This window comes from Phocoena phocoena, chromosome 8, assembly GCF_963924675.1.
Source record: "Phocoena phocoena chromosome 8, mPhoPho1.1, whole genome shotgun sequence".
Lineage (NCBI taxonomy): Eukaryota > Metazoa > Chordata > Mammalia > Artiodactyla > Phocoenidae > Phocoena > Phocoena phocoena.
The window spans coordinates 87,656,633-87,800,811 of NC_089226.1; the positions used below are offsets into that span (position 1 = coordinate 87,656,633).

Here is a 144,179-nt window from a genome sequence, read left to right on the forward strand (position 1 = left end):
GACACTTTCCCTGTACATTTGGATAGTATCCGTAGATTAGTCATTCAAGAGATTAAAAAATTGAAAGCAAAGTCGGCTGAGTAGATTCCGTTAAGAACTCCCGTTGATCTTATTTAGTTCTGGGACCTCTTCAAAGCAAATTTGACTGACGTGCGGTTCTCCTGTCTAGGACAGCATTTTCCCGATGGTGTTCTGTGGAAAACTATATCCCTAAACTCTTAATAGTAGTCCATGAAAAGAAGTTACATTACTGAACGTTTCTTTCCTGCAGACCGCCCCCAAGTTCTTAACATACAGAGGCGTGTTATGATACCGTGTGCACGATATATCCAAAAATTATTTGAGTGAAGAACCTTTTTCCAGTAGCACTAGCAACAGCTTGTGGTTTACTCTTCCTCAGAGGAGAGCTTGAGAAATGCCCTAAGTTAGACTTCACTGATGAAAGCCAGGCTGAAACACCCAAACTCTGGTAACATGAGTACCATACTTAGGAGAAGTGGAACAGACATTGAGTGATGTCAGATCAGAACTGCCCCACTTAATGCCAGAGAATGAACAGAGAGTTCTCTCTGAGCCACGGCCATCCATGTGCTGGCTTGGCTCACCTTGACCCAGCTGCTAGGGACAGTTGTCCAAAGGGACAGGGCATCCTGGCTCTGCCCACTTTCTCCTACTGCAGAATTCTCCTTTCCCATGTCCAGCAGAAAACCTCCCTACAGTTGGTGGTTTGGATGAGAATATTTATCTTCCCCAAACAGCTCTGTAACTTCCTCTCCCTAAATTGGGAGGTCGAGATGACTCAGAGTAGGGAGGAACTGACAGTGGGAAAGAAAACCTTGTAATTTGTGGTTATTTCTACTTCTGACAAGCTGGGTGACCTTGGGAAAGGACTAAAGCATTCGTTTTAGCCTCAATTCTTCATCTGTAAAATGGGGGTAATAGTAGCACCCATGTCATAGTGTTGTCTGAGGTGTGAGATACTGCTTGTAAAGCACCTGACACAGTGCCAGTACATCGTATGTCTGCAATTAATATTAATATCAGTTGTAACTGTTGTTATTGTAGATTCCACATTTGTGTGGGGGGGGGAAGGAAGGGAGGAAGGAAGGAAGGAAGGAAGGGAAGAAGAAGAGAGGGAGGAGGGAAGAGGGTGGCACAGGATGCAACGTTTAGGGTATAATGGGAATTCCATCGTGCAGAGGAAGATTTAGATTAAAATGGAAAGTGAATAAATTTCCTACTAATGCAGGAAAAAGAGAAAATTTATCAATATGATTCTAGGCAGAGTCCTAGAAACCAAAATTACTGGTTACATATTAATTAGTATGTTAGTTTATACATCAGGCTCTGGAGAATTTAGTTAGCATGAGTCAATCCCCAGAAGCTTACTTTGCATGGGATACATCTTGCGGCTGCATCATGGTACCCAGGACACTGAATTTGTGGTTAGAGACTTGAGAGATGGGCACTGACTCTGAGGAAAGGGGGATAGATTGCCTTGGGGGATTTTTTTCATCAGGCCTCTTGACTATAGCCTAGATGAACTCTCCTGGCCGGAACTCTTTCACTGGCCAAAACCATCTCTCTCCCCCTGTCTTTTTCTTTCTCCTCTTCCACACTCTTCCCTTTCTTATCCTCCCCTCTTCCTTTCCCTTCCCCTACCCCAACAGGAATGAATAAGCATGAACACACTCCTACTTATTCCATGTGTCTTTGTATATAACCAATGAAGACTACTATCTTATGTCCTGATGTTATATTTATGTGATTCTGCTCCTTATTTTTATTTTATCTATTTTTGAAGTGGGGAGCATGTGAATGTCATGTTTTAGGATTACCATTTGATTTCTGTATTCTTGGACCACTTGTTGAAGTCTCCTTCATACTCAACAGTATTTTTTAATACAAGAGTATATCTGTATTGCAGTAATACGATAAACATTAGAGAATAAAGAAAGGCTGAAATATATGTGAATCAAACTGGGAATCAAGCTCAATACTAGGCTTTATCATAAAGGAATCGGGATTATTTATCTAGGGAAACAAACGCTATAGACAATAAACACACAGGATCTCCTGTTTTGAATATGATGCCTCGTTGCTTTTCTATTGCTACTAAAAAAATACGGCAGTGTGCCAAGCACTATGCCAAATATTTCACATAACTCTCATGAACTTCACTTAGACTTTATAAAATCCCTGAAAACCAGATTGTGTCTGCAACTGAGACTCTCATGGATTAAGGAACTGCCCTGAAATAATGCTACTAGGTCTAAATCAAGGTTTAGGCTTCTTCCCCACAAGGAAGCATTTCTTGATGGTAAGATTTGGGTTATATCAATACTAGAAGAGATGACTGTTCTGGTCAAGATACCTGTGTTGCAAAGGACAGCCTTACTCCTACGCCACTCTTAAATAAAAGAGGCCTCTCGAAGACATAAAGCCAAGCCAGGCTTTGTGGGAGCCGGGGCCAGGAAGTGTTCTCTCTCTCTGTCCTTCTCCCTCTCTCTGCCCCTCCCCCTCCATCTGTGCGTGCGTGCGTGTGTGTGTGTGTGTGTGTGTGTGTGTGTGTGACTTTTCTGTTGGGAAATCCTCACTCTCTGAGAATTCATTCATTCATTCCTTCAACAAGTATCTGAGTTCCTATGCGACGTGGAGATCATGGACAATGTTGACAAGTAGTTTCAGCAGAATGGAGAAGATGAAAGCCTGATTGGAGAGGGTCAAAGAGAGAAAAAGAGAATAAATATTAGGGACAATGAATCTGGAAAAATCTTTCAAGCTGTTTTGCTCTACATAAACTGGAAGGGTGGGAGTGGAGTAACACCCAGCTAGGAGATGTGGGGGGATGGGATCAGTTGCACAATGGAGGGTTTAGCTTCAGATTCGGCACTGGCAGTCCATCTCCAGCAATAGGAGGAAGGCGGAATATGGCTACAGAGTCTAGCAGGTGCATAGGTACAGCAGTGGTGGTATGTGTGTCGGTCAGCTCAGGCTGCTGTAAGAAATACCATAGACTGGGGGGCTTAAACAGCAGACATCCATCTTCTCACATCTGTAGAGACTGGGACGTTCAAGATCAAGGTACCAGCAGGTTTGATTCTTAGTGAGGGCTCTCGTCACAGCTTGCAGGTGCTGCTTTCTTACTGTATGTTCACATGGATTTTTTTTTTTTAATTAATTAATTTTACTTTTGACTGTTTTGGGCCTTTGTTTCTGTGCGAGGGCTTTCTCTAGTTGCGGCGAGCGGGGGCCACTCTTCATCGCGGTGCGCGGGCCTCTCACTGTCGTGGCCTCTCTTGTTGCGGAGCACAGGCTCCAGATGCGCAGGCTCCGTAGTTGTGGCTCACGGGCCCAGTTGCTCCATGGCATGTGGGATCTTCCCAGACCAGGGCTTGAACCAGTGTCCCCTGCATTGGCAGGCAGACTCTCAACCACTGCGCCACCAGGGAAGCCCAATGGATTTTCTTTTTTGAGAGAGACAGAGAAATACAGAGAAACAGAAAGACGTATCGCTTTTGTGTCTCTTTCTCTCTTTATAAAGGCATTAGTTTTTTCATGAGGGCCCCAATGTCATGACCTCATTTAACCTTAATTAACTCCCACAGGCCCCACCTCCAAATACCATCACGTTGGGAACTAGAGTTTCAACATATGAATTTGGGGGGACATAATCATTCAGTCCAAAGCATTATTGAAATTGTTATTAGATGTTCTTATATTATCGTGCAAAGGAGGAATGAAGGTTCTCAGATAAGAGTGAGGATGAGGAAGAAAACTTTGGAATGTGGGAGACAGTAGAAGCGTGAAAAGACCAGAGACATTTGGTGCGTGTGCTGAGTGGCGTTAGGGGCCCAGGAGGGTGGTAGGTGTGAACACACGGTTGCCTGTATTTCTCCAGCTGTTTATACTGATGTAGGCACTGAGTAGAGGAGAATTGGATTGAACAACCTTGGCTTAGCAAAGCAATGCAATGAGAAAGGGGAAAGGGAGTCTAGGGCGTATGTGAAGAAGTTAATATAATAATGGAATCTAATCTGAATGAGGAGGGAAGTGAGGACCTGAGGGGTTGAGAGCCATGAAAATGTAGTATATCCCAGGGAGTTGAAGAATTATGGGAGTCAGGGAACTAGAGGGAGAGAATTGAAAGTTAGAGAGTGGGAGAGAGTGGCAGGCAATAGGAAATTACAAGGTCAAGGTTGACCAAGAGAGTGAGTGGCTGTGGTAGAGTGAAGGACAAGGTCATTGGAGCAGAGGTCAAGGAACTGAGCGTTGAGGATACTGGAAGGATTCTATCTATGGATATTGAAATCACCAAGATGATTCTTCAGTGGACATTGAATGGACATTGAAAGCACCAAGAGCAATACCTAAGAGAGTGACCTTGAACTGGGAGTGAAAGCTTCAAGGAAAGAGAAGGATAATTCATGAGACGGCAATGACAACAAGGAAGGAAATTGGGTAGAATAATCTGATGGTTTGATGGGATTTTTAGGAGGAACTATGGTCTGGAAGTGGCGTAAGGAACAAGGAAGACAAGTACTCTCCCTCAAAATTCAGTGATACAAGGAGTGTGGGAGAAAAAACACCCCCATTTGAGAGGACTCTGGAGGAGGCAAGGCCCTCAGGGGAGAACCAGTGTTCATTTAGAATAGTGATTCTCAAAGTGTAGTTCAGGAACCCCAGGGAGTCTCCAAGACCCTGTCAGAGATCCGTAAGTCAAAAACTATTTTCATAGTGACACTAAGATATTATTCGCCTTTTTGCTCTCATTCTCTCACAAGTCTACAGTGGAATTTTCCAGAGGCTACGTGATGTGTGATAACACAACAGATTGAATGCAGGAGTGGATAGAAGAATCCAGCTGTCTTCCATTAAGCTGGAAGTTAAAGAGATTTGCAGAGATGTAAAACAATGTCATTCTTCCTGTGACTTCAAAAGCTACATATATGTGAAGTTATTTTTCGTAAAATACGTGATGGTTTTACTATAGTTATTTTAAATTAATAAGTTAATTTAAATGTTGTGTTTCAAATCCAGTAAGTATTGATAGATATAACACACACAAACAAAAGTTTTCTGGGGGGTCCCGAGACCCAAATGCTTGAGAGCTACAAGGTTATGGCATAAAGGCTAATGAAATGTTCAGAGAAGTTGAACATAAAGGGGATTTTGCTGATGATGGACTACGGGTTCCAGAGCACACAACAGAAGGCTTTGGGGAATGGGGAAGGGCTGGGAGACAGGTCAGAAATGGGAATGGAAAGACCAAATGTGGTGATGGCAGTCTGGAGGATTAATGGTGATCTTGAGCCCTGGCTTCTCATGTGGAAAGCATAGAGTGGTGTGAGCATTTCCAGGAAGCCAGGAGCACGTGCAGCCAGCTCCCGCTGTGCGAGGCGTGAAGCTGACTTATGTGGTATCTGGGCACCTCAGTCTGAATTTTTAGAGGCCAGCCTGATAGGCACTGCTCATCTGCCTACTTCCAGGACCAGTCACCTGTCACAAGCCACAGCATGACCTGCTGCCCTATCCCGCAGAATCTGAGTGTGATGGTTCTTAGAGAAGGGAGTATGGTCTGGGCAGGCATTCTCAAATGCCTGCTACAATGATGAAGGAAAAGAAAAAATTATTTTTGGAACAACTTTGATTATTTGGAACTTTTATAATTCAGTTCTGCCTGAAGGTGCAGAGATGGATTGGGTGCGTGCAGATTTTACACTGTGACATGAAAACTGGGGTATATGGTTTACCATGAATGTATTCCATTGCCTCTGGACGCAAAAGACCTTCTGAGAGGTGCATCGGGCAATACAATGACAGCATCTTTGGAGGTGCCAGTGGTGAGTGGGTTGACGTATGTAGTCAGATTCTTAAATCTGCAAAGAAAATTTGGGCACGGGTCTGCACCAGTGGTTGGTTGGTAGAGGATCTAGCCCAAACAGTCTTAAGGTTAAGTCTGCCATATTGCACAACTTCTAAAACACACCATTCGCACTGTGGTCTAAGGGACTGATGTTTTTTTGCAGCTGTGAAATGCAGAAGCTCTGATGTGAGAACCTTCCCTGTGCATGTCAGTATCTTACCTCCACATGGTTTCCTCTAACATCTTTTCGTCATAGTCTCAACATGTCAATTTATTGCATTTTAAATGTGTTTAAATGGTGCCACGTTTGGAGAATGTGTTCAACAAGAGCATTTATTTCCCTATCCCCTCCCACCAAAATGTGTGTAGGGATATAAATCAATTTCCCTCTCTACTGGATAATTCTCATCAGCCTTTAAAACATGCCTTGCTATTTATCACCCATTTAAAAATAAACCATCAATCAAACCAGCAGACTATCTTTTGACCGTGCACCCTCCAGGTACAGCCCCACTTCTCTGCTCCCCTTCATAGCAAAACTCTTTGAAAAAGTTGTAAGTATTCCCTTTCTCCATTTCTTCAATTCTCTTTCTCTTCCCAGCCCACTCTGATGGAATTTCCTTCCATACCACTCCCCTGAAAGGACCCTTATCAAGGTCACCAATGACCTACATTTTGCCAAAGAAATGGTATTCTCTGTTTTCATTTTACTCGACATTTTGACAGCACTGGACATACTTGATCAATCCTTCCTTCTTGGAATATCTTCTCGAAGCTTCTATATCACACTCCCTTGGATTTCCCTGTCTCATTAGCAACTCATTTCTTTCTATTCTGCTGGTTCCTCCTCTTTCACTAGACTCCTCTATTCTTCCTGGCTTCTCTTCTCCATTCATACTGTCCAAGGCATCATACCTAGTTCCTTGGTTTTCAGTACCGTCTATATACACCGAAAGGTCTCCTATTTCTCTCTCTAGCCCTCAATGCCATCTCATATATTCCAATGTCTCTTTAACATCTCTGCTTGGCTCTCACTTCAGGCATTTCAAACATAACATGGCTAAAGCAGAACTACTAATTCTCCTTCTAACTTCACTCTCCATCCTGCCCTTGCCATCTCAGTAAATGGTACCACTATCCACCCCATTGCTCAAACAAAAAAATGGAAGTACCACCCATGATGGTAGTCTTTACTTCACACATCCAATCTATCAGAAAGTCTCATCATCTTTAATTCTATAATGTTTTACAAACATTATTGCTTCAAACTAATTCAGGCATCACCATCTCTTCTTTGGTCTACTGTGGCCACCTCCTTTAAGGGACTGCCAGCCCTCACTTTTCCTAGTTTATGAACCACATATCAGCCAGAGGGATCTTTCTAATACAGAAATCAGATCACATTACTTCCTACCTAAAACCCTCCAATAACTTCCCACTGTGACCCGACTCTTACCATGACTTACCAGGTCCCATATGATCTGACCCTGATCTCTTTCTTGGACCTGTTTGCTAGGCTTCAACCATACTGCCTTCTTTTAATCCCTCTAACTTGATAGGCTTCTTCTTGACTCAAGGCCTCTACACTGACCTTTTCTTCTCTTTGGAACATTCTTCTGTTCCTATGGCTGCCTCTTGTCATGATTTAAATCTCAACTCCAAAGCTACCTTCTCTGAGAGACCATCCATGATAACCAAAGATAAAGCATTTCTCTTTTTCCCTCCCATCACTCTAATACCCCATTTTATCCTCATCATAGCACAGATCAGTACCTGAAATTATGTGAAACTACCTTTATGTGTTCGTTTCCACGTTTATTGTTTGTTTTCTGCCTCTTGATGGCAGGGACTTTGTCTTTTTTGCTCACTGTGGCATCCCCAGTACCTGACACCAGTAAGTGATGGTTCAATATTTGTCGACCAACTGACTGACTTGGAATTGTGGGAAGGAATAATTGAAGTCTGGATTATCTGGGGAAAATTCACGTAGGATTGCTAAAGTTCTTTTCACTTTTAAGATTTGCTCATTCAAGTTATTCTCAAAACACATTCAGACTGAATTAAATACCAACCCCTTTAGAATGGAGAGGCACTTCCCAATACTAAAAGATAAAATTGATAGAAAAAAACCCAACACACCAGAAACAGCCCATTGCTGTCAAACAAAGAATGAAGCAAATGAAAACAATTGTTTTTTGTATCATCCAAAATTCTTCCCGAAAACAAACTTCAAGGTTCTCAGTTTTTCTTACTGTGGAAGTTAAAGAGAGGGCAGAAGGAGAGCAAGGGTTTTCATTGGTGTGTTAAGTCCTCCTGCTAGGCCAAAGGTCACTGATTTTATACCCCAGTGTTAGATCAGATGCTGAGCTTATTTTTCAAATGGTCCTGTTTTTATGGATGGTGCAGTGCTGTGGACATATATTGAGGGCTTATGCAAGTTCTGTATCTAGATTGGCATTTATCATGAGTAACTACATTAACTTATTTTATGACCAGAGCTCCAAGGACCTGAAAAACTATGTGTTCGAAACTGCGTACGCCTGGGCAACTACCTGTGCTCCTCGCAAGCTCTGTACCAGCCATTAGCAAAGGATCTTGGATTTTCTGGGCCTCCAGCTTTCTATCTATAAAGAGGAGAAAACTTATGGAATGATTTGATGATTTTTTTCTTCATTGGAATACTTTTATGATACGATATGAGACCCTGAGGTGTCATGGAAGGAGGTCTGAACTGGAGATCAGAGCGTAAACACCTAAATTCAGAAGATATTTATGTCATACCTATTATATACCAGACCCTCAAGCTACTACATGCTATGCTTCTGCAAATTGAAGTAATTTAAATTATTATTTAGAGAGGAAAGCAGTAAATGAGACCAAGAGGGAGTACAGTATAGAACAGGAGTCCTGAATTGGCATTAAGGGTCCCTGCTTTGTCCTTCCTTGTCTGTGTATAATTTTAGACAAGTCATCTAACCCTTCCTAAACTTGGTCTGATTAGGCTTGGGGGGGTAGAAATGAGTAATGGATTGGGAGGGGTAGGTATTGTCATGGGAACAAAGGAAAAGTAGGAACAACAGACCTCTGGAAGAGCAAGAATTGGATGGTGGCTTTGATCCCAAGGCAGCCCTAGTGAGGGCCTCTGCTGCTCCCTGCACCCACTTGCCTCCCTACCTACCCCATAGCTTCCTTCACCTCAGTAGTATTCAAATTCTGCAATTCCATGCAAAGTTTGTTTATAAAGGCGTTCTCTTGCTGGGAGAAAAATGGTTTGAACCAATGCCATCCTCTTACATAATGTCTGCTGACTCAGACCTCTGCCCCCCTCCCCCACCCCTGCCCCTCCAACTATATGCCAGCATCCCTTTTCTAGCTGCATCTGGGTGGCAGGGAAGTGGGTGAAGCAGGCTGGGAACAAGAGAAGTAGAGAGTAGGGAGTGGCTGGGCTTGTGGCAAACTGGAAAGTGCATGCCCTGTTTAACAGGAAAGAAGCACCGTCGCACCAGCTAATTGTGGCTGTGCGGGCCTGCACCATGGACAATGCCAGGTCATCCAGATTTTTCAAGGCAAGCTGAAAATCCACATTTTTGCATGAAGTTTGCTGCTTTTTACGTGTTGGCAAGTAATTTAGAAAATGTTGACACCATGGGGTTCAAACAGTATACATCTAATATATATCTAGTTAGTCTACAGACAGTTTTTAGAAACTAGAGTTCAGATAAAGTCATGACCTTTCAGCTTTTGTTCTGGATACTAGGTACGTGTGTGTGTGTGTGTGTGTGTGTGTGTGTGTGTGTGTGTGTGTTTTCACATTCCTGAAATGGAATCTGATTGGCCCAATGTACCTTTTCAGGCCAGAGTTTCTCAGAGGAGTTTATCACAGAGTTTGGCTGCATTTGGGTCAGTGACCACTGGGGCTGCCTAAGGCCTACCCTTTCAGCAGGAACCTTGACTGGGCCAACTTCCATTTCAGAGGCTGTAGCCATGGTAAGCTGTGTGGCTGATATATCTAATAGAGAACTAGAATTTCCTCCTCCATAAATGAATATTTAAGTAGCATGATCGGTATTGGTTTCTTCTAACAAAATTCTATTTCTTAATAAGAAAAAGCAATGTTCCACTGATATTTAGTTAGAATCTTGGTAAAAATGTGGGTGGTGACAAGTATAATATACTGGTATTAATGGTCCTTAGAGCAAAGCTCTGATTTGCACCAAAACGTTGGCTCCTTCTTATTTTAAGAAAATTCTGTTCACAAAATTAGCAAAACCCTTAGGGTTAGAAGAGAGTTTAACCTCTTTAAACCTCCCTTCCAATCTTTGAATATTCTTTTATGGCGTCCCCACCAAGCTGGCATCGCCTATATTGTGAATACTTCTCTTTACAGGGAGTGTAAAGGGAGCCACTTTTATCCTCGGATAGCCTGGTGATTACGCTTTTTCTTATTGCACAGAGTCCAACCCACCACATGAAGTCAGCATAGCATAAATTTGCTAAATGAAATCTATTCACGTATTCTTTTATATGATATGTACTGGGGAGATACTATATGCCAGGAACTCTCCTAGGACCTTGAGTAGTATCAGCGCAAATCCACGTTCTTGTAGAGCTGATGTTCTAGCGCAGAAACAAGAGGTGGTGGGAGAGACAATAAATTTTTTTAAAAAGTAAATCACATAAAATGCTACAAGGTGATAGACACAATGGAAAAAAGAAAGAGTAGAGTTGAATGAAGGGGATTGGGAGGGAAGAGTGAGCTACAATTTTAAATAGACTGAATAGGGTAGGCCTCATTGAACGACTCCCTTTCCACTTCCCAGACCTGCAGGATAATAATAGTAATAATAATAGCTTAGTATCTGTTGAATCCCAGCAGAGATTCTAAGCACTTTCTCTGTATGAAATTCATTAAATCCTCACAACAACCCTGAGCTAGCTACTACTTTTATCCCCATTTTCATAGTAGCACACTAAGGGATAGCGGTTAAGTAAGTTGGCTAATATCATGCAACTAGTAAGAGATGGTGGTCGACTAACCCTGACCTTCTGGCTCCAGGCTTTGGCTCTCACATGCTCAACACAGCTGCTTTTCAACGCATCTCCCAAGTCTCCTCGTTGACCGCTGCCCTCTCAAGCGTTTCTTTCCCAGGCACGTGCTTTGTCCAGTGCCTTTCATTGTCTGATTCTTGGGATGAGGTTTAAAGTCTCTTTATTATCCTGGGGTTTGTTGAGAATACTTTAGCTTTATCTGATATCACTGGACAAGGGAGGGGGGCACCCAGAGCTTCACGAAACCCTCCTTGGGCACACTCTGACCAGCCACCCTTACATCGGTTTTGTAAGGTCACAGTGATCAAAATAAACACGAATTTTTTTCTCTCAGTTTTGACATAAAAAGACATCTTTTTTCAGTAAATGTCACTGTGGTTTCAAAGCCTAAGTGTGATGTGTGAACGGGCAGCATTTGTAAAGTATTTCCTGCTCAGCCATAGGGTGAAATTATGCAAGCCAGTAAGTCCTGAAAACAGCTGCATCAAATTCTTAACACCTGCAAAAATAAAAAAAGTTTTGAGAATAATTTTTCATTGTTTTTAATTTGGGGATTGGTTGGTTTTCTGCTGTTTCAAACTCTGAAGGACCCTCCAGTTCACTAAACCTTCCGTTGGAAAGAGAATTGGGGAATTTTAAGAGAGTTTTGCAAATCTAAGTGAGAGACTTCACTGGAATTATATTTTCATTGATGCACTTAAAACAACTTCTCCTGGAATCAGCCTCAGGACTGCTCCTTAAAGCAACGACAAAAGCCCCAGGCTCTAGTCCTCTAGTGCGCCCTGGATCACTCCCTTGGCTTCTCGGTAGAGTTTCTCTTCGTAGGGGTGGAGGTAGGTGGGGGGGTCTCGTCTTGTGCGAGGGGAACGCAGAGCCAAGCTCCCATGACCTGTTGCATCCTCCCCAGCTTTTCAAGTTAAAGCGCTGGATTTCCTGAAATTGTTGAACTGGATCTAAGCGCAGGCGCCCCCTTTCCCCTGCCCCCCTCCCTAGCAAGGTGAGGGTTGCTGCTGGGGAGGAGAGGTGGGAGGGGGTGAGATGGGGCTGGGATGGGGGCTGTTGGAGAGAAACTGAAGCGATGAGCACAGGACAGGAAAAGTGGGAGGAGGAGGAAGGAGGGGGGAGGAGGAGGTCGTAAGATGAGAGAGGAGGGAAACGTGTCACCAGCTCGGCTCCGGGAGCTCCGCTGCCGCCGCGTTTGTGGACTCGCGCGGGAGAGGACTTGAGTCTGGACCGGACCCCGCGGAGGGCAGAGCCGGGAGAGGAGGGAGAGAAGCAGGCTGAGCAGAGCGCGGTGGCGAGAGCCATCCAGGTCGCTCACTGCTCTCGGGTGAGCAAACTTTCTCGGGAAGACCGGAAACTTTTCCCTGGGCGCGCGGAGTCTGGGGCGGAGGCGAGCTGAGGGTGTGCGTGACTCGAGGTGACTCGGGAGGGGCTGGAGTCAGGCTCAGCAGTGGCACGGGATCGAGAACAAAATCGCCGGGCACACCGGGCACAATCCGGCGGGGCACGGGGAGGGGCCTTGGGGAAAGCGTTACATTTGAGGGGAACAGGGTGGGGGCCCCCGCGTGGTTAAGGATCCTCCGATTGGACGCTGCAGGCGGGTACAGAGGAAGGGGCTCGCGACCACCGTGGGGGGTGCGGGGGGGGGGCGGGAAACGCGCCCAGCGTCCGCACCTTAGGGTGGGCGAGGGATCGCTGTGGGGTGGAACGCGGGACGCCGCCGATCCTGGGACCCAGGCTGTGCGAGGAGATCGAAAAAGAAAGTTTGCTTGTCGGTCTTTCTCGTTCTCCTCTTTGGCCTGAGGGGCAGATCTAAAGAGCTGCCCCTACTCGGGCGCGGGCGATTCAGCGCCCCGAAACACCCCATCTTTTCCTGCCATTTCCCCCTTTTCCGGAGAGAGGCGTGGGAGGGGAGGCCAGAGAAGTGAGCCGCTTTGTCCCGAGCGCCGCTGGACGTGCGCTTTCTGCCGACTGGGGCGGGCCCGGGCGCAGCTTGCGGAGACCCGGCGGGGCGGGCGGCTCTCCTCGCCGGCGGCATTCCCTTTCTGCTTCACCTTTCCCGCCAGACCTCCCTTTGGAGAGGCTTTACCCTGTGCGCCTACTGTGCGCGCGCGCAGAGCTCCTTGCGCGCACAGGGGGCGCCCTGGAGCCTCCGCCCCTGCAGCCCGCACCCTCTTTTCCCCAACCTTCCGCCCCTTTTCTGAGGGGCGGCCGTCCGAGGGCAGACCAGGTTGTGTTACTTGCAAACCGTGCTTCAGGAATCGGCTGTGGGGTGCCTCTGTGGTTGGCAACAGGGTTTTCCCCTTGTTCTACCCACCTGCCTTTGGTCACATGCCACCGCCTCTTCCCCCGCGGTGCCGGGAGCCCGCGTTTTGCTTGTCAGCAGTAAGGCGGTGAGTATTTATAGACGCACTACAGTCTGCGGAGTGCAAGGTTTCAATTACTGCGATGCGCCCCACAGGACGGAAGGCTCACGCGAGGCGGCTCAGCGGCAGGTCTGCTCCGGAGACTCGCTTGGAAATAGTTCTGGGCCGGAGTCTGCTGGCATCCTTGCTGGGGCAGAGTTCTGGACCTGTTGCCCAGACGATACGTGCAAATCCAAATGACCCATTGCAAAGGACCAAAGCAGTCAAGGACGCCAACTTCAGATTGTCTCCATCCCCAGCCCCTCCCCCATCAAAGGGTGCTAATTGATCAAGCCTCAGAGACTGCCCTTTAGCGACCGTCGTGGGTGCAGTCATGACATTTCACTGGCCTACATGGTGCAATATTTCACGGTGCTGCGCCCTGGTAAATTGCTCTCTGGCTGGAAGGCGCTGTTACTGACAACGTGAAGCAGCAAGCCGGTCAGGAGGAGAGGTGGAACTTGCAGAAACTAATTTAGCCACATTTTAAATTTAGCCCCTGATGAGGTTCCTAGTAGACTGAGGAAAGTGCAGCCCTCCTCTCTGTGGAACCTGGCTGGCCCGTCTTCTCTGGTTGCATTCAGCCCAAGAATCTGACCAAGGGTGCTGTTCAGAGTGTTTTTGTAGAATGTAGCAGATAAGGGAAACAATGCTTGGTCAGTCCACAAAGTTGTCTTTGGTTTTTTCAGCTCCAACCATTGTCCTTCCGGTGTTTTACTGAAGCTTCTGACAGCCAGAACCATTAGTAGTGTAAAACAGAAAGGCGTTAGAGGGCTTCCCTGGTGGCGCAGTGGTTGGGAGTCCGCCTGATGATGCAGGGGATGCGGGTTCGTGCCCCGGTCCGGGAGGATCCCGCGTGCCGCGGAGCGGCTGGGCCCGTGGGCCATGGCCGCTGGGCCTGCGCGTCTGGAGCCTGTGCTCCGCGATGAGAGAGGCCACGGCAGTGAGAGGCCCGCGTACCGCAAAAACAAACAAATAAACAAAATTGGCATTGTCATCATAGGTGGTCCTTAATAAAATGCAGATTTAAAAAAAAAAAAAAAAAAAAGAAAGGCGTTAGAAATAGGCTTGTTTGACTGGGTTCTTTCTCAAGGGCTTAGTTTATAGACAAAATTATTTCTCAAGGAGACCTCGTTTCTTTCAGATCCAGAGGGTCATGGCTGTGTATTTATTTCAATGGGTGAAATTTCAGTAATGGTCTGTGTTTGAACATTACAAAAATGTTCCCTTTATTTTAAAAAAGGGGGCAAGCGCCTATTGTGGCCTTAATATGTCTTAAACTTTGCACTAACAGACTCTGATAATATTATATAATCTGCACCAAAACAATGATGAAATAGGTACTATCATATCCGCAGTACATAGATAAGCCCACTGAGGCTTAGAGAACTTAAGTAATTTGTCCAAAGCAACACACACAGGGGTGGAGCTGAGAATGGATTCCAGATCTGTTACTGCAGCCTTGTAGTGCCAGCCTGTTCTGGAGATGTCTTTCCTTTCAGGGCCTCAGTCGTTAATTAGATCGTCTTATAGTTGATTAACTTGGTGACTTTTTTCTTTAAATGTCACATAATATCACAGAGTGGCTCAATAACTGGAAAAAATAATCCCAGTCTTGTCTTTAGAAAACTATCACTCTGCTATCTGAAAATTTCATGCTGGAAATCCAGAGCTAATGTCATAATCTTCAATTCGTTCATCGACAATGTATGTGCAACATTTAGACCATTCATGTGCAGAAAATTGAAATCAGTGAGGGCTTTGTGGATTTCTTAATGATTTCTCTATCTTAGGGAATTTGTAGCTGTGCATGTTTATAATCCGCTGTGGTCGTTCCTTTTGTATTGCCCTTGTACAAGGTAAAATATACTGAAATCTTTCTGGAATTGTAGCCTTTTTCATGTTCATCTTTTTTTGCAGAGCTAGACCAATACAGAATTGATTTGAGAAATAGAGTGTGAGGTCCTATGAAAGATCCCTACTGTGTTTAGCGTTCATCATTGAAAGTTTATTCCCTAGAGTTGCCTCTGTATGTGCAAAATGTAAATGCTTGCTAAAAGCAATGCTTATAGAAAGTATCATTTGTGAACAAGTCAGTGGGAATTAATATTTCAGTTGCTGAAAGTCGGGAATAAAGTATTTTGTGGGCTTTGTGTGGGGTATGAAGTTAGTAATTTTGGAACAGAGACAGTGGTACCCTGTTAAGCAGAAGGTACTGTTTTACAAGGGAAGATTCCCCTTTGGAGCTAAGAAGGAGGTTGGGAGCATAGATGATACAAAGCAATAATGGGGCATCAGAGGTGAACTTGAGTTATTTACGCTTTTGTCAGGGGCTGAAGATCCAAGGCAAGGTTTACCTTGAAACTTGTACAGTTAAACGAGCCAACTTATTTACTGGGCAATAACTGTGAGCCAGGTCCAGCCATGGTAATGTTATTTGAACCTCCCAACAACTGTGCAGGTAGCTATTCTTTTCTCTATTTTAAGATGTGAAAATGAAGGCTCAGAGAGGTTAATTACTTTCCTGATGTCACACAGCTATTAACTAAAGCCCCTTGTTCTTTCTAGTTCATTTTGATATCTACCCTTGAAGGCCTTCCATGAAGAACCCAGGGTCCCAAGTACTCAAGAAGGTCCTACTTGTTCACATGGAAGTTTCTGGAAGTTTCTGGATCAGAGCAGTGTGGTAGCACTAAAATGAGGGCACAGGAGTTGGGTGAACAATGGAGGAACTAAAGGGACAGTCTGGATAATTCTGACAGTAGTTATCCCATGGAAGAAGGAGAGAGGCCCAGAAGGTATTGTGAATTTAAGAATTACTGGCATTGGTCTGGCTGGGGATGGCTGTCACATTGCTCGGCAAGACCTGGTGATTAGCCTGCCCGACAAGGTGCTGAGAGGGGAAAATGGGGGAGGAAGTACTGCCACCTCCCTTGGCATGGCTTCTGTTGTGAAGAGGCCTTGTTAGAAACCCCAGGTTATAGTCGATATAAATCAGGGAGTCCGTGAGACCTGTTTCCATTTTAATTGGACTCGGCTCTTTGAGGTAACAGTCGCCCAATCTCTCTCTTTATTCTTTTCTTACGTTTTGCCAGTTTATGGCCTTTGTAGATCAATCCTTGGATTTCATTTAGAGGCGAGAAAGAGAAAGAGGGAGAAAAAAAAAGAGCGAAGGTTAGTGATTATCTAAATTGGATTAAGCTCTGTCTAGCAGCCGTTTAAAGAAATACTGCTTGCTCTCTAATTACCATCAACTAGGAATTTAAATGGTCTATTAAATTTAAGCTGACTTTTTTTCTTTCTTTCTCTTTTTTTTTTGGCCCTTCTGATAGTTGCAGCCTTAACATATTCTGGAAGTTTGGGGGCTTTTTATATATTCTTTAAATGTGTGGAGGACATTCTCTGCCTCCTCCCTTTAAAAAATATTACATTTCTGTAACAGGATAATAAATGATATTATTATATACTGGCCTGGTTAAAAAGCGGAAGCTCATAGCCAGGTTCAGCCGGCACTGGCTGGCTGGAGAGCGAGTCAGTTAACCGAGTTCTTTGTCAGAAATGTAGAGACACCTATGTTAGGCTTTCAGGGTGGAGTATGGCTCGCGTATTTTTCTCTGTAGTAAAAAGTTAGGCTTAGAATGAAAATCAGCCACCTTTACTCTGTGTGGAAGCTTTGAGTCAAAAATATGAGTGTTTTTTATCAAAGCGGGTGGTGTGTGTGCTTTGGGGCTGGGACTGAGCTCAGGCAAGTGAGACATCAAGAGCGTGGCCCTGAGAGAGATGCCTCACTCGCCTCTCCCTCTTCCCAGCCCTGCTGTGCTTATGGTGAACTGTGCCCAGAAGGGTTCTGGAGAGATCTCTCTCCCTCTTGACCATGGCCTATGGAAAATCCAGGTCGACATCTACCCTTGCCACTGCCCAAGCAGCCTCTCATAATTATTTGTACAGTTTATTTTGCATATAATCATATGTTACAAAAAGCGTGTATTTACCTCTAAGCTTTCATTCTCTTTCCCTCACCTCAATTTTAGGGTGTAAATGTGAGATTTCTCTCAGGCACTCATCAGTGTTCTGGTTTCACTTTAGCTGATCACCAAACACCAGCAACACCTCCAGTTTCTTGCTTCTCTCGTTTCTTATAGAAGTTCCTTCAACTTTGCTGGTTCTTTTGGACACAGGCCAAGTTCTGTGTTTTGTTGAAGGCATCTGTGACAGCAGTTAGGTTTCTAGCAAATACTAGGATTAAGGGGACACTTAGGGGCTCCCTTGGCCATTCAGAAACTAGAGTATACGTCCATTTAAGCTGAGCCTGGGAGAATACGTGAAGGAATTTGTTTTCCTCTTCTTCCCAAGGACTGGGGGCAAAAATCCAGTAAGACCTCTGATGTGTGTCTGTATTATTCTGAACTAAGCTGCCTCAAACCCTGTTACAACCTGCTCGTGACCTCAGCTGCGTAAATCCTCCGTGTAAACCCTTTTACGCTTGCTGTTGAACTCTAAATACTCCTCTGGAACGGGTTCAGCATCATTCCCCAGATGTCTTTGGGGGAGAGCACGTCAGCTGCTACTGTCATTTTGGAGAACTCCACTACAGCTTGGTGGCCGCTGGAGTCCACCACTATGCAGCTGTATGGCCACTTTCATTGTAAAATATCTGGATGCAAAAGTAGTGGGTGAACATGGTAATCCTTGGCAGTGTTCTGAGATAATTAAAAAAAAAAAAAACTTGACCAACAGGATAATCGATTCCTTTCAGGCTTCAGAAAAGCCCCCAAGACACCCCCAAAGGTTGGAATCAACTTTGCAGAGGGGACAGTTGTTCAGAGAGGGCACACATTGGTCCTAACTGGCATCTTGGAGACAACACAGGTCGGGCATTTGAGATCTGGAATCTGATCCCGACTCTGCTGTGGGCAAGCTGTCTGACCCTGGGCCAGTTGCTCAGTGTTCCTCTCTACAAAATAAGGAGATTGGTCTCCTGCGAAGGTTCCTTCCTATTCTAAAATTCTGTGATGGCCAAGGAAGTGTGGTTTAGAGCAGTGCTTCTCCAAGTGCACACACGGCTGGGGATCTTGTTAAGCCACAGAACCTGATTCAGTGGGTCTGGGTTGGGGCCTGAATGACTAACAAGCTCCCAGGTGATGCTGACTCCGCTGATTCTCAGGTTGCTGGTTATGTAGCCAGGCACTAGAGTCTGGACCAGGGTCTCTCAACCTTGGCCCTATTGACACTTGGGGCTGGACAATTCTTTGTTGTGGGAAGCTGTCCTGTGCATTGTAGGAAGTTTAACAGCATCCCCGACCTCTACCTGCTAGATGCCTGTAGTACCCTTCACACCTCCCCAGTATGGCAGCCAAAAAATACCTCCAGACGTTGCTGAATGTCTCCTGCAGGAGGAGAGGAGGGCAAAATCACCCCTGGTTGAGAACATTGGTTCTCCCTGGAACAGTGTTATCAATCCTGGCTGTACCTCAGAATCCCCTGGAAGATGTCTAGAAAATACAATAGTCTGGAGTTCTTCTCTGAAATTCTGGAAAAGTACTAGTCCCAGACTTGAGTCGTGGTGCTATTATCCTTCCATAGCTGTGGGACCAGTTGTTCCTCTGGCCTCCCAACCAGAAACTCTTCACTTCTAAGATAGAGGTCATAATGATGCCTACTTCCGAGGGTTGTTGGGAAGGTCAACTGAGGTGACATGAAAATGAGCTTTAGAAACTACAGTCATCCCTCAGTATCTGCAGGGCACTGGTTCCAGGACCTCTCCCCGCTTCCCTATACCGAAATCCAAGGATGCTCAAGTTCTTTACATTCGGCCCTCTGTACCCGAGGGCTCAGAACCCGCAGATATGTAAGGCTGACTGTATAAAGTGCTGTGCAGATGTCAGTGGTGAGTGTTATACCACAGGCCCCTGGAGTTTTATTTTATTTGTTCAATTACTTTATTTATTTTTCCCAGGACTGGATTCATCTTCCCACAGGTCTGCCTAAGTGACCTCCACACTTTTCCCTCGTTATTCCTCCAGCGCTGGTAGTTAGGAGCTGTGCGTGTTTTTCTGCAGTCAAAAACTGGCAGCCCGGGAGCCAAACTTTGGCATCAGAAACGTCTTGTTTGGTTTGAGTCGTGTTTTGAAAAAAAAAAAAAAAGATTTTTTTTCCAGTATTTAAAAATTGGGCGATTTGACATATAAACACAGGTTTCCAGTTTTTCTTTAAAAATACAAAAAGAAGACTGAATGTTCTCTTTAGTTTGGTATGGTCCCCACCTGGCCTTCTAAGCGTGGTTGTGTTTTCTGCCTTGGCCCCTGTAGGCACTGAGTTTGCCATCTCAGCTTTAGGCCTTCCTGTGTTTTTCTTTCATCGTGACCAAATTACTAGTCCTTTTTTCTCTTTTCTTTATCACTGGTAGGACAACATCTGGCTCATCTTTGCATCCTGGGTAGTGGATGCTCACTAGCTATTTATTAAAATGCGATATTTTGTCCCATCCTTTTCTGTCACAGATGAAAAAAAAAAGGATACTCATTGAGCTTTACCTATGAAAGCTTGCTTTTCCTTCCCCAAATTTCCTTTCCAGTGTCCAGCGCCCATATTCTTTAGAGAAACACAAGAAAATGGAGAGCATGTATTTTCGGTTGACCTTTCATTAACTTTACTTTGTAACTGGAGAAGGTGATTTAACCTTTGTGCGTCAATCTTGTCTCAACTGTCCATATTCAGTTACAGCCCTCAGTGTCGACTTGCATTTATGACATTACTTCTGAGTATTTCCTGCGAGCCCCTGAGCCCCTTGGGGGCAGATACTTTATTCTTCTTTGCCCCATATGGCTTCCTCTACTTAGATCCTGGCACACAGCGGACCTTCTAACATGTGGTGGTTGCATGAACTTGAATCGAACTCATGACCTCCCTGAAATGATCATATCCCAAGAGCCCCTTCAGGCTTCTGACTCTCTATCCAGTGCTGTTTACACTTGGCCCCATGACATAGGAAGAAGTGCCCTTTCCCTCCATCTCCTTTTCTTACAAAAAAGCACTCCATCCTGTTTCTGCAACGGGAGAGTGAAGCTAATTTTTAATAAATCGCACGTGTTAATCTAGAGCACATTTCCCCACACTGAAAACTCTTGTTGGCTGCCAGACAGTAGCTTTTGACCGCTGTCACCCCCCAGGGATTTATGTATGTTCCATGTCAGCGATGTAATTGCAGACATCACGGTCGGTCTCGGCTACTGCTGGTGTCTAGCCTTTTGGTTTATCATCTGGGAGGCACTGCAGAATTGCTCTGGGTGGTGTTTATAGGCCACACCCAAACAATTTGCACTCCAAGAACCTCCCTCTTCAAAGTGAGGCTTATAGAGGAGTAGATAAGATGTGTGGTTATTCCCCACAGTTCTGCTTGACTTGTATCACAGGAGGGGATTTTTCTGGTGATTATACTGTGGTTTGAGGCCTGGGTGATGATGACGATGGGATGAAATAATCACTTCTAGATGGATCTGAATTGTCAGTGCTCTGAGTCCTGTGGACATTTAGGCAACACTTTGAAACAGAGAAACACGCGCCTGCACCCTGTTGGTGCCGATATTTACTCTTGCACAGATTCAGGCTCCCAGACTCTTCTGTCTGCGCTCGGTTTCCAGTGGAGCGCTGAGAAAGTTGCCTCATTCTTCCTGTTGAGCCTTTTCCATAGTCCAGACTTGACCCTTAACATTTTCTTGTTTGTGGGAGTGTCTGTCTCTCGGCTGTCTTTTGTCTCCTCAAAGTTGTGAAGTTTTGTCCTCAATCCCAACGAGTGTGCTGTGCTCTGCGGCAGTCACCTTCCTCTGCTGTGTTTGTAGGATCCACTGACCAGCGTGCAGACCCAGGACTCTGTGCCCGCGTGACCCAGGTCCAATAATGCTAAGGCGGACCCCAGTTCAGGCAGAAAGAAGGGCATTTTTCTGCTCTTTCTGCTGGCTTAGAAGTCCACATTTCATCCCATCATTCAAAATTATTTACTGGGCACCTTTTATGTGCCCAGCACTGTGTTCATAGCGGAATACAGCAGTGAACGAGACAAGCAAGGTCTTACAGGTCTTTAAGGAACTTACGTGCTCTCGGGGCCAGTCAGACAGTGAACAAGTAAACACAATGACTTCAGCTCGCTTGAAGGTACCATGAAGAAACGAAGCTTCCTTCCTGTAAGGGACAGAGCATACAGGCTGCCTGAACCTGGTAAGAAGCTGTGGGTGATGGTTGAGAAGGGAAGGCATGGGTGGTGACTGTGTGGCAGACGGGAATGCTGTTAAAACAGAGGGTTGGGAGTTCAGGCCCTGGAATCAGGTAGGATTTGACTTTTGGTCCCGCTTAGTAGTCTTCTGACCTTGGGCAAGTTAATTTCCAGGCTTCAGTTTCTTCCTCTGCAAAATGGGAATAACAAAACCTACTTCCTGTAGGTTGGTTTAGGGTGGAAATGAACTAAGGTGATAGATGCCTGTAGAGGCCCGGCCCCATGCCACCGTCATGACCAGCCCCTGACGATGGTTAGTATATTCTTAAGAGCAACACCAATAGTAAAATCGGCGTGGTAGGCAATTGATTTGCAAAATGGTCCCACTGCTCTTAAAAACCTACTTCTGACTTGGTTTCCATCCCATGGGCGGAGGCTGGGTAGTTCAAATCTGGTTTCCTAGGTTGGCTTAGAGGGTTCTGTTTGGTGTGTGTTTCTTTTAGTGAAATCCCAGGTGCTGCTGGCTCTCCTTGGTGAAGAGTATACCTCGGTGTGTATGTGATATGGGGGTGGGGGGTTGCTTGTGGCTCTACCGAGGAATTGATGATGGGGTAAGAGTGAGATAAGAGAGAGAACTGATTGGTTAAAGAGGCTGGTCAACTAGATGATGTGGCAGATAGGAGCTGATGCATTGGTCGAGGGCTGGTTCTGTGTATGCACTGTGTCAGGGTCTGATCCCCCTCCAAGTCTGTCAAAGGCACCCAGTTTTTGTGTGGCTTACAGGGTAGGGACTGAATGCATGGCTGGTGATGCTGAGAGGTTATCATGGCCATCAGCAAAGCCAAACTCTTAACTAGCTGAGAAGTCAATAGATTTAGGGAAGGGAAGTGACTTACCCAAGGCCACACTGGCTGGGTAAGTGCTGGCTTACGTTACACCCCCGTTAGGCTCTGGGTAAAAGGTGTGAGAAGGTTTGGTGGTCATAGCTGCGATGGGATAAAATAAAGGTCACCAACCTATATGTGAGGCCCCCAAAGTGTTACTCGGCCTGGTGAATTAGTTGCCAATACTTACATATCAAGTGATTTCAACATTTTAAAAAGTCTGGATTTGGGGCTTCTCTTCGAAAATTCAGATCTGGGACTGTTGGGCTTTTATACTGAGATGGCAAAAACCAGATTGGATTGAGCAATGGCTGGCTCCTTTAGCCTGGGTTGGTCCTGCCCACTCTCTGGGATGTGCCAGGCTTAGCCCTTTGGGCTTGTTTGTGATGCATGATGCAAAGACGGAAAGAAATTGGTTCTTCCTTTCATCTTCTTTTCTTACCAGGGTTTATTTTCTGGCCCACGTATCCCTAACAAGGCAGCTCCTGAATAGATAAATTTGCGTTGAATGAATGAGTGAATGGATAGTTATGGATAGAGGGCTGCACTGGGGAACAGGAGCCAGGTTTGAATCCTGACTCCCCCCCATAGCTGAGTGACTTTGAGCAAATCATATAAGTTCTACTGATTTTTACTTTTGGAGGAGGGAGGGAAGTAGGAGGTGGTCACTGTTGTTTTGACTTATTTATTTGAATACGTAATGCATCTTCATGTTTCAAAATTCAAAAGGTACAAAAGGGTTTATAGAGAAAAGTGTTGCCCTCTGTATCCCTACCACCCAGCTCCTTTCCTGGGGAAAACCTGTGTTACCAGTTCCTGGTTTGTCCTTTCAGAGATACTTTATGCTCATGCAATGAAATATGCAAATACTCTTTTTCATCTTTTTTATGTAGACGGGAGCCTAATATACAAATGATTCTATGTTTAGCTTTTCAACACGCTTCACTCAGAGTGTCCCCTGGAGAGCATCCCCGTCTCTCCCCTTCTTTCTTAGATTCCAGAGTATGGGATACCATAGTTGACATAGTCAGTCCCCTGTTGCTGTGCATTTAGGGTCTTCCCAACCCATTGCTGTTATGAAGAAGGCTGTAGTAAAAACCCTGGTTCCATAAGCCACTTGACATGCCTGGAATAACATTACTGGGAGTAGACTTGCTGTGTCTGAGGGTACAGCCGTTGTTATTTTGGTAGACCTTGTCCAATTTCCCTCCATAGCAGTTGCCCCAGACTGCTGTCCCTCCAGCAGGGCGTGAGAGTGCCTGTTGCCCCACACCATGGCTGGGTGTCACCTTTTGGGACCTATGAGTGCTTCGTGAAGAGCAGTGTTCTATAAAAATTTTAATACTAGCTACAATTTGGGGGACCCCTACTGTGGGCCAGGCCATGGTCTGGGCTGTCTCATTTAATGTTAACAACATCGAGGTAAGTATCACAGTCATTTGACAGATGAGGAAACTGAGATTCAGAGAGGTTGAGCCATTTATCCAGGTCACCCAGTTAATAAATTGTAGAGGCTGGATTTGAACCCGCGTTTGTCAGATTTCAATACCAGGATGTTTTCATACAGTAAAGCCGTATGTAATTTGAGGTGTTGGTATCCTCAGCTGACACTCGCTTATAGTTTCTGTGTCTCCCAGCAATAGTACCTCTCAGGGGGCTGGTTCATTTGCTCATTTATCAAGTATCTGTGGAATTCCTGCACTATACCAAGCTCTGGGGATGCACTTGAGAACAAGATAGACATAGTCCTTGACCTTATGGACCTCATAAAAACAATAAGAAACAATTCTGTAGTGATTTATTGAGGTAGATTGTGATACGACAACAAAGGAGGTGAGGAGGGTGCTCTATGGGGTGATGTGACCTGATCATGGGGGAGGGGGAGGAGGGCCTTTCTGAGCAAAGGAAGTTTAGACAATAAAGGATGTATAGGTTTGAGCCTGGAGAAGTGAGTGGGAAGTATTTCACACAGAGGGTACAGCATGTGCAAAGGTCCTGGGGCAGGAAAGAGTGGGTGGTATTAGGGGAAATGAAGGAAAGTCAGTGAGTTGGCATGCAGAGTGAAGGGAGGTGAGAGTGTGAGGTTGGGGTTTGGGGATTTATTCTAAGACCTGTGGGGAGCCTTTGATGTCATTGAAGCAACATCAGCCATAAGCATCACAGGCACTGGGCTGTCGGATTCTTGTCCTAAGCAGCACCTCCATTTCCTTCTCTGTAAGATGGGGATGGCGATGGCACACAGGGCTTTCCAAACATTTTGAACGTTACAGACAGTAGGAAATACTGGTACATTTAGACTCAGTATGAGTACACGTGTAATATACACGTTTCTCCCAAATGCAGTGCACTCTGATATTTTCTGTTCTAATCTATATCATTAAAGGTTTTTGGTCAAGATCCCCTAAATTTATTTTAGAAACACCGAGATAATACATGTCCAGTGCCTGCACCTTACTTCGCCCTCAGCAAACGTGCTGTCATTCTCCGCTCTCATCATTATAAAGATCTCTCTGGCCACAGTTGGAGAATGGATGGGTGAAGTTGAATGACAGTATCTAAATCCTGACGCAGCTTAAGGACGATGCCTCTTCATTTCTGTGTTTGTGTCCCAGGGAAGGAGCTCCACACTGGGCTTCCTGCCTGCGGGGTCTCCTGGGGGCGGGGGTGGGGGGACGTGTCAGATGGGCTTTCTGTCTGGTTTCCCTGGGAACTGGTTTCTCCTCGTTTTCCATTTTCTGGGCGGCCACATCAGACTGAGTACCCAGTTTTCTTTGACTTCTTTGTTATTTACACTCAGAATGGCTTTTTCCTGGAAGCCTCAGAGTCATTATAAGCCACCCACTTCTTTATTTTAAGTTGTGCCATGGTCCTACTTCCCTTTTCAGAGTCGAGGGTTGGAGCCTTAGTAGAATTCATTTGCATTTTCCACTGAGTGTACCACCTTCTTCTGCCTACTGGCCTGGCCCGAAAGCTGCAACCCCTCCCCGTGCCCTGGCCCTGGAAGCTGGGAGGAGAAGGCAAGAAACCACATTCTTTTTCTCCAGGAGACACATTCTGGGTCGTGAGTGCAGAGGTTTCCAAAGAGACCCCTGTGCAGTGAGCCTGGGAGAGCAAGGCCAGTGACAGCACCCAGTAACCCTCTAACTGCCTCACGCTTCATGGACACAGGACCCCGGCTTTCCAGATTACTGAAGTGAATGCTTCCAGCACCCGAAACTTAACCCCTTAAACCATCTTAGAAGCACATTTTTTCTAAATGTTAGTAACCTCATCGGTCCTTCACAAGGGAATATCTACTGAGACACTGTGGCTTCTGTAACTCAGAGACTTTAGGCAAAGAAGGTTTTGTGGCGGTGACAATGATGATGGTGGTGGTTGTAGCTGAAGTGTGTCCCCCCCAAATTCATGTGTTGAGACCTAGCCCCTAGTACTTTCGAATGTGACTGTATTTGGAGATGGGGCCTTTACAGAGGTGACTGAGTTAAAATGAGCTTGTTAGGGTGGGCCCTAATCCAATCTGACTGGTGTCCTCATAAGAAGAGAAGATTTGGACACACAAAGAGACACAGGAGATGCATATACACAGAGGAAAGGCCACGTGAGGACACAGGGAGAAGGTGGCCATCTGCAAGCCAAGGAGAGAGACCTCAGGAGAAACCGACCTTGCTGACGCCTTGATCTTGAACTTGTGTCTCCTGAACTGCGAGAAAATAAATTTCTGTTGCTTTAACCATCCCATCTGTGGCATTTGGTTATAGCAGACTGAGCAGGCTAATACAGCAGTGATGGTGGCAGTAATAAAAATAAACAATAGGTAGCATGTATCAAGTACTTGCCGCATACCAAGACTATTTTAAGCCTTACTTGAATCATCTCATCCATCCCCCCACCAATCCGAAATCGCCTGCCTTGGCTGGAAGTGGTGACGTGGGGCCTGGCTCTGGCCCCTTTGCTCTGAACCGCCACTGCACCTGTGGTAGCACCTGCATAGTTCCGGGAACCATGTCAAGCGCCTCGTAGATAATCTTTCTCATCGGCACCACAACTCTCCAAGTTCCCGTGTTTTAGATGTAGAGACTGCAGTTCAGAGCGGTTCAGGGACACAGAGTGAGTATATTCTCTTTCTGTTGGCTGCAATAACAAATTCCCACAACCTTGGTGGCTTAGAACATCAGAAATGTATTCTCTCACAGTTCTGGAGTCGAAAGTCCAGAATCAATGTGTCACGGGTCACACTCCTTCCAGAGGCTCTAGGGGTGAATCTCTTTTTCTTTTTTTCACAGTATACCAACTTCTAGCTGCATTGGGAGAATCTATTTCTTTCCTCTCTCAGCTTCCTCTGGTGGCTGCCAGCATTCCTTGGCTTGTGGCTGTATCTCTCCAGTCTCTGACTCCATCTTCATACCTTCTCTGCGTGTATCTGTGCCTTCTCCTCTTCTGTCTCCAATCTCCTGCATCCCTCTTATCAGGATACATGTCATTGTATTTATGGGCCCACCTGGATAATCCAGGCTAAGCTCCTACTCTCAAGATCCTTGACCTAATCACATCTTTTGCCACCCGAGGTAATATTCACAGGTTCTAAGAACTAAAATGTGACTATATCTTTGGGGGCCAGTTTTTCTGCCTCATACAGTCAGTGAGTGGCAGAATGAGCCTTGATGCCAGGGTTTGTCTGATTCCACAGCTTCTAGTGACCACTGCTCCTTCAGAACTACAGGCATTCGCATTAATTTTAATGGTATGTTAACTCTTCCATTTAGGGGGTACCATACTTGATTTAACCTTTCCCCTTTGGGTGGGTATTTCGGTAGTTTCCAGTTTTTCGTTACTGCAAAGAATGAGCACGTCTGCCAGTCTTTGGGGACACGTGACCATGTCTGTAGGGTGCATTCTTAGAAGTGGAACTGCTGGGCCAAAGGGCTGGTAATTCTTAGCTTGCTTCACTACTCTGTGACCAACACCCACCCCCACTGCAGCCCAGAAAGAACGCTGCAGGAAAGGAGTTGAGAGGCATCAGGCCTCAATAAATAACATCGTGAGTTACCAAAGACCCTAATGCACTGTGACCGCCATGGGAGCTCAGAGGCCTGGCCTGCTGCCAAGTGGAGTATTTTCCAGATGTTTGTGAGGTCGCCATAAGCTAGAGGAAGTGTTGCTCTGTGTCTACTGCTGTCATTGCTTGGAGATTTAGAAGTAACAGCAAGTTATTTTATTTATTTGACAAACACTTATGAAGCATTTGCTCTTTGCCATGCGCTGTTCTATCTAAGTGCTTTACAAATATGTACTCACTTTATCCTCCTTCAACCCTGAGGTTGTCATGCTAGCAAGCTCATCTCTTGCAGGGGGAAATGGAGCCTCAGAGAGGTCAAGAAACTTGCCAAGGTCACACAGGTGGCTTGTGGCTGAATCTCTCTAGTCTCTGACTCCATCTTCATACCTTCTCTGTGTGTATCTGTGCCTTCCCCTCTTCTGTCTCCCATCTCCTGCATCCCTCTTATCAGGATACATGTCATTGTATTTATGGGCCCACCTGGATAATCCAGGCTAAGCTCCTTCTCTCAAGATCCTTGACCTAATCACATCTTTTGCCACCCGAGGTAATATTCACAGGTTCTTCTAAGAACTAAAAAGTGACTATATCTTTGGGGGCCAGTTTTTCTGCCTCATACAGTCAGTGAGTGGCAGAATGAGCATTGATGCCAGGGTCTCCCTACTGAGTAAGTTTCCCTACTGTGACAGTGCTTGTCATGTCATGTCAGGCAGGCAGTGGTGCCTTATTAGCTGCTGTCCTTTTCTTCATTTTTATCTTGAGCACTGCGCTTAGGCTTGAGGTAACAGAGATGAGTAAGTCCCGATGCCCATCTTCAAGGAGTTTACAAATGGCTTAGGTGGGAATCAGGGAACCTGAGTTCTAGCCAGTCCTGGCTCTCTCCTACCTCAGACACATTGGACGTTTCCCTGCTCCTCTGGGCCTCACATTTTCTTTTTTTTTTTTTTGCGGTACGGGGTCCTCTCACCGTTGTGGCCTCTCCCGTTGCGGAGCACAGGCTCCGGACGCGCAGGCTCAGCGGCCATGGCTCACAGGCCTAGCCGCTCCGCGGCACGTGGGATCTTCCTGGACCGGGGCACGAACCCATGTCCCCTGCATCGGCAGGCGGACTCTCAACCACTGCGCCACCAGGGAAGCCCTGGGCCTCACTTTTGTCACCTGTAAATGGGGGCCTGGACTGGCTTCTCCCCAAAGCCCCATCCGTCTTGTCACTTTCTGATTTGTCCTATTTAGGTCAGGACAAACCCATGTCCGAGGAGCCAGCGCCATAGCAGGTGGATGCAGGGTGTGTCAGCTTTTCCCTTTAGACTGCTCTTGTCAGCACGCCCAGCAGCTTCCTCTGCGTGCTCTGGGGAGTCCTCTTGGCTCCGTCCAGAAGTGAGAATTGTTGAGACCCAGACAGCTTTGCATTGTCTGTATCTGAGGGTGGCAGGTTTTGCCGGCGACGAATGAGTCAGAGGTGCTGCTTGTTGTGTGTTACTGTGGGGCTAATGCAAGGCCGAGGAGGCTGTGGTCATCATCCCTTTGGCTGAAAATTACCCTTAGTTAAAAAGGTCACGTGTGTGCATGGGTCTGCCCATGCGTCTTGCTGGATGCACACACGGCTTGGAGCAGGCGGCCCGGTGGGAGGCGTGAACTGAGAAGTTGGGCGGGGCCCGGGTGAGGATGGGAGCCCACCCTGGGACCCTCAGTGTCGCCCAGCCTCCTGGAGAAGTGGTGTTTCAACAGGAAGCCGGAAGCTGAACCCCTTATCGATCCGTTCTGCTCACCTTTCTACTTCCCCGTACAAGTGCCCCTGAGTGGGAGGCAACGGCATCACCTGGAGTTTAGGATGCTCATAAAAGGAGTTAATAGCCCGTAATTACACAGATAAATTGCACTTAACAGGTCCATTTAAAGAAGGGCAGTGAAACAGAGCCTCTCTTAATAGTGTGACCTTTACCGGGCAAATCAAATCCCAAAGCCGGCTAGTTTCAGGCTTCCGAAGGGGCTTCTGTGGTTGTATTACTTCTTTGCCTCACTCACTGATTTGCACAGATCTTTCCACCTTGCAGGGGCACTTGGGGAAGTATGAGACCGTCTGAAACTGAGCGGGCTTGTTACAACTTCCCCAGCATTTACTGGTAAAGTTTAGTCACTATTTGCTCAGTCTGAGAATGGGTCGAAGGGCAGGAGATTGTAAAAGAAAATGGGACACAAGTCTGCTTTCCTTTAAAAAACTGTAAGAGGTGGGCGGAGTCATTCCTTTTTTGGCTCTTGGTTTTACAAGTTCACTGTCACTGTGCCACAGTGCTAGGACCGCCCACACCCTCTGGATGGACGGCCTCTGTGCCCATCTAGCGGCCTCACTCCCCTTCTGACCAGAGCAGCATGTTTCATTAGAAGGAGGCACTTCGGTTCCTCCTTTTTCTGACGCTGCAGTTGGACCTGCAGAACCTACCCCTCCTGCCAACCTGAAAGTTGGCATTTATGGCTGGAATGTCTTTTTCTTTCAGCATTGTTTTCGGGGTCATAGCAGAGTAAGCTGGTGTGAGAGGTGCCAGTGAGAATACTTCTGGGCTAAACCTTAAAGCCTTGGAAGGGAAAAGTAACTATGACCTTGGTGGTTTCCTTCTGTCCTTCACTCTGACCAGTTTCAAAACTCACTTTAAGTTGTCAGTTTGGACTTGAGGCTCACTAAAGATGAAAAGACTGAAAGGACAGGTTTAACAGTGCCGAGGAAAGAAGGAGATGAGTCTGGACAGAAACAGCTGATGCTTGAGAGCCTTGGGTCTGCTGTTCTGCTGGGCATGTCACACCATCTCATTTCCTCTCTCGTCAGTCCTGGGAAGTTGGCAGTGCTAACAGGTGTGGACTCTCAGACTTAATGAACTCAAAGTCACACAGCTTGGGAGTGGCCTTGTTAAGACTCAAACCCAGATTCACTCAAAGTCATGGCCATTAACCATGAAGCCTTAAAGGCTTCCAGGAGACAGTATCCTTGAACCCAACCCTTCAGGGTAAGTTAGATTTAGACAAGCAGAGAGGAAGAGGGAGGGGGTTCTGGGCAAGGGAAACGGTAGATACAATCAAAAGCCTGGGAGGGAGTCAGCCTGGCATGGAGCATTGCCTACCAGTTGTGAGCTCCATGGGGCAGGGACCATATTCTCCAGGGCCACCATGGTATCCCCAGTACCTGAGTGCCTGGAACATAGTAGATGCTCAATAAATATTTATTGTGTGAACAAATACATGACCAGTCATCTTCCTCATGAGCCTCTGGAAGGCAGGGACTAGGTCTTAGAAATCTTTGGATGCCCCACAGCTCACATGGTTAATAAACAGTAACCAATAAATATGTTCTGATGGAATGAATGAATGAACAGCAGGTAAGAGAGAGTGAGGAGCTGGGCCTGAGTGAAGAGGTACTGACACTTTGAGAAATACTGAGCAATACACGTGGGCTGCCGTGGTCAGGGCATGTCATGGACGGTCTTCAGTGCCAGGACAAGGAACTCTTGTGTTCTCTGTTCTTTAAAAAGCCATCTCTTAACGTGCAGCATCGTGGGGTCTACAGAAACCCAGCCAGCACCCAAACTCTGATGAGCGCGCATGGGAACCAAGTCAAGTTCAGCTTAGAAATCACTTTTCTGTAGGACTGGCCTCAACCCACTGTCGCTGGCTTCCCATTTTGGGAAGTGACCAAAACTAACAAGAGGCCTGTAAACACTTGTGAATGGGACCCTGCAGGGTATAGATAGTGCTGTGGGGTCCTGGAATTGTTTTTAGGATAGTTTGGCCAGGAAGCCCCAGCCAACTTCCTCCAAGTTGGGGTCTGCTCAGCCTAGGCGTTTTCAACAAAAGCTGCTCTCTCTTTTCAGGTGTTGGCTCACGTTGTGGTTTTGAGAAAGCCTGAGGGCCAGAAAGCGGTCCTGGGAGAAGCCCTCTGGGTGGGCAGTCGGAACCTTCAGGTCCGGAGGAGAAGCCGTCCCCTCACCTGGACTTATGACCCGCAGCTTCGCCCCCAGCCTGCCTGTCGAGTTCCCCAAGATGGGCTCTTTCCGCAGGCCCAGACCGCGCTTCATGAGCTCCCCGGCGCTCAGCGACTTGCCCCGCTTCCAGGCAGCCCGCCAGGCTCTGCAGCTGAGCTCCAACTCGGCCTGGAACAGGTACAGGAGGCACGGGTGGGCAGAGGGGCACTGCCAGCACCAGAGCAGGGCCAGGGGCTGGCTGAGCTTCAGCATCTCCTGATATCTCAGCTCCAGAAGGTCGTGAGTATAGGGTTGATTGATGAAGAGCGTGCTTTCCCTACGGCAGCTGTATCCATTAGCTTTCCTTTATTAAAAAATTTTTTTTCTTTTTTTATTGAAGTCTAGTTGATTTACAATGTTGTGTTAGTTTCAGGTGCACAGCAAAGTGATTCAGTTTTCTTTTTTCTGATTGTGTTCCATTATAGGTTATTCCAAGATATTGAATATCGTTCCCTGTGCTATACAGTAAATCCTTGTTGCTTATTTATTTTATGTGTAGGAGTTTGTGAATCCCATACTCCTAATTTGTCCCTCTCCCCCTCCCTCTCCCCAGCTTTCCTTGTTTTAGTAGAGGGAAAGCGGACCACTGGGGGCCTCTGGGCTCTCAGAGTCAGTTAACCAGCCCGGGACAGTTGGATCAGAACTTACAGTTACCGTTCATGCCCATTAGTCACACGCCAATTGTAAGAGGACCCGGGGGTGGGAACATATAAGTAACCTCAAGTCACCTGTTACCCCTTCGGAGAGCTAAGACAGTATCTGTGAAAAGCTAACTAAGCAGCGTAAACCAGGGGTGATCCATACCTGGGAGCCACAGGTGGCTGGGAGAGGAGACACTTAGCCTTTGTAAGGCATTCAGCTGAACGAACTATTGTGCACCCAGCACCGAGTAGAGACTGAATCCGTCGTATGTCTCGCCCTTCTCTGAGCTGTTTTTCAAATCTGTGTGGTTCCTTTTTGGATAAATCAATGCATCATTATTTTAAAGCATTATGGAATTCTTTGTCATTTGGATTATTATGGATTTTTCAATGAATGCCCAACCCTTATGATGGGGAGGGAGGAGGTGTCCGAAATGTTTTGATGTTAAATGGAGGCTTGTTCATGTAAAAAGGCCTAGAACCTTTGGTAAAGACAAGCTTGTGATCAGCTCCTTGCTGAAATGTTGGGCTGGGGTCCAGAGAACATAGAGTCAAGACTTACCTGGGCCCCTCAACGGATTAACCCTTCTGCCTAGACAGTGGCAGGAGTGGGAGTGGCAGGGGAAGTGAGGCTAGCCCCTCTGGAGTTCTTCCCAGAGGGTACTAGTAAAAGGCAAGGACAATTAAAATCCATATTTGAAAATTTTTTTAAATTAAACATTTTAAAAAGGCAAGGAATTATCCTTTCCTATTGGCCCTGGGTCTCCAGGCTGCCCTGTGAAGACGGGTCTCCTGAGTGAAAGAACCCCAGACCTGAGTCGTCTCCTGCTTGCAGTTACTGCCACTGGGGATTCTTTCAGGCCCAGCGGTGGTGGCCACGCAGTTTCCTGAGAGTAGATCCCACTGCCTGCCCTTCATTAAGGCCACCCCCCAGCAGGGCTGCCAGCCTGTGAGAAAGTGCGGGGGGTGGGGAGAGGGCCTACTTTTGGGTCCTCCTGGCCTCAGTCTCCCTTCCTCTCCAAGGACCCTCAGATGGAAGTGACAGATTCCAGGGATAGAAAACATGGCCGTGTTTGTGCCACAGGCTTCCCGGCCCTTCCACTCACCTTCAGCTCTGAGCTGCTTGAGGAAATGGCCCCGGGGAGACAGATCCACTCACCAGGGGTCGTTTCTATTTCCCTGCAGCGTCCAGACTGCCGTGATCAATGTCTTTAAAGGGGGCGGTTTGCAAAGCAATGAGCTCTACACACTGAACGAAAACATCAGGTATGTGGCTGGCCAGGCCGGGACCCTCCCACCGTGGGCCTGAGCTGGGGTGGAAGGAGCTACCCCACCCCCAGGCACTTTACCTTAAGTTCTGTTTTCTGCTTAGTTCCTATTGCTGCTTCTGTTGGATTTAATGAGACTCTTGTAACTGTTAAGTTCTGAGGCCCTTATCTGTCTAGACTTCTGCTCCAGAGAGGGCTCGTCCATTTGTCCATGTAGATAATGTATGTTTGGGTCACTGGGGTGCAGGGGGTAGAGGGTTGACATCTGGTAGCTGCCATTTATTCTGTAAACATTTCTTGTGCCCTGCTTGATTATTAGGTGCCATATTAGGCCAGGATGGCCTAGCAGTTGGTAGCAGACGGCTTGGGATTTTATTACTATCCTTCCTTTTACTAAGTAGCTCGCCAACTTCTTTGTGCCTTGGTTTCCTCTTCTGTGAAGCAGAGATAGGAAATGCACCTACTTCCAATGCACAAGATTCTTGTGAGTTATTGAGTTACTACATAAATAGTCTGTAAGAACAGGGTTGGAACACACCGAGTATTTGGTACTTGGGGCTCTTATCATCATCGTTACTGTCATTGCTGTTAGGTTTTGGTGATGAAACCCTCAACAAGACATGGTCCTTGAGGAGTTTAATGTCTTCGAGAATCTTCCCAGTAGTGTCCACTACTTGTTCTTTCATTCGTCAAATATATGAGTGCCTCCCTATTAGCCAGGCACTGGAAAAACAACAATGAGCAAAGACAGATGTGGCCCCTGCTCTCCTGGAATTTATGTTCAGTTGAGGAGATAATCTTTAGTCAACTGATCACACATGTAAAATGTAATATTATGCACCTGTGACGGCTACTACCACACAGCTGATGTGATGAAAGTGTATGTTAGTAGGACTTGATCTTGCCAAGGAGGCCAGGAATGGTGATTTGATACTTGTGCTGTCATCTGAAGGATCGGTGGGAATTAACTAGATGAAGAGGGCTCCAGGTGGGGGCAACTGCATGTGCAAAGGTCCAGTGGTAGCAACGAGCAAGGAACTGAAAGAAGGCCCACGTGCGCAGAGTACTGGAGGTTGGGTGGTGGTGCGGTTGGGTTTGTGTTTTGGTGAAATGCGGGCAGAGAGGCAAGCAGGGCCCAGAGCCCCGAGGTCTCCTGGGACAGGAGGTTGAACATCAGGTCTTTTAATGCCCTGGTGTTCATTCCTCTTGGATGTGTTAAGTGCAGAACATCAAGGGTGAAGACCTAACCCTGGAATGGGCAGAACATTAAAAAAGGCCATTATTCAGGTCTTGTTTACATTTAGTTAAGACCTGTGTTAAGGGTCAGTGAGGTGTTTTAAGAGCTCTGCTTTCATTAAAACGTTTAGAGCGTGGAAGCAAACAGAGTTGTGTTAAATTTCTAGCCAGGCACTTGAATTTCGCCTAATAATTACACAAATATGGAAAGAGACAATAGAGATCATCTCACCCAAGCCCTCCTTTTACAGAGGAGGAAACTGGGGCCCTGAGATGTTGAGTGACAAGGGCAAAGTTGGGTCGGCCAACCCCCCAGCTTGCAAGAGCTGAATTTTACTCTAAGAACTAAGATCTCCGTCTTTTCCGTGAACGTTCCTTAGCTCACAATAGATGTATAAATAAATAAAACGGTGACTCAGGAACGTGCTAATTGTTCCTCACATCAGGGGACTGATCCTGAAATTGTACTTAAAACCTTTGTGGGCAGCTAGGAAAAATACGGGCCACGCTAGATTTCAACAGCCCTGTTAACCCCGGGCTGCTCACTCAGAAGCCCGCAGGTACCCAGCAGGTCTAAGTGGGTGAAGCCGGCCTGGAGAGTGGAGGTGAGAGCTCACCCTCTGTCTAAGGGGATCCCCCCCCACCCAGAACAATGCAGGTCCAGTGACATACCATCTTATTTCTCAAGAAGAACCAGAAATTGAGATTTTTATGTGAAATTTTGTCTTTTAAATGTTGATAAGTAATCCAAATGTCCCCAAACATTGGTACAGGCCAAACAAAACACATCTGTGGGCTGAATTTGACCGACGGGCTGCCCATTTATGAGATCGGCCATAGCATACATGGGGCGGCATCACTGATGGGGTGTCGTGATCCAGATTCTAGCACTAAGGACACCCAAGTGGGGGAGAAGGGAACTGACGTGGATGGAGGTGCCAGGAAAAGTGCCAGGCACCTTTCACATACATCATATTCAGCCCTCCTCACAGCCCTGAGAGACAATCATTGTTCTCAGTGCATAGCTTATCCACAAAATGATGGGCAAGAGAAACAAAGTAGCTCGTCCAAGGTCACGCAGCTATGAACGATAGAGTCAGGATGTGAACCCCTGTCTGATGTAGGCACCTATGTTAGTTTGCTCAGGCTACCGAATGGTTTTTGTAACCATAGACTGGGAGGCTTAAACGATAGATGCTTATTTCTCACTGTTCTCGAAACTGGGAAGTCCAAGGTCGAGGTGCTGGCAGATTGGGTTCCTGGTGAGAGCTCTCTTCCCGGCCGCCATCTTGCTGTGTCCTCGCACGGCCTCTTTGTGTACGCGATGGGGAGAGAGCAAGCTCTCTGGTGTCCCTTCTTATAAGGATGCTAATCCCAACATGAGTGTTGAGGGTCCAACCTTCACGACCTCATCAGAACCTAATTACTTCCCAAAGGCCCCACCTCCAAATAGTGTCACATTGGGGGTGTAGGGCTTCAACATATGAATTTGGGGGGTGAGGGGACACAATTCAGTCCCCAGTGGAATCTGTGCTCTTTACACTATATCGTAGTGTCAGAGAGAGAGGTTCTAGGCTGGAAGAAGTGTGAAGCCAATGGTCTTGATCTTTCTTTCTGCCTTTGTTCCTTTCCCAAGGCCTCTGGGACTCCATCTGTACCATGTGCTGTGATTCTTAACATCCCTCCAAGGATCACATCACTCCTCCAACACTCCTTTCCAGTATTGGGTTTAGCGGGGGCTGATGGATGTTCCTTTCTATGTTTGGAGCAATTTTCAGGCTAGTGAGAAACACATATGGTTGGGGTTTGAAAATAATTGCCTGGATGTGAACAGCACAAAGCTGTCAAAAGCCAGAGCTTCGATGACCATGTCCTGGACCGTCTGCCCTCTGTCCTTCTTTAGGATGGTGGTTAGAACAGAGATGGGCTTTCCCAGCACAGACACTCAGAGTATAACTGAGAACATGAAACACATCCCAGGCATATGTATGACCTGGTCGTCCCAAGTTAAATAAATTGAACCCACATCTGCAAGAGCCAACATGGGAATAAACACAGCTGCCTTTATTTCAGTAATTAAAACACCAAAACAGACATTCTACTCTCTGGTTACATTTAAATAGACAGGTTTTGGTTTTTCTTCACTCTCTTTTTTCTGTGAAAAGACCTGTTCGCAGAACACAATGGCAAACTGGCCAGCGTTGAGGCCCGACCAGGTCGGGTGAGGGGCAGAGGCGGTAGGGATGAGGGAAGAAGATGCCAAAGGAGAGAAGGCTATTCATCTCAAGCCCTTTTTTCAATCAATTATGACAGTTCTATGTGCAAGAAGATCCCTGCCAGATTCGAGAGAATAGTTTAACTTGTTAAGAGAGTGGCTTTTGGATTCAGAGAGACTAGGGATCCAAATTAGACCAGCTGTGTGACATGGGCAAGTTACTTCATTTATCAATCTCTGTTTTTTCTTTTATGAAACGGAGATAATAATGACATGAACATCAGGGAGGTCTGAGACAATGCTAAAAATGTCATTATTACAAGATCTGGTGCCGAATACATGTTAGCCATTATTATTCCTGTTATGAAACTCGAGCAATAATAAAGTGATAAATGCTGGCTGAGTACCATGCGTGAGAGCACAGGGCAGTGTGATGAATTGCCCCATAAACAGTACTGTATACAAAGTTCTCTAGCTGTTTGGATGAGGTGAGCTGACTTTGAACTAGAGAGGTCCAGGACAGGCCCTTCCAAGAATGTGCTGGCCTGGAAGTGTGGGTGAGGCTAAGTTCTTACAAGGAGAGCCAGCTGTTTCTCCTTTCTGCAGAGGAAAGAACAAGAGGAAATGACTCTCTCAGTGCTTCATTCTACTCCAGCCAAACAGTAATAAACTTTGATGGATTATCCAAGTCCAATGTCAAAGCCTAAATCAGCTTTCCCGGGTCACCCCAGCCAGCCCTGGCCATCTTTCTAACTGTGGAGTTAGTATGTTCCCTGGGAAATATGAATTTGTGTAAATATTAGCCAATGCAAAGGATGACCAGGAAGGTAAGTTTTATATAACTGGGTTCTGAAATGCATTCGTTACAAACAATTGATCTTTTCTTCTCAGACGTGTCTCCATGTCTTAAAAATGAACTTCAGTTTAAACTTAAGTAGATAGACTTTGGGGTATCTCTGAGGAAGAACTCTGGACTAAGGATGTTCAACTTCTAAAACACATTACTAGATCAAGAGAAGGATGCGGAGACCTTTTTTTTTTTTGAAAAAAAGACTGGAAAGTGTCCAGCCATAGTTTACACTTTTATTGAAATGAAAATTATTGGAGGTACAGAGATAATGCCTTTCCATGCACTTGTGTCCACATTAATTAGCAACTTAAAGGATACAATATGCTTGTGTATATTATGTGTTTTAGAAAACAAGAAAATTCCTTATATAGTGTTCCTCAAGCTAACAATGGAAATGTGGTTCTCACGCTACCCATTATTATTGCCAAGAACAGATATGCTTCTGAACACAACCCTGGAAGTGGTGGTCTAATCTCACTGGTATATCTATATAGCTGTTGAAAGAACATAATAGAATATGCTATTGATACATTGTCCACACCCTATGGATGGAGCTAAGAGTCCTTCACTATCGCCTTTGCTGTTAATTGCACATATTTCTGGATCACCAAATTTACCCAGATTTTTTACAAAAATAATAAATTAAACAGGTTAAAAAAATAAGGACATTTGCGATAACATGCATGGTAATTACGGTAAAATTAGCAGTCTGAAATTTCATGCTTTTTCTTAAATATTAATTTAAGAACAACTTTTGCTCACAGTGAGCCAGTTTACCTCCTGATGCAGAAGCCAGGATATAGGATTTTTGTCATCTAACTCCACATGATCTTAACCCCATTTCTCATTAGGATTTATTTCCTCATTAATTTTGGGTTTTTTAAAATTTAATTTTATTTATTTTTTTATACAGCAGGTTCTCATTAGTCATCCATTTTATCCACATCAGTGTATACATGTCAATCCCAATCGTCCAATTCATCCCACCACCACCACCCCCCGCCGCTTTCCCCCCTTAGTGTCCATACGTTTGTTCTCTATATCTGTGCCTCAATTTCTGCCCTGCAAACCGGTTCATCTGCACCATTTTTCTAGGTTCCACATATATGTGTTAATATATGATATTTGTTCTTCTCTTTCTGACTTACTTCACTCTGTATGACAGTCTCTAGATCCATCCATGTCTCAACAAATGACCCAATTTCGTTCCTTTTTATGGCTGAGTAATATTCCATTGTATATATGGACCACATCTTTGTCCATTCGTCTGTCAATGGGCATTTAGGTTGCTTCCATGACCTGGCTATTGTAAATAGTGCTGCAATGAACATTGGGGTGCATGTGTCTTTTTGAATTATGGTTTTCTCTGGGTATATGCCCAGTAGTGGGATTGCTGGGTCATATGGTAATTCTATTTTTACTTTTTTAAGGAACTGCCATACCGTTCTCCATAGGGGCTGTATCAATTTACATTCCCACCAACAGTGCAAGAGGGTTCCCTTTTCTCCACACCCTCTCCAGCATTTGTTGTTTGTAGATTTTCTGATGATGCCCATTCTAACTGGTGTGAGGTGATACCTCATTGTAGTTTTGATTTGCATTTCTCTAATAATTAGTGATGTTGAGCAACTTTTCATGTGCCTCTTGGCCATCTGTGTGTCTTCCTTGGAGAAATGTCTATTCAGGTGCGGAGACATTTTAGGAACAAATTCATCAGGAATGTCACACCTCAATCAAGTGGCCAGTTTTCCCCCAATTAAAGTCAGGGCTCACGGTCTGTCAATATGAAGACCATAAATCAGAATCTTTTCTATTGAAAATCACCCCTCAGAATAGACATATTCTAGTGAAATCCCTCGTCATCACAATCTACAATTCTGCCCGCCCTGAGTGTCCGTCTGCACTGGTGTGGGCTGGACCTGAATGTCTTCTTGGTTTAAATTCTCTATGGGGCATCGATGTGGTTTTGAACGCCCCTCTCTAGCCTCAATTCTAATGTGGCTGCATTTTGGCAATGGGCACAAGTCTCTGTTAGAGGTTTGGGTTTCACGAGCTTTCCCAGGAACAAGAGTGGCCAAACTCTGACACAGAAGCGCGCTCTTGCTAAACATGCCTTTCGGCAACTATTCCACTGATGACAGAGAGTTAGGAAAGCGTGAGAAAGCCATGATTTATTTGTATTGGTTCTTATAAGAACCTACGCAAGTAGTTTCTGAAAAGTGCTTTCACTTTTTGGTTGGCTGGTGGGAGTGGAGGGGGGTACGTGTAGAGGGAGGGGTCATTGATGATTTTCTTCATTTAATCAGTGAATATTTGTGGACTTTGCCAGGTACTGGGCCAGGTTCTGGGGCAGCCGTTGAGCTGGGTTGTTCTTGCCCTTGGGGAACTTACGGCAGAGTGAGAGTGGGGAACTGAATAGGCAGTTATCATATGATGTTCTAAGTGGGGTGGTAGCAGAACCCAGAGTGTTGGGGAATGTGAGGGGCTGGGCACATGATTAAATATGGGAGAAAGCCATGCCTCCTTTGAAATCTGCAGGATGAACAGGTAGGAATCAGGTAGAAAGGGCAGGTGAGGATATAAAGATCTTGCCACTACTCTCTCCATACTCTTTCACCCCTCCTTCTTCCTGGTTTTTTTTTTTTTTTTTCTCAACAGAAATAAATGCTCAGAGATGAGGTTTCCGGAAACCAGAGATGAGTTATCTGCAGCTGGCCTGAGGCAGGAAACTCACATTTTCCTTCTCTCTCCAACCACCCTGCTTCTGTTCTTGTTGGGAGGGAGGTGTCATGAAGGAAACCCCAGAGATTTTCAAGGAAAGGGGAGGTTCCAAGAATTGAGCTCCGTCTCTCACAGGTCGGAGTTGAAACGTCCTGGTTCTGAGTCAGTTGGCTGTCTGAGGCCCGGAAGGGAGCTCCACCTCAGATGCTTCCAGCTCTGTGAGGGAGTCTGTCGACTGTACTGGGACCCACAGCTGCGGGCAGAGCTGGGAGGGGAGGAGAGGAGAGGAGAGGCCGGATGGAACCCACAGGCTGGCAGAAGGGACCAGGCTGAGTCAAGATTCTGTGCGGTAATAATAACAGTAGACGTCAGCAGAACATTTATTTAGTGCGTGCCGGGCTCTGTGTGTTAACTCTTGTAAAACTCACCACGCCCCTATGAGCCGGGTGCCACTGTATCCCTATCTTACAGATGAGGAAATAGAGGCACAGAGGACTGGAATAACTTGCCCAGAGTCGCAGAGCTAGTTAGTAGCTGACCTGGGACTTGAACTTGAGCCTCCCACGTGCCTCAACACACAGTAAGTGGGCTGCAAGAGGCACATGCCTGGCATTGTCCAGCTTTAGGCCTGGTGCTCCTGGATGTAGATTCATGAACAGATCATCAAATGAGTGGGCATTGTCTCCTGAGGACACTCGTTTGGGAGGCCTGCAGGCGAGATCTTCTCTTTTTTGGCCCAGGTCGCTCTGCCTGGCCGTGTGTTGATACCTTGTGTCTGCTCTAGTTGAGAAACAGACTCATCTCTGGGAGCAGGAAGAATAGTTGAAGGGAAGTAGTGAATCAGAAACCTCTGGGATTGGCCCATGAAGTGGTCGGCCTGCACAGTGTTTGGAAATCTGGACATCCCACCTAAAGATCCAGGCCTCTCTGGAAAGTCTACATGGGGCAACGCTGCATCTGGAACTGGTCAGTGGGAGCGAGGCCTGGCTGCAGCCCCACTGTCTGTGCCCATATGCTTCCCTCACTCACCTTACCTGCCTGGCCCTGTGGGGATGGGGGTACCACTGCCTGATGTTCAGGTGGGCCTCTGTTTGAGGTGGGACCTGCCAGTGTATGGCCTCAGGGAAGGCTCTGAGCAACAGTCGCCTCATCTGCAAAATAAATTCCTGCCTTAGAGGCTGTTGGAGGATTCAAGATGCTTTGTGCCATCTGCTTAGCATGGTACATGTGACATAATTAGGAGCTCTGGAAATGCTTTTTGTTGGTTTTCTCCATCTTTTTCACTGTCCCCACTGCCACCCACTGGGGTGCAGAAAACAGAGAGGTGTGAGAATCCTAGAATTTTATCTGAGTTACGCACACAACCTCTGATGGGCCCCCATAGAATGGGCCAGCAGAGGAAAGGGATGTTTTCCTGTGTTACTGCTTAAAAGACGCCACCTCCTTGAAATGTGTCCTATTGCAGAAGCAAGGTGGGTGATCTCAGGAGGATATAATGATCAGGTTGGACAGGCACTGACTGACGAGCTATAGCGTCAGGCACAGGACCCTGAGGCCCCCTGCTGTTCCTAGACCATGAGGACGTCGGCTAGATCCCACCAAAAGGCCTGGGTACTTGCGGCAGCCCCTGATTGCCAAATGGCACAGAAATACTTCACAACTGATATGGTGTCCCCACTCGTGCTGGCTAAACTTTAGCCCTGTGGCACCTGTCTCCAAGCTGTTTCATTATCCTTTGGGATTTTGCTGCCTTGGGGCTTTCCCTGTGCACAAGAGATATTGTGGCTCACATCTAAGGTGATTTGTCTACATCATTTCTGCCACTCCATGCCCTGCCTGCCATCTGGTCCTCCCTGTACCTCATAACCAGCTAGATCCAGCTTGGGCTGTGCCTCGTTTACCTTCAAGCCCACAGAAGTGGGAAGTTGAGTTGACAAGATGGTGCAGGGTTAGATGACGGTCTGTATAATAACAGGAAATCCTGTCATCTGGGGTGGTGTCTCACCCAGTCAGCCTGGAGGAAAAGGGGGTGAGATAGTACAGATCAGCGTGTGAGTGGTTCCTCATTTCTCCTTATTACTGCCCTTTTGGCTTCTGACTGAACTTCATGCCCCATTTCCCTTTTGGGTTGAGTCCCACATAAGCATTCACTTCCCATTACTCTCAGGTCCCCACTTCCTTCTCTTTCTAGCTCAATGGCTGATGGTGGTGACAATGGTGGTGATGGTGGTGATGATGGTGCTGGTAGTGGTGGTGATGGTGGTGATGATGGTGATGATGGTGATGGTGGTGATGGTGGTGGTGGTGGTGGTGGTGGTGGTGATGATGGTGGTGGTGGTGGTGGTGGTGATGGTGGTGGTGGTGATGATGGTGATGGTGGTGGTGGTGGTGGTGATGATGGTGATGGTGGTGGTGGTGGTGATGATGGTGATGGTGGTGATGGTGGTGGTGGTGGTGATGGTGGTGGTGGTGATGATGGTGGTGGTGGTGGTGGTGGTGGTGGTGGTGATGGTGGTGATGGTGGTGGTGGTGGTGATGGTGGTGGTGGTGATGGTGGTGGTGATGATGGTGGTGGTGATGGTGGTGGTGGTGATGGTGGTGGTGGTGATGATGGTGATGGTGGTGGTGGTGGTGGTGATGATGGTGATGGTGGTGGTGGTGGTGATGATGGTGATGGTGGTGATGGTGGTGGTGGTGGTGGTGGTGGTGGTGATGGTGGTGATGATGGTGATGATGGTGATGGTGGTGATGATGGTGATGGTGGTGGTGGTGGTGATGGTGGTGGTGGTGATGATGGTGATGGTGGTGATGGTGGTGGTGGTGATGATGGTGATGGTGGTGGTGGTGGTGATGATGGTGATGATGGTGGTGGTGGTGGTGGTGATGATGGTGATGGTGGTGGTGGTGGTGGTGGTGGTGGTGATGGTGGTGATGATGGTGATGATGGTGGTGGTGGTGGTGATGATGGTGATGGTGGTGGTGGTGGTGATGATGGTGATGATGGTGATGGTGGTGATGGTGGTGATGATGGTGATGGTGGTGGTGGTGGTGATGGTGGTGGTGGTGATGATGGTGATGGTGGTGATGGTGGTGGTGGTGATGATGGTGATGGTGGTGGTGGTGGTGATGATGGTGATGATGGTGGTGGTGGTGGTGGTGATGATGGTGATGGTGGTGGTGGTGGTGGTGGTGGTGGTGATGGTGGTGATGATGGTGATGATGGTGGTGGTGGTGGTGATGATGGTGATGGTGGTGGTGGTGGTGATGATGGTGATGATGGTGATGGTGGTGGTGGTGGTGATGGTGGTGGTGGTGGTGATGGTGGTGATGGTGATGGTGGTGGTGGTGATGATGGTGATGGTGATGATGGTGGTGGTGGTGGTGGTGGTGATGGTGGTGGTGGTGATGATGGTGATGGTGGTGGTGGTGATGATGGTGATGATGGTGATGGTGGTGGTGGTGGTGGTGGTGGTGGTGGTGGTGGTGATGGTGGTGGTGGTGATCATGGTCATGATGGTGGTGATGATGGTGGTAGTGACACTTGCTGAGCCTTGCTGTATCCCGGGAGCATACCGTTCAAGGATTAATTCGTTTAGCCCTTGCAGTAATCCTGTGGAGTGGCTACCCTTACTATCCCCAAGTTCCAGTTGAGGAAACAGTTACAAGGGACTAAATTGTACAGTTAACTTGCAAAGGTTACTGCTGACCACAGGCTTCGGACCCAGGTGGCTGCCTCCAGACCCTCACATTCAGTGAGACTTCTCTCCTCTCCATCCTGAGCTTGCTGCATGCCTCCTCAGTAACCTCTGCTGTTCCATTTTCTTGTGTATAAAAAGCGGTTTTGTTTTACGCTTAAATGAGGAAATACATATACGTTGTTGACAATGGTGCCTGGCACTTAGTAAGTGCTCAGTAAACTTTAATTGGGAAAAAAGCTAGGCTCCATCCTAGGAGCAATTTGTTTTTTGTTTATTATTATTATTTGCTCCAGTATGTAATAACTTTCCTGTTTCCTGGGAAGAGACCCTAGGAAAGGATGGAAAAAGTGGAAGGAAGGCTGCCGGGTTCTGTGCCTCTGTGCCCAGGAGGAACATATGTCCTAGGTTTTGGGAATCAGGATTTCCATCTCTTCCGTATCTAGGGAACCACAAGAACAGGCTCTTTGATTCTGTTGTCTTTCTTCTGCTTTTCTCTTCTTTCTCGTGCTTTACAAGCTAAACTGGCAAATGTAGTGAGGAAGGTTATAGGGTGAGTGGTCCCTCTGTGAATTTAGGTCTGTGCATCCCTAATGCCTTGATACTTTCCATTTTTTGGACGAGATGGTACCCCTGTCTCCTGGGAGAGGGGTCCTGATGGGCAGGAAGTCATTGTCTGAGCTCTCCCATCCTTCTCTCCTAGCACCTCACACCACATCTGACACAGAGTAGGTTTTCAGTAGACGTTTGTGATTCGGTGAATTAACTCATGGGGTCCCGATGTTCTATCAGTCACCCGTTCCTGTTTTGGAGGGAAACTACTGATGAGTTCCCCCTGGAGATGGTACCTCAAGGTAGAGGGGTGGAAAATCCCTTTCTCTCAGTTCAGCTAAGACCAGGGTAGAGTTTTTGAGAAGTACCCTTTCCTTGTAATCCAAGTGCAAGCAGAGTAAACACAGAATATAGAAATAGATGGTGGATCTCGCACTGTGACTCAGCGGCAGACTGTTCTCAGCTTGGCTGAGCCAGCTCTGTCCTCTCCTCACCCCCCTCTCTCTGCATTAAGTTCTCGGGTTACCAGCCTGGGGTGGGTTTGCATTGGCAGATTCTCAGGACTTGTGGGATTCTCTGATCCCCTAGGACAGTCTGCTTCCTGATATTGTGCCCCTGATATTGTGCCCTTGATGTGGGAACGCACTCCCACAATTCCTTCTCGGCCTCAAGCCATCTGTTGGTAACCCTGATGGTGGTTATTGTTAATTCAAAAAAATTTTTTTAATGTTTTTGAGTAGGATGTGTTCACAGTGTACTAAAAATTTATATATACAACGAGATATACATTGAAGAATCTCCCTGCCTTGTACTCCAGAAACCCAGCTCCTACTCCCCTGCCAAAGATAACTTTTATTACAGTAGTTTATTGGTTATTCCTCCAGAGCTTCTTTACGCACATATGAGGAATATTTGTGGAAAAGCAGCAGGGGATACTTGACACTTTATACGAGGTCCACAGACTAGGGTCTAACGAGGTGGTTTGGTGTCTCTAGCACAGCGTTTCCCAACTTCAGGGGATAAAGTTTGCTAAAGTGTTTTGTTGCCCTACTAAATTTCCAGTAACAGCCTCAACCTTCTCCAGCCTCCTACTTGGGAAGATGGAGAGGAGGAGACACAACCCAGTGCATTTACATATAATTTTGAAAATGCATGTATGTTTTGTGTGTTTAAAAATCAAGATACTGAAAAAAAAAATCAAGGTACTGTATATTTCAGTTCAAAGGGTCTCTTGGAAACCAAATCATAGTTATGACAGAACAGCAAGTTAGAGCAGATTTGACAAGTGAATTTGTTGCTCTCGTGTAAATAAAAAATACATATGTTTTCTCTTCCCTTCTCACAAGGTAGCACATTATACACAGTGTTCTGCATCTTGCTTCTTTTTGATTTAACGTAATGTAGATATTTTCATATCATTACTTAAGAGCACTTCCTTATTCCCTTTTGTCTTTTTATGGCTACTTAGAACTTCATTGTACGAATAAACCAGGTTTTTATGAGCACTTTATTGGTGCACATTTACGTTGATTCCATATTTCACCGCAGTGGAAGCGCTGTACATGTATGTATTGACCTTGTCTAACTCATAACATGTGCAGACAGAAATAAGACAGGATTTTGTAAGGAACAGGGTAGCTTACTGATTTACCCACCCAGGACAATGGAATGTTGACTTAAATGATCAGCTAGGGTCTATTCTGTTCTGATAATTCTGTACAACAATACCTAGTAGAGAGGGTTTTGAACATGGAATTCTCTTACAGTACCTGCTTACAGTCTATTACATTTAACATATATAAAGCAGATTGCCACACCTGTGTGTGGTTCCGCTTCAGTAAAGGACTGAGGACCACTCTTATCAGTGTGGTGGGAGCACCTCTTCATATCCTGCCTCTTTATTCTTATCCATCACCATCTTGCTGCCCCTGGTATGGCTGCTGCTAGCTTCTGGGTCCTTTTTGCTATGCCTTTGTCTTGGCAGTTGCAACAAGTTCACTCTTTAATCTCTGCTCCTTTATCAGCTGATTTCTACCTCAAGCTTTGTCTTCCTGTAATGCTCTGCCAAGAATTCTGGCCTTGGCCGGGGCTTGCTGCAGTCCCGGCTGTAACTTAAGGGTGATGTACCGTTCCTGTCACTGCAGTCTGCAGCCTTTCCGCCCTCCCTGATAGGTAGGGGAGGAGACCTCTTGGATTCCTCAGTTGTGTAGCATCACAGTGCTTCTGGGGTACCACCTGTCTAATCATGTCCAGCCCCAGTTCACGACTGTTACTCCTCCGCCTTGCTCCAAGTGGGTTTCCATAGCTCTTGACCCTGAAGGCTCACCTGTACTGACAACCTCTGTCTCTCTTTCCATTTTACCTGAAGTGTCTACATGAACACAGTGTCCTCCCAGCATGGCTTCCTCGGGACACCAATTCCATAGCCTGCGTTTTAGTCTCAGAACCGTGTTGACCCCTTAACATTGTAAGTGCCCGAGATAATGCTTAAGAAACTCTGTTAGTAGTAGCCCGTTATGAGGACTTGTTTTTCCACTTTTTTTTTTTTTTTTTTGCGGTCCGCGGGCCTCTCACTGTTGTGGTCTCTCCCGTTGCGGAGCACAGGCTCCGGACGCGCAGGCTCAGAGGCTACGGCTCACAGGCCTAGCCGCTCCGTGACATGTGGGATCTTCCCGGACCGGGGCACAAACCCGTGTCCCCTGCATCGGCAGGCGGACTCTCAACCGCTGCGCCACCAGGGAAGCCCTGATTTTCCACTTTTCGATGAAGCTTCGCTTCTTCACCTATGGTTTTGAGACTTCCCAGTGGCCATGAAGACTTTGTTGGGAGGTGCTTCTCTTTCCAGCAGCCAGAAGCAGCCTCCCTGCCTCTTCCTGTTTCAGGGCCTCCCTCTGGGGCTGCCCACTTGATTTCTGTGTCCCGTCTGAGCGACGCCTCTGGCCTTGAAGACCAGCTGTGACCCACCTGCTCTTGGCCCAGTGACCGACGAAGGCTCCCCTGTCTCTGCCAGACCCACCCGCATCTGGGTGAACCCCTGGATTCTGTGGATGGGATGGCCTTCTGAGAGCCTGCCATTCACTTGGATCTCAAAATGCAGTGTCCACCACAGATACGTTTTCTGTCCTGGCAAAAGGAAGGTATCTTCCTTGCTCAGCATGAGTTTTCAGCTTTCCAGGGCTCTTTCTGGTGCAGAAATTTAGATCATGGATGTTTCTTCTTCTTGTGACTCAGTCTTATTGTGTCTATCTTCTGCACACTGTGGCATCTTGTTGTAACTTCCTGTTTATCCTACAGCGACACGTGAGAATGCATTTTTTGAGGAGTTAAAACCCAGCAGGTGTTGTCAGAAGCTTGAGTGTTTGCTCTTTAGTAACCGTGTCCAGTGGGATGCGTAAATGAAGTTATTGGAAGTCCTGAAGCGTTTTTTTTTCCTGGATCCTTGGTTTTAGCTTCCTCACCTTACTTGGATCAAATTAAAGAAAGAGCAGTAGGGATAGTCCCATGATTTCTCTCAGGGAGAAGGAGGTCTGGTGCCAATACCACCATGTTTTATTTTTATTTTTTAAGCGCTTAAGACTCTTTGCACTTACCTCGGGAGTGTATCGATTAACCTGCTAGCTCTCCACACCCCTCCCCCCAAGGATGTAAGCTCCTTGAGAGCAGAGACCTCGCCTGTCTTGCTCACTTCTGCAAGCCTGGCGCTAGAACAATGTCTGGCTCATAAAGAGCAGCTGAATAAATGTTTGTGCTGCGTAAATAAAATCCATCTGTTCTCCTTTGAAGGACTTTTAAGTCCCTTTGGGATGGGCAGTAAGGCCCCTGAAACCATGGCACCAAGCTCAGTGTCTCCGATGGATTTGGGGGCGAGGCTGGGTAGGGTTATGCAAAGAGATGTTGAATTTGCAGAAGGTCTGGGTTTGAATCTTCACTCTGCCGCTGACTTATTTGGGAGACCTCTCTGAGCCTCAATTTCTTTATCTATACGCGAGAGATAATAATTGCTCCCCAACACACACACATACTTTGCAATCCTGGGGTGAAGAATGTATGAAAAATGCATTTTAAACCGTAAAGTCTGCAAATGAGGGGGAATTACAAAACCATGGCCTTTCTCTTCCTTATTTTTTGCCACACATGAAGCCAGGTGCCCCTGCCTGCCTCCACCTCTGTTAGAATTGGGATCTCCTGTGGCTGCCCTCTTGAGATGCTTTATCTGTAAAAGTGAACTAAGGAGCAGATGCCTTCTAGGAGTTCCATCTGCCCCAGTTCCCTAATGACCTTGGTGGGGGTGGGGTATTACTGGGGCCTAGGAAAGCACACTTCCGGCTCAGGCCTGGCCTCGGCCCCTGTGCCACTGGTGAGCACGGCAATTCACCAAGCATCTGTGAACTCCAGGAGCTATAGCATCAAGGGCTGCTTGACAGTTTTTCTCTCTTTCCAGGAGGCTGCTGAAGAGTGAACTTGGATCGTTCATTACAGACTATTTTCAGGTAAGCTGTGTGGGTCTGAGCTTGTGTTATATTGTGCGCGTGGGTACATGTACCTAAAGGAGTGACCGATACTGTACACCTGGACATGCCTTCAACATCCAAGATTATGTATCCCGAGTTCCTACTATGTGCTGGGCATTGCAGTGCAGCCCTACTGCGTGCTGGTCACTGCAGTGCAGTGGCAGTGGAGGCGTACAGGGCAAGCGTGGTCCCTGCTTTTATGGAGACTATAGCCTCAGACAGCGGTTCTCCGGCTTTTTGGTCTCAAGGACCCCGTTACGCTCTTAAAAATGATCATTTATTTGGGTTATCTCTATGTATTTTCACCATATTAGAAATTAAGCCTGAGAAAATTTACTGTGTGCCTTAATTCATTCAAATAATAAACCTACTACATGTTAGCATAAACGGCATTTTTATGAAAAATAACTTTCTGAAAATAAAAGGATAGGAGAGTGGTATTGTTTTATATGTCTGCAAATCTCTACCTGCAGAGACTGAATCCTCATATCGGCGTCATAGTCAGTCTATTGTGATATTGCCCGTCTGGAAAATATTGCACCTAGTCTCTGGAAAATTCGACAGTACACTCAACGGAGGATGCAAGGCAAATAACAGCTTAGTGTTGTTAAGGAAATCGTTTTGACCATGTGGAAAAGGTCTGGGTGATCCCTCAGGAGACCCCAAACCACACTTTGAGAACTGCTTTCCTAGTGCCATTCCCTCCCACTCCGTGTATGGTACCTAATTGAGTGTAATGCTATGTCCCTTTAGCCAAGTTCTTTCTTGTCACTAAGCCTCTCTGTCTGTTCTGTTAAAGATAGAATTGAATCAGATAAGCTAACATCCCTCCTGCCTAGACACTGTTGTTATTGCAGCTAATGAGTTCAAGATTCCAGGTGCAGTCCGGATGGTTTCTAATCCACTGACACGAGATGCCTTCCTGACTCCATCCAAAGACACGTGGTGGGAAGTCCCCACACAGATTTTTTCAATAGTCAATACTATAGTACTGCAGGATCCATGGTTGGTTGTATCTGTGGATACAAAAAAACCTCAGATACGGAGGGTCAACTATAAATTATATGCAGATTCTCGACTACACGGAGGGTTGGTGCCCCTAACCCCTCGCGTTGTTCAAGGGTCAACTGTATACATATTTGTTATTCTAAAGTGTAATCCATCCCTTTTAATGGGAAGGTGACATAAAAAAAATCCATAATAAATTGGTTTCAGGTTGGTGATATTATTCTGTATCCCAGGTGAGCACACTTTTAAGACAGTTTAAAGAGTTTTTAGCTTTTAAAAATAACGCAGGCATCCTTCCATTTTCTTTCCATAAATCAGGAAGCTTAAACTTTTATGTGCACTTTAAAAGAATGACAAATGTCAGTTGTTTCTCTCTCACATGCACACCCACACCCACACACACCAGAAAATGACCACTTGGCCACTCTATATCTGGACAAAGCAAGACCCAGCAGAAGCCTGGAATTCAATCAGGGCAAATGTCTCAGCTGCTTGAAAGAAAACCCCTGTCCAGGGAGAGACAAACAAAGATTAAAAAAGAGATAATTAGTCACAAATGTGAATCATTTCAGTTGCCCTCGACTCAAAGGTCAGTCTTGTCCTCACTCTTTTCTCTTGCTGTCTCTAGTGATTGAGTTTTAAATCCAACTACAGAGAAGTGGTTTTTCAATCCCTCCTGGTGAAACCTGCCAGCCCAGCTGCCTTCCTCGTTGACATTTAAAATAGACAGGGATCTGTGTGGTTTCAGTCAAGTTTGAAATGTCAGTCATGTCTTGGCTTTGGGGGCTACCCCTCGGATGGGTGGGGAAGGGCATTTGGGTGGGGATTTATTTATCTGGAAAGCCCTGAGGTTTTGGGGGCAGTAAGTGCTGCTTACAAAGTATGCCAGACACTTAACAGCTGGTAACCACATGTCATTTTTTATCGAGTGCTTAATCAGAGAAACTGCTTGGTGAATATTGAGTCTCTTTCTGGGGGTGTGGGGTATGAACTGGTTTTCACAGTTTTGAATCTGGGTTTTTCCTTAGTTTATGGTGCTAGACTGGAGAAAAGCCTATCGTAGACACTGTTTATTAAAATGTAGGTTTTAAGTCTCATGTAGGCACAGAGCCTTTTTAAAAATGTGTTTGGTTCTCCAGTCCCTGGAAAGTACCTAGCACATAGTAGATGCTCAATAAACTTTATTGGGAGAGAGGGAGGGGTTGCCCACCACAGATACATGAGAGATTTTAGGAGTTGCACACAATGGTATTAAATAACATTCACCTTTGTGGTAAGTGTTTCCTTTCCTTATTTTCCTTTAGCTCTTCTGATCGTGCCAGGGAGAGTCTTCGTTTGTGCCCTTGTGTCTGTTACACTTCTGCAAGACTTGGTGATCTCTCTTGTTTAAGGAAGAGAGAGCAGGTTTCAAAATTAGTGTCTTCAGCTAGAAGCAATGTCTAATTAGGATTACATAACATCATTTTGTTGAGATTGAGTTGATCCTTGAGTTACATTCAATTTATGGTAAATGGTGTTGCTGTGGTTTCTTTTATAAACATATTTATGTTTTTAAAAAGTGGATTGATTGAAGAAAAATAGTATACAAAGAATAATAGTGTATGTGGCCCTGGCTGTGACCAAGTGGTGAAGGTGGTTCAAGAGAGACTCAGGCGTGGAAAGTCCTTCGCTAGGCACCCTTGAAAATGGGCTGGTTTCAAAGCCACACCAAGAAGAGCTTTTCAGATGAAGAGGGAAATCCAGGAGGCAAGGCTGATAGAGGTGACCTCAGCCTTCACACTCAACTATCGGATGTAGTTTCAAGAGGGAAAGTCAGAATGGGCTCCAGAAAGAACATTCCTCCAGCAAGGAGGAGGGAGGAAGGTCTGGGGACAAGTGAGGAGCAGAACCAGGGGGGTGGACAGGTAAGACCCAAATGCCATGGATGTGGCTGTTGGGGAAGGTGATGAGTGGGTTCCTCCGTGTGGAGGATGAGATGGCCACCCCCCCCACCCCCCCACCGCCTGGACATCTGGACTCAGCAATGAGGTCTGTCTCCTGGGACCCAGACCCCCCCACCCCAGAGACTGCTACTTGTAAAAGCCATCACCGTGGCTCCGCTTTTGAAAGTGAACATTCTCATTTTGCAGCTTTGAAGAAAGACTCACAGAAAGATTGTCTTCAGTGAAGAATAATGAAAATGACCCGAGGTGAGGGCAGGGGCAGAGCAGGCGGAAAGATGGTGCTTATCTTGTGTCTGCATACAGAGAAGACAGGCTGTTTGATTGACAAAAGCACAGATAGATTTCCATATGACAGAGGCCAGAAAAATCTTTGACATTTCCAGTATTGATTTTCCTTTTTCCGCCGTCTGTTTTGAATTGCACCCGATTCAAATTGGGGTTTCCGACAGGAACTCTACATCCTAGAGACAGCTCTGCGGGGTAATTGGTTCCTTTTGTCTTTGGAAATGGTTGACAGGAAATGCTCTGCATTTTTCTCTTACCTGATTAGGTGCCTTGGTGGTCCGGGGCCTGGGGATGGGAGAGGTGGCTGATCATACTTTCTGTGCTTCTGCCTCTGCTGGTTGTGTTGTGTCTGTTGAAAGCTTTTCCCCAAGCCCAGAAAGTTAAATTATTTTTGGTGGAACTAGAGTTTCGCTTGATACAGAGACTCAGTGTGTAGTTAGTGGCTTTGAATAAGATACTACCTAAGAAAAGGAGAAATTTGGCCACCATACTTGTCAGTAGGGCACGGATGATGTAAATGTTTGATGTAAAGGTTTCCATCTACTGCTCGTTATCTGTGGCAGTCACAAGAGGCCACTTTCCCCTTAGCTCATCATTATCAGAGAAGATTCATTAAGGGCGTGTGGCATGTGGCAGGGAGCTGAAGGAGAGACCCACGGAAGCATCCTGGTCACCATGGAGTTTGAAATTGCAGTGCAGGGAGGTAGATGCATCCGTATAGGGGACACACGGCATCGTGTTAACTGAAACCCTGAGTGGATGGTAAAGGCTTAAAAACAGGCCCAGTATAATCTTTACTATTCTTTAAGATTATTAATCTTTATTATTAACAATAATATTATTATTTAAGATTAATAATAATCGTAAAGATTATCTTAATAATCTTTAAGATTATTAAATAATAATCTTCTTTAATCCACCTGGGAAGGCTTCTAAAACAAACGGGATTCCCAAAAGGGGAAAAGAGATAATTAGGTGGGCAGAAGGTAGTAAGACACAATTCCCATATACTCTGCTTTGAAGGTAAAATTGGGGCCAGTATACAGAGGGGCTTTGAACAAGAGGAGCTGGGCTCCAGTGAGGAGACAAGCAAGAGGGGAGAGGATGATGTCTTTAGGTGAGAAGGTCGTTAGAAGTTGCATCTTGCATTTGGCCAGTACTTGGAAGAGAGGCCTTGGGGAGTCTGTGAACATTGGGGTGGCTTAAAGCTCCCCTTGGCTGTTGAGAGGGGAGAGAAAAGGTGCTAGTCTGGGGGCTGCCAGGAGGACCCCTGGATGCTTCAGGCTGCCCTCCTCGGCAATTACTTGAATTTTATGCAATTATTTGAATAATTTTATTGGACTTTCCTGCAATTTTATGAAGCAAAATGGAAAAATGAGTCTTGAAATTGATAACCACAGATCTTAATATAATTGAGAGAAGGATGGAAATCAATGGGTATATGCGGAAATGGCAACTCTTCGGCCTCATTGCACTGAGGTTATTACACATTCCGTTGTTAAGGAGGGAACATGTAGGTACCAAATGCTGCAAATATATCACCTGAAGACTAGCTCTGAAAATGAGATGTAATTAGGGATTTTATCATCCTTTTTGGCTCTGTAGGAACAGAACTCCCCCTGATATCATGTAAGTGTCTAGGTCCACATGGGTATGTGTTTTTAGGAACCCATTATGGATGAAATTGGGTGACTTCCAAGTAGACTAGGCCGGAAATGGCAGGAGACAGATTTAGGGAACCATTGGGGGAAGGGATGGAAGGCAGGGGTAGATGCTGGAAAAGTGGAAACATCCAAATACGTGGAAACATCCAGCAGCTCAGTGGCCATAAGAAGTCAAGACTGAGGTGGGAGGTCTGAGAAATATTTGTTAGACTTGGAAAGCAATGGGCGACCTTTCTTGGAGGCGGTTTCACAGCTATAAGGAAGACTAAAATAGCCATCATTGTAACAACAGCTAATATTTTCAAGCATTTATGTGCCAGGCATTGTTCAACAGTTCTGAGCGGTTGGTTCTCAAAGTGTGGTCCCTGGACCTGCGTCTTCAGCATCACCTGAGAATGTGTCAGAAAAGCAAATTCTCAGGCCCCACCTCAGAGGAACTGTCAGAAACTGAGGGAACTGCGGCGCAGCAGCCTGTGTTTTAGCAAGTCCTCTGTGATTCTCATGTGTGCTCAAGTCTGAGAACTGCTCCAAGCATCCTTCCTGCACTAAGTCATGTATTCCTCCTGACAGCTGATGGGGAAAATTTCATTATTACCGTTTAGCATATACTGCAGCTGAACCTGGGTAAAGGAAGGTTATCCACAATCATACAGCTAGTAGAAGGTAGAGCGGAGATCAAACCCAGGCCATCTGGCCACGGAAGAAAAGCTTTTGGATTATACTTTAAATGTTAAAAATGCCTGGAAGATATCCCCTGAAAACCCCAGAGGAGAGAAGTTTCAGTGCTTTTAAATTTAATTTTACTTTATTGTTTTAGGATCCAGCAAAACAGACATGGGACCGTTTTCCTGCTTCTTTGTAAAATAACTTTGAAAAAAGCCCAAATTCACCCTTTTAGTGAATTTTACCCTTTTACCAGCGAAATGGTGCTAAATGAAGATTAAACTTGTACCAAGTTTCAAATTTTCTTCATTCCCCATCTGGGGCTTTCTCTCTGGTCTCATCATACCCACACACAAAACCCCAGGACTGGTTTATTAAGAACTCTCTGGTCCTGGGGGTGAGTTGTGTTTATAAGACTTTTTGTTGCTTATCTAGGAAGGCATCCAGGTTCACAGGAAATGTAGACATCCTAAGAGATGATGGCTGTACTTTCAAAGTTACAGAAGAGAAAAAAAAATGGAGGTGGCCCATGATTTCCATCACTGGCTTGGTGCCAACAACAGCAACTTTTGCAGACATTGCTATCCCTGGAAACAAATGCCTAGAATGGAATTATTGGTTAATACAAGTTCTCAGTAGGCAGAGTGACATGCTGCCAGGCACCTCTGGGATGGGAAAGGATGTCTCATTTGGGAATAGCATCCACCTGGGAGCCAGGTATATGCCTTGCCAGACATCACATATGGTAGTGGAGAGGGAGACCCCAGGAAAGTACTTTTGGAGAGGCGGAAGTTGAGAAGCCAGTAGCAGGATCGGGCAGCAGCAATGACCCAGCTGGATGGAAGCTTTGGTGGAACCCAGTTACATGGCCTGAAATTGCCAAGCCAGCTGCCCCCAGTATCTGAACCGAGTGGATCTCATCTACTTTCCCTTGTGGGCAAAGGGCATTGAAAACCTCTCCAACTGAGAGGGCAGAAGAGTGCGATGCCTAAAAGCGCCAGCCTTTCTGCCAGGAAGGTCTGGATCCCAGTCCTTGCTAGAACACTTACTGGCTGTGTGACTGTAGGCATGTTACTTAACCTCTCTGAACCTCAATCTTCTTAGTGGTAATCTAGTTGTAATCGTAGTACCTACCTCAAAAGGTTGATGCAGTGACTAGATGAGATGACGTACATCAAGTGCTTTGTACAGAAAGTAAGCAGTGAATGAATGATAGCTGTTCACCTTAGTATTTTTTTAATCATTGTTGAAGTAAACCAGAGTAATATCCTGGGGGAAAGATTGAGGCTTTGGATTCCAGCCAACCTGGGTGCAAATTCTGGTCTCACATTTGCTAGTTGCTTCTCTGAACCTCGGTTTCTTCATCTGTATAAAGGGGATAAGTTTGTGGCAAAGGTAGAGTGAGATAATGCATGAGAAGGGTATAACACAGTGCCTGACAAAGAGTAAAACAATAAAAAAAACTCCACCGTCATTCTTTGTGTTCTCGTTATTATCGTCACTGCTAAAGCATTAGAAGCGACAGGTGGCTGGCAGCCTTAAGCATTTACAGAATTCCTACCTTGTGTGGGAATGGCATCATTCTCCTCACCCCCTAGCTTGTTGGTTCCCCCTTTTCCTGAGTCCTTCTGGCCGGGTCGAGGAGGAGCCTGCTTGAAGGTGCATGTGGTTGACATTGACAAGCCCTGCACCTCAGCAGCCCACCCTCTCCTCTGCCGTCCTCGCCTCGTCCCGCCCACCCTCCGTGATTACCCAGGATGAGCTCGGTCCTTCCAGCCCACTGAAGGCTCCATGGTTTTGGATGCCTTTCCACAGACATCCTTGTTCTTTGCATTTTTCCTTTGAGCCTTGTTCTGTTGGCAGCCCATTTTCGATGTCTTAATAAAAACAGATAGGTCAGCTGTTTTTGACTTCCGGATCCTCTGCCACTTCCTTAGAGTGCTGTGTATTCCCCGTCCAAGTTCACTTATGGGGGCTGCACGAAGTGACAATGGGCCCATTTCCTAGGTGGCTGCTACTGAATGTAACTAGTAATGTTAGCTAGTTACGTTCATGAGTAATGTTAACTTGTAATGTTTTTTGGCTTGAAGTCTTTGGGCTGGGGAGGTGATGCGGTTGGTGCCATCAGGCAGGGAGTGGGACAAGAGGAAAGCCAGGATCTTCTCCAGCTCTGTTCCCATACATTTTCTCAGCACCTTCTACAGTCAGGCGTTTGTCTGGGGCTGGGAATACTGGCAGGTGAGGCCAGAGGGGACAGACACTTCGAAAGACAATGCAAGGTAGCTGTCTAAATCCAGGCTGGTTTTCTTTTCTTTTTTCTTTCATTTTTTTAGGTCTCAGCAGCCTTAAGGCCCACAGATGTCCAGTTGGTGTGTCCTTAGCTGAAGTGACCAGCAGACAGGGTGGGCTTCATAATTTGCAGGGCCTAGTGCAGAATGCAAATATGGCTCCCACCAGGGTGAGGAACGCACTCCCCTTCCCATGGACCTGTGGCCACAACACGTCGTGGACCCCCCAAGAGATTGTAACCTTCATGCTCTCGGTACATAGCTCAGGGGTGGTCGAGAGGCCCCCAGCTGAGTCATCAGTACTCAAGCCAGAGCTCTGCCAGCCCAGGGCAGGGAGGGGGGGCTGCCACCAGGCCTCTCCCCAAGATGCCACAGAGCACCAGGGCCTGGGCCCCTGCCGACGCAACCCTGACACCACCTTGGGAATAGAAGGATGGCAGTGGTGGGGCAGGGCAGGGGAGACCAGCAGGGTGGAGAGCGGCAATGGGGGTGCGGAGCAGGGGCCTGATAATCCCTCCTGGGGTGACTGTAGAAGGCAGGACCATGAGTGAGCTGAGCCTGAGCCCCTGCGCTGTGTTCTGTTTCCCCAGCAGGCTTCACTTACAAAACACAGATTCAAAGCTAAGACTATTAAGAAGTGAAGATGGCACCTGCAGAGCATTAAACCCCAAGCATGAGGCCCTTCAGAGCACCGGGCCCTCAGGATTACAGGGCCCTTTGGGGCATAGGGGGCCCGTGTGACTACAGATTCCCAGGGGAGAAAATGATTGGCTCAGTTTGAGACCCAGGTGGGGTGGAGGGCAGGCACCAAGCCCATCAGCTAAGCTGAAGATGCAGGCTAGATTCAAATGGTTCGAGCATGCAAGATAGGGAAGCGGGGCTTTGAGCCAGGCTGGCCCAGAAGATCCTAACTCACTTAGCACATGCCAAATAAAAGATGGAGACTGTGCTTCTAGCTGCAGTTTATTCAACTGTGAAATGAGAGCAAAATCTACAAAGCGTAGGGGTATAAACATTTTCAAGATGCTTTTGAAAGGTGCTTTAGCTTCCTGGAAAATATGTCCACCTAAAAATTATGGAAACTGTATGTGACCCCTTGATTTGGACCACAGGGCTGGGGAGAGGGGAGAATGACTAGATGATTCTTAAGGCCCCTTTTAAGTTTTTGTTACTGTTACTTTGGTCTAAGCTACACAATTTCTATGCCGTGTATCATGAGAAATTTTTAAATGAATGTTTTCCATTTCTTCAAATAACTTCTTCTTCTTGAAAAAAAATTTTTTTTTTGCCCCAAATGTCTCCTTGAAGGGGGAAGACAGAGAAAAGAGGAGGAAGGAGAACCTAGGCCACTTTTTAAAGTTTATGTCGTAAGATGCAAAGTAGTTTTTATCAAATGAAAATAAATACCATTTTTAAAATAAGAGCAAGGTGTACAAATGCATGGGGTATCAGAATTTTAAGGACCTACATCACTGTCTCTCCTCTTACAAATATTCTGTCTCTTATCTTGATTTCTTAAAACCAAAGAATGGTCTGTACCATCAAAACAGGCAATATATACTCAATATTTATTAGCTTCTGCTATGATCTAGGCACTGTTCTCAGAGCCAGGGGGACTAAGTTAAGTGGTCCTCACTCCTAAGGACCTAAAATCCTAACACATAAGATATAGGGTTTGAATTAATTTCCGTTATTAACTAATGATATAACCTGGACTAGGCTTTTATCTCTCTCAGTGCCTTGGTTAGCCCCCCATACCTTTAAAATGTAGACAATTACAGTGAAGGAACAAAATTATGAAGCCTGTGTCATAGGGAGGAGTATCTCTTACATTTGTAGGTTCATCCCAGAAACATGAAATTAAGGAGGGTTTGTAGGTGTTCTGGAAGAAGGCTGAGGTGTCAGTGTTGGCAGTAGAGGCGGTGACAGAGAACAATGCATCAGGAGTCCTTGCACGGAGTGCCAAGGGGACTCCTTGAGGTCCTCATCTGGGCCAGTGAAAGGGACTCGGGCAGACACTTCAGACCTCAACTGGGATCTTTGCTCAGAACCATTCAGGGGGAGTGACTGCCATCTGGAAACACCTCCACCGTCCATTCCTGCCCAGCTCAGCTGGCACAAAGTCCTGATTTGGATCGTTTCAGTTTGGTGCTGTGGTGTTTTCTCGCTGCTGGGATTCGTGTGCTTGGCTAGAAGGTAGAGAACACACAGTTTCACCTTAAGTACCTGTCTGTTCCATGATTCCTAGTAAAGGAATTGATTTTTTTTTCCCTTTAACAAAGTTGGTAGACTCCTATAGGATGTCACTCTAACTTTGAGTTGGGGTTCCATCTTGAAACTAAATGGTGGCCAATTACTTTTTAAATTAGGTTATAGCTTGTGAATTTTAATAGGATCTATAAAATCTGGTGTATATGTATTAGTCACAGGAATGTGATAGTACCTTTGATCAAATACTTTAATATATTTGACGTAGGTCCATTCATTACTGACTCTCTTTACCTCCCACTCCTTTTGTGAAGATAGCTGGGCTAAAAGAGCAACTCTTGTCATCACTACCCAATTCCACTGATTACCGGGAACATAAAACACCGTGTGTGTTTGTGTGTGTGTGTGTGTGTATTTATAATGGTTAATTATTATAAGAATTTTATGATATTGCTGTAGTGATGTCATTTTGTAGATGAGGGACTCAAGACTCAGGGAAATGAAGTCCAAGGTCACACAGCTAGAAAGTCGCTGAGCTGGGACTTGAACCCCTGTCTGATGTCCAGGTTCTCTCTTCTCTGCCATGTATGCTCTCATCATCACCGTGACAGGGTTTAGGGTTTTATAAAAGAGAGTACTAAGAAACGCATTAGGTTTGGGGTAGGATATATACCACTGTGTATCCCCTACCCTATAAGCATAGGCCTTTGCTAATCTAAAGATGTGTGGTGAGTGGGGAGGCATCCTTACTCTCTGAGCTTCTGTGACCTTTGGAGGGGCTGCCTGCGTCATGTGGGACCAGCTGTAGCCTTCTGAGGGAAGGAGGGGTCTGGGTGGGAAGACTTGCTGGAAGGCTGCAAAGCAGAGTGGGCAGAACATGGCTTGTGGAGCTAGGAAGACCAGCTCTGTGTCCTGTGTTCCAGCCTCTTCCCCGACCATCAGTGAAGTCAGGGTAATGGCACCGACTTGACCGGACTATTGGGAGGGTCAGAATTAAATGAGCTGAAGAATATAAACGCTCTGATACATGCAAAACACTCATCAATTGTTAGTTGTAATTGCAAAGGGACTTCCTCTTATTCCCTCTTTCCACAACTTTCCCACGCACACGCTCATCGACGGACCCACACTCACTGCTGCTTAAGATCTTGCGGGCAGTCTCTTTCATGCTAGCGTGAGAGATTTATCGTTTTTATAAAAAATCATTTTTATAAAACAAATCCATTATTTCTGCATAATTTCCCATTGCTTCCGTGCTCCCTTTTCTGAGTTTTACACGAAGGGCTTGAAGGACATTGGGTGTCTACCCTAGTCCTTCCAGAGAATTCAGCCAAGCTTGGGGCAGCCCATTCCCTGGTCGGAGGGATGGGGATGGCACTTGGGTTTGGCTCTCATCTCCTTCCTTTGCTTCGGGCTGTCTCACTGATGCCTCCAGAAGCCTCGGCCTTACTAGAGGATAGAAGGCTTTTTCAGCCTGGAGGCTTGAGCAGCGCCCGAGTGCCTGGAACCCTGTGCCCTCGCCCACTGGGAGTGGATCTGGGTTTGTCACGCGGTAAGTAGCCCAACTCTTGTGTCCTTTGTTCTCTTTCGGCAGAACCAGCTTCTAGCAAAAGGACTGCTGTTTGTGGAGGAGAAGATTAAGCTGTGTGAAGGCAAGTACAAGGCGGCCCCCGTCCGGCGGGCCCCTGACTCAGCCTTTGATGCTCGGACAGCTGGAACGCTTCTGTCCAAGAGAGGCGCGTGCCTCACCCCGGCCGCCCCTTCTCCAGCTAGGGGGCAGCATTTCCGCCCGAGTTCGCCACTCCCAGCAATGCAAGTCAGACTGTGTTTTGGGAACTGAGGGGGAATTAGGGTGGCCTCTTTGGAGACCCCCGTTAAGGGGGGTTTTCATGGGATGCATGCTGGTGGTCTCCTTTGAAGGGACAACTTATACTGCAGATCCTGCCATGCTGTTCCCTCTGGTTTGATCCAGGCTATTTCCTATTGGCCTTTGTATAATACTGTTTCTAGAGGTGGTGCATGTCAGGAGGCCAACCCACTTGAGGGACAGGAGACTAAGCAGCCACCTACTCAATGGGGGGTGATTTACTAAACAAAGAAAAGGGCTTCCCTGATGGCGCAGTGGTTGAGAGTCCGCCTGCCGATGCAGGAGACGCGGGTTCATGCCCCCGTCCGGGAAGATCCCACATGCCGCGGAGCGGCTGGGCCCGTGAGCCATGGCCGCTGAGCCTGCGCGTCCGGAGCCTGTGCTCCGCAACGGGAGAGGCCACAACAGTGAGAGGCCCGCGTACCGCAAAAAAAAAAAAAAAAAAGTGTTAGAGTCAAGCTGACAGGATAGAAAGGCACTGAATGGATCTGGGAGGTGGCCAAAGGCAAGAGTCGGCCGACCCCGTGGCTCCACCAACCGCTAATCTCAGCTCCCACCAATGTGGATCCTGATGCAGCTTTCCACCTACTTCTTGGGTAACTTTTGGCAAGTTTCTCATTTCTTTGAGCCTTGGTTTTTTAAAATAGTTTTTAAAATGATAAAATGGGACTAGGGATCGTAGGGAGTATAGGAAGTATAACTGGCGTAGCTCCATACCTGGCACATAGTAGGTAAGCAAACTGGTTCCTTCTTTTTTTTTTTTTTTTCCTATTCCAGCCTAGAGACCTCCATCTGTAGGTCAAGTTTACTTGTAGATTCAGACTTACCAGGCAGTAGGTCATTCCTTTTTTCTTCCCCTTCCCTGGGAGAGACACTTGTGTCCAGTGGAGTGTCTCCTAGAAAGACAAAGTAGGAAGAAAAATGAGAAATTGACACTGGAAGGTCCCAGTGCCCAGCTCACAGTGAGTGCTCACCAAACCTTTGGAAAATGAGAGGTTTGAAATTAACCTCTGTCTATTCAAGAACTGACTGGGCCTGCAGCCTTGTTTCCCTCCAATGCAACTACGCCGAGATTTTTTCAACCTTAGAGATACCCAGTAACCGGAGGCCTTATTTTTGAGTGACCGGCTTTGACAAGAGCTTCGTGGCCCTTTTGCGTGTTGGAGTTAGGCTAGTACACCAGTGTGAAAGGTGGCTGCCTGCCCGGTAGTAAGTCGTTTGGAGTTATTCCGTGCTCCTGGAAATGCGGAAGGCCAGCATTATGAAAGAGATGCTGAGAAAACCAGAGCGTCAAGGACCCTTAAAAGGGAAAGTTGACTGTCTGTCATCCAAGTGACACTTAACATAGCTACGTTCAGAGTGAAAACTCAGGCACAGAGCTAGACGGGATAAACAAAGGGCATCCAAGTTTCTGTGTTTCTGCCCCAAAGCACGACTAGAGAGCAGTGGGCCGGGATATTCTTGCTGGGTCCCTTCTTGTCCTGGGGTCTGGGTGGCAAGGTTCTTTCTGCACAGTGAAGGGGCAGGTGGGAACCTGTAAGGGTCTTTCACATCTTTAACCAGAACATCTCTACTTTTTCATTTTGTGTGTTACAACTCCAAGAAAGATTTTATTTGGATAAAAGGATTCTTTTGCTATAAAATAGAGTTTTGATCCATCCTATCACTGAACAACCTTTACTTTATTGACCTGGCTCGTACACATCCACTCTACCTGACGGCTGCAGAAGGGACAGAGGTAGCCCCTCATTATGTGGTACTCTTTCGTGGACAGAATATGCCTTGTTACTTTCTGTGATCTTTTCTAGAGCTTTAGTGACCTTGGCTTTAAAGAAGTTTCTCATACCTCTTCTATACACCTCTGGTGATCTAAACTTCTATGGCAACTAGAGGACAGTTTTTATAGGACAGTCATCTAGAACCTCCCATCCAAACCCCTTTCATCTTTGCTGGGGGCTAAGGCCTTGACTTGTGGGCTGTTCTTGGAGATGGAGTCACCTCCTTCCTTTAAGTCTTTCTTCCCGGGGCTACCCTGTTTTGTTAGCCTGTGTCTCTCTGATGTTCTTCTCTGAACACTGTCCAAAACCTTCACTCCTCTCTGAGATTTGCAGCAGGCAGTTAGACCCAGGTTCCCAGGAGAGGCGCCTTCCTGCTGCCAGGTTGAAGGATGACTTCATTGTTAATGAGTATCCCATCTTGGAGGTGAAGGGGAGTAAGTAGGCACCAGCACTGAACAGCAGGCTTCTCTGTCACTTCCTTCCAGTCGGGAGGGCCTCTGCTTATCTTTCTGACGGAAGACTTAGGATAAGGGCCATCAATAAAGGAGCTGGCATAGCCTTTTCTCCTTTGAGATACACTCTCCAGGTGTTGGGATTCACCTCGGTTTTAGACACCAGGATGCCCTAACATTTCAGACCATCCTCTTGACTTCCTAACCTCTTCCCTGCAGTGAACTAGCCTACCTTTGAAAAGAGAATGGTGATCGATACATTCATTCAAACATTCATTGATTGTCTACTTTTTTTTTTTTTTTTTTTGCTGCGTTGGGTCTTCGTCACTGTGCGCGGGCTTTCTCTAGTTGCGGCGAGCAGGGGCTACTGTTTGTTGTGGTGCATGGGCTTCTCATTGCAGTGGCTTCTCTTGTTGCAGAGCATGGGCTCTAGGCGTACAGGCTTCAGTAGTTGTGGCACACGGGCTCAGTAGTTTTGGCTCGCTGGCTCGAGAGTGCAGGCTCAGTAGTTGTGGTGCACGGGTTAAGTTGCTCCATGGCATGTGAGATCTTCCCGGACCAGGGCTCGAACCCGTATACCCTGCATTGGCAGGCGGATTCTTAACCACTGTGCCAGCAGGGAAGTCCCTGATTATCTACTGTTTACCAGGTACTTTGCTAGGTGCTGGGGACACGGTGGTGAACAAAACTTCATAGGATTTCAGGTCCTCGAGGCCCTCACTACCTGGTAGTGGAGACAGGTATTAATCAAATCACCATCAGATATAAAACCCCAACTGGGACAAGTACCAAGAATGCAATCCATAACAGGGGGATTTGGCCAGTGGGGGAGACTTTCTTGTGGAAGTAATGCTGGAGTTGAAAATATTAAGATAAACGGATGTACATTAGGCAAAGAGAGGAGAGCAAGAACAGTCTAGCCAAAGGAACTAGAACGTGCAAAGGCCCTGTGGCACGGAGGGGGCATGGTGAGCATGAGGGGCTGAAATAAAAGTCGCATACAAGGGGAATACAGAAGAGGATGAAGACACAGAAGAAGGAAGCAGACTCTCCCCAGCCAGATTGCCTATGCTGTGGTTTCTTTATCTAAGAGCAAAGGAAAGTGTTGGAGCTAGCTATTAAGTCCTGCTCTGTCCTGTCCCATATTTGGGTTAAAAGGTAACCTCCTTCCACTCACCAGCCCTAGTATCTGCAAAAACCTATGCACTCAGTACTTGCCATTCACTCATTTAAAGATTTCCAAACATTGATTTACTGATGTGTCTGGCTAAGTGCTAGAAATAGAATGGTGAGCAGGACAGACAGGGCTGGGACCCTTACTCCCATTCTAGTGGAGGAGACAGACAGAAGTAAATGAGTGATTCCAACAATGTGTAATTAACACACAGTGAGGGAAAGTAGAGGGTGCTGTGGATTTGCAATTCTCTCCAGTGTATTTCACTCTGACCTTTCAAAATCTGCACAGCTTTGGCCCTGCTAGCTACTAGTCACGCCCTCGTTCTGTTTTCTCTGCCAGCCACTGCTTTTGTTGTCCGCTAAATTAATAGATGGACAACACTAAATGACTCTTTCAAGATCAGTTCAGTGGAACTGGCCGTGCATTGCCAGATGCATCTCTCAGGGTCTAATCTTGGCTGACCCAGTTTCCCTGCCTCAGCTGAGCAGAGATAGTACCCAGTCAGCTCTGTTATCTAGGTCATTAAACAGCAGCCACCGTGCAGGCTCTGCTCTGCCAGTGCCTGCCTTTCCTGCAGGTGCAAAGTCCCTCGAACAGCCTTCCGGTGGCGTTGGGTGACCTATGTCCATCTAGCCTGGGGGTGGCGCTTGGCCAGGGCTTGGGCTTCCTGATCCCGGGGATGAGGGTAGGCATAGCGTCAGGAGGTGGGTCCCGTGTTTTGCAGGTGACTGTTCAGAGAATAATGCCCTGCCGGTTACAGTGGGTGGAGGTGATAGTTTCTAAGCCCTCTTTCCATCTCTCTCAAGTGACAGCTCAAATCTAGACTGAAAAGCCAGTGTCTTAGTGATTATGAAAAACAAAATAATTTATAACTGTGCACATGATCTTTCTGGATCATAAGGGCAAGAGCACGGGTTCTGGAATCCCAGCTTGGCCTTCTACCTGTGTGACTTTGAGCCCAGATACCTGGCCTGTCTGAGCTGTAAAATGGGGTAATAGCGTCTACTCATGAGATATCTTATAGATAAATAATCCAGCACAGGGCCTGATAATGTAACCATTCTCGTGACGATAGCAGTTATGGCGTGCTTTTCAAAATTCAGCTCCCTTTTCTGGATTAAGGGAGAGAAGGCATATTTTCGGTCGAGTTTTCCCATCCAATCCCATGTTTTCTGTAGTAACACCTCTGGATCAAAAGTAGATAATGAGCTTCCTCTCATGACCATTCCATGCTCCGTCTGACGTGGAACTGTCTCCTGGCCTCTCCTGCAAGTAATGACCGAGTTCTTTCCTTTCTTCCTCCCCTCCCATCTTCTCGCCCTCATGTAGGTGAAAATCGCATGGAGGTTCTGGCTGAAGTCTGGGACCACTTCTTCACTGAGACGCTCCCCACCCTGCAGGCAATATTCTATCCAGTTCAGGTCAGTCTTACTGGGGAACATCCTCCTGCCGGTCTGGGCAGCCTGTCTTATTCCTTGGCCTTTGCCCCCGGGGGCCTGCCAGTGAATGGGGGAAAACCAGGGTATTGGGCGCTGCCTGAGCTGGCTCAGGACCTCGGACATCTTTGGAAGGCCACTCTGTTCTATATCCAGCATCTAACCTCAAGCAACGAGCAGTGCCTGCAGACCTAGCAGTTTGTAGGCGCTCTCTTCCCTCTTGGTTTTGAGTATGTCTGTATATTCTTGGAGTGGGTTGTTTCTTCTTACTTTTCAGAAGTAGGGAAGGTGGGGCAAGGAGACTTTTTCTTTCCTTTTCTTTCTTTTCTCCACCCTCTTCTTTGAAGCACAATTTTCTGTGGCTCCCAAATTGTGGGAAAGGGACAATATTCCTTGCCCTTTGTAAGGGATTCCTGAATACGAGAAGGCCCATGATGTCGCAGAAAGAACTGGGGACCTGGAATCAGTAGCTGGGTTTGGGCAAACTCATTTCCTGTTTCTAGGCACAGCTCTGTTTCATCTCCTGCAGAATGAGGAATTTAGAGTAAAACCGAGTAGCATCTCTTATGCTTCTTATTCTGGGAGCTCAGCTCATTCTACCTACATGCGTCGGTTTCCCTCTACCTTCCTGAAGGGGCCAATAGCAGGACTGGTCAGTGCCGGGTCAGAATGGACAGCCCCTCAGGCAGACTGACCAATAAATATTCTTCTCCAAAATGTATGTCTCTGCCACACGCTTATGCTGCTATGTGCTCACGAGCGCTCCTCCCACTGCGGTTAAGGCATCACATCTATCAGGTTTGTTGAAGTGCAGGCGTGGGCGCTCCAATAATGCAGCCATTAGCAAAGGTAGGAATTACCTTGGACCAGAGGTAAGGGCCCACATGCTTTGTTGGCTTTGAGTGGTATTTTAAAGGAAGTTGGGATTCTTTTAAATACATGTCAGATATTTAAAAATTGGGAGGTTATGCCTTCAGAGTCCATCTCCCAATTCAGGTTTGCCCCTAACAATTCCAGGAGAAGTGTCTGGCCTGCAGCGCACTGCTCTTTTCATCTCATCCTCAGCTCCACCCTGCACCCCTGCGAGAGGATTTGAAGCATTTATGTGGATGGTTCACTCCCTGTGTCCACAGACTTCTCCCTTCTCTGCAATACTCACTCCTCGGCCAACAGTGGGTCTTAAGAAGACACACCAGGGAGGTAGGGTTGCCAGATTTCGCAAATCAAAATACAGGATGCTGAGTTAAATTTCAGATAAACAATGAATAATGCAGTATTTGGGATATACTTATGCTAAAAAATGATTCAAATTTAACTGGACAGCTTCCGCTTTATTTGGCAGTCCTACTGGAGAGGGGGTGTAGACCTAGGTCCCCCTTAGGACCATTTGGGCAGGGAACTCCAAGGTGCGGATACCCGGATGGATTTAGAATGGGGAGGGAGGGATCTGAGTGGACATGGCCCCGTGCAGTCATTGGAGGCCCAAGAGGGGCCTTTTTAGCCTCAAATCCAGGCAGGAGCCCAGTTGCATGAGTCTGAGGATGGTACTGTCCTGCTTCTCTTGAAAAATTCTAAGATCTGGCAAGAGTCGCTCTTGCCCCTGTCTGCCCCTCCCCCACACAATTTCCCAAGTGCTACTGCTGGTCCAGACACCCCACTTTGAGAACCCCTGAGTTAGGGACTCTTACTACTACTGGTAGTGACACCCCCAGAGGTGTCTGTTTGTCCAGCTGGGTCCTTCTCACAACTCGCTGTGTAGGTGTCTGTGTGAGACCTGCTGGTCTCACTGGACGATGTGTTTGTGTGCCCACTGTGTTCAAGGGTGTGGAACTTTGCCTGCCTTTTTCTGTCTTGTAAAGTGAAAGGAGTCCTGGCGATGAAGCGAGGGCACAGATACCTACGAGATAGAAAGTCAGTGCCGAGTGCTGGGATGTGATGCAAAGAATAGAAACTGTAGGACCTCGTGGAAAGTGGGGGGACCACTGTCATTGGAGGTGGTTGGGGAAGGCATTCAAGGAGTGGTTAAACTGAGGCTGTGAAGCATGGGTGGCGTGTATCTCTTGGGACTGGAGGGTAGGGGGATGCGGGGATGGCAAAACCTCTCTTGCCCATGTTTCTGTAAAACCCTAAGGAGTTGCAGGAAGTGCAAAACTTCCTTAAACCTTGGTCAACTTGAGGGATGGGAAGCTATGTCGTCTTTGGGAGGATACCCTAGTGATACCTCACCTCTACCAAGGTGATTTTTGTTGTGCACTGTATGTATATGTGCAGATGAGAGTCCAGGAAAAGGGCCCTCCTTTCCCTTTCTGTTTTGGGAAACTTTAGGAGCTCTAAAATCAAATAGTTTAGGTTTGAGATCCAGCTCTATCTTGGGTAAATTCCTGTCACTCTGGGTGTAGGGTTTTTCATCCGTGGAGCGGGTTTTAGAGTATTAATCTATCTCAGAGGTGGTCGTGAGGATTAAATGTGCCATTTACATCTAGGATATTGAGAATCAAGCCTAGCACATGGTCAGAGCTTAGGAAGGGTCACAGCTCTTATGATGATTAGTTACTGTTTTCATCCTCTGCCCCCAGCCTACATGGTTGAACAAGTCCCTTTCTTCTACTTTCCCAGTGGTTTTTCCTCCCGTGTTTCTTGCATTTGCAGAAGAGTCTAACAGGTCCTGTGTTTCCTTCTTTGCCTGGCACATGATAGGTGAGCAGGTATTGAATGGGTGAAGCTGAGGAAGCAGCCTTGCCTGTAGGGAGGCGCTGTTGTCCTTCTGTCTCATTTCTCCTCATCTTCCTCCTTTCTGACCATTAGCACACCGTGGCCCCCACTGTACGTGTCTTGTATCACCTTTGGGTCATCTAGGCAGGTTGAGTCACACCTTATCTGAAGTATAATTGATTTACAATATTAGTTTACAATGTTGTACAGCATAGTGATTCCATGTTTTTATAGATTATACTCCATTTAAAGTTATTATAAAATATTGGCTATATTCCCTGTGCTGTACAATATATCCTTGTATCTTATTTATTTTATACCTAGTAGTTTGTACCTCTTCATCCCCTACCCCTGTGTTACCCCTGCCCTCTTCCCTCTCCCCACTGGTAACCACTACTTTGTTCTCTGTATCTATGAGTCCGTTTCTGTTTTGTTATATTCATTAGTTTGTTTTATTTTTTAGATTCCACATACAAGTGATAAGGTACAACATTTGTCTTTCTCTGTCTGACTCATTTCACTAAGTGTAATACCCTCCAGTTTCATCCATGTTGTTACAAATGGCAAAATTTCATTCCTTTTTATGGCTGAGTAGTATTCCTTTGTGTGTGCGTGTGTGTGTGTGTATTTATATACACACACCACACCTTCTTTATCCAGCGATCTGTCTATGACATTTAGGTTGTGTTCACATCTTGGCTATTGTAAGTAATGCTGCTATGAACATTGGGGTGCATGGATCTTTTCGAATCAGCGAGTCACACCTTATCGTAAATGAAGCTTTTGTTCTGAAGGACAGGGGCCAAGTCTGTGACTGTTTGACAGCCCCCCTGGGCCTTGCAGACACCTCGTTCCCCCCGACCATCCATTTGTGTTGCTGGCCCCCACGTGGTTGGTGGCAGATCCCGCCAGCTCTCACCTCCCGACGCTGCTTCTTCTTCTCTCCTGCCAGGGCCAGGAGCTGACCATCCGCCAGATCTCCCTGCTGGGCTTCCGTGACCTGGTCCTGCTGAAGGTGAAGCTGGATGACTTGCTGCTGCTGGCCCAGCCCCAGCTGCCCTCGTCCATCGTCCAGATGTTGCTCATCCTGCAGGTGAGGGTGGGCGGAGACATCACCGCAGGTTGAGGGGGAAAGGGCCCTGTGGCCAGAGCACCCTGGCTCAGTTTAGTGTCCTTTAGCGTCATCGGTCACGTTCCAGTTCGTTTGTCCATTTGCTGTATGTCCACTGTGCACCGTCAAGGTCCCTCGTGCTGTGCTGGGTGCTGGGATCCCGGGGGAAGCCAGAGGAACACTGCCCCGTCCTTCAGGGAGTGGACACCCTTCTCCCCCATCCTGTCATGTCAGGGAGCCTCATGTTGTAAGTTACGACCAGAACCCACTTCATCCCAGCTCAAGCCAGACCAGGAACCCACAGGAAAGGTCCTCAGGGGCTACAGCCACAAGTGAGACCACGTCAGGCCACAAAGCTGCCAGCCTCTCCCCACTTACTGGTCTCTACTCGTATCTGGTCCACCTGGCTTCTCTCTGGCCCTGCCTCTCCTGGCCTTCTTGGACTTGGTCTCTCTCTCTCTCTCTCTCTCTCTCTCTCTCTGCAGGGTTGCATTCAGTGCTTCGGTTTGCGCCGACAAACGTGGCATCCCACGGCTTGCATGTTTCCACCAAGAGATGACCCAGGTGGCTGCCTAGCATCTCTTAATCCCAATTCTAAATCAACGATAGGAAGATGAGCTAACCCTGGTTGGTTCCCGGCTATCTGCCAGGCATGGGCCAAGGACTTAACGTGTGTTGCTTTCTGAATCAAATAATCTAAACCTTATGAGCTGGACACTGTTGTTAGTGCCATCTTACAGATGAGGAGACTGAAACCCAGGAAGTTTATGTGTTTGCCTGAGGTCCCGCAGCCCGAGGTAGTAAGATTTAGAACCGTGTACACTCAGGGGAAAGACTGATTGGCCCAGCTCGGGCTACGTGACTCCCCTTTGCGCAATCGGCTAGGACCTTGAATAGGATCACATAGAATAAACATGGCCTCCGTGAGCCCGGTTCTGTGGATAGGGGTGCACAATTCCAAGAAACAAGGCTTGTGGCCTAAGGACATCCCCCAAAAGGTGGCTGCTATGCCTCTCTGACCTCTGTACCAAGTTGAGATGCTGCAGCCTCAGCTCTGAGCCCGTCCTCGGGGAAGAGAGTTTCATTCTTGGTCAGGCTGGTGAGGATCCCTGGCTGCCGTCTCGGTAGGGGTGGAATGTCAGGTGTGGAACCCCTGATCTCTCCCTCCCCACTAGCTGCTGTTTTCTTCCGGTTCTCTAGCTGGGCCGTCCTTCTGGGCCTTCTCTCCCTTTCCTGAGGTCAGAGAGGAGGAAGGGTTACCTAACAGAACAAGAGGGGGTGTCATTGGCTAGAATACCAGGTCAAGTATTTTTATGAAAAGGAAGGAGAAGGAATGGGGATAGAAAAGCATGCGTATGCAGCTCAGGTCTGTGGAGCATAAAATAGGGTCCTGAAGGAGTGTAGAAAAGGAGGCCTCTGGGATTCGGAGAGGAAGATTAGGAAAGGAAAGTTGGGCTTCCACACTTCCATTTCCATTTATATTCTGGGAAGTCGGGCAAGGAAACAGTCTCTGTTTTCCCATTTCACAGATGAGATGGAGGTTCAGAGAGGTTGGCAAACTAACTCAAGATCACGTGCTGATTTGTAAGAGAGCTGGATTTGTCACCCATTCCTCAGCTCTCGCTCTTTCTACCTTCCCACCTAGCCTCTCCCGGCTACCACTGCCTCCCCTCCCGCAGCCTCCCAGGGTACTTGGAGACGCCCCATGAGCTTCTGAGATGGTCTCTTCGACACAGGACATTTGGCATCATTTCTCCGAGGGCCTCCTGGGACTGGTTCCCTGGTCCATGTTTTTCTACACTCTGGGAGCCAGGAAGCCGGAGGCGGGAGTGTGACAGTGACAAAGGCAGGTTTTTCCCCAGTCCAGGTCCAGCTCCTTGGGTGGCAAGGGGCGGCAGCTTCTGGATCTGAATGGAACGTGCAGGTTGTACTACCCTGGGACCATTCCCGCTACAGGAAATTTAGGCCCCAGTAGTTAGAATTGCTCTGCTCTCTCCCTGGGCCCCTACTTCCCACAGCGCCATGAGATCTGGGGCTGTTTTTTCCCTGCCTAACTCATATGGAGAAAAGAGCCATTTCTCAGGCCATCTCTCCCTTTTCCAGTGCTTTCCCAAAATGTCCCTGAACAAACCCCTCCCTCCCCAAAATATACAAGGGGTTCAAACTACTGTGGGCCACGAGCTCCTGTCCTTAGGCTGTCCAGGAAGAGGCTGAGCCAGAGATTTTGACCACTGTGGAGATCCGGTTCCCCCTGGCAGTGGCAGACAGGTCTGAGACCATCCTAGAATGGTCCCTTCCTAGGGAACCTGCCAAGCCAAGCAGATGTGCTCCCTGCCGGGCCGGGCCCCAGGGCCCCCAGTCTCAGCAGGGCCCCGTGCTTGGTTTAATTGTCTCCTGTCACCATCGGGAAACTCTTTAACAATTTTTGAACCAGGAACCCCGCGTTTTCCTCTTGCACTGGGCCTTGCAGATACGTAGCCCATCCAGCGGCCAGGCCAAGGGCTGAGGGCAGCTCCCTCCTAGAGGGCTGTGTGCAAGTCAAGTTCTCGGCCCAGGGAGAAAACCATCCAGCTCCGGATCAATGCGTTTGTTAGTTAAGCATTTTCTTCCCACCTCCTTCCTCTTTTCCTTATCCTGTCATCCCTCTCTGTTTAGTGCTTAGGAATTGTAGAGGGGGAGAGGCTTAGATGAGAAATATCAAGGCATTAACAAAATGAGAAAAAAAAGTTTCCTCAGATCTGAAACCCAACCAAGGTGGTTTTGGGGCTGAAACTGGTCCACTTTTGAGGCCTGGGGTGGGTCTCTGGGAGCATGAATAAGGCTCCCCGCGCCCTTCTATTGCCTGGAGGATCCCCTTCCATTTGGGCAGATTTGTGTGTGAAGCATCTTATTTCCACTGCTGGCCTTTCCCAATGCTTCAGCTCCTGCTAAGCGGTATTGGAACCTGGGGGCGTGAAAAACCACCAAGTCGTCTCCCCATCATCACCCCTTTCAAGCGCCAGGCAGCCCCACTTGCATTTTCTCTTCATTTCTTTTCCAGGCCCTTCCCAGCCCTAACTCCCAAGTCTTCTGCATCATAGCCCCTCCTCAGCCTCCTCTGTGTTTCCTTAAGCTTCCCCCTCCCTCCCACTGCCCCCAGCCACCTCCTTCACACGGTGATGGAGCTGACGAGGGACCACGTCAGCCAGTTTCCCTGGGGGCTTCTTATACCTCACCCAGTGATCTCCAGCCCGTAGGACTGGCCCTTCCCCCTTCATGGCCCAGCCTCCAAAACTCCAGTGCAGTGGAGAGTTTTCACTTTTCAAGTGAGGGTGACATAAAATCTATTCCGTGTTGAGAATTTGATTGGAAAACCCTTTGGGCTGAGCATAGCCCCCGCAGAGCCTTGACTCTGCTCCCCTGCAGCCCCTCAACATGACCACCTGGCTTCCAGGGCTTTCCAGTGAGAAATTGAATTCCCTTGGAGTCTGCTGTTTTCCTAGACAACCTTGGTGACCTTCTGGCTCCTTTTAGCTCTAAGGACTCCTGTCGCGCTGGGCTTTGAAGTGATCCTTCATCCTGGTGCTAAATGTGTGTCTGGTTCCACAGTGACACTCCCTTTCTTCTACTGTTCTGGACTTCTCCAAATTCTGTTCCCCTTTCTTTTCTAGCTAATTAACAAGGGGCAGTAAGATGGGCTTGGAGCCAGACAGCTTGTGTTCCAGTCCCAGGTTTTTGCCACTTTCCAGCTGTGTCTCCCTGGGCAAGTTACATGAGCTTTCTGGGTCTTACTTTCCTCATGTGTATAAGGCAGATGACGAGGGTTGTTGGGAGGCCTCTGTGCTCTGATACACGTGAAGTGCTTATATAAAGCGCCTGTGTGCCAGGTGTGAAACAGTCATTGTGACAGTGCTGGTGAGAGTACTACGGTTGGAACCACTCAGACCTCAGCCCTGGAGCTGGGGTGGGGACAGTTCCCACGGGCCCTGCATCGGGGTGGGATCCAACCGCAAAGGCCACGGTGCTCTCTGTGCGTGGTGCCGATCACCGCCACCCATGACAAGTGCCTGAGGCTTCAGTCCTGGCTGTCCTTCCTTTCAGCCACAAGGATGCGGCCTGCCTTGATTATAGTAGGAGGGCAGTCGGACTTTGACTGACCTTTGTCTCTCTTGGGTGTTTATTTCCAGAGTGTCCACGAGCCCACAGGCCCAAGCGAGGGTTATTTGCAGCTGGAGGAGCTGGTGAAGCAGGTCGTTTCTCCTTTCCTCGGCATCAGCGAGGACCGCAGCGTCTCAGGCCCCACGTACACACTGGGTAAGGGGCACGGCTCTCAAGCTGCCAGGAGCCTCTGTGGCAATGATACCAGCTATGTTTTACCGAGCCCCGATTATACCCCAAGCCCTTTGCTTCCCATGTGGGTCGTGCAAATCTCTGCATGTCCATCTCTCATGTTTCCCACTGGCCTGTGTCTCGGTAACCTCCCCTCTGGGCAATTCCTCCCAAGGCACTGTTACCGTACCTCCGTGGCGGCGCTCGTTTGATCCGCATCTTTGATCGGTGGCTTTGATCTTTTTCGGTGTCTGCGATGTTAATTTTCCTGTATCTCATACCAGAAACGGCCTTACTGCACCCTATCCCCTCATGAGTGGAAAAACCACCAGTGATGAATTTCCCTTTGAAAGCAGCTCAGAATGTGAAGCCAGCTCATTGTGTGTGTGGCTGGAGGTACAGCTGCTGGCTGCCCACTACATTTCTATAGTTACCATCAGGGCCTTCACACCAAGGACAGGGGCTCCTGGACTGGGGGACAGATCCCGTTGTGGCCTTTTTCAGTGGCTGTAAAGCTAGCATTCAGGCTCTGTACTAGTCACCCTGGCGAATCTAGAGATGAATTGGGTCTGTTCCTTCTCTCAGGGAGACCACGGCCTAGATGGGAAAATAGCTACAGAATATCATAAAAGATATGGCTCAGTTACCCTCTGAAATGAAAATCCCCCAAATGCATGAACTTTGGGTTTGTGGTTCTATCTCCAGCATCCAGGATGGTGCCTGACATACAGTAGGCACTCAAAAAACTATATTTGTTAGCTGGATGGGCGGCGTCTGTACCTGGGGCTGGGGTGACCAGCACCCACAGACAGGTGCAGAGGCGGAAAGGGACTCCCCAGACTTGGAACCTTTTGCCCCCTCTTCTTGCTTGCATGGAGACCTAGCTGAGCTTCAAAGAAAAGGAGGGAGGAGCAGCCTCCAGCAGGCGTCCCGCCCCTTCCTGGGCCTCAGGACTGCAGAAAAAGGCAGGGCCGGCCACAGTTTTCAGGCCCCATTTATGCTTCCCTGGAGACACCAGTATAACCACAGCCACCACAGATGCGAGGGTGCTGGCCCGAGCCTGGTCTTCCACACTCCCTCCTTCTCTGCCTCCCTCCCTCATTCCACCCGGCTGAAGGAAAACAGTCCCCTGCCCTCCCCGTGAGGAGGCCTGGGCGCCACCTTCCGGCTTTGGCCCAGCAACTGGCCCCCGAGTTTTTGGGGCAGGTGTCAAGATGCCAGCGGGTTAGCCAGGCCATGGCACGGACCCCACCATCCTCTGGGCCTAGAGCCGGGAACAAGAATAGATTTGGAAGTTTGTTCAGTGAGGACTTGCTCTAAGAAGGGATACCTTCAACTTTTCAGCTATAATAAGACTAAAACATACTTTCATCAAATTATAAACCAAAGGCCTGAGGTTTTATTCTTATACCAAGGACCATCCTTTTCTCCGGGGCGTTGTCACAGTAGGGGCAGAGAGGGAAGGAAATGACCTTCTTTTGATTATTTTTTTATTATATTATTGTTTCAGCAAATGTGTACTGAGACCCTGTCCCTGGCACCTTGTGAGGTGCCGCAGGTTTATCTGTGACAAAACTGACCCATCCCTGCCCTCTGGGATGCAGGGTCTGGTGAAGAAGTCACAAGCAATAGACGATGACTCATCAGTGTACGAGTGCTCTGAGTGGGGAAGTCCAGGGCCCACGGCAGGAGGACTTCACCGGGACTGGGAAATCAGGGAGGACTCCCTGGAGGAAGTGGTATCTGCAGTGGGACCTGGAGGATGAGCATAAGTTAGCTGAGTAAACGGGAAAGGAAGACTGTCCCGGGCAAAGGGAAAGATCTTTGGGAGGGTTTTGGAGTTGGGGGGAGGAGGGCGGGGAGTAGGAGGGTGAAGCATTGGAGGAACTGAGAGGGCCTTAGAGTTTTAGCGTGGCTGATGGCAGGGAAAGCCCCCAGACACAGACCACATCCTGGGCACTGTGCAGGTGGGCTGGATACCACCTTCCCACGCACAGGGGAGGCGAATGAAGGTCAAGGTCGCTTGGCCATTGGAGACAGGCTTCCAAAGCCTCGAGCTGTTTGCCCTTTACCAGCTTTTCCCCACACTCCACCCGCACCCCACCCACCCCGTCAACTCCTAGGAGGTGACTGATTTCACTGAGGGACAGCGGAGGAGCTGGTCTTTCCCTCTCAGTTGTCGACTGAAAAAAATATACAACCTGAAAGTTGAGAATTATGTTTTATTCGACGGACACAGTGAGGACTTAAGTGCAGAAGACAGCCTCTCAGAGAGCTCTGAGGGACTGTTCCAATGAGGTAAGGGAGGAGCCAGGATATGTAGAAGTTTTTGCAACAAAGACCAGGTAGTCGGAACATTGAAAGAATACTGTTAAAGAAAAATAGACGTCTCAAGTCAGTGAATTTTGCGCTTTTCTGCATATGGGAAGATGCAAGAGTCTGGGCTCATTGAAATCATTCCTTTGATACCCACCTTAACTCTCTAGGGCCAGTATCCTGCTCTTCTCCATCCTGAATCCCCTCAGGGGGCAGCTTCTGTGGCTGAGGGCTGGATGGCCACAACCCCTTTGTTTACTGACACGGCAGCCGACATTCTTTGTCCACACACTCCTTAGCCCAAGAGGTGTCCGAGGCCGACATGTCATCCCAAACTCCTGGATACCAAAAGGCTAACACGGCCACGAAGGTGCCCTTCCTTATCGAGGACACCCCTTTCTAGATAAAGAGAGGAGTCTCTGGGCCTCAGTCTTCCCCTCAGTCAGTTGGAGGCAATGACATTTCTCCTGCCTGTGGAAAAGGCCCGTTATGACGGCTGGCCGAGGTAAAGACTGAGGAGATGCAGTGGACATGAGAGATCCCTGGACCCTCGGGAGGGCTTTGCTATGGCCGCTCTGGGCCTGACTCGGTGGGAGGGGTCAAGGGCAGCTGGGACCATCATCTCCAAAGCCACCCCTTATCAAATGCTCGTCACCTTCCAGGCCCTGAGCAAGGGCTTAGCATGTAATCATCCTCATGGACCTGCTGCGAGGGTGCCTGCTGTCGTGACCTCAGACTCAGCGTTGGTAAGAAACGTCCCCCGGGTCACATGGGGTAGGTGACCAGAGCCAGAGAAGTGGTTTTCCAGGGGGCTCCCCACTGCACCCACGTGCCCACACGGGTTGATCTGGGGACTCAAGGGCAGGCCCTCTTCCTACTGGCCAGGCCGATGGGTCTGAGAGTTAAGCCTCACCCTGCAGCTGTGCAAGGCTCGCTTCAGAGAGAAAAGATGAGTCCAAGGCCGTGATGGAGTGAGTGTGTGTGTGTGTGTGTGTGTGTGTGTGTCCTCTCTGCCAAAGCTGTCACTTTTCTTGGGCAGACGGAGTGTGGGCAGAGGAGGAAGATAATGAAATCTTAAAAAAAAAACAAGAAAACAAAAAAATCCAGGCTGCTTTGTCAGAGGCCAGGCCCGTGTTTCTACCTTTCTGGTTTCCCAAGTTTGCAGGCTGCTGCCCTGGCCTGTGTAGTGCGCGGTGTCTCCCACATGGAAGCCTGGCCTCCCACCCATGTGTCCCCATTGTGTCCTCCCTCAGGGGGAGGGCCCTTTTCCTCAACATACTGTAACTCGTCCCCGTGCCCAGTAGGCATTCATGGGCTTTCAGGTGCCGGGGCCTGAAGAGGGACACCCACCGTGGACGTGGTGGGCAGGGATCACAATGCCTGCCTTATGGGGGCCACTCTGGTGAGGCCCGGCCGGCGAGCCAGGGAGATCAAAGGCCTGGGAACAGAGTCCCCAAGAAAGGACCGCCTCCTCCAGGCTTTGCTTCTCTCTGGGGAGTTGAAAGGAGCTGCCATGTCTGGCTCCGGAGCAGAGGGATGAATGCCAGGGCTCAGCGGGGCGCCTGGGGAGTGAGGGGGGAACAAAGGCTCCCCTCGCCATACCCCATGTGACAGGCGGGAGGAGGCCTGGAAGTGGGTACAGGAGGTGGCAGGGCCCAGCCCCTCTCCCTGCTCCAAGGGCCCCCTTGCAGGGGAGGGACCAGTTTTTAGGCCCCAGGGGAGGTCCACAGCTTAGTCAGTCCCTTAATGGAAATTTCCTTCTCTGAGTGGCAGGGCCCAGCTTTCCCTGATACAAATAAGAAAAAGAGGGAAAAGAGAGCAAGCAGCCACAGTGTGGGGAGGCCACTGTCAGCTCCAGGCCTACTCTTCAGTTTTAAGGTCTCCCAAGGGGCCCTAGCAGGGTCTGACCTCGCCGGGGACACAGCTTGGCGTACACTTGTCCTGGGGTTGGCTCTGGAATCCAGTGGGAGCTTCATAAGGACACACTGTCTGCCCAGGGGACTCACACGGCCCAGCGGCCCCTGTGATCTCGGCTGTGCCCACACCTAGTCTTGGGAGCCAACACATTCCACCCAGAATGCAGGAGGAAGAGCTGGAGGCCTCTCAGTCAGCGTCAGGCAACAGCCCTAAGGAGAGAGGTGAGGCCAGCCGCAGAAGGAGTGGGGCCCTGGAAACCACAAGGGCTGGGCTTCAGCTGTGTGCCCTGGAGTAAGTTACTTAACGTCTCTGAGCTGCAGAGGGCCGAGCACAGAGGAGGAAGAAGACGCCCTGTCTCAGGGCAGGGCCCAGGCAGAGCTGCCACCTGCTGTATTACGGACCCCAGCTAGAATGGCCTGGGGCCTGTGGAATCACCCCAGGTGAGGAGTTGTGTGTGCCTCCCCTTCCCTTCTCTGGACCCCAAACCACATTCTGGCCCTTGCCATGTTGTGTAGTCATGACCTGATTATTTGTTGGTCTCCCCCTTAGACCGGGAGCTCATTGCATGTGGCTCACCTGTATCCCAGGCCTGGCACAGACCTCTCCTCCGAGGGAGGGGATAAATGAACCACCAGCTGGGGTGCAGGCTGTCCATCCCTCTCAAAGGAGCAGGCCCATCTAGGACGACCCCTCTTCACGACTCCTCCTCTGAATCCCCAGAGTGCTCTGTCCGTAGCCCTGCCCTGCCATTGGACACTGATTTGTGTGCGGGCCTCCCAGAGGTCAGGAGCAAGGGCTGTGCTGTCAGCCTTGGGTTGGAATCCCGGTTTCATCACTAATCGTGACTGTAAAATGATATAGCATCTCAACCTCAGGTTCCTTTTCTGCAAAGTAGTTATAGCAGGAGATCACATCAGTAAAGCTTCTCCTTTTCTGATACAGTGCAGAGTAGAGGCTCAGTTAATGATGGCGCCTGAGACTCTACCCATCTCCAACGCACGTATCCCCTGCGCTCCAGGCCCTGTGCAGGCCCCATATCAGATTTACATTTCTCTTGCTCTCAGCAGTGCACACAGCATCTTGCACAAAGTTCAAGATGTGTTTGCTGAAAGAGGGGGCAGATGTCATGGGGACCCCCTCCTCCAGGCTGGCCGCCCTCCCTCTGGCTCCATCTCTCTGCAGCAGCCCAAGTGGCCTGTCCTGTCAGTTTGCTCCCTCCAGGGCCTTTGGGGTGCTGAACTAACGGTGTGAGAGATGGACAATGCCCAAGCCCCCATCTGAGACACCTTGCTAGCTCATTCTACTATGGAAATCATCAAACGAACTCTTTCCCCCAGAGCTTCTGTGTGTGTTCACCATGCACATTTGTCCCCCAGGCCCTCACCTCATCCCATGTCCTGGGCCTGGGCTTTGTCCTACCTCTTTCCTCTTCCTGGATCTGCATGTAGTAAATGCTCACCGAACAGTCCAGCCCAGTCTCCTGCCAGGCTCGTTGTAGGGCCACAACCTGGGTCTTGCCACTGCCAACCTAGAGTGTGCTTGCTTTTAACAGCAGCAGGAGAGAAATGGATTGTTTCCAAGGGCATTTTTTAATGGATGGTTCTTTAATGAGGTCCCTGCTTCTTTGAACTCTTCTGGTGCTTCTGCTTTATAGTTACCGATTTCTGTGATCATAAAAGTAATACATGGTTATTGTAAAAATGTGGGAAATCATAGAAATGTGCGGCTTGGCACGTACAAGCACCCATGCTTGAGAGGACCTCTGCCGACGTCTGGCATCGATTCTTCTGTCCTGGTGGCTCCTTGGCATTCTGTCTCCTATTCATTCTTCCCCAGAGAAGGGGCTGATGACGCCTCTGTCTGGCACTACTGGAGGCTGTGTTTGCTGTTACCTGAATTCAGAGAGTGGGCCGGCTCAAGCGCAGCGGCGGAGCCCTGAGAGGCAGTAGTGTGTAGTGGGGAGCGTCCGGGCACTGCCATTTAGAGCCTCAGAGGGTTGGGCCAAGTCTCAGTCTTCCTCATCCGAGCAACGGGGATGATGAGAGCCGTCCTAGTGTTTCAGAGGGAGATTGGGATTCAACAGTGAGAAGGCAGATGGGAACACTCTCAGTAAGCTCTAAATTCTATGTATTATTGTTTGGTTTGAGAAATATCAGTTATTGCTATTAGCACCAAACAGCTCCCCCTGGGGCTCTGAGCCAGTAGTCTTGGTGAACTTGGTTCTAAGGGTTAGCATTTCATTCTCTTGTCATTGTTTATACCTATGTGTGTGTGTATATGTGTGTATATATATATGTATATGTATACATATAGACACACATGTGTATATACATATGCACATATATGTAAATACATATGTGCATATATGGACATGGAAAATCGTCCAGTGCTGGGAACTGCTGAGAGCTTTGCAGATGGACATGGCAGCCTCACTACAATGCCCATCTAGGAGCACAAGCTGAGAGCATGTATCAGGGCCTCCAGATCCATGGGAAGAGCTGACACTAAACTAGACCAGCATGGGCCAAGTGTCCCCAAGGCCAGTGTGTGACCAGTGAGCACTGTCTGCTCTCCCTGTAGAGACTAGTTTCCCCCCTCCCCCTCTGTGATCCTGTCAGGGGTGCTGGGAGTACCAGCGCAGTCAACCCTTCTTCATTTCTCCCCACGGCATCCCCTGCTGAGAGAGGGATGTGTTAGGGGTCTTTGGGGTCTCAGGGATGAGGGAGCTGGGGAAAGCAGTGACACACGCAACGAGGTGGGCGGTTGGAAGGCTGGGAGACGTGTGCACTGGCAGGAAGAGGGCCAAAGAAAAGGAGAAAAGGCTTTGAACAGAACCCACCGTTCCTCAGCCCCCCATCCTCACCTCCTCTGCCTCGCTGGGGTCTTTCATCCAGTTCGTGATGCAGACGCAGGAGAAGAGGACAGTGCCTTCAAAGGAGGCTTCCCTGGGACCTTGGGGATGCAGGCTTACCCTGGTCCCTACTCTGGCCACACTGTAGGTCTCTGAACTGGCCTGGTCCTTGTGAAGGCGGGAGATGAGAGGCCCTCAGAACTGGGTGTTGCTGGTACACGTGCTTCCTCCTTTGGATTCTTCTCCCTGGATTTGAACCCCATGTACTTGGCTTGTCCTTCCCACGAGATGCTCAGTCTCACTATGTGTACTTTGTGTGGGCAGCTTGCAAGAGTGAGGTCTGGAGTGAGACAGACCTTGTTTGCATCCCAGCTTTACTACGTTCTCTCCGTGTGAGCGTAGGCTAGTTACTACCTCTCTGATATTCATATTGTCTCCCACTTTACAGATGAGAAAACGATCATAACTTAGGTTCAGTTTAAGGAGGATTCAAAAGACAAAAGCATGTCCAGGTTGAGCATATTTTCTAGTGTGGTAAGAATTCAAGAAGCAGCAGTTTTATAATAATTCCTGTCCAGCCCTCTCTCTGTCTTCCTCAGTGGGGCCTGCCATGGAGCGTCATCCATTCTTCGATGCTGTGAAAGGCTGGTTGAATCCAGAGTATTGACTTGAACAGAACACGGGTCTCAGACCACTGACCTGCCGGGAGCGTTGATAGTCCTGCTTCAGGACGATCTGGAGGACGTCCCACTGCCCTCGCTTTGATAGCCGAGCTCCCCCCAGTAACCCATTCCTCCAGACTTAAGCTTATGAGGCCTTTTCCACTTCCTCTGTTGGCACTGCAGAGAGCACATCATGCTGAATAGAGCCGAGGGCTTCTTTCGGCAGCTGGTCCAGCCAGTGCCCGGGTCTTCAGAGGAGACTGGTTGAAAGGGAATTGAGGGCAAATCCAATGAAGCTCAGGCAGCAGCGGGGAAGGCGGGGGGGGGGGGGGGGGGGGGAGACTCCCTTGGACCTAATCAATCATGGAAAGTCCTTTGGTGACCCCTACTGTGGGGGGCAGTATCAGGCATAAACAAGTAAAGATACAACAGAAGCCTTTAGACATAGCCAAGTTCTTCCCTTATGTTTTGGGGCTTCATCTAAAGCTCTCTCTGAAGGTGGGGCCGCCACCTCCCTCGTCCCCCAAATTCATTAGGAGTTTTTGATTCCCACTATCCCCACTGCAATCACAACCTTCGCTGGTCTTTCTCTTGCAGCCAGACGCCACTCCAGGGCCCGGCCCAAGGTCACGCTCTTGAACTACGCCTCCCCGATGACCGCCGTCAGCCGGCCCCTGAACGAGATGGCCCTGACGCCCCTGACGGAACAAGAGGGCGAGGCCTACCTAGAGAAGTGTGGCAGCGTCCGGCGACACACGGTGGCCAATGCCCACTCGGACATCCAGCTGCTGGCCATGGCCACCAGGATGCACTCGGGCTTAGGGGAGGAGCCTGGCGGCGAGGACAAGCGCCTGCTTCTGCCACCCAGCTTCCCGCCGCCCCACCGGCAGTGCTCCAGTGAGCCCAACATCGCTGATGGCCCCGATGAGCCGGAGCAGGTGGCAGCGGGCAGCCAGGAGGACTCAGAGCTGAACTGTGCATCCCTCAGCTGAATGCCCGCCTCTGGGACCTCCCAGCTCCTGCCTGGCCACCAGGATGAGGGTGGCTTCATCCGCGAGGACCGCCGAGGGGAGCTCTTCCTTTGGTCAATGCCGCCTTATGCCTTTCCAGGTACAGGCTAGCGTGAGCGCCCTTGGGAAAATCCCCGTCGTGAGCCTCTCCATTTTCGTGACCGTGGCCACCTACCTCTTGGCGGCCACACAGATCCAACTGCCTAATGCTCACCTTCTGACTTTCAGCCTTGCCTGCCTGACTCAACTCAAATCCTCCTCTCTGGGCTTCCCCTCAAATACTGGACTATCTGATCCTCCCAGCCCTATATCGCAGTGCCCCTGGCGTTCCTATAGCAGGAAGCCGTCCGGCCCACACACACAGCCAGCAAGGATGTGTTGGCGTGTGGCGTTCCCCTTGAGGGTCCTTGTGATACAGAGGCCGATGGGTGAAAAGAGGCAATAGAGAGGTACCTCTTCTCCCCGTCTTGTGTGGAGTAAAAGTAGACTGCAGCCCCTCCCAAGCCTGACTCTGGGAATGCAGCTTTCATTTCAGTTTCAGAATTACTGGGAAAGAGTGGCCCCACCGGTGGGTGAGGGTCCGTCCTCACCTATATCCAGACCCTATGTGCTGCCCTTGGCTTTTGGCCCGGGAGGGCCACAGTGCTGGAGGAACCCCATCTTTGATTAAGCCTCAGCATTCCCCTCTCAGGCTTCCTCCCCGACTCAAGGAACTAACCTTCCCGGTGGAGTAGCTGGTGCCTCCCTCCCTTTCTCATTTCAGAAACCGACCCTTTTCCTATTGTGGGGATGGGGCCGGCTGATACCAACCAACCAGTCTGTTCCTGGATTTGACTTGAATTTTTTAAATGTGCATCGTTTCAAAAATAAATTGCTTGCGAGTATTTGCACGTAGGATCTTGCACCGCTCATTTCCAATGGGGTGTGTCTTCAAACTGAAAAACAGCGAACCCCCTAAGAAAGGAGACTGGAAGTGGTCCAGGGTGAAAGTGATCCGTGGTGGGCAGGGCTTAGAGGCCGCAGAGCTCTGGAAGCAGCTGGACTTGAATCCAGTGTGGCCTGTGTTTGTGAGTGTTGTGGTTTATAGGAAAAGTTGCATTGAGATAGAGAGACTCAGCTTGTCTTATGAGCTGAGAGTTCTAGCAAATGGGATGTCTCAGCGCTCTACAGTGCAGGGAGCTGGGAAAGATGTGGGCAGGACCTTTTGGAGAGATGTCCATTCCCTGTGATTAAAGAAGTGCCTGGAATGTATAACCTGTGGGGCCTTGAAATGTTTTTTGGGGCAGCGGGCTTTGGTACTGGGCTATATATATCCTCAGCACTCCTCCCTCCATCCAGGTCTGGGCTTTTTATCTCCGTTGACCTCCCTGTTCTTTTTGTATTTGCCTGTTGGCCCCGCTGATAACAGCTCCAGAAAAAAGAGAAGGCCCCTGGGCCCTTCTGGCACCTTCTAGGTATCCTGTTAATCTTTGGAAACTTTGTTTATGAAATGTCAGAGACATGAGCCAGTTTGGCTTCCAATATGGCAGGAGGTGGCCGGGAGAGAATGAGGACAGTTTAAGCTGCCAACAGAGGAGGAAACCTTCTAAGCTCATCTAAGCCTTGACAGCATTTCCCTTCTGGGTGAAGATTTGAAATATGACTAGAGTCATGCTTTTGATGGCTTTTGATTTGGAAATTTTGTTTAAAAAGTTGTTTCGTTTTCATCCTTTTAAGAGATTGATGGAAGAGAAATGTCCAAAGGAGATCTTCTGAGAATTTCAAACAAAAAATAATCTGTGTATGCGTTGGATAAAGTCCACAAATTCACTAACAGGTATCAGTAGGTAACAACATGATGATTTATTTAACTGATGGCTTCTGTCCTTATTGGTACACTTAGCACTTGGGACTAGTATTTATTGATCCAGGCAAAGTAATTAATCATGCTTGGGTTTGCTTTTTTAGTTTACAACCTGAATGATATATATGTCTTTAAATGCTTCTTCCACACACTAAATGCCCCTGATGGGGACATCAGTCATCAGTTAAATATGTAAGCTCTTAGGCTGAGAATGGGAGTGTCAGTACAGACCCAGTGTACTTAATTGCTAATGAATTGTTAGCCAGTTTACAACTTTACCTTTGATGTACACACCTGATATTTGTACAGTATTTCACACTGTACATATAAAAATTGTGCTGTTGTCTATGAGCATTCTAGCCATCAGAGCTATTGCAAGAGCGACAACCGTAGTGTTGTTTTTTGTTTTTTTGTTTTAATTTCATTATTATTTTTGGCTGCGTTGGGCCTTTGTTGCTGCGTGCAGGCTTTCTCTAGTTTTGGCGAGCCGGGGCTACTCTTCGTTGTGGTGTGCGGGCTTCTCATTGCGGTGGCTTCTCTTGTTGTGGAGCACGGGCTCTAGGTGCGCCGGTTTCAATAGTTGTGGCACGCGGGCTCAGTAGCTGTGGCACACGGGCTTAGTTGCTGCCCGGCATGTGGGATCTTCCCGGACCAGGGCTTGAACCTGTGTCCCCTGCATCGGCAGGCGGATTCTTAACCACTGCGCCACCAGGGAAGTCCAACCGCAGTGTTTTTAACCACTTTTTCTCCCCTTCACAAGATGAAGATTCGTTTTTGTTATTTAAGCTAGGATCTTCCGGTGGCTGAGGTTTAATGACAGGAAATGATCATGACTCTTAAACTCCGAGTGGGCTCGAAACCAAAAACCTTTCATGCTGTCCGTTTCCAAAATGGATTCAATAAACGTCATTTTGTACATGCTGCCCTGTTCCCAGGCTGCGTGTCTTGATTGAATTTGCAAGCGCAGAGCGTCCGTTAGATCTTTTCTGCCTCCTGTCCTCACACTCCCTGTGTGAGGAGCCTGCCTTCCCTGGCGCCATGTTCCGTTTCCTGTTGCCCCCACCCCAGGGTTAGGCAGCAGCCTGACCTCAGCCAGTCTCCCCTGGGCTTGACTTGCCATCCTTGTCTGGATTGGCAAGTCATTTCCTGGAGGAACAGCCTGTCTGCAAAGGAGCTTGGAAAACACCGAACAAAGTCGGAGAAGGCAAGGCCTCTTCTGAAGCCAGCTTGGTCTCTTTCCTGAGTATTTGACCTGGAGGGGGCACTTACCGTATTTACTTGTAAACCATCTCCTCATATATGCCCCTTCGGTTCTGTTGGGCAGAGGCTATTTATTTTTTTAATTTTTATTGGAGTAGAGTATAGTTGATTTACAATGTTGTGTTAGTTTCAGGTGTACAGCAAAGTGAATCAGTTATACATATACATATATCCCGCAGAGGCAATTTATAATATTTTGCTCTCCACATATATTGGGCTGGCCAAAAAGTTCATTCAGGTTTTTCCATACGAGCCGATGGAAAACCCGATCGAACTTTTTGGCCAACCCAGTATTTTCCTGGGAGGGCTGCATCAGAGTTGGCTTGAGACCCCTGAAGGCTTTGTAAGAGGCTTCAGAGAGGTGTGACCTGAACTGACTGAAGATCCTGGAGGAGGTCAAGGAGAGCGTTCACACTTTTTATTGTGCCTTCAGAGGCTGGAAGTGTGAACTATGAACCCTGAGCGTTCTGCCTTGGTAGATTTCATGCCGTTGGGGCACCACCTGTATTCACTCAGCCAGCCACTCATCTTCCGGCCAAGGATTTGTGGAACTGCCACTGCTTTGTAGGCACTTGTGTGTGCTGGGGATGCAGTGATGGATGGATAACCTGCGTGCCTGCTCTCTTGGAGCTTACCATTGAATGTGGGAAGGCTGGCAATCGGGTAAACACAGGCATTTCAAAAAATGAACAACACTGGAGGACATAAAATGGCAAAATGCAGTGACTAGAGGGTGATGCGAAGGTGACCCTAGGTCAGGTGGCTAGAGAAGGTCTCTCTAAAGTTGCAGCCGGCTTTACAACCTGCTTTTGTTTCCGCTCACTGCCATAATAAATTACCACGAATAAGTGGCTTAAAACAGCGAACACTTCTAATCTCACAGTTCTGCAGGCTGGAAGTCTGACCTGGGTCTTACTGGGCTAGAAGTCAAGGTGTTGGCAGGGCTGCATTCCTTTCTGGAGGCTCTGAGGGAGAATCCATTTCCTCACCTTTGCCTGCTTCTAGAGGCCACCCATGGCCTCTTCATCTTCAACACCAGCAAGTGGGTTGAATCCCTCATGCCAGCCTCCGTTCTGCCTCCTTCTTCCACTTTTATTAAAGACACTTGTGATTCCATTGGGCCCACCTGGATAATCTTTATCTCAAGATTTCTATGGGCAAGGCCTCTCCTGCCCCCTCTGCTGATGTCTCAGTGGGAGAAAGGCCAGCCACCTGGTATGCTGGGGACCCCGAGAAGATGAGGCGGTGTCGAGCGGGTGGGTGCTGGTCTCCAGGGAGACTGGCCCACCTAGCCCAGGGGCCTTTAAGCCTGATTTCTACCCACTGGCCCAGACTCCCATGGTGACCATGATGCTGGAGTTCTTCACTCAAATCTTATTTCCCATCTCATATGCCTGTCAGGCCCACATCATCCCTTGAATGCACTTGTATGACTTGGTACTCCCTGTATTGGTCTCCAGGTCCCATTTCACCCTATGGACATGCCCCAACTGATCTTTCTAAAATGCAATCCCTGCTTAAAACTTCTCCCTGGCTTCCAATAAAATCCACACACCTGAACTTGCCTTTCCAAGCTGATCCCCACCTGCCCTTCCCGCCTCCTTCATTGCTCCCTGACTGTCCGTTATCCCAGGAAGCTGCCTTCCACCTCCACACCCTCCGCCTTGCCCCTGCTGATCCTTCTCCCTCATCCAGGTAGAAGCCTCTACACACTCTCAGGTACTGTCCTAGGAAGGTGAGGATGTGTAGGATTTCTGTTTGCATGCCTGGAGCCTAGCAATACAGAGAGGGATCCAAGTCTTGTGCATTGAATGAATTAATGAGGTGGTGATAATTCTGATCTGACCCCCTCCCTCCCAGGTATTTATGGAAAGCACCTTCATCCCCCTTCCTTTCTTCCTCCGTGGGGACCTTCCCCATGATGCTCTCTAGGGATGTTCCAACTGAGGCTGCGTGGCCAGGTGACCCTGTGAGCAAGGCAGGGGTTGGAGGCAAGTCTGAGTCCGTCCCTGAATCCCTGCCCCCTCCTGCTGCAGCCAGTGGCTGCCGTGGCCCTGTGGACAGCTACCCCTGTCCACAGGGCTGCTACCTTGCTCCTGAGCCAGCCACCTCTTTCTTGGCCTTTCCCCTTTCTGTCTGTGGTGAGAAATTCCTTCGGAGCCTGGACCTTGTGCCTGAGGGAGAGAGAAAGCCCTTGTTTGTCACAGGGCCATCTCCTTGAAGAAACCCTCCTGCCACAAAGTAAGAGGGAGCGGCCTAGGCCCCTGTGCTCAGGCAAGAACCTCCTTGTCCTAAGCCCCCTGCCCTCAGGATCCAGCACAGGGGAGGTTCCAATGCCGCCACCCTGGCGTGCCCCGCACTGTGCTGATCCTCGTGGCAACCTTGCAAGGCAGGTGTCCCCTCATTTTGCAGATGGGGAAACTGAGGCTTGGGTTCTTTAAGCAATGGAGCTGGGACTCAACCCCAGGTTCTTTCACCTCAAATCCAGTGGTCATCCCTATCTATTCCATGGGGTATCCCAGCTTTAGAAAGTGAGAAAGCAAAACAGATAAGCCAGGGGCATAATCTCCTTTGCCTGCTGCAAGGTGAGACGGTTTCAGGGTTTCCAGAAAAGCAAAGAAACAAAGCTGCCTCTCTTGCTCTTCTCTAGCTATTTCTAGAAAACCTGAGAGTAGAGAGTGGGGAGGGGGACCCAGGAAAGTGGATTTCTTATGTAGGAAAGATTTCAATGGATATTTTTATTAATGAGTTTAATTTTGGCTTTAAAATACTATTTTAATAAGTTTAATAATTAGTAATCATTTAATAAGTAATACAATTAATAATTTTGTCATTAGAATCAATATTCAAGATACAAGTTAAACTTTTTCAGGCTTTTAATTTTATTATCCTACGAATCTTATTATTCTATTTATAAGTCTAGCAGATTGTAGCAATAACTTTGGAAGAGCCTTCTGCATAATGCTTGGTTCTATTTACAAGCTTAGCTCAGCACTTGAAATGCTTTTAAATGCATTTATAAATTTAATATATTAATTTCTTTTCAAAGTACTTCAGTTTTTATGACAGCATGCAAAATGTTCCCCAATCCTAAGTTCTTATAGAAACTAATAAATTAAACTTATAAATAAGGGAAACTTTAAATGTTTTCATACTCTACTTAAACTTAGATGTCACCATAAAAAAATCGCTAGTCTAAATTAATTACTCAATTATACATTTTAAAGTGGAATTATAAAACTGTCATTCTAACGGATCTTATTCTCTTAAATATCACGTGTCTAAAATACCAAATATGCCGTTTGCTTTCTAACATAAAAATATTAGAGCTATAGTTTTGTTTCTTTTAAATCTTTCTCCACTTAAGCCTCAGTCTTCCTGGTGTGGTGGTTGTTAACCTATTGTCTCAGCTTCGAGACTTTTCTATATTTGGGGATTCTGGGGCTGGGATCCTGCACATAACACATCTGATTGTTAGAGGGGTCCCTGTTAGCTCTGCCAGTGGGGGCCGCTAGAGGGAGCCTAGGAAGCCGGTGGAGTCTCTGCTTCCTGTCCTGTCAGCATTGCACTGACAGTTGGGTCCAGTGGCAGTAGCTACCTCCAGTTTGCAGGTTTTCCTCCCCCCCAGAACCCGCCTCAACATTCCTGCTCAGAGACAGCAGCACCGCTGGCCTGGGCCCCCCTCAGACGTCTGCAGCTCAGCTCTCTGCGGCCATCCTCCAACCCTTTACATCTCAGTCATCCCCGGCTCTTCCTTCTAAGGGTGGTCGTTGCCTCCTGTAGTTACTTCTGTGATTCCTCGGTGTCCACTCTTTGCCGTTTTACTTGTTCAATACCTGATTAATAATTCTTCCTATTAAATGCTCTCTGTTAAAATGATGGATATGGCTTTTGCCCCTGACTAGACCCAGACTGATGAACCAGGGTTGAAAACTACATGCCTGCTAAAGAAGACAGTAACCACCCCAGTTAACCAAGGTTATGCATTACCAGAAATTTCCTTTGGACGTGAGACTCAGACCTGCAGACATTCAGAGCGATTCTTCTCACCTCCACCTAAGGAAACCGTAGTATTTCAAGTAATTTTGGTGATTGCTCCTCAGCGTTCTTGAAATTATGAGCAAATTGTACTTGATTCTTGTCAGCATCCCCAAGAGACACTGGGTGCTATTTATGATTTGGTCAATGACTTCAGAACCTAAAAGAAGCATAAGACGATTGCCTACTTCTTCAGTCTACCTTCAGAAGTATGCCCTCCTCACCAAGTCACTCATTAACTTGGTTCTTAATTTCCTTGGTTTTTCTGGCCTAAGTCTAATCACCTTTGAGAAGAATACGAAGCAATGTAAATATCTTGAACCTAACAGTCCCCTGAATTCTTTCATACTCTCAGGAACACACAACTTTTAACAAATACCTGACTTCAGTCTGATAGCAGTTATGTATCTCAGATAGCTTTGTCTGGGGTCCAAGTTATGAGGTCATTCCATCCTCTGTAAACTGAACTAGGATCAAGTCAATTGCCTGCCAACAGAAACGTTTGCTGCCCACTCCAAGGCAGTTTTGAGAAGAAGGGCTCAATAGGTGGAAATAACATACGGCTTCTGGTTCTGGCCATAGGGGAATGGCTTGTATCAGATGAATCTTTTTGCCAAAATAATTGTAAAACCTGGATAAAATATATAAAGCAAATGTTCAAAGGAATTGGAGAGCACCCAGTGCAGGCAGGATCTGAACTGCTATGATCCCTAAGAGAAGGGAAACGAATGAGGCAAAACTTCACATTCATCCTGGTTTTTCCAAAGGGTTTTACCCAAAATCACTGAAAGTGAGAGCTTGCTGGGTGGCCCCTCGAAGCCCCTGATTTTCCATAGAGGAGTTGTTCCACTGGAGGGAAATTCCCTCTTGAGGCTCCTCACCAGTGTGTGAGAGCTGCCCTGAGGCTCGGCCCCTCTCACCGGAGAGGCGGTGAGCACAGGAAGAGAATTAACTCCACAGGGAAACCAGGGTCACTATCTGTAGTTTCAATCTCTTTCTCCTCTGTCCTGCTCCACTGCAGACAGACCTTTTTCTATGCCCAGCAAAACTAGCTGGTGACCTTTGACAAGTTACTTAACCTCTCTTTTCTTCCACAAAACGCAACTAATTATGCCTACCTTGCAAGATTAGAGGAAAAAAATATATATATATGTGCACGCACACACATATACACACACATGCATGCATACAGATGGCACAGAAAAGGTCCAGGCTGTCTCCGGGTTAGGTAAAACATTAGTGTTCATAGCAGCCTTCTGTGTAATGGCCAAAAACTGGAAACCACAACATCTGTCGATTGATGAATGGCGAGACAAAACGAGACACATCCACACAGTGAAGTTCTACTTGGCAACAAAAAACGAATAAACTACTGACACATGCTACATCATGGACAGACTTCAAAAATGTCATGCTAAGTGAAAGAGACAGACATAGGAGACCATACATTGTATGATTCCATTTATATGAAATGTCCAGAGAAGGCACATTTATAGAGACAGAAGGCAGATTAATGGTTGCCTGGGGTGGGGAACGGGAGTGGGGATTAACGATACACGGGCATCAGGGGTCTTACTGCAGGGAGGAAAATGTCCTAAAACTGAGTTATGATGATGGTTGGACCACTTGGTTAAGTTACTAAAAGTCATTTGAACTGAACACCTGAAATCGCATTTTTCTTTTTTTTTATTGTGGTAAAATATACATAAAATTTGCTATTTTAATCTTTTTTAGGTGTATAGATCAGTGGCATTAAGTACCTTCACATTGTTGTACAACCATCACCAGCATCCATCTCCAGACCATTTTCATCTTCCCCAGATGAAACTCTGTCCCCATTAAACAATTATTCCCTATTTCCCTGCCCCAGCCCCTGGCAGCCACCACTCTACTTTCTAACTCTATGAATTTGTTCTAGGCTCCTGATGTAAGAGGAATCATACAATCTCTGTCCTTCTGTGACTGGCTTATTTTGCTCAGGATAATGTTTTCAAAGTTCATCTATGTTGTAGCATGTGTCAAAATGTCCTTCCTTTTTTTTTTTTTTTTGGCGGTACGCGGGCCTCTCACCGTTGTGGCCTCTCCCATTGCGGAGCACAGGCTCCGGACGCGCAGGCTCAGCGGCCATGGCGCTGCGCGGCATGTGGAATCCTCCCAGACCGGGGCACGAACCCGTGTCCCCTGCATTGGCAGGCGGACTCTCAACCACTGCACCACCAGGGAAGCCCTGTCTTTCCTTTTTAAGGCTGAGAAATATTCCCGTGTATGTATGTACCACATTTTGTTTATTCATTAATCCCTTAATGGACATTTGTGTTATTTCCATCTTTTGATTATTGTGAATAATACTGCTATGAATATTGCTCTGTAAATATCTCGAAACTGGTAGGGTCTGTGATAAGTAAAACATATCTCAATAAAGTTATTTTAAAATAAAACTTTTTTTTTCCAAAATTTAAAGAGCCAATAAATGGTAGATGCTGTTATATCAATAACTTAGAGTGACAAATTTGATCAATGAAGTGAGTTTTTAAAAATAAAATTAATTTAATAAAAAAGACATGGTTTAGGCCTTCCCTGGTGGTGTAGTGGTTGAGAGTCCGCCTGCTGATGCAGGGGACGCGAGTTCGTGCCCCGGTCCGGGAAGATCCCACATGCCGCGGAGCGGCTGGGCCCGTGAGCCATGGCTGCTGGGCCTGCGCGTCCGGAGCCTGTGCTCCGCAACGGGAGAGGCCGCAGCAGTGAGAGGCCCGCGGACCGCAAAAAAAGAAAAAAAAAAAAAAGACATGGTTTAGAAAAAGGAAAAATACAGAAAAGTACGAAAAAGAAAAAAAATCTGTAATCTCACTTGGAGATAAACCGTTGAAAGACTACAAGAACTACCAAATTTTAATTTTACTTGAAATTAGTAGAAGGAACTGAACTGAAATGAAGTTGCTGAACTTCAGATGTTTATCTAGAACAGAGAGATTCATTCCTAAACTTTCTCTCTAAAGGCAAAAAAAAAAAGTTATGAGAAAATATTGAGGTTGGGTTGGGACCCATGGTTTTTCTATTTCAGTTCATGTTTCTTAATGGTCAAAGTTTAATCTCCCAGATGGACAACTGTTTCATAAAAATAGAGGATATTTCTGATGTTTAAAAAAATTACCTGAATTTTTAGATGAAAAACAAAAGAACGTTGAAAACCTCAGCCAGGGGCTCCCCTGGTGGCGCAGTGGTTGAGAGTCTGCCTGCCGATGCAGGGGACACGGGTTCGAGCCCTGGTCTGGGAGGATCCCACACGCCGCGGAGCAACTGGTCCCGTGAGCCACAACTACTGAGCCTGCGCGTCTGGAGCCTGTGCTCCACAATGAGAGGCCGCGATAGCGAGAGGCCCGTGCACCGCGATGAAGAATGGCCCCCGCTTGCCCCAACTGGAGAAAGCCCTCGCACAGAAACGAAGACCCAACACAGCCATAAATTAATTAATTAATTAATTTAAAAAAACGAAAAACAAAAAACCTCAGCCAACTTATAAGATAAAACTTCTAAGAAATTATTAGGGAATGACTAGTTTGTAAGCCAAGTAACTACAAAAATGACAAATCACTTTCAAAGCAGGAGGAAGTGATTGTAGCTAGCGTCTAAAATAAATCCAAGGAGGTTACACATGAATTCTGAGTATCTGTCAGTTTTCTCCTCCCTTGAATTAACTGGTTCTTGTTTTTGAATATATCTGCTCCAGCCTGAATTTTTTCACCCAGAGGTGTGGAGTCCACACGTTCTATGTTCTGCTGTCTCTATTCACTGCAAAAAAGAATTAACCGAAACTTGAAAATAAGGCAAAAAGTTGGGCTGTATGTCCTTTTAGAGTCACACCGGGGAATTATTTAACAAGTTGCCCGAGGATTATTTAATTTTCTGGGAGAATATTTCTCTGTTTGACTTTGCTATTTATTATTTGATCATAGCCCAGATACTGCAAAGTTACATGTTAATTTGTATTTTTCTATTTCGTAGGAAAGATAACCCCAAAGGTTATGGCTTTATTAGCTTGTAAGACATTAACCAGTTTCTTCTGTAACCTAGCCATTTAATTCTAACATTCTTTTTTTGTTGTTTTGAAAATGCTTTTCCTGATAGATTATATAAACTCTTTTTACCCAGATGCTCTTGGAATCAGCTTTACCATCTAATGGTTCCGTCATAAATTAATGAGCTGAACAAAACCTTTGACATATTCTATATTTGAATGAGAGCCATGATTTTACCATCTTAACAATTATACTTTGATTTAGCTGGTAGACCTCAAATCATACTCTCTCCTTCCATCTCCTGTGAAGAGTCACCTGGAGAGCCTGTTTAGAATGCAGATTCCCCAGCCCACCGCTCAAAAAGTCTAATTCTGGGGGTTTGGCCAGGGCCCAATGATATGCATTTTAATAAGCACCCTAGAAGATTCTGAGGCTGACGGTCCTCAGACCCAGACACCTTGCGAAAGCCCCCAGTGAACTGCATGGTGGCGATGGTACTAATGCTGACTTGATTCTCACTGCTCAGCGAGGACAAAGATGACCGGGGTTAAAGGTTGAGGCTTTGGGATGTGCTAGAGTCCAATAGTCCATTTTCCTAAACTTCAACTTGGAGATAGCAGTTGATCTCCAATGTTCATCCACCCACTGGCTATATCAGAACAGGGGCAGAGGAGTGGGGGTGACCAGGAATCTGAACACATAAGTTGAACCTCGAGAAATTGCTGATACTCAACTCTTTATCGACCTTACAAAAAAGGTGATTTTGTATGGGTCGACCTAATAATTCCTCAGGTGTTTCTAATTTGAAGCTAATTTGGCAACCAACCTGTGAATATGATAGTTGGGGGTGTAATTTCTAGTATGGGGGAAAGTGCTTTGTAGCATTCATCAGACTCAAAGCAAAAAAAATTAAGGACTCTCTTCCCCTAAAAAGCCACAAAGTACAACTTTTTGCATATAATCTAGGGGAATTTTTGGACTCCTTAAAAGGGCAAGGACTCCAGGCTAATCCTATTTTACAGATTTCCTTCTGAAGGTTGCTTGCTTTAGGGATGAAGCTCTGCTGCCCCCTACTGCCAAATGAGGCTCCAGCTGGCTTTGCTCTACTCAGGCCCGTCTTCCAGTTTGGAGTTTTGTAGAAGCTAGAACCCGCTGTCATCCCACACAAGTTGGAGCAGCCCACTTCTAGGCGGGAATGGGCCCCACAGATGTGTTTAACCATCATTCACACACTGCAGTGAATTCTCTTTAGTGCAGGGTGCAGGGGCATTTTGTACTTTGATGGAACACTATGCATTGTGTAGTCCAAAGCACACCCTTCAGGGTTATAAGTCTCATTCTAAGGAAGCTACTTTACAGCTCTGTCCTGTAGATAACCGAGAGCAATGCAAAATGATTCTTATTTCTAGAAACGGAAATTATGTCCTGTGAGATTTGCTTGACTCCCCCCCTCCCCCTGCCCCACACCAAGGAAGAAACTGGGTTTGCTTCCATTTGGACATTCATGTAAATGTTCCTCGTCTCTAGGTGTGTCTGTTCTTTGGGTTCTCATTTGGACGGTTATAGCATCTGCCTGCTTCCCTCATTAAGAGTTAGAGAAAATCTTTAACACATGCTCATTTAATATCTGTATGAGAACCGTAATTTGACTCTTTTTTGAAAATTATCCTTTAAGGCCAGGATCATATTAGAGATCTCTGATCCCCATCTGATTCCTTTCCTTGAAAGCTCATAGTCTGATTGAGAAGACGCTCAGTGCTGCCAGTAACTCTTTGAGATATTAAGAAATCCTCCCCTCCTCTCCCTGTAGGCCACCCGCCTCTTTCAGGTAGCATGCCACCTCTTTGCCTCAGGGGAGGGAGGTATATGGCAAAAGCAAAACAAAAGGCAACAACTGAGGATTTTGTAAATCTTTCTGGGTTTTGTTCTAGTAAAGCTTCAGCCCACAGAAGAGTTCAGAGGAGCAGTGGAGCAGGAGAGGACCAGAATCTTGGAGAAACAGGAAGTGGACTTTTCCTTCTACGGAACCATGGGGTTCCACCTCAGGCTGAGAGAAAGAGAGGGAGGCAGGAGCATCAGGACCAGGCCCTGAGAGGCAAGGCTGCAGGGTCGGGGTGGATGGAACAAGAGCAAGGCACAGGCTGGAAGGCCCCGCTAAGCCCAGTGGACACGTGTGTACGTGTGCGTGCGTGTGCATGCGTGCGTGTGGGAATGCATTTGGCCTCTAGCCTTCTGGGCTATTTAAAACCCTCAGATCTTGACTCATGAGGCAAGCTGCATTCTGTTAAAGTCGTTTGTGTTCTGGGGGCTACATTTTAAAAGTGAAGAAAGAACAGAAAATGTCAGAACGGATCAGGTGTAGTAAAAGCAAGTGTTTCAGAAACCTTTCGTGTCAGGTGAGTTGGTGTACATATTATTTATTCATTTATCTCTATCTAATTTACTGTGCGTAGTGAGAAAAAAAAGATTGCAAAACTGATCCTAAAAGCATTAATAAACAGTCAATTTCTGTTCTATCGGTCTAGTTGTATTCAATAAACCTGCCTTCTTTCCTCTTCTTTCACAATGGCTCCAAAGGAATTTCAGATTAGACTGGAAAAAATTTTACTTTCAGGCTCCTAACTAGTCTAAAGGAAATGACTAGTTACCATCTTTAAGCACTTTTGGTGGGGCTTCGTCTACTTTAGCTAGACACCTCAAGAGAAACAAGCAGCCGGGGGAAAGGAACCTGGGATTGAGACAAAGAGGCCAGACCTCCTCAGACAGAAGCTCACTATTTTTAAATCAGCCCCTGCCTGCCAGTCAGGATAGAGCAGCCAGTGGGAAAGGTGGGGGAAGGAGGGGAAGGATGATTTTTCAGGAGTTTGAGATCTACTTTTCAGCGCAGTTTTATTATTTATCTTTCAGCAGTATAAATTCTGTGAAGATCAGACTTGCTGACCCACTTTTCTATTAAAATGTACAAATCTCTACCCAGACCAAGCAAACATTCTGTGATTTTGCCTCATTTTCTGCCAAGGCTACAACTGTCACTTTATAAAGTAATCCTGTTCCCTTAATTACAAAAGTTAATTTTGAAAATGTGACAACAGCGTTAACAGACATCCGTAAGAATGGACTAGAAGTGAGACGTGTTGTTAAACACAAATGAAGACCACACTTGAAAACTCCCTGAGCAGACACAACCAGTTTGGTCATACAAGAAAAGCTTAATTTAGCTTATTTTGCAAGACAAGCAAGGCTAACTTGACCTGAGTCACTTCTTGCTTATGCCTCTGAAAATCATAAGCAAAACTTAAATTGTTCCCCAAAAGTGATATGAAGTAACCACTAACCAATTTCCTTTCATTTAAGAAAATTCTAATATTGTAACCAATGACTGTGAAGAATAAGCATTGTCTCCACACTAGATAAGCTGCATTATAACAATAGACAGGAGGGGTTAGGTGTGTCAGTCTGGCATTTGTTTTCACCTAAATTAATATTCAACAAGATCCCAATCAAGGAGCACTGTTTTGGTCATATCTTTGCAACCACTACTAAGATGCTATCTACGGTAAAAACTCTAAGCGCCTTTGGAGATAAACGTGAATCTACATCCATCACCTGGGCTTAGAAAGAACAGAGCACACTCATCTGCTAAATGGAGAACAGAGACCCTGCTTAGCCCTTGGCCGACCCTGTAATTTCATCTCATCGACCTGATGGAGACCACCTGAGGCCGGGCTGGCAGGAGCAGGGCTGGTACTGTGTGTGGTGTGGGTTGATGCTCGGGGAGCAGAGGAGGGTGTGGCAGTGAATCGGGATGACTGCGTTAAGCCCGGCCCTTCCACACAACCTGTTCTTAAACTGAACACTGATTTTCTATCTTTCTGTGTTGAATGTCTGCCTCTTCCCATCTTTGTATTCACCAACCCCCCCCCCCGACAAAATACATTATTTTCAGAGTTCAGATGGATTAGGAAAACACTCACAAATTCTGTGGCAATAGTAAGTTCTAAGCAACAGCGGGGTTTTGATAAGACACTTCGACCGTTTCCCATGCTTCAATTTTTCAAAAGTCAGAGTTCATTCCGTAGCTTGTCATACAGTTAGAGAATTAAGAGAGCCTCCCCAGATTCACAGTGTATTTTTTCTTTCTTTTTGAAGTGTCTTTCTTAATAGATCCAAGCATTAATAAATGTTACCCATTACTTAATAATATCTAAATTTCAAATTCTAGTCCCCACTTTTCAAGTAGATAAATGGACACAGAGAGAAGTGATTTGCCTGTGGTCAGTCAGGAATAAAATCTAAATCTCTTAGCTCCTAATTTACTGGTTTATACATTAAATTACCCTGCCTCTTCAAGCCCTCTGGGAACATAATCCTGGAACGCTGCATAAGCAAAATGGGGCCAAAACTGCACTCTCACCAGAGAAATTAATTGGATAATCAAGTGTGGAAATAACATTAGAATATTCTGTACAATTGATCAAGGACTTTCTAATAATTCTATTATAAAAAACATCCCTTCAGGCAAAATAAATAAGATTGAAATTCAGCATGACAGATTTACAAGTTTAAACTAGCTTAAATTAAGGACTACAATTAGCTATAAAGCAAATATCATGTTTCCCGGAGGAGCTTAAGACAACTGAATTAAAGGTGTTCAATTATCTTAGCAGTGCGATTTTTAAAGAGAAACCAACCTTAATAAGTCTCATTAAAAGGAGCATCTCTGAAGTGGTAAGGCAAATGTTAACAAAATGCTATTTGTGGATTCCAGGTGGTAGATGGCCATGGTACAATTCTTGCAACAATTCTGCATGTTTGGAAAATTTCATAATAAAGTGCTGGGGGAAAAAAGCAAAATAAAAGTAACGTTTATTTCTTATCACCGAAAACTCACATGACAAATAACCTGCCAAAAAGTGGTGCACCTCAACCAGTATTTTCACTAAATGTTCATTGTTAATATTTGAGTGTGTGCTGTGTGCCAGGAACTGTGCTAAGTCTGGGGTTTCAGCTATGGACAGAACCTTGCCCCTGCCGCTCAGTTGATGTTCCCCTCAGGGCCACTGATAGCATCTCTTCCTTGGAATACAGAAATCCATCTGCCCTTCTTCCCACTGGCGTTCTATTTAGCTTTTATCCTGAAATCTATCTGGGAGAAAGCTGGGATAAATGCAATTCGTCAGCAGAGACAGGGAAGCTCTATCAAGAGGAGGTTCTCCCTTTGAGAGACCGCATCTTAGTGAAGCAACTGGGCATCTCCTTGCAGGTGTTTGCCTTTGACTAAAAGTGAGGGCTGTGATTGAACATCATGATCTGCAGAGATGCATCTATTTGATTTCATCAGATCACCTTTTTGGATACTAGGAATTTGGAAGTGCCAACTCCATTCTAGACTCTACAATAGCGACTGTGAAACTAACTACAGCTTATCATATATATGCACCCGGGAATTTTTTAAAAAATGTATTTCAAAGGAAAAACACAAATGACTATTGTCCCTTTTTCATTTCCTCAAGGCACTGCACTGCTTAGGTTCTATGGAACTAGGCATCACAAAAACACCTGATGGTATTTCTCATAAAACAGTGAGTAGAATTTAACTGAGGCAAAACAAGAACAGCAGTAACTGAATTAAGGAAAGCTATTGCAAAGCCTTAAGTTAGAAAAACCTCTCTAATAATTAAAAATGTTTTCTGGTCACCAGAGACTTGAGGATTCCCTGGATAAAGGAATGACAAGCAACTGCTCCTTTTTGGTGAGAATGTACTCTAACTGCATAATTCATAAACATGCTCTTAGTTTATCTAAGACTTACGGTATAAAAACAGCAATGGGGGACAATTTTATAATTTTATACCTGCCACAAAAACTAAATGCTAGAGATCATTCAACATCTCTGTTAGTCCATCTTTAGCGGAAAAAACCCCTCAATTTTCATCCTATTTCACTTTTTTCTATTCTATTTTTATTCCCCCCAATAAAAGTTTAATCATTTTGTAGTACAGCCAGAAACTGTCACTGCTGCAACCGCTAACAGACAGTAAAAAACTACCAAACTACCACAACATCCTGACTTTGTTTTCCAATAACAAAGGGTATGACCTGCGGCAAGTTTCATCCAACACTGGGTTGGACACCTCTGGGAAAAGAAAAAAACAATTTATTTTTAATTTAACAATGTCTAAAAACAATGTCCAAAGATAAATGTTAAAAGGTTAATAAAACATAAATACACAGCTCAAATACTTGTTAGCCAACTGGGTGAAACCAGCATGTTTCAGAGTGAGGCAGGAGGTTTGAAAAATGAACGGAAGAGAGCCACTTTCCAGCTAAGAGTGGATTCTGAGTTGAAGTCACCAAAAGTTTCTATATGGAGAGTTTGACCATTACTTTTACTCTATATTCACAATGAACAACCAGTATAAAGTAAGTGGCAGGTTTATTACAAAATGCCAAATGTTGGGGGTTAAAAAAATTGTTCAAATTAAAAGGAGACCCTACATTGATACTAAATTGAAGTATTATGTCAGCAAAAAAAAATAAAGCAATTTTTCTACGGGCAAAATCCTCTTGTAGATATTGCCAACTTTCTGCTGGTTAGCACTTCATTTCTTAAAACAGAATTTTATGGTTGGCACGGACCTTAGAAATAGCTAATTCAACTCCTTCAGGGAAACCTGAAGCTAAAAGTTGAAGTGAGGCAAAAAACTGTTTTTGTTTGGATTAAGGCTCCCAAGTTAGTAGAAAAAAATAACATAACCAAAGCAGAAAATGGCTCGCCTCAGTACCTAATGCACAGCCATGCTTTTAATAGAAATTTGACCAGGAAGCTTTTAAATGCTATTTCCTTCTCTGTGAGGGTCGAATGTTTTGTGGCAACATTTTTTTCTCCGAGAAAAGGACATGTTTACTGTAAAAAAATATAAAACATGTAAGAAAGCACAAAGAAGAAAATAAGTCATCAAAAAGAGTTTAGTATATTTCCTTCAGGTTTTTTGTTTCTATACAAGAGTAACTGCCATTTATTTTTCACATGGAACTGGACAGCTATTTATTTTTGGAAAACCATCACAGGAACAGCAGCGGTGCCGGGCTCCTCACCTAGAGGGCTGTGCCGCAGTGATCCTTGGGAGCTGGGTGGAGAGCTCAGGGGCCACGGAGCACGAACTGCCAGCAAGCCAACTGTGAGCTAGTGACGGGCAGCTGCCGCTAATGGCGGCACTGGGAACAGGGTCCCTGTATGACCTTTTTTTCCCCCCCCACTTTATAGAATAAACCCACAAGAGCAGGAGCCTGGATGTGGGGTGGGTAAGGAGAGTAGACAGAAAAGTAAAGGGAAAGGTCAGAGTGACACTTGCTGGGTCTGCCTGGAACCGAGACCATTCCTTTGCACGGTCTCTTGGCTTCCTCTTGAAATGAAGGCTGATCTTGAACACCGGCCAGGGGCCCTGATTTGGCCTCTCTGGAGTTGCAGGACTACCTCAGACAACTTTAAACAATCTTGTGTAAACAGCATGGTGTAGGGGTCCTCTCAGATTCTTCATAAGAGCCTGTACTAGTTGTGGGACTCCCTGAGAACTACATTTCACCATAATCTTTAGTATCTAAGGCTTTTAACAAATATCTAGTGGCACAAAACCCATCCCTCCCTATTAGGAACAAATGGCCACTTCAATACATTCCACGTGATCCTCCTCAGGTATGAACTGTGGGACTAAAGCCACCCACTCAAGTCCTGATATAATCACTATGACTTCCAACCTTGGTTTGGTGACCTCTCAGGTACACCAATGATCTCCCAAGTATTAAGAAATTCTGCATTTAGGACAGCAATTTTCTTCCATTAATTGAACTAAACCAGAAGGTGTTCAAAAGAGCTGAAAATTTCTGGCTCAAATAGCTTTCCTCACCACCAATGAGCTGCCCTACTGGTTGACTAGTTGAGCCATTTAAAATTTTTGTTGGTGATTATGTGTGTGCATCTCCTTGTCCTACAACCATTAGGCAACAGAGAACATAGGTAGGCCTGTGGAATTCACTCTGCCTGGAATAGACAAAAGGGATTTATAGCATTAACACCCAGCAGCTGGTTTCCACATGGTTCTCAGAGTTCTAAACTCTGGACAAGATGCTACTTTGTAGCCTCAAGTAAATAAGCAAGGTACAATGAAACAAGAATTATTCAACAAACAACATATCCACACTTAGTAAGCTTATATTTAGGGTTTAAACTAGTCCCTGAATATCCTTAAAAACACCCTGCAGGCGGGAAAAACAGGGTTAATGAGAACTTAAACTTTCCAAGGATTATGGTTCAAATCCTCTGAAATCTACAGGAGTTCAAATAAAATGAGAACTCAAGAATAATAATTATTCTCGCTGGCACCAGCACGAGGCGGTAGTGATTCTCAAGTTTAATATATTGCAGCTAACACTATAAGAATACGTGGAAATTTTATGGAACGTCCGTTATTAATAAAAGGTTTGAGCTTTACTACTCCAAACCTGGGTTTGACAATAAACCCCCCTGGAGCAAGAGCCCATGAAAATAAACCAAAGAGATATCCTACTAGACAAACAACTGCTGCAGTAGGCCACAGGCACTTTGAGTGTAACCATTTTTAAAAGGCAGGGAACACGTACATTCCCGAGAAAACTGCTTCAGATATTTTTTTTTTTTTTTTTTTTTGCGATAACGCGGGCCTCTCACTGTTGTGGCCTCTCCCGTTGCGGAGCACAGGATCTGGACGCGCAGGCTCAGCGGCCATGGCTCACGGGCCTAGCTGCTCCGTGGCATGTGGGATCTTCCCGGACTGGGGCACGAACCCGTGTCCCCTGCATCAGCAGGTGGACTCTCAACCACTGCGCCACCAGAGAAGCCCTGCTTCAGATATTTTTAACAGGAAAGTGGCAAGTGACCTCTCTAACCACATTCACTGGTGGGTGTATCTTCCCCATTGCTTTTTTTGTTTGTATGTTATTGAAAAGAGGGCAAGTTTTCTCCAAATGTTTTTTCTGTTGTTTTGTTTCTTAAACAAAGAGGGGATGCTACATCCCCAAGTCAGTACTTCGTGGTTGAAAACCCTCCCTCCGAAGACTGCCCATGTCAAAGCGGGTGGAGACCTCACAGCGTACTAATAACGTGTCGTCCTTGATGAAGGTTCTTTGTCTTAGGGCTTCCAGATGCATAAAGGTCACATAGCCAAACCCTTTGGGGTTCCGTGGGATTGTGGGTCTCTGGAAGGCAAGCAGCTCTGGTTTGGCGTCCATTATCTCTTCATGGTTTTGCCTTACAGGTGCTTCAGACTGATCAAGGATGGTAAGGCGTATCGTACCCTGGAAGGGCCACGGGAGGTGGCTGTCATACTCTCCTTGCATCGTGTGGACGAAGAGGGATATGTAGTTGGCACAGCGCTGTGCAGTCGGTAGCTGCAGGTGCAGGCGCATGCATAGTTTGTAGCCGGGTTTGCCTGTGTAGAATCCGGGGCTGTGAATGACAACAGGTTTCTCCTCTTCTTGAGATTTCAAGTGCATCCCAAAATTGCCAATCTTCCAGATGTAAATTCCATTGCACTGCTGTGCTTCTATTTCAGCAACTTTGTCCTCAAGGGTTCGAATAGTTCGTTTTAGCTCACTTACATACGTGCTCTGAGTTTCCATTTTTGCAGTCAGCTCCCGGATTTGATGGTCCTGTCTTACAAGGCGACCCTCTAACTGTTGAATGGTTTCTTGGAAATTCTGGACCTCTGAGTGACACCCAGAGGAAATCCGGGGCAGAGAGGCAGAATCACATGGCAGCATGCCACGCTGAGGTGTGGGAGCTATCGCAAGGCTTAAAGTCTGAACAGCCTGGGCCATCATTCTCATGTGCGACTGGGTATCCTCTTGCAGGTGGCGTGCCAAGTGATTCCTCTGCATCTGAAAATCATGCACAGGCCTTAGGTTAGGAACAGAGACGTGAGCACCAGGAAAGGGACCTAGCCAAGCCAAATAAAAGGTTTTTAAGCCATGTCATCACTTCCCTCAATCCCCTACAACCTTCTTTGATTTCATCAGGTTCTCGATCCAGTAAGATGATCTTGCCTCCTAATTCCCTGAAAAACCGAGAGGCTATCTGCTGAATAATCGTTCAGGGACTCAGAAAAAAACCTCCCTCCTACCTGTAAAAGTATCAGGATCTATACTCATCCTTCTTCTCTGATTCAGAGCTGACTCTCCTCTTGTCCTAGATTAATGCTTCACCTGGGCTCTAACTGGCACCTGCCCCTTTTCAACACCTCAGAGATTCTGCTTAGCTATCCCCTTTCTCCTTTATTTTCAAACATTCTCTCCTCTTAACCCTTCCCCTCAGAACAGAATTAGTAAAGTCTTTCCTGTTTAAAAAAAGGGGCAAACCTCTCTATTGATCTTGTATCTCCCTCTAGCTAGTATCATTTTCTCCCTTCTCCTTTTATAACCAAGAGGAGTCCACCTGCACTGCCTGCCCCCAATCCCTCACTTATTTTTACAAATCAGTTGCAAAGTGGAATCTTCCCTGTCTTCATACTCTTCTAAGATCATCAAGAATAGCCTGTTATATGAAAAAAAAATCATATAACAATTTTTATTGTAAGGGTAATTCATGTATATTACAGAAAAATAGGAAGTATAGATGATCAAAAAGAAAATAAGTTACCTATTATCTCACCTAACTACCATTAACATTTTGATACATTTCCTTTAAGTCTTTGTATCTACGCACACAAACAATACAGAATTTTCTCACAAAGTGTAACCATACTATACACTATTTGCTCATTTTATTTTTTTAATTATTAAACACATACTTACTGTAAAAAAGTCAGATAAAAAGGCACAGTGGAAAAGCCGAAGTGTAATCGCACTCTCCAGAAAGATCAACTTATCATAAACAATGCTCCCTCTCAGACATTTGACACAACTGATCGCCAAGTCTTGAAACTAATTTTGGAGATCATAACAATAACTTCTCCTTGCCTGTTTCATCAACGTCTGAGACTGTTCATTCATGGCTCCTCTCCTGTTCTACTTCTCTTTCCTGTACACTCTGTGTGATCCCAATCACACCTCCCATTATCATCACCAACTACTTCTCAAAATTAATATTCTGAGTCCCAATTTCTTGGAGCTTAAGACCACATAAACAATGTGTGTTGGCCATCTCCAATCCACTGGTATCCTCCACTACACTATATAACTTAATTTCCTTGATCTATATTCAAGAATTAAAAGGAAAAAAAAAAAACCTTACCTTTTCATGGCAACCAAAAGTACTGAATGTGCATGGAACTGGGGCTGTAGGACAGTCTAGATCATAATGATTAGGCATCTGAAAACCAAAACAAAGGTTGAAAAATGTTTTACCCTGCATATCATAGTCTAGTTTGACAAGATCACACTTGAAATGAAGAGTTAGACTTCATCTAAACAAAATCATATACTGTCAGTGGCTGACTTTGTTACAATGGCTGAGTGAATAGTTGCAACAGAAACCAGTTAGCCCACAAAGATTAAAATGATATTTACGGACATCCTCCAGCTGGATTTTAGCTTGGACAAACCATTCTCCCTGCCCCACTGTTGGTCCACCACTGGAAAGAATAATTAGGAACAATAAGATGTCACTGAAATATCTGTAGCTGATGAGATGAGCAGATTGGCATTTGAAAAAGCCTGATTCAGTGTAAAATGATTGTGAGAGGATCAGCTTGGTACCTGGGAGAACAGTTCTGTGGCTGGTAGGGTCTTGGTGCTTGGGCGGGTGTCAGGCCTGTGTCTCTGAGGTGGCAGAGCCAAGTTCAGGACACTGGTCCACCAGAGACCTCCTGGCTCCATGTCACAGCAAATGGTGAAAGCTCTCCCAGGGATCTCCATCTCAATGCTAAGACCCAGCTCCACTCAATGACAAGCAAGCTACAGTGCTGGACACCCCATGCCAAACAACTAGCAAGACAGGAACACAACCCCACCCATTAGCAGAGAGGCTGCCTAAAATCATAATAAGGTCACAGACACCCCAAAACACACCCCCAGATGCGGTCCTGCCCACCAGAAAGACAAGATCTAGCCTCATCCACCAGAACACAGGCACCAGTCCCCTCCACCAGGAAGCCTACACAACCCACTGAACCAAGTTTAGCCACTGGGGACAGACACCAAAAACAACGGGAACTACAAACGTGCAGCCTTCAAAAAGGAGACCCCAAACACAGTAAGATAAGCAAAATGAGAAGACAGAGAAACACATAGCAGATGAAGGAGCAAGGTAAAAACCCACCAGACCAAACAAATGAAGAGGAAATAGGCATCTACCTGAAAAAGAATTCAGAGTAATGATAATAAAGATGATCCAAAATCTTGGAAATAGAATGGAGAAAATACAAGAAACAGTTAATAAAGACCTAAAAGAACTAAAGAGCAAACAAACAATGATAAACAACACAATAAATGAAATTAAAAATTCTCTAGAAGGAATCAATAGCAGAATAACTGAGGCAGAAGAACGGATAAGTGACCTGGAAGATAAAATAGTAGAAATAAACACAGTAGAGCAGAATAAAGAAAAAAGAATGAAAAGAATTGAGGACAGTCTCAGAGACCTCTGGGACAATATTAAACACACCAACATTCGAATTACAGGAGTCCCAGAAGTAGAGAAAGAGACAGGGACTGAGAAGATATTTGAAGAGATTATAGTTGAAAACTTTCCTAATATGGGAAAGGAAATAGTTAATCAAGTCCAGGAAGAGCAGAGAGTTCTATACAGGACAAATCCAAGGAGAAACACGCCAAAACACATATTCATCAAACTATCAAAAATTAAATACAAAGAAAAAATATTAAAAGCAGCAAGGGAAAAACAACAAATAACATACAAGGGAATCCCCATAAGGTTAACAGCTGATCTTTAAGCAGAAACTCTGCAAGCCAGAAGGGAGTGGCAGGACATATTTGAAGTGCTGAAAGGGAAAAACCTACAAACAAGATTACTCTACCCAGCAAGGATCTCATTCAGATTCGACAGAAATATTAAAACCTTTACAGACTAGCAAAAGCTAAGAGAATTCAGCACCACCAAACCAGCTTTACAACAAATGTTAAAGGAACTTCTCTAGGCAGGAAACACAAGAGAAGGAAAAGACCTACAATAACAAACCCAAAACAATTAAGAAAATGGTAATAGGACCATACATATCGATAACTACCTTAAATGTAAATGGACTGAATACTCCAACCAAAAGACGAAGACTGGCTGAATGGATACAAAAAGAAGACCCGTATATATGCTGTCTACAAGAGACCCACTTCAGACCTAGGGACACATACAGACTGAAAGTGAGGGGAGGGAAAAAGATATTCCATGCAAATGGAAATCAAAAGAAAGCTGGAGCAGCAATTCTCGTATCAGACAAAATAGACTTTAAAATAAAGACTGTTACAAGAGACAAAGAAGGACGCTACATAATGGCAAGGTATCAATCCAAGAAGAAGATACAACAACTGTAAATATTTATGCACCCAACACAGGAGCACCTCAATACATAAGGCAAATGCTAAGAGCCATTAAAGAGGAAACTGGCAGTAACACAATCATAGTAGGGAACTGTAACACCCCACTTTCACCAATGGACAGATCATCCAAAATGAAAATAAATAAGGAAACACAAGCTTTAAATGACACATTAAACAAGATGGACTTGATTGATATTTATAGGACATTCCATTCAAAGACAACAGAATACACTTTCTTCTCAAGTGCTCATGGAACATTCTCCAGGATAGATCATTATCTTGGGTCACAAATCAAGCCTTGGTAAATTTAAGAAAATTGAAATCATATCAAGTATCTTTTCTGACCACAGCACTATGAGACTAGATATCAATTACAAGAAAAAAATCTGTAAAAAATACAAACACATGGAGGCTAAACAATACACTACTTAATAATAACCAACCGATCACTAAAGAAATCAAAGAGGAAATCAAAAAATACCTAGAATCAAACGACAATGAAAACACGATGACCCAAAACCTATGGGATGAAGCAAAAGCAATTCTGAGAGGGAAGTTTATAGCAATACAATCTTTCCTCAAGAAACATCTCAAATAAACAACCTAACCTTACACCTAAAGCCATTAGACAAAGAAGAAAAAAACCCCAAAGTCAGCAGAAGGAAAGAAATCATAAAGATCAGACCAGAAATAAATGAAGGAAACAATAGCAAAGATCAATAAAACTAAAAGCTGGTTCTTTGAGAAAATAAACGAAATTGATAAACCATTAGCCAGACTCATCAAGAAAAAAAGGGAGAAGACTCAAATCAATAGAATTAGAAATGAAAAAGGAGAAGTAACAACTGACACTGCAGAAATACAAAGCATCATGAGAGATTACTACAAGCAACTATATGCCAATAAAATGGACAACCTGGAAGAAATGGACAAATTCTTAGAAAAGCACAACCTTCCGAGACTGAACCACGAAGAAATAGAAATTATAAACAGACCAATCACAAGCACTGAAACTGAGACCGTGATTAAAACTCTTCCAACAAACAAAAGCCCAGGACCAGATGGCTTCACAGGTGAATTCTATCAATTTAGAGAAGAGCTAACACCTATCCTTCTCAAACTCTTCCAAAATATAGCAGAGGGAGGAACACTCCCAAACTCATTCTATGAGGCCACCATCACCCTGATACCAAAACCAGACAAAGATGTCACAAAGAAAGAAAACTACAGGCCAATATCACTGATGAACATAGATGCAAAAATCCTCAACAAAATACTAGCAAACAGAATCCAACAGCACATTAAAAGGACGTACACCATGATCATGTGGAGTTTATCCCAGGAATGCAAGGATTCTTCAGTATACACAAATCAATCAATGTGATAAACCATATCAACAAACTGAAGGATAAAAACCATATAATCATTTCAATAGATGCAGGAGTTTGTGACAAAATTCAACACCCATTATGACAAAAACCCTCCAGAAAGTAGGCATAGAGGGAACCTACCTCAACACTATAAAGGCCATATATGACAAACCCACAGCCAACATCATTCTCAATGGGGAAAAACTGAAACCACTCCCTCTAAGATCCAGAACAAGACAAGGTTGTCCATTCTCACCACTATTATTCAACAGTTATGGAAGTTTTAGCCACAGCAATCAGAGAAGAAAAAGAAATAAGAGGAATCCAAATCAGAAAAGAAGTAAAGCTGTCACTGTTTGCAGATGACACGATACTATACATAGAGAATCCTAAAGATCCCACCAAAAAACTGCTAGAGCTAATTCAATGAATTTGGTAAAGTAGCGGGACACAAAATTAATGCACAGAAATCTCTTGCATTTCTATACACTAATGATGAAAAATCTGCAAGAGAAATTAAGGAAACACTCCCATTTACCACTGCAACAAAAAGAATAAAATACCTAGGAATAAAGCTACCTAAGGAGACAAAAGACCTGTATGCAGAAAACTGTATGACACTGATGAAAGAAATTAAAAATGATGCAAACAGATGAAGAGATATACCATGTTCTTGGATTGGAAGAATCAACATTGTGCAACATTGTGAAAATGACTCTACTACCCAAAGCAATCTACAGATTCAATGCAATCCCTATCAAACTACCAATGGCATTTTTCACAGAACTAGAACAAAAATTTTCACAATTTGTATGGATACACTAAAGACCCCAAAGAGCCAAAGTAATCTTGAGAAAGAAAATCAGAGCTGGAGGAATCAGGTTCCCTGACTTCAAACTATACTACAAAGCTACAGTAATCAAGACAGTATGGTACTGGCACAAAAACAGAAATATACATCAGTGGAACAGGATCAAAAGCCCAGAGATAAACCCACGCACACATGGTCACCTTATTTTTGATAAAGGAGGCAAGAACGGAGAAAAAACAGCCTATTCAGTAAGTGGTACTGGGAAAACTGGACAGCTATATGTAAAAGAATGAAATTAGAACACTCCCTAACGCCATACACAAAAATAAACTCAAAATGGATTAAAGACCTAAATGTAAGGCCAAACACTATCAAACTCTTAGAGGAAAACATAGGAAGAACACTCTATGACATAAATCACAGCAAGATCCTTCTTGACCACCTCCTAGCGAAATGGAAATAAAAAGAAAAATAAACAAATGGGATCTAATGAAACTTAAAAGCTTTTGCACAGCAAAGGAAACCATAAACAAGACCAAAAGACAACCCTCAGAATGGGAGAAAATATTTGCAAATGAAGCAACTGACAGAGGATTAATCTCCAAAATTTACAAGCAGCTCATGCAGCTCAATATCAAAGAAACAAACAACCCAATCCAAAAATGGGCTGAAGACCTAAATAGACATTTCTCCAAAGAAGATATACAGATTGCCAACACATGAAAGTATGCTCAACATCACTAATCATTAGAGAAATGCAAATCAAAACTACAATGAAGTATCACCTCACACCTGTCAGAATGGCCATCATCAAAAAATCTGGAAACGATAAATGCTGGAGAGGGTGCGGAGAAAAGGGAACTGTCTTGCACTGTTGGTGGGAATGTAAATTGATACAGCCACTATGGAGAACAGTATGGAGGCTCCTTAAAAAACTAAAAATAGAACTACCATACGACCCAGCAATCCCACTACTGGGCATATATCCTGAGAAAACCATAATTCAGAAAGACGCATGTATCACAATGTTCACTGCAGCTCTATTTACAATAGCCAGGATGTGGAAGCTACCTGTGTCCATTGACAGATGAATGGATAAAGAAGATGTGGCACATATATACAATGGAATATTACTCAGCCATAAAAAGGAACGAAACTGAGTTATTTGTAGTGAGGTTGATGGACCTAGAGTCTGTCATACAGAGTGAAGTCAGAAAGTGAAAAACAAATACTGTATGCTAACACATATACACGGAATTAAAAAAAAAAAAAAAGGTTCTGAAGAACCTAGGGGCAGGACAGGAATAAAGATGCAGACAGAGAATGGACTTGAGCACACGGGAGGGGGAAGAGAAAGCTGGGACAAAGTGAGAGAGTAGCATTGATGTATACACACTACCAAATGTAAAATAGATAGCTAGTGGGAAGCAGCTGCATAGCACAGGGAGATGAGCTTGCTGCTTTGTGACCACCTAGAGGAGTGGGATAGGGAGGGTGGGAGGGAGACGCAAGAGGGAGGAGATATGGGGATATATGTGTAGCTGATTCACTTTGTTACAAAGCAGAAACTAACACACCATTGTAAAGCAATTATACTCCAATAAAGATGTTAAAAAGAAAAAAAAAAAAAGAGCAGCTTCCAAGATCACTAGAGTCTGGTGGGTCTAGGAACATGAGCCCTGTTGGTTTTCAGAGTTAGATATTTGGGGAGCTTATCTCTCCAGTGTATGTCTTAAAAGTTGAAATGCCTGAGGAGTGGGTTTGGACCCTTCAATCCTCAGGGAGAAGCTCCAGGGTTTGAGTTCCCTCCTGCTTGTGGGTATATGGTGAGATTGTTTCCTAGCCTTTCCTACCCACTTTGATGTGATTTTCTTCTCATTTGCCTAATGTGTAGTCATTACTCAGCCAGCCTTTAGGTTTTTATAAGAGGAAGTTGTTCCATGTGTAGCTGTAGACTCTTGGGAGGAGGTGAATTCACAGGCATCATATTGAGTTGGCCAAAAAGTTCGTTCGGGTTTTTCCAACATTTTATGGAAAACCCGAACGAACTTTTTGGCCAATCCAATACATAGCTGTCTTGAACAGGAACTGCAATATGATGTCCTTAAGCAATTTTTTCTTCATTTTCAAATTAACTCCAGGTATCTAAGGGCCTCTTCAAAGCAATACCTGGCTGGATTTAGATTGGCTAATGCATATATATAAAAGTTGTTTTGCAGCTCTGTTAAGCTTATTTTATAATTGAGACTTAGCTGATTTAGACTGGCTTTGCATCAACATAAAATGTATTTTATCAACTTAAAAAAATGATATTTACTTCCAAAAGTCACAAAGGAAGGAAATATCAACGTCTCATACCATGCCCCCAAATCACTCAAAATTCATTTCAAGAAAATGAATTTATTCCTATTGCCAGGGAACTGGCACCCTCTAGCGGCATTATAAAGAAAAAGTACCTTCTGATGTCAACCATGACCCAACTAAGACTCTCACTGTGGTCCAGGCCACTGAATCCCTATTCAATAAACTATATACGTTAGAGCCACTGACTGCACCCTGTCTTTCCCTCATGACCACCTTTCATAAATCTTCTTACTTTTTGTTAACCTGCACATGCTTTGACTACAATGGGGAGGCTCAGATGTTAGAAGATATTTTAAGCACTTTAATAAAAGTTTTAAAGAAAGTCTCAGGCTTTGATTTGGGGACTCTAAATTCTTTAAGGTAAGATCCATTATGTAGAATCACGTTCTTTGAAAGTGGTAGTAAATTTCCTTTAGAAATTTAGTTTAGCTGTAATCATAGATATTTCAAGCAGAAACAACATCAGAGACCATTTAATCCAGTCCTTTATTTCGCATAATCTAGAATAGTGGTCAATAAAATTTTTTGTGAAGGGTCATATAGTAAATATTTTCAGCCTTGTAAGCCCTATGGAGTCTGTCCCAAGTACTCAGCTCTACCATTGTGGCACAAAACCAGCCACATACAACACATGGGCATGGCTGTATTCCAATAAAACTTATTTTAAAAAGCAGGCAGCAGCCAGATTTGGCTGGTGGGCTGGTTTGCTGATCCTTGATCTAGAATGTCCACTTTCTTGTCAGATATCAGTGGGCAAGTAGTGGCACAGTCAGGGTTAAAATCTAGGTTTTTCTGACTCTAAACCTAGGGGTTTTTCCTACATTAAGTTTTACTTTTGCTGGATTTTAGATGTGCTGTGTGGTTTCCTTTAAGTATTAAAACAGAGCAAAAAGCAAAACCCGGGAGATGAGACTTCACAAGCAAAAAGTTACTTACACCTTCAAATTAAGGCCCTGTTGGAAAAAAACCTAAAGGACTCTTAACAAATGAATGGAAAAGTTTAGTTGAGGGACAGGTTTTGCTTGTTCCTACTTAGTAAGGTAATCAATTATGATCTCCGGGTTTGCAGATTTCATGAGTGTACAAATATTTAGTGACTAATATTCATATTTTGTGGGTAAACCCTCCAAATGTCAGAAGATAGCAATCAGATGGAATTTTCCTTTCTCTATTAATAAAAAAAAATGAATAGTTTTCTAATATAACTACTACTTCTGATGATGCCCCATCAGTGGTCTATACAGGCAACTGAACAGAGGGGCTACAGATCCTGGAAATCTCAAAATCTCCCAACATGCCTCGGGGACATGGCTACAAGTAACATCCTGCTACTGAATAGACTTGTTTCCTTGTATTTCATTGTTCTTACTTTTTCAACTGGTTTCTGGATACCTAAGATCCTTATTTCACAGAGTCTAAAGATGTATTGATATTTCTTATAAAGTTTCTGGTGTTTAAATGAGCATTTTAAATTATTTTTATCTAAAAACTACTTGGCTTTGGAACTTCTATGAATACATATAAACACAGGTATTATGTCAATGACTTAGGAATTTTAAGTACTCAGGGCTGAGTTTTTTGTTCTTTCTGAAATTATTCATTATATTATTTGAAAAAATTCAGTTTTCTTAAAATTGAAATACAGATTTACAATACTGTTAGTTTCAAGTATATAGCAAAGTGATTCAGCTATGTATATATTTATATTTTTCAGATTACTTTCCATTATAGGTTGTTACAAGGTATTGAATATAGTTCTCTACTGTGTTATGTATATCCTTGTTGCTTATCTATTTTATGTATAGTAGTTGCTATCTGTTAATCTATACTAATTTATCCCTCCCCACTTCCCTTTCCCCTTTGGTAACCCTAAGTTTGTTTTCTATGTCTGTGAGTCTATTTGTTGTGTATATAAGATTCATTTGTATTTTTTAGATTCCATATATAAGTGGTAACATAAAGCAATTGTCTTTGACTTACTTCACTTAGTATAATATTCTCTAGGTCCATCCATGTTGCTGCAAATGGAAGTATTTCATTCTTTTTTATGGCTGAGTAATATTCTATTATCTATATATATCACATCTTCTTAAACTAATCGGTTGTTTCCAAGTCTTGGCTATTATAAATAATGCTGCTATAAACACTGGGGTGCATGTACCTTTTCTTTTTTCTGGCCGTGCCGCGCAGCCTGCAGGATCTTAGTTCCCTGACCAGGAACTGAACCTGGGCCCTCGGCAGTGAAAGCGCAGAGTCCTAACCACCAGACCGCCAGGGAATTCCCCGTGTACCTTCTCAAATTAAGAGTTTTCATCTTTTGGGGATATAAGCCCATGAGTGAGATCGCTGGATCATATGGTAGTTCTACTTTTAGCTTTTTAAGGAAACTCCATACTGTTTTCCATAGCGGCTGCACCAATTTACATTCCCACCAACAGTGAAGGAGGGTTCTCTTTTCCCCACACCCTCTCCAGAATATTATTTGTAGACTTTTTGATGATAGTGTGTGAGGTGATACCTCATTGTGATTCTGATTTGCATTTAAAATTCACACAGTTTTAATTCATCTTCAACCTGTGTTCATTTTGCCTTACTGATTTAAATTTTCAGTTAAAAATCTAATTCACTTCTTTAACCTATTTATGGAAATACTGATTTATGAAAGGGAATCATTATACCTGTTCTCTGATGAGCATGGTGTTGCAGTATTCACAGATGACATTTGCCAAAGGACAGTTCTGGTCATGAATCTAAATTTTATTAAAGAAATATAAGAAAAAAAGTGAGAAAACCTGAAAAGGCAACACCAACCTATTTTTTTTTGATGTGTGTAAAACAAAAATGTGAGAATAATCTATAAAGGTTATTTTCTCTCCCTTTGCCAGTGTAGTAATGAGATTCATCTCACCCTCCAGCTCTTTAACAGAATATGATAGTATACAAAAGATGCATGTGTGACTGTTTGGGCATCATTTAACAACATTATAATTCTCCAAAGACACCTTTCCAAAAACTTCCAGCAGCAGCATGATTCAATTAAAACTCTTATCAGGAGGTTAAAGAACAGAAGCATGATTAGGGCAGGAGGCCCATGTTCTCAAAGGCCCCAGAAAGGTGAGCCTTGTTTTCTAGAATACAAAAAATTTAAGAAATAATTAACCCTTCTGGTTAGGTCCATTTAATTTACTGAAGTTTAAGAAGACACCAATTTGCTCTAATTATGCCTCAGACTTTTTAGCAAGTTAGCTGACTTTTTTTTTGAGTAATTCATCAACTTAATGAGCATAATATGCTTGATCTCATAGGAAAGTAGGGAAAATTAACAAGATAAATTTGTAAGAAATACAGTTGAAGGAAATACCTTAATAGTTACAAAAGAACATAAATTGTATGTACACTATTTTAGTAAAAGGGACATCGGATACGGATCCAGGATCTAGGATCTCAGTGCTAGCTTTGCCATTGATAATATTAATATAAAATTACTTAATCTCTCTACATCCCAGTTTATAAATGGGAAAAATATTCTATGATCACGACGCTGTCAAGTGCCATGAAGTTTCTTTTCAAAAATAAATGTTTTAATTGAAGTATAACATAAGTACAGATAAGTGAATTCATCCTATGTGTTTGATGAATTATCACCAAAGGAACACACTTTGTAGGATTTAACTTAATCTCCTAAAAGTTTTAACCACTCATTCTCTTTTTTAAAGAGAAAAATATAAGTCTTATACAGTAATTATTTTATTTATTTGTCTCTAATCCAAGACTGGTCATTAAAATATCACATAGGGAAACAGATCAGCATATACCTTTCCTAAAAACTTGTTACTTGTAGATCTACTACTGTGGTAAGCAGTAGAAACAATGCTTTCTCAGAAAGAGATGAAAATATAAACTCTACACTCATTTACTAGAATGGTTTATTGAACTTACTTTCTTAAAAAATCAGTCTTCTCACAACTTATAATACAGACTCAGAACTGGATTAACATCTTCATCTACTGCTAACCCCCTCCACTGTACATTAAAAAAAAATAGTAGTGGAATTAACAAATCCAAGTTAGTACATGCCTCTTTATCTTCAAATGCCATCGATACAGCACAGTTTACACAAGAAACCTGTCTCCTTGGACACTCCTTGACAATGTGAATATTAAGTTGGCATTTTTGGAAGGGACGTTGGCATTGGGGACAATTCATAAGAGCAAACTCACAATGTGCTCGGTGATCCTATGATGGAAAAAAATTATCAATTAGTATTTGCCAATCCTTAAGAAATCTAAATATAATCTCTTCAAAGAATATACTGTTCTCTTCTATAGAATTGTCCACTGAACCTACTTTGTTTAGTACACACCACAGAACCACAATATGAAGGCCTTAATGGGTTTTTTTCAAAGAATGGTTGTGAATTGAAAGTTTATACAAAGGATGTGACTTTTCAGGTTCATGTATCCAATTAGGGAAGAGAGTTGGAAAGAAATCAGATTTTCTCATTATCAATTTAGTAGTGTCGAAAGGCCGCTCCTCCAAAAGGAGCTAAGTAAAGGGGGCAAGTTACAAATATATTTTAAATGCTTAATTTCAAATGGAACATAAGCAATATTTAACTTCTTGTAAAACCACCACACTAAGGATTGATTAATTGAAAAGCAAATTATTTTATCTCGTGGCTTCCGTTAATCTCAAGCTATAGGAGAACTATATTATAGTTCATAATAAAATGAATAATTTAGAAAACCAGAGAAAAAAGTATGAGGGTGCTAAGACGATGGCGCTAAGAATGATGGCTACATGTGACTTGCTGCTTATTTCAAAATGAGAGAAATGAAGCTATGGAATTAAAATGTGACACTCGTATTTAAAATGCTCTTCAGTTTCACTGCAGATAGTGCTCACCCAAAAAACTTACAGAATACTGATTTATTTTTTATCATCACTGGGGCAAAGCCAGAGTAGATGGAAAAAGAAATTTCTGGTTTCTACTTATACTCAATAATGAAAGGGAAAGGGTTGGTATTAATTCAGCAAGAATTCGCTAACCAATCACTATATGCTAGGCACTGGCAATATCCAGATGGACACAGTAAAGTTCCTATTCTCTAGGAACTTCCCTGCCTATATGCTAACAGCTAGAAAATAACTTTAATACCTCAAGATGCCTCAGTTCCATCTTGTGCAGACAACCTTCATTTGGACACTTCACCATCAGAGAAAGAATCTCTCGTTTTGCAAAATTGTCAGGAAAGAGTTGATTTTCCAGCAGTATTTCATTGTCAACTGGACATTTGTGACCTGCATCCCTAAAAGAAACAAATAAAATACATATTATTTGGTAGATTTTAAACAAACATTCACATTAGAAAATACACACAACTTTAATCCACCACATATAAATTCTCTACTTATTTCCTATAGAAAATAAATGAACACATTATATTGTATAATATCACTAAAATAAACTGTCCTTTTATAGACAGTTTATGAACCATTCTTTTATGAAATGGATACAACTAGCACCATATGGATTATCTATCAAAAACTAGTATGGGATTTTAGATTGTGGGATAGATTTCAACCAAGAAATGAGAAATTGAATAAAATCATATTTTGAACAAGACAAATGAAGTGAAAGTTAAGGATGGGAATTTTGGCAGTCTAGCAGGCCTCTGTTCTATCAGCAGCTATTCAACATACTAGGGATATGTAACTAATTATATGCTGCTCAGAATATACTAATAACATGTCTATAGTTATTAGTCATAAGTAAAAATTAACCAATTAGCAGTAAGTAGCCCCACGAGGCCACATTTTAAGGTTCACTTTGAACAGTCATCAACACTGGCTCACGGGCAACAAAGGTTTCCTTTATTTTTATGTCTAGGGTACATACAATGCAATCAGGAGTTAAAGGACCTCTATGTCCTTTCCTTCCAATGGTTTGTTCTATCTTAACGATGGGGAAAACTACCCCAGGAAGCTTGGGTGTCTGTCATTCCCCTTTAACTTTTTGGGATGTTTCAATCTTCACTCACGAAATGTGGCAGGTCAGATAGGCTACAGAGCGTCAATCACGCAAACATCTGTTGCACACCTCCTACGTGTAAAGCAACAGTGGTGGTTCTTGTGCACGTAAAGGTGTTGAAAATGGGAGGCTGCTGTCAAATGCCTTAGAACTACAAAATGTGACCGACATAGTCAATCTTTACAGGGCTTCTCTCACACTGCATGATATTATTCTACTGTTGAATATTTTTTGAGAACCAGGGACGTAAACAAGTTTATTGAAATATATTCCCCAAACGTAAGTGATGGATATCTAAGAGAAAATAAGAACCTTTCAAAGTAAACTGGAAACCATTATCCACCGCATTAGCAATCACTCCAAAGGAAAATGGAATTGGATTGAGATGCTGCCTTTTGATTCTCCGAATGACTATAACCGATGAGAAATTTCCGAGCCATTCCTTTAAGAACATTAAAGTTGAAGTAAGTGGTCATTTCTAGCTTAGAGGGAGATAGGAAAAAAAAAAAAGCCTCACACTTCCTTTTGTAGGTTTTACTTCCTTTTCAGACCACTGTTCCACTATTTTCATGAATATCTTGCTATTAAAAAACTGCTAAAGATTAGCTACCTTCCTGGGGATGGGTAACACTTGGGTTTTTCTGTACATCTTCACCTACAGGAAAATCAACGATCCATAATATGGTCCTATTTCTACCTAAATGCAATATAAATTGAAAATCATTATAGACAGAAAAAAAAAGGTGAGCCTTTAACACTGCTCTCATGTACACCCTAAACCAGTAGTCTCAACGAGGGCAATTCTGACCACAGGGGACATCTGGCAACATCTGGAGACACTCTGGGTCTCACAACTGGGGAAGTGGGGCTATTTCACCATCCAGTGAGCAGAGGCCAGGAATGCTGTTAAGCATCCTACAACACCAGGACATTCTTCCACGACAAAGAAGTATCTGGCTCTAAATGCCAACAGTGTGGAGGATGAGAACACCAACTCTAGAGAGATATTGCCAATTCACCATTGGGTAACATATTTTTCCCCCAAATTGAAACAAGACACATGCTCCCTCGTAACTTAAGTTAAGCCAATTCCCAAGTATGGATGTAGTTACCACAAATTCAAACTTTATAGAGAAGTTCAGCTAGACTAACAAGAAAAAAAAAGAGAGGACTCAAATAAAATCAGAAATGAAAGAGGAGACATCACAACTGATACCACAGATACAAAGGATCAAAAGAGACTACTATGAACAATTATATGGCAACAGACTTGACAACCTAAAAGAAATGGATAAATTCCCAGAAACATGCAACCTACCAAGACTGAACCATAAAGAAACAGAAAATCTGAACAGACTACATTACTAGTAAGGAGAGTGAATCAGTAATCAAAAACCTCCCAACAGGGCTCCCCTGGTGGCGCAGTGGTTGAGAGTCCACCTGCCGATGCAGGGGACACGGGTTCGTGCCCCGGTCCGGGAAGATCCCACATGCCGTGGAGCGGCTGGGCCCGTGAGCCATGGCCGCTGAGCCTGTGCGTCTGGAGCCTGTGCTCCGCGACGGGAGAGACCACAGCAGTGAGAGGCCCGCGTACCACAAAGAAAAAAAGTCGAAAGAAAAAAACTTACAAGATGAGTGAACAGCCAGCTAACCTACTTAAAAATGATTTCACCAATATGACTAGATGCTTATTAGTTGAAGAACCTAAAATTCCCCCGCTTCTTCCATTTTTTTGTCCTGTATAGAACTCCTTAGTCACCTAAAAATATTCCCATCTAACTTTTGAATTATAGTAAAATGTATCTATTTCTTAGGAGATGAATTTTAATCATTTGTGGAAATCCCATATACTTTTCTTCAGTTGATGCAATTATGATTTACTGAGCACCTACTATGTATCAGGTGCTATTCCTGGCACTTAGGAAATAACAAGAACTAAAATAGATCTCAACCTCTGCTCTCAAGGAGCTTATACTCCAGGTGAGCAAGCAGACAATAAACACACAAATTATCTGTATTTTTAAATATGAAAAGTGTTAGAGAAAAAAAGAAAGGTAGGTAAGGGAGATTCAGAGTGTGGGAAGAGGTGGGGAAAGGCATGCTGCGGTATAAGCAGGGTAGCCAAGGTACCTACGAGAAGGTGAGATCTGAGCCACACTGGAGGGAGTAAAGGGCACTGACTAAGCAGTTAACTGAAGTAAGATGCAGAGAGAACAGCTGAAGCCAACTCCCCAAGAGCATGCTTGACAAGTTCAAGGAACAGCAAAGAGTGAATTGGTAGCGGGGAGGGGAGCCTAATAGATGATCAGAAAATTTATGGACCTATCATATAAGGCCTTACAAGGGCTTTGGCTTTTACTCCCAGATGACCTGCTGCAATGCTGTGAGCAGAGATGACATCATCTTACTTATTTTACCAGGTTCATTCTGGCTGCTATATTGAGAACAGCCTGGAAGAAGGCAAGGGTGGAAGTAGGGAGGCCTGTGAGAGAGTTGATGGTGATTCAGAACAGGGTGAGGCAGGGATTGAATTCTGGATATATTATGAAGGCAGAGCCATCAATCAATACTTTCTTTAAAAATACTGGTTATTTTACAGTTGTCCATAGGCAGCAGGTAGCAGACAAAATTTAATGTGGCTAAAATGAGAATAATGATTACTCACAAAGTCAGCATTATTTGTATGGTTGAGATTATCGTATTCTAGTAGGATCATCATTTAAGGTACATTATTTTTAATTATTTTCTTAAAGCTTAGAGACACACCCTAGTCTACAATACAACTGCTTTAAGTAGAAGTAGCTACTTACTGTTTATTTATCTGAGGGTCAAAGGAGGGGAGGACATAGTAATTACCTTTCATACTACAGTAGGAACTGGAATAAGAATGTAAATTTCTCAGTTTTCTGTTCAGTGTTCTTCTTCCTGAAGTAGCTTTTTATGTGTAAGACTATTCTTGGGATGCCCTGTGTTCTATGTAATAATGTTCTATTTGGCTGTTATAGGTTCATTCTTATGCTCACGTACCTTATTGATTTGATGATGCAGGCTTTGCAGAACCTGTGGCCGCACGGTGTTTGCACTGCTTCCCGTAATGCCATCAAGCAGATGGGGCATTCATACTTGCTTTCCAGGGGTGGGTCAAATTCCACGTCATATCCCTGGATCTCTTCCATAAAAGAGCTGGAAAGATTCACTGTGCTGGCAGTTCCACTCACACTGTCATCTTTTGCTGCAGCACCACAGGAGCTGGCGGCCATGGCAGCACAGCAGTCACTCTCAGACTGGCTGGATCCACAGCTGTTTTCCCAGTGTAGCAGACTCATAGTAAGGTGATTATCGACTGCTCTGAAGAAATAGCAAGACAAAAAATGCCTTCACATACACATACACACACACACACACACACACACACACACACACACACACACACACGTATCATAGCTATCTATGCAAGCCACCTTTTAGTTGATAAACATTAGCTCTGTTAACATTATTTACAGAAAACGTTCAAAGCTTTTTCAGCTTTGCTCCATGACTACTATTTTACAAGTTAAGGAGTTCATGATCTAGTAGGATGGATGGAATATAAGGTTAAAAGAAGAAACATACCTCAACTGTAATAATTAGCATAATTATCTGTTTAAATGTCTGTTTTCTATGACTGCACTTTCAAGAATGTTCATTTCCTCAGTACTCAGCACGAGCTTTCACCTACCAGGTGTTCATTCGGCAGCTGCTGAAGAGCTTAACTATGCTACTGAACTTCCTTCAAGTATCCAGAGCTGAGAGAACAGCTCGACCAGCAGGCAGCGTGAGGACGAACAATGCACAAAGGATCAGATGATCGTGAGAAACTATTAGTTATGTGATTTTGGGCAACTAACCATTTGGATCTCAGTTTCTTCTTCTAGATCTAAAACTCTATTGACTACAGTTGAGCCCTGAACAAGGCAGGTGTTAGGGAGGCCGACACCCACGCAGTAGAAAATCCGAGTTGGCCCTCTGTTCCCAAAGTTCCACATCCTCGGAGTCAATAACCACAGATCCTTTACTGAAAAAAAATTTGCATTTAAGTGGACCTGTGTAGTTCAAACCTGTGTTGTTCAAGGGGTCAACTGTACCTCCAAATGTTCAGTGTGGCAATTTCTATTACACAGAAAGAACGGAATTGAAAAAGTATATCTGTATGTCCTCGTGCCTTCAGTCATGTCAAGTGACTATGTTTCATTACTAATGACTGGAAAAATAAGTGAGGTTTTGTTTGCCTATGGAAAACTATTGCTTTATGGTAGGTGGGATGCTTTCAAATTCTAAACCATTACCAGAATTTACAAGTGAGAAGCTAAGGTCTAAAAGCAGTTCACAGCCTAATTAACCAGGTCTCTCTTATAGGTAATTACACGTATAGAAAATTCCCACTATGTACCAGATACAGTTGACCCTTGAACACAGGGGTTGGGGTGCTGACACCCACGCAGTCAAAAATCCACATATAACGTTACAGTTTGCCCTCTGTGTCTGTGGTTCTATATCCACTGATTCAACCAACCTCTGATAATGTAGTGCTGTAGTATTTATTGGAAAAAATCCATGTATAAGTTGACTCATGCAGTTCAAACCTATGTTGTTCAAGCGTCAACCAGAGTTCTAGAAAACAGAATGTAAGCCTCCAGCCAATATGGTAGACAATGTATCCCCCGCCTGTCTCATTTTTCTATAAAAATCCTGGCTGCCACCATGTCAAATAGTGGGTTAAGACAGTAATCCTCTATTTTTTACCACTATAGATACCTTTTTCTTCTTCTCAAAAAGATTTTGAGTAGCATTTGATGACCACCTACAAAGGATGAAGCACTGTTCTGGCTGGAGAGGCAATATCATGAAGTGGTGAAGAGCTTAGATGCTGGAATCGGATGATCTGGGTTTAACTCTTGTCTCCATCATTTGGTGTATGACCTGGGCAAACTATATAACCTTTCTGTGCTTCAGTTTCCTCATCTGTAAATGGGGGTAACAAAAGAATCCACCTCAGAATTACCGAGAGGATTAAATGTGTTAATATGTGCAAAGCACTTAGAACTGTGCCTGGAAGTAAAAATGAGTTGTTATTATGTGTACCTCTATAGAGTTATTTTATTTAACAATTTTATTGCCCCCCCCCCCCCGTTATCAAAGTGGAAACTCTGAAGCTTTAAAAGGCTAAGTAACTTGCCAAGGATTACCCAACTAATAAGAAACAGAGTTAGAATCAGAACCCAAGACTACTTCACCCAGAGCCTGTGCAACTTGTACTATCCTATGTTTGTCTATGTTTTGATAACTTTGTCTATAAAGCTGAATTTAAAATTTCTTTCCATTTATTTTTATTACACTAGACTAAGATGCTGACCACAGCTTCTGTTAAACATGAGCTGTCCAGTGTTATCAGGTTGGGTTGACAGAATTCCAAAAAATCAGTAAAGAAAAACTCGCGTTTTGTTCTACTTTTGTAGTTTCGATAATATTTTTGAAAAGTTAAAAACAGTTTGCAAAGCCTTGTTATAACTAATGCAGAATCCCGTGGAAGACTCAGTACAAGTTGATAAGGAGGAAGGGATGGCAAGATAATGGCAAAGAGCAGAACTAGTTATTACGCCTGTGCTCCAGGATGGGGTTATAAGGCCCCTGTTACACCCTCCAAATCTGTTGATAGATAACACTGTAATGCTATACTAGGGTTTATACCCTTTGTTATTTTTCTTCCCATATACATTTTTGTGTTCAATTACTACCTTAGTTAAATTTCTCAGAAGTAGAATTATTAGGTCAAAAAGTATATAACTTTTTATAGTTTCTGATAGATGCTGGTTATCCAATATGATATGTTTTGATATCCAATATCAAAGGCTTTATAATTCCCACTCCCAAAAGCAGAGTAAGTATGAGAACACATTTTATATACCTTTGATAATTCCAGGCATAGTTACCTTTTGAAACTATAACCATTTTATTTTTTTAAAGTAAAATCACTTTTGAGAAATTAATATTCGTTTGGTTGTACAGCATATATCAAAATGCTAGCCAGGAGACAAAAGCAAAAGTCCCTGAGCTAGGTCTACCTTTTCTGCCCAAATGTCCAGTTAAAATTCAGTTTATTGGATAGTCGATAAACTGCCCTCTTGCTATCCAGTCCAAAAGACTTGAAGGTCTTTAGATTTAGAGACCTTTTATAGCAAATGTGTTACTAAGAAAATCTGTCCAATCAGTCACAATTCCTTAAAAGGAATTCCACTGCAGGAATGCAGTGTCAAGACATGAAAGTGAGCACTCTTAAAAATATAGATGCCATTATTTTTCATGCTTTAAGTAATACAGAAGCTTTTCATCTTTCAAATAAACTTTTTTAGGTAGTCACTCTGTCTACAGTATGTAGTCCCATGTAACTATACTACAAAGGGAAAATTAAGCTAAAGCAGTATTCCGAGTGCCATTCAGTATTTTTAGGTTTACTCTTTCTTTTTGGCAAGTTAAAACGTTTTTTCCTTTTACTTTTAGGGACTGTGATGACTTAATTGAAAATCACTTTCTTAACTACAGTGAGTAACTATTTTAATTAACACCAAGAAAAAAACCCCAAAAAGTGCTTAGAGTCAGCTATAGAAGATGATCTGGGGGGGGTTCTCTGGTGGCACAGTGGCTGAGAATCCACCTGCCAATGCAGGGGACACAGGTTCGACTGCTGGTCGGGGAAGATCCCACATGCTGCGGAGCAACTAAGCCCATGGGCCACAACTACTGAGCCTGCGCTCTAGAGCCCACAAGCCACAACTATTTAGCCCGCGAGCCACAATTACTGAAGCCTGCGCACCTAGAGCCTGTGCTCAGCAACAAGAGAAGCCACCGCAATGAGAAGCCCGTTTACTGCAATGAAGAGTAGCCCCCACTGGCTGCAACTAGAGAAAGTCCACGTGCAGCAACGAAAGACCCAACGCAGCCAAAAATAAATAAATAAATAATTGGGAAAAAAAAAAAAAAAAAGAAGATGATGATGATCTGGCAACCGTGTAGAAAATACTATGCTTTATTAGTATTTTTTTTTTAACCTCATATGGTGCCTTAGGTATCCACTTCATGAGACGCTACAGAGGTACGCTTGGCTTTACATAAGCTAAAATAAATAAGAGTAAACAGATATTCTTACCTTCAAAGATTTCTTTGGCCTCTTTTCTATTCTAACATTCAGAATTCATGTGGCTTTCTATATGAATTAATGGAAGAGACAGCACAAAGGTTAAATGGTTCCTTAGTACGTTAAGAGCTTCATGACTGTAATTCCCTCTTTGTAATTGTGAATCTAGTACAGTAAGCACTGAGTTAATTAAATATCGTGGGATGTAACCACTTCCAACTTATTTTGACTGCAAAATGAATATCAAAAATAGCCTTATAAGAAATCATGGCTTAAATTCACCTATTAGTATGGGGTTATATATTATGCTCCAAAGAGTATACTGTTAAATATCTTGTGGGAGGGGGAATAGAGCGATACACAAAACTTTGTTCCTTTAAGATCAACAGATGCTAATGAGAGAAACGTACCAAGCTAAAAAATCAGTAAGTTATGTCTTGAACTGGTCAATTTTAAGTTTTAAAGTTAAACCACATAATACAAAACACTGAGAAATTACCTTTAATTTGCTACTAGCTTTAGAAACAAGAACTATTTACCAAATCCTTAAGATCTATTCTTAAAATTGCAAAGACCTGCAAAAGGACTGCAATGACGAAGGTGCTGCAAAAGAGTCAACTGCTATGCCTTATTTTTGAACACAAATTTGAGGGGACATTCCCTTTCCTAGGCATGATTTGTTCTCCTCCAGGAGGCAAAGATTTGAACTTCTTTCAAAATCTAAGTGGCCAAAAATTTATCAGCATCACGTATCCAAATTTGTCACAGAAAAGACTTCAAGCTACAATTCTTAAATACCGTGATGTATATAGTGCGCGCAGGTTGAAACTCTGATCATCACATGGGCAACAAGGGCCTGAGACACATTCCTTCCTTGAGTCACAAAAAAAGCCACAGCGTCCTCACCCCACTCCCATATCAACATAAGAAAAGCCCCTTCTCCCTTCCCGAGTAATCACAAGGGAATGGATAAAATACCAGTGGCCAGGTTCACAAGGCCAACACTCAGAATTTCAAGTTTTTCTTGTTTCTATGTCTGTGTAGCAAGACATTTAGTGATTTACACTCCCGAGAAACCAGAGAAAACACGCAAATACTATACGTTGTATGAAGCTCCTAAAATTTGTAGGTGCTTTCTGTTCACATTCAAGACAGTCCTAACTCAGCTGGAGTTCCCCTGAAGCCAAATACTAGGAACAGCTTTATCAACCCAGCGTCTGGAACAATCGCTAGAACTGCCGCGTGCAAGGGCGGGGGAGGAAACATTCGTGTCAGCTGAACCTTTTCTTTAAAAAAAAAAAAAAAAACAACTTGCTGCCTGGGACATCTACCGAGTTCAACAGGGAACCCAAAAATAGCTCTCCCATGACAGTGACAGAGGGAATCGCTGAGAACCTAAAAGGGATTTTTTTAAGCCGGTACCATCCGAGCAATGGGAAAATACAGGAGGCGATTTCCTTTTCTGGGAAGGGTAATGCGCGGGGTGGGGGAAGTCGGGCCAAGAAAGTTGGCGCGAGATTCCAGCTGGGGGATGGAGTGAGCCGGGGAGGTGGTCCCCACCGGCCGGCGGAGCAGAGGTGAGGGGACAGGGGTCGGCGTCTCCAACCTGTGGGAACCCAGGGGAGAGGAGGCGGCGTCCCCAACCCGTGGGAAGCTAGGGGCCAGGGGCGGCGTCCCCAAGTGAGAAACAGGAGAGGAGGAGGCATCCCAGCCCGTGGGGAGAGAGGCCGCCACCGCCGGGAGCCGTCAGAAGGAGACTCACCACTCCGGTCCGCTGGGCCGCCGACTACGCCCGGCCGCAGGACTCCACTCAGCCAAGGTGCCAGGAGAGAAAGGCACCGCACTCCAAGCCGAGGGTGCCAGGACGCCAGTCTCTTGACCCGAAGGCCGCCGTCACTGAATCCCCCGGAAGCCCGAGCCCCATCCGCGGATGCCCCTACTTCCGCCTTCTGCGCTCGCCCGGGCGGGCGAGGGGCGGGGAGCGGGCAGGGGAGGAGACAGAGCGGCCCAGCCGGGCGTGGGCGCCCCCTGGCGGCGGTCCTCCACAGGCCGCACCCGGCGCGGGCAGGTCCAGCCGTCAATCTAGAGCTCTCCCGCTGCGCTTCCGCCTCGCTTGGGTGCGAATCCCACCTGGGAATTCCTTACCCTGCAATCCTGAAGTGAGATCTGTCTCGGAGTAACTGTGATCTAGTGAGCAGCAGCAACAGCAGTAATCCCAAACTGTGTTTTTATAGTTTCCCAATCCAAGCAGGAGAAAAACCCCAACTCGGCGAGATTACTTGACCTTCGAAAAGCCTTCACTCCTTCCCTAACTCCACCCTCCTTGCCAAGGAAGTTTACATGATATGTAGAGCCCTCTGTTATCACCTGGTCCTTCCCCTTCAACCAGTCCAAGGGAGTCAAACCCATATATTTAAATATTTCTTTGAAACTGCTGCCAAACACATCATCTCTTTTTCGGTCAACGTCACAAGAAAGCTATTTTTAATTCCCTGTTTAACTGCATGCAAACCTCTAAGGAATGTAACAAGAAGATGCGTGAAAGATTTTGGCTCACCTCTGCAAATCTGACTCATCCTTCACCTCTTGGGGGAGGTATTACAGGGTGTTGGGTTTCATATGTACATGTCCTGAAACCAGAGTGCTTCATTCCAATCTAGTTTTTCCCCTTTATAAATTATTTGACTTTAAATAATTTACTTAATCTGACTTCAATTTTTTCATCTCATTAAAATAAGGATAATGATAGTACCTACCTCACTGGTAGCATTGTTGGAAGGGAAACATAAGTTAGTACATGTTAATAAATTATTTAAAACTAGGACATAGTATGTGCTCAATAAATGTTAACAATACTGTATTTCCTGCTTTCTGGCTGCTGATATTCATAAAAAATACTTATGTTTTTAAGATAAGAAACTGTCACAAGTTTTCAAACTCACTCTGCCACCCCTCTTTCTAAAAAGTATTTTGAAATAGTTAAGACATAAAAAGAATTATACACACATCTGTGTGCTCACCACCCAGCTCAATAAATAAAACATTGCCAGTAGAATTGCCAGCTCTTGTGCATCCCTCCCCACTGATTCCCAGGGCCCTGTAAAAATAAATCCCCTATGTGATGGTGAAGAGATCATGATATAAAACTGAGAGATGGAGAAAAAGAAGAACAAGGGAGGTAGACTTTCCTCCACGTATTAATATGTGCTCTGGGGCAAGTTTTGTAACTTCTACAAACTTCAGTTTCCTAAACCATAAACTAGGGGATAATATTTACCTTCCAGGCTGTTGTCAGCATCAACTAATAAAAATGTACGTGAGAGAACCCAGCACCGGGCTTTCAGAAAGATTAGGTGTTGTGCGTGTATTTCACGATTTTCACACGTGTCCTTGAGGGGCTTCCTCCTACTTCTACAGATCCTATTTATTCTTCCCTGTTTATACTGGTAGAGAGTGTTGGCGCTCACCCATGCCCTGGGCACACAGGAGACTTACACTGTCCCCTTGCAGTCAGACAGTGCCATATGACTAGTTCTGACCCACAGGCTGTTCAGGGCAAGGGAGGTGTGTCATTTTAAGACCAAAGCATTTGATTTTCATTGAAAGACCCACTTCCCCATGTGACAACCATGGGGCAGCTGTAAGAGGCTGGATCGCTAAATTGCTGTATGGAGGGCAGTTGCCTTGGAAAGTCAATCCACCTTCATTGGACTTATATGAGCAGGAAACAGATCTCTGTTGTTTCGAGCCATTGAGATGTTAGGGCTGTCTTTTCTGCCGCACAACCCAGCCTATCCTATGCAAATTCCTCCTGAAAGTCTCCTCTGATCGTTCACACCCCTACTGGACTAGGAATCAGAAAACAAAATTTTCCTCTTGGCTCTGCCTCTTATTAAAACTGGACCTGGTCAAGTATCCTCATCTGTAAAGTTGGAATAAAATCCATCCTGTCTCCTTCTCAGAGACTTTATTAGTTCAAATGAGATACATGTGAAAACTCTTTGTAAACTAGGAAGCTCTATACAGGTGGCAGGAACTGAGTATTCTGATCAGTAGGGTTATCTGATATGTACAGCAACCACAGTACCTAGGTTTCCTGAAATGTCACTAATTTAAAATATTTTCCGGTGTCCTATATAAGTATTCAAAGTGGGCAAAAATATCATCATAGTATCATTTCTGGGTTGCTGTTTTTCACACTCTATTTGAAAACTGAAATAAGATTCACCTTGTAGGCTGTCCCAGGTAGGAGTGGGAGGGTGAGAGATTTTCCCCCATTTAGAAAAAGGATGGCTCTCTAAGTTTTAAATGATAAAAGTAGAACACAGTTCTTTAATTCAAACCATATTTATTGAACAACCATCATGTATGTGTGGCAGTCAGCCCTGAAGATGCTATTTATGCCCATATGTGATCCCCTTGCACAATGAATAGGGTACAACCAATAGGATGCTGTGAAAATGACAGAATGTGACTTCCTAGGCTAGGTTGTCTCCAGCGTTCCAAAGGAACCAAATAAAGAATTCATAGCTGGCAAGGGAGAATTTCTTCGTGAACAAGGACAGATTCAGTAAGAAATACTCTAAGTGATTCCATCTTATTTTATTTAGGTAACAAACTCAAAACAAGTCTCAGTGCTCTATCATTTCTCTCTCTCCTTTCCTTCCTTCCTTCCTTTCTTTCTTTCACATCCATCCATTTGTCTATCTACCCATCTATGTGGATATCTGATATGTCTATTTTAGAGTTAAAATTCATAAGTGAGATGGTTTTCATGATGCATATTATTAGATTTATTTTGATTGAAAACTGATGGAGAGTGAATCTGATTGGTTGAAATGGTTTGTCAATAAGGATGGGCTTTATTAATTAGGTTGTGTAGTAGATTTCCTCCATAAATGGAATGAGACTTGAGTGAGCTAAATGTGCAGAGTTTTGTCAAAAAATATGTACAGACTTGTAAAATATACAGTATGGTAGAATTACATCTTTCGCAATTATTTAAACTTAACATAAAAAAATTTACACATGCCAACCTAAGAGTATGCAATGGAATATATCATCTTACAAAAGCACTTTAGAGTCAGAAACTTTCTCACACCAGAAGCAGGAAGAGCAAGAAAGTAAATATGTTATAACCTTGGATAAAATTACAGACCAAGGAAGACTGAGTCAGTCAGAGGAGGCATTAGATATGATGGAACCTAGAAAAGGTCAAAGAGATCCAGTCGGGCATCTCCCATGTACATTCAGTTTGGGGGAGGAAGTGTCCTGGATCAAAATCTCCCTTTAGCTATCCGTGTTCAAAGGCAGGAGTTTTGGAGATGTCCTGATGCCATTAATCGTTGAGCTGCAAAAGCAATTTACCTATTGAATGATTTCATAGTCACTAACAGTAGCTAAGTGAAGCCAGAGGAGCACAGGAAGGAAGGTTACCCAACAGAAGGTTCCGGTCTTGGAATATACTCTGAGTACAATAAGTTTCAGGGTAGCCTTCTTCACCGTTTCTGCCTCTCTCCTCCCATCCCACTCCACCAAAATAAGGGAAAGTTCTCAGAGCAGAGGAGGGCATGGGTGATGAGAAATGAAGGAGATGGGCAATAAAGGAAGATGAGTGAGGTGTGTGGACATGTGGGTGTGTATGGGGAGGCTCCTAGGGAGACTGCAGACACTAATAACAGGATTTGGGACTATGCCCTTGGCTCATTTCACTGTCTAGGTTGAGAGCAGACTCTGAGCCACTAGGAGGCAGAAGCTTAGTTTTGGAACCTACCTTGGAATCTATGGAATTTCCCAATATTGTCCATAGCAGAGTTTTCTTTCGTAAAGCCTACCCACTGGCAAGGAGTGAAAGTACTCACTGTTCCTCTCCACCCTCTTCTCAAATCCCAAGCAAGAACCTAGACTTTTTGTGGCCATACTCATTTTTCCTGCTCTTGGAGAAAGAAGATCTTTTTCCACCCTTCATTTGGGTAAATGAGGAGGGTGGGGACATTTCCACGGCATTGCAGCTAGATTTTCCTAGCTAGTTTCACTAGAGATCATCAAGCAACATTGAGATGGTAAGTGGACCCAATTTACTGCTTTCCTTGGGGGAAAGAATGTACCAGCCATAGAATGTAAGAATCTGATCTATTCATATATTTTTAATGAAAACAAATTGCTTTTGTCTGATTTGTAGATTTGTTTCCTGCGAGCTGAGTTAGTGTATAGGCACACTGGGTGGAAAAAAAATCAGCTTTTGAACTCACAGAGCTAAGGGTCAGAGTATTTCACCAAGGTAAACAATACCTTATGATTTCTCTTGGTACAGTCTCTTCTAAACACTTTAAAAAGCATTACTATGGGGCTTACCTGGTGGCGCAGTGGTTGAGAGTCCGCCTGCCGATGCAGGGGACACGGGTTCGTGCCCCGGTCTGGGAAGATTCCACGTGCCGCGGAGCGGCTAGGCCCGTGAGCCATGGCCGCTGAGCCTGCGCGTCCGGAGCCTGTGCTCCGCAACGGGAGAGACCACAACAGTGAGAGGCTAGTGTACTGAAAAAAAAAAAAAGCATTACTGTGAAGAAAAATCATCCAAAACCTGAAATAAAGTAAGACGAAGGCAACAGTGACATTGTTTAACATGTTTGCCTAATAATTAATTATCTATGTCTGAGAATTCTCCTGTTTGACTTTGCTATTTTACTATTTGATTAGAGATGAGACACTGAGGTTATACATTAACTCATAGATTTCCTTCCAGTAAAAAAACACACCCCCTGAGGTTAATGCACTATGGGATATTAACTAATTTGTATCAGCTGGTAAATTTCAGCATTCCTTGAACTGACTTTAATATCTCTGTTTCTCCAAACTTCCTTTGGACCAGCTTTATCATCTTACTAATTCTCATTAATTAATGGGCTGAATAAAATCTTAGAATGTGTTCATTCTCAATTTCTGTGGCAGTCTTGTGTTGAAGTTTTTGAAATTTGTACTTTAACATTACAACATTCCTGCTTAACTCTGCTTCTATACAACATCTGCATATTGAATGAATTTCTCAGTCAGATTTTTGCATGGTTGATGTTTGAATGGAAGAATGTTAAACCTTTCGGGACATTAGGACCCTTAAAAAACAAAACAAAACAAAAACCTTAATCATAGCACTGGAACACAAAATCAAAAATGTATAGTTAAGCGTTTGGCTTATTTATATTTTGAAACAAATAGAGGATTACCATTCAGGAAGGCTCTTGAGTTCAAAAGTCTCTTGTGTGTGAGTTCCTGCTCGTTGCCAGGTGTAGAAACTCTCACAGAGGCAGCGGAAAGCAGAGAAAATCTGAAGCACTAAAGAGGAAGTGTTCAGAACTGTGGTGTGAGCTTGCTTGGTGGGAAGAACAGGAGATACATTTCCAGTGTTCCTCATTAGATTTTATAATATAATTTCCCCAAAAGACAGTTAAATCAATAAATGTTTAGTTTCCCTGAATTGCCCACAATTGAAGTTGAAATAATGTCTTTTATGCAACAGTATTATTTTCCATAATTGTATCTCTTTCACTGCAAACATTTTTTCAGATACAGTATGAGTCAAATAGTCTTTTGTGGGGCAGACAGCGGTGGGGAGAGGGAAAGCCAGTCCCAATTAATAATATTGTTTTTATAGAATATGTAGTTTTTTGCAAATAACTCAATAAAAATGCTTTGGGGGGAATATACAATTCTTTTATAGGTTGGAAACAGCCTAAATGAGGATTATTACAATAACAAAATTAAGTAAATTAAAAGCTGCTTTACTATGAAAGGCAATGGAAGGTGTGTGTGTGCTTGGGGGTTAATGCTGTCACTCTAGGTTTTTCATCACATAGAGTAGGACACATTCCAGGTTCCTGAAGCCTGTGTCCACGTTTGCCCTTTTCATACGGTGCTGTTGTTAATGGCTCGTGATTGTTAAGATGAAACAATTTTCAGTTTCAAATTGAACTTTCAGCACTTCATCCACCAAAAATATCATACTTTCACCTCAGTTTCTGCCAGAACAGAATATATTTCTTTCTGGATTTTCTAAATAAAACATTGCTTTGATGAATAACATGGGACTGACTACTTCCTTATAACAAAGTAATTTTCATGTTCTGAATGATAGCTAATCCTCTAGGCTTTCCTGAAGGAGTTTCTGTAGGGGGTACAACATGTAAGAATTCTGTTAAATTAATAATGATCTTTGAAGATTCTACATGTGCACATTGGAAGATTTCCAAGATGGTTTCTTGAGGATGGTGGTGGTAATTTCTTCTCAAGGCATTTATTAAGGGTCATTTGCAATTTTTGTTTTCTGCACCAGTGAACTAGGGGTATAAAGGGTCAACACTAAAAATCAATAAATGAGAGATCATTTTGCCCATGACCAGAGAGGCATTGTTTTCTGATAGGAAATTCCTCAAAACTAAATTAGGAAAAGTGCCAAATAACAGACTCCAAAGAGGAAACAAAGTATTAGAAATTGGAACACAATCAGAAACTGGAAATGATTCATCAGCTTTAGTTCTTTTGCCCATAAAATAGTTTATATTTATCTCATTTCTTACATCAAGCATTTCCTAATTAATTAAAAATGCCTCAAGATAATATTAAAAAATGTGCAGTTTCCTATCTAAATGCCTGAATCTATAATAAATTAACTACTCCTCTAAGTTTGAATATCAGATTATTTCTATTATAGTATTTGCTTTTATAATGTGTCAGTGAACTCTTGTGGATGAATCTTTGCCCACATTTCAAACTACGACTTTAAGATGGGTTTCTTCAATGGAAATTGGTAGGTCAAAGACTATGGATATTTATGACTTCTGTTTCAAATGACTTCCCAGAAAGACTGTCAATTTTTGTTCCATCTAGATCTTGGTATGTATCTTACTCATTCTCCCTAGGATTCTAGGTTAGTGTATTATTTTTAAAAACAAATGAACATACACGCACATACCCCAATAACTGTAAAAAGAAATTAAAACTCATACAAGATAAAATATTCATTACAGAAGGTAAAAAATATAAAACAAAAAATGTCCCCTTACATTTTTGAAACTCAGTTCTACTTTCCTGAAGAAACCACTGTGAAGGAAAAAAAATGACTAACGTAAAGTTTTTAAACATGGCCTTGCCATCTATGTGACTACATTCTGGAAGGAGGAGAGTGCTAATTGCTCAGACCTGGGGACCACTACACCCCAATCCCTGCATTCATCAACGTCACAACACTTTAATGAGTACAACCTAAAGCCACCTTTAGGAGTTGCCTAGCAGCTTACTGACATTCCACTGGGGAAGATGAGACCCCAGGACATTCAGACCGGAGGGGAAGGTATAACTTTGGAGACATAAGTTGGCAAACTTGAAAAAGCCTATTTAAAGGTACTGAAACAGGTCACAGTAGCTGATCAGTAAAATGTTTAAGATTTATAAAAAGTTTACAGCATTTATCTAAAGGACGAGAAAAGGAGGTAGTGTCTGTCTAGGCAAATAGGACATTAAAGATTCTTAGTATGGGACAGGGTTCATAACTACTGATTATGGAAGCTGTTTCCCTCATCATCACTCTTGCCTATTTGCTTATCTTACAGGAATGTTCCATGTTGGCTGGCTGGCTTGCTCAATCTCTTTTTCCCTCGTTCTCCCCCCTCCCTTAATTATTTGAGAGTTTTAAAAAAATCTTACTTATGAATTACTTGAGAACTAGTTGCATATTATCATATTGTCCCTAAATAATTCAGTGTTCTAAGAACAAGGACAATTATATAGGTTCCTATATAACCACAACGCTATTATCACACTCAGAAATTTAACTTGTACAATAAATATTATCTAACATACAACCATATTTAAATCTCCTCAGTTCCACCCCAATAATCCTTTAGAGCTGTTACTTTGGTTTGATTTTCCATCCAGGGTCCAGCCCAAGTTTGCAATTGCATTTGCTTGTCATTATATAATCTTTAAAAAAATAAACTTTAATTTTGAGATGATTGTAGATTCATATGCAATTGTAAGATATAATACAGAGAAATCTCATTTACCCTTTACCCATTTTCCACCAATGGTAACATCTTGTACAACTATAGCACAATATCACAATATCTTGATATTGATCCAGTCAAGATACTGAATATTTCCATCACCACGAGGATCCCCCATGTTGCCCTTTTATAGCCATACCTAGTTCCCTCCTCCTTGTACCCTCCTTATACACTGGGAACCATTAATCTGTTCTCCATTTCTATAATTTTACCATTTCAAGAATGTCACATGAATGGAATCACATAGTATGGAAACTTTTGCATTGGAATTGATTATAAACATTCCTATAAGTTTTTTTGTGTGAAGATAAATTTTAATTTATGTCCAGGAGTACAATCACTGAGTCATATGGTATTTGTATTTTAGCTTTTTAAGAAACTACCAACTAGTTTTCCAGAGTGGCTCTGTCATTACACATTCTCACCAACAATGTATGTGTGATTCAGGTTTCTTGCATTAGCCTTTCTGATAGATGTGTAGTCATGTATTACTGTGGTTGTAATTTTCACTCCCTTAATGGCTGATGATGTGCAGCACCTTTCCATGTGGTTATTGCCACCTGTACATTCTCTTTGGCAAAATGTCTCTTCATGTCTTTTGCCTATTTTCTAATTATATTCTTAGTCTTTTTACTGTGATCCATTTTGAATTAGTTTTTGTATAAGGTGTGAGACTAGGTTTCTTTCTTTCCTTCCTTCTTTCCTTCCTTCCTTCCTTCCTTCCTTCTTTCCTCCCTCCTCCCCTTCCATTTCTTGCTACTTTCTTTCCTTGCCTTTGGATGTCCAATTACTCCACCATCACTTGATTAAAAGGCTATCTTTCCGGGGCTTCCCTGGTGGTGCAGTGGTTGAGAGTCTGCCTGCCAATGCAGGGGGCACGGGTTCGTGCCCCGGTCTGGGAAGATCCCACATGCAGCGGAGCGGCTGGGCCCGTGAGCCATGGCCACTGAGCCTGTGCGTCCGGAGCCTGTGCTCCGCAACGGGAGAGGCCACAACAGTGAGAGGCCCGCGTACCGCAAAAAAAAAAAACGGCTATTTTTCCTCCATTGAATTGTTTTTGCACCTTTGTAAAATAAATGAGTTGGGTATATTTGTGTGGGTCTATTTTGGGTTCCTTTATTCTATCCCATTGGTCTGTATGTCTATCTCTCCAATAATACCACAGAATCTTGATTATTGTAGTTATATATTGTCATGAAATCAAATAGATGAGTTCCTCTTACTTTTGATTTCACTTTAAAAATCACTTTAGCTATTCTAGTTCCCTTGCTTTTCCATATAAATTTTAGAATAATATTGCCTATCTGAAAAATATTCTACTGGGATTTTGATAGGAATTGTGTTAAACCTATGTTTCAATTTGTGGGAGAACTGACATCTTGATTATGTTGAATCTTTCAATTAATGAACATAGTATGTATCTATTTACATCTTCTATGATTTCTTTCATCAGCACTTTGGACTTTTTCAACTTGATAGAGTGTTTACAAGAACCTACATCTAACATACTTAATGGTGAAAGACTAAATGCTTTCCCCTAAGATTGGGAACAAGGCAAGGATAGCCAATGGCACTGCTCTTATATTACATAGTTCTGGAAGTTGTAGCCAATGCAACAAGGCAAGAAAAGGAAGTAGAAGGCATACAAATCACAAAAAAAGAAATAAAACTGTCCCTACTTGCAGACGATATGATTATCTATGTAGAAAATCTTACAGGATACACACACACACACTTCCTAGAATTAAAAAAAAATGAGTCAGGAGATCTCAGGATATAAGATAACCATTAAAAAATGTTGTATTTCATTATGCTAGCAGTGAGCCTGTGCACGCTGGAATTTAAAATATAATATCATTTCCAATAGCTCAAAAAACTGAAAAACCTAGGTAAAAATCCAACAAAACATGGATTAAGAGCCTGCACGTCCGGAGCCTGTACTCCGCGACGGGAGAGGCCACAACAGTGAGAGGCCCGCGTACTGCAAAAAAAAAAAAAAAAAAAGTCCTTCTTTTTTAAGGCTGCATAATAATATTCCATTGTATGTATATATCACATTTTGTTTACCCATTCATTCTTTGATGGAAACAAGGGTTGCTTTCACCCCTTGGCTATTGCATTATCTCATTGTTTCTGTATGTTAGGAATTCAGGCAAGGCTTAGCTATACCCAGAGTTTCACTGGGCTGCAATTTCATCAGAAACTTGACTGGGGAAAAATCTGCTTCAAGCTCAGGCTGTTGGCAGAATTCAGATCCTTGAGGTTATAGGATTGAAATCTCTGTTTTCTTGCTGGCTATTGCCTGATGGCCTGCTCTCAGTTAAGAGAGGCTGCCGGCCTTTCCCTGTCTGGCGACATTCTCCATAGGCCCCCTTGCAATGTGGAAGCTTGCTTCTTCCAAGCAGTGAGGAAGAAAATTTTCTCTCTCTGGGCTACTAAGACAGGGTCTTATATGATGTAGCATAGTCAAAGACATAATTATCACCTTTGCCATATTCCCTTGCTTACATCAAGTCACAGGTTCTATCTGAATTCAAGGGGAAGAGATTTACACACGAATGTTTTTATACACTCTCCTGTATGTGTAATATATTTTATAGCACATTAAAAAAATAAGTTAAAAAGAAAAGTAACATAGATAGATAAAAGGATGGAGTCAGTCTGTTTGTCTATTTATCTATCTATCTTCATCATCATCATCTATGGTAAATTAAAAACAAAAATAAACCAATGCAGGGCAGCAAGAGTTACCCTAACCACAGTAGAAACCAAGGAAAAAGCATAACTGACATAATGAAGGTCATTTTATATTGATCATATTTCTTAACTTTTCCTTTTCAAAGGTAATTTTTTTCCATGAATGGATATTTTCATGATCTTTATTATTCTTTAAGTGTTGACATTTTAATAGCCTACACTTTGGAAGAGATCTCTCTGTTCATTATCTTTTTCAGAGTATGGCGATGAGCTCTCCTAGAGCTAAAGCTTTGTTTAGTGCTGGAAAATTCAATGCTATCTTGAGTAATGCTTTTATTCCATGTGATTTGACTGGATTCAATTATCTCTGGGGGAACACCCACCATTCTGTGTGTTTCATTTCACTATTTCACTTATTCTATAATTTCTATCCCTCACCTTTTCCTCATTATTTTCATCTCTGCATTCACTTCCTATGTGATCTCAGAGTTTTTCTCCAGTTTGTTTTCTATATCAGTAAGTTGCAAATTTGTCTCTTATGGCATCCAATGTATTCATTGTATGTCTTCTCCTTGGGTGTTAGTTTCATTACACGTGCTTCTTATCTTGGTTTCTTCTCATCAAGGACACTGCTTGTTCAACAGAGGCAATTCCTTATAGGAACACAGGTAAATAAATATTTTCCCTTTTGTCTTCTATTTCAGAAAAAGCCCATCCTTTGAAGCTTTGGTGCCAAGCATTGACTTTTCCTCTCTAGCTATGAAAGTCTTAGATGGCATCTTCTTCCAATATAAGGCTGTTTAGTCTACCCTGAAAATCTGTTGTTTAGTGTAGCCACCTTAATTATTTACCTTAGCTAGATCTTCTGGATCATTTGCTGCAGCTTCTACATCAGCAATTACTGCTTCACCTTGCACTTTTACGTTATGGAGATGGCTTCTTTTCTTAAACCTCATCAACCGGCCTCTGCTAGCTTCAAACCTTCCTTCTGCAGCTTCCTCACCTCTCTCAGCCTTCAGAGAATTGAAGAGAGTTAGGGCCTTGCTGTGGATTAGGCTTTGGTTTAAAGGAAAGTTGTGGCTGGTTTGATCTTCTATCCAGACCACTCAAACTTTCTCCATATCAGCAATAAGGCTATTTTGCTTTGTGTGTTCACTGGAGTATCACTTTTAATTTCCTTCAGGAAGTTTTCCTTTGCATTCACAACTTGGCCCACAGTTTCATGTAAAAGGCCTAGCTTTAGACCTATCTCAGCTTTGACGTGCCTTCCTCACTAAGCTTAATCATTTCTAGTTTTTGATTTACAGTAAGAGACATGCAACCCTTCCTTTCACTTGAACACTTAGAAGCCATTGCAAGGTTATTGATTGGCCTAATTTTGACAATTGTCTCAGGGAACAAGGAGGCCCAAGGAGAGGGAGAGAGGTGGGAGAACAGCTGGTTGACGGAGCAGTCATCGTACACACAGCATGTATCAATTAAGTTCACTATCTCATTTGGGCGTGGTTCATGGAGCCCCAAAACAATTACAGTAGTAACATCAAAGATCACTGATCACAGATCTCCATAACGAATATGAAAAAGTTTGAAATATTGTGAGAACTACCAAATTGTGACAGGGACACGAAGTGAGCAAATGCTGTTGGAAAAATGGCACTGATAGACTTGCTCAATGGAAGGTTGTCAAAACCTTCGATTTGTAAAAAACTGCAGCATCTGTGAAGCACAATAAAGTGACGTGCAATACAAATGAGGTCTCCCTGTAAGAAAAAACAATGGCAGCTTCCTTTCCAAACTTAAAGCTCTTGAATGCAAATGCAAAGAGTCTCAGTAAAATTGTTCTTACTTGATTAAAGGGTTCTTATTTGACAGGATAAGAAGACAAATAGGGATAGGTTCCTGGCTTATTGTATATTCTGCAGGCTCCTTTTAGTTTCGTAACATAGTTTTAGTATGGTAAAACAAATACACCATCACTGAACTGAGAAAACTTTTATATGCCTCTAAAGCTGTGGGGTTTTAGGGAGAGGCTTTATGAGGGGCTCCTTAACCTGTCCCCTTTGCCTGATTTCATGGCTAGTGCATTGCTGCTTGCCTGAAATGGATTTTTATTCTTGCCTTTGGAGTTGGCTTCTAGATACTTGGAACAGCTGCTTCTCTAAGCTGATTCTCTATCCTGATCTTTGCCTTTCTGCTTTGGGCAACCCTGTTCATCAGGGCAGCCTCCCTTCCCATCTCCAAGTTGGAAGGTATCGCTGAGGCTGTCAAGAAGGGGGCTTCAGGTCAATCCTCAATGAGCTTTCCCTTTCCTCCCTTTTCTCCTCTTCCCCTCCCTCCCCCTTTCTTGCCTATTTTCTTTCCAGACTATTTTCTCTGCAAAAATTGAAGACTGCATTGGAACCCTGTTATGGATTGAATTATATCCGCCCCCCAAATTCACACGTTGTAGCCCTAACTGCCAATGTGGCTATATTTGGAGATAGGGCCTTTAAAGGGGTAATTAAGGTTAAATGGGATCATGTGAATGGACCCTAATTCAATTGGACTGGTGTCCTTTTAAGAAGTAGAAGAGACAGCAGGGATTTGTAAGCACAGGGGAAAGATCATGTGGGGACACAGCAAGAAGGTGGCCTGCAAGCCAAAGAGAGAGGTTCTGGGAGAAACCAATGCTGATGACACCTTGATCTTGGGCTTCCAGCCTCCAGAACTGTCCGAAATAAATTTCTCCTGGTTAAGTCACCCAGTCTGTATTTTGTTATGGCAGCCCTAGAAAACTAATACAGACCCTGTCATCATTCGGCTCATCTGTAGAGACTCCTTCTGGGGATCTTGGCATATGTCTAATTTTTATCACTTATATCTGGTACTGCTGAAATGTTGGATGATTTTGTGGGCACTTTCATTGGGCATTGGGAAGAAGGGCCCCCTTGGCCTTCCCTCAATCTCCTCTGAAACTTTATATTTCTCATGGTCTCTAGCAAGTAATTTAGCAGTTATGCCCTATCTGTTCCATTCATCGATAACAACAGCTTTAATATCATCTGCCCAAATAACCTAGCTCGCAAGCAGCAGGTTATTAAGTTTTTTAATCTCTGTCTAACACAATACTTATGCTTAAAAATGCTGAAGATTTGGCTGATTGGTTTAAAACCTCGAATCGGATCCAGGGCACAGGGATCTTCTTGATCCTTTCAGTTTCCTATGTTTAAATGGTGAAGGCAGATTCCATGAGGAGTGAAGGAACTGGGGGCTTCTTCCAACAAATGTGTGTATTTTGGAGCCCCCAGTCTGGTTTCCACATGAAGTGATGTGCTGGTCTGTTGTTTTCCTTGGGGACCTCGAGGCAGATGTAGACAAACAGCAGATGCAGAGGAAGAGCTGCGAACCGGGCAGGCTGAGAGCTGTAAACAAGGGGAGCTATATTAAGAAAGGTCTCCATCTACAGCACTGTCTCAATCCTGCCACCCACTGGGCATGTTCCCGAATTGACTTTCCGCAGTCAGCTGCTCAGCGACAGGTACGCAATTGTTTGTAACAGACACAAGTCTCAGCTTCTTAGAGCTGGGAGGATTCTCAGACACCACATCCTCTGACGTTTAACAAAGTCTCATTGCGGTGCATGAAATGAGTTTAGGTAGCACACAAGATGATTTCAGGTGGAGACATATTAACATTGGGTGCAGGTTAATGCTGAATTGCTTTTCCAATTTTCTTTCAATCCTTTTTAATTTGGGAAGGAAAATGTGTCTATTTGATGCCAGTAGACCTTGACACTCACTCACCTTTCTTTCTAACAGAGAGAGCATTTTCCTTCCTACATGGTATTTCTGCTACAAACCTTTGATAACGTATAAAATCCTTCTCTAAGTAAATTGATTTAAGTAAAGGTAACTTCCTTTAAAGACAAATATTAAACAAATAATAGTGCAGGTGGTATTTGGGTAAGGCAAAAATCGTGAATGTGGTACAGAGTGAAATTATAAAGATACTGGCATCCCATCCCCTCCCTTTTGCTTCTACAAATGAAGAAACTGAGGCCTGTTTTGTAATGTTTCACTGAGAGGCTGAGTTGGGAGAGTCGAGATAATTGACTAGTGGCACCTGTTATGACCAGTATGCCCAAGAGGAAAAAGAGGCTGCTCCAGAGGTAACCAGAGCTTGGCATTGGACCTTCACGATGGCAATGCCTGACACACAGGGAGGGTCTCTGGCCAGCCGCCCTTCCACTGGTCTCTTTGCTAGGAGAAAGCGTGTTAGTATTTGGGAGTGTGGTCTTCATGGCATTAAGAGGCATGAGAAACCTGGTACTTTCAGTCATATCAAAGGGGCATAAGAGCTGGCGGTGCTGTGTGAAGGCAATAGAGCTTGGTGTCAATAGTTGAACTTGGGGCCTTAAATTATATTTTTGATTTTTCCCTTTTAATTGATCAATCAAATAATTATTGTTATAAATTTTATTTACCTTCAATGTAGAAAAATATGAAAAAATGGAAACTTTATATACAGTGATGTGCAGAGCAGTTACACAGTTCGGTTGCACATAAGTGAATGTCTTTATTTTCAGAAGCCAGCAGCCTTACCACTAGGAGCCTCCATTCAATCCAAAGACAGGAAAATTAGTCTAAACAATGCCTAGTTTTCCCTGTCATTTGAGATGAAACTAGCCAGTCCTCGTGATTTTCTCTCTTGTTCTCTCTCTCCTTCTTCCTTGGTGGCTACTACACGTCTGACATCATGGCTGGAGATGGAGCGTAGGGACCTGGCTGACATCTGTTCAGGTTGTCAGGTTTGGTCTCGATCACATCCAAGAATCTGCAGACGTAACTCTTTTTCATCACCAGTCATCTGACTCTAGCTCAGCCTTCTCCTCCTTGTGGTGGTGAAGTCCTCTCTTGACCTGTCTGTGTCCCTTCCACTGTTCCAGCAACAGAGAACCCGTGGCTTGTCTCTGACCTCTGATCCCCAGCGCCCCACACGGTGTTATCAGCTCTGCTGTGTGACCTCACGCAATCATGCAGCAGTGAAACTGTGGGAGTTTGCTCATTTTCCCAGGCTCAACCCAGGAAGTTACTCTGTGCTCTCAGATCCCAAAACTTACTGGGATGTAGTTCTATTCTCACCTCCCCTCCTTCTAGCACTTAATATTTATCAAGTACTTACCAAGTGTCAGACTCTGGGGCCAGGCATTTTCATTTAATTATTTGATCCCCCAGGGATGCTGGAAATTAGGTGTTACCCATTTTTATAGAAACTAAACTGAGAAAATCCTCACTCGAGTGGTTACATGAATGGTTCAAAGTCACACAGTCCATAGTGACAGAACAGAAAGCACATCTCGTATCCCATGACTCTTGATTCTCTATCTCATTATCTCTATCTACCCTACCTACTACTCCAGGTCTATCTTAATTCCACATTAGACTGCAAGTTCCTAGAAGTCAAAGGCAGCTGTGATGGTTAATTTTATGTGACAACTTGACTGGATCACAGGTGCCCAGATATTTGACTAAACGTTATTTTTAGGTGTGTCTGTGAGGATGTTGCTGGATGAGTAAAACATTTGAATCAGTAGACTGAGTAAAGCAACTTGCCCTCCTCAGTATGGGTGGGCATGCACCCTCCAATCTGTTAAGGGCCTGAAAAGAACAGAAATGTGGAGAAAGGGAGAATTTGAGCACTTTCTCTCCCTTCCCGTCCCCTTCTCTCTCTCTCACTGTTTGAGGTAGGACGTCAGTTTTCTCCTGCCCTCAGACTGGGTCTTACACCACTGGCTTTCCTGGGTCTCTAGCTTACAGATGGCACCTGATGGGACTTCTCAGTTTCCACGATCACGTGAGCCAATTCCTCATAATAAACTTCTGTCCTAGATAGCTAGGATAGAGATATCTCCTACAGGTTCTGTTTCTCTGGAGAGCCCTAACATGGCAGTGTCTAATCTAATATTTCGGGCGGAGAGAATAGCAAGTGGCAGCGTATATGGACTTTTTGAGGACCAGCACAGAGGCCAGTGTTCTGTAGTGAAGTGGGTAGAAGAAGAAATGCTCCTTGTTAGTCCTTGTGAGGTCCTTGGCTTTTACTTTAACCCGGGATGGGGAACAACGGAGGATTTTGATCAGAGAAGTGAAATGAATAAGATGAGAATTTGGTGACTGATTGGATGTGAGGATTT

At 44.8% G+C, this 144,179-nt stretch overlaps 2 protein-coding genes across 2 annotated transcripts; one reads left to right on the forward strand and one right to left on the reverse strand.

Moving 5' to 3' along the window:
- Positions 1-12,096: 12,096 nt before the first annotated feature.
- On the forward strand, positions 12,097-83,706 carry PRR5L (proline rich 5 like). Its single transcript, XM_065882145.1, has 9 exons — positions 12,097-12,245; positions 31,333-31,620; positions 33,309-33,389; positions 49,102-49,150; positions 60,825-60,882; positions 65,834-65,925; positions 69,605-69,745; positions 73,930-74,056; positions 82,415-83,706. Exons 2-9 carry the CDS (start codon positions 31,457-31,459, stop codon positions 82,807-82,809), a joined length of 1,107 nt encoding a protein of 368 aa, XP_065738217.1. The 5' UTR covers positions 12,097-12,245; positions 31,333-31,456; the 3' UTR covers positions 82,810-83,706.
- Positions 83,707-103,013: 19,307 nt separating this feature from the next.
- Positions 103,014-121,429, reverse strand: TRAF6 (TNF receptor associated factor 6). The gene is made up of 6 exons (XM_065882323.1): positions 121,115-121,429; positions 117,215-117,365; positions 116,134-116,292; positions 114,735-114,806; positions 105,251-105,328; positions 103,014-103,899 (listed from the first exon to the last, which is right to left on the reverse strand). Exons 1-6 carry the CDS (start codon positions 121,411-121,413, stop codon positions 103,030-103,032), a joined length of 1,629 nt encoding a protein of 542 aa, XP_065738395.1. The 5' UTR covers positions 121,414-121,429; the 3' UTR covers positions 103,014-103,029.
- Between the last annotated feature and the right edge of the window lie 22,750 nt (positions 121,430-144,179).

What these genes read in the sequence shown, in the direction of transcription:
- PRR5L (XM_065882145.1), top strand. Translation starts at nt 31,457, where the DNA reads ATGACCCGCAGCTTCGCCCCCAGCCTGCCTGTCGAGTTCCCCAAGATG. An exon ending in TCCAACTCGGCCTGGAACAG is followed by an intron (nt 31,621 to 33,308) that starts GTACAGGAGGCA and finishes ATTTCCCTGCAG; the next exon opens with CGTCCAGACTGCCGTGATCA. An exon ending in TCATTACAGACTATTTTCAG is followed by an intron (nt 49,151 to 60,824) that starts GTAAGCTGTGTG and finishes CTCTTTCGGCAG; the next exon opens with AACCAGCTTCTAGCAAAAGG.
- TRAF6 (XM_065882323.1), bottom strand. Translation starts at nt 121,413, where the DNA reads ATGAGTCTGCTACACTGGGAAAACAGCTGTGGATCCAGCCAGTCTGAG. An exon ending in TGCATCATCAAATCAATAAG is followed by an intron (nt 117,366 to 121,114) that starts GTACGTGAGCAT and finishes TGTTTCTTTTAG; the next exon opens with GGATGCAGGTCACAAATGTC. An exon ending in CTTTTGGTTGCCATGAAAAG is followed by an intron (nt 103,900 to 105,250) that starts GTAAGGTTTTTT and finishes CATGATTTTCAG; the next exon opens with ATGCAGAGGAATCACTTGGC.